The 144,179-nt window shown below is 33.0% G+C and overlaps 5 protein-coding genes, 2 long non-coding RNA genes and 2 pseudogenes across 10 annotated transcripts; 4 read left to right on the forward strand and 5 right to left on the reverse strand.

The window, feature by feature from the left end:
* Positions 1-4,238: 4,238 nt before the first annotated feature.
* Positions 4,239-6,420, reverse strand: LOC110657200 (NADPH-dependent aldo-keto reductase, chloroplastic-like). The gene is made up of 7 exons (XM_021814315.2): positions 6,221-6,420; positions 6,047-6,097; positions 5,884-5,960; positions 5,636-5,723; positions 5,132-5,407; positions 4,663-4,911; positions 4,239-4,505 (listed from the first exon to the last, which is right to left on the reverse strand). Exons 1-7 carry the CDS (start codon positions 6,338-6,340, stop codon positions 4,419-4,421), a joined length of 948 nt encoding a protein of 315 aa, XP_021670007.2. The 5' UTR covers positions 6,341-6,420; the 3' UTR covers positions 4,239-4,418.
* A 36,058-nt stretch (positions 6,421-42,478) lies between these two features.
* On the forward strand, positions 42,479-63,850 carry LOC110666877 (CASP-like protein 5B2). 3 transcript variants are annotated; one of them, XM_058147079.1, is made up of 4 exons: positions 42,481-42,637; positions 42,971-43,139; positions 45,212-45,344; positions 63,477-63,850. In XM_058147079.1, exons 2-4 carry the CDS (start codon positions 43,009-43,011, stop codon positions 63,621-63,623), a joined length of 411 nt encoding a protein of 136 aa, XP_058003062.1. In that variant the 5' UTR covers positions 42,481-42,637; positions 42,971-43,008; the 3' UTR covers positions 63,624-63,850. The 3 variants fall into 3 exon arrangements, with proteins under 3 accessions (XP_058003064.1, XP_058003062.1, XP_058003063.1); XM_058147080.1 differs by having other exon boundaries at positions 42,488-42,637; positions 42,954-43,139; XM_058147081.1 differs by lacking the exon at positions 42,971-43,139 and having other exon boundaries at positions 42,479-42,637; positions 45,190-45,344.
* A 9,101-nt stretch (positions 63,851-72,951) lies between these two features.
* On the forward strand, positions 72,952-74,786 carry LOC110666890 (uncharacterized). The gene is made up of 2 exons (XM_021827542.2): positions 72,952-73,376; positions 74,046-74,786. The coding sequence occupies exons 1-2, from the start codon at positions 73,040-73,042 to the stop codon at positions 74,588-74,590; spliced, it is 882 nt and encodes a 293-aa protein (XP_021683234.1). The 5' UTR covers positions 72,952-73,039; the 3' UTR covers positions 74,591-74,786.
* A 46-nt stretch (positions 74,787-74,832) lies between these two features.
* On the reverse strand, positions 74,833-78,231 carry LOC110666889 (wall-associated receptor kinase-like 20; annotated as a pseudogene).
* Positions 78,232-80,941: 2,710 nt separating this feature from the next.
* Positions 80,942-83,834, reverse strand: LOC110666888 (wall-associated receptor kinase-like 20; annotated as a pseudogene).
* An 8,756-nt stretch (positions 83,835-92,590) lies between these two features.
* On the reverse strand, positions 92,591-94,258 carry LOC131180082 (uncharacterized). The gene has a single exon (XM_058147687.1). The coding sequence runs from the start codon at positions 94,256-94,258 to the stop codon at positions 92,591-92,593; it is 1,668 nt and encodes a 555-aa protein (XP_058003670.1).
* An 18,411-nt stretch (positions 94,259-112,669) lies between these two features.
* LOC131179913 (uncharacterized) lies at positions 112,670-114,050 on the forward strand. The gene is made up of 3 exons (XR_009148877.1): positions 112,670-112,825; positions 113,243-113,300; positions 113,832-114,050. It is a non-coding gene; the product is annotated as an uncharacterized LOC131179913 (long non-coding RNA).
* A 4,858-nt stretch (positions 114,051-118,908) lies between these two features.
* Positions 118,909-121,978, forward strand: LOC110662409 (uncharacterized). The gene is made up of 2 exons (XM_058147688.1): positions 118,909-119,209; positions 121,746-121,978. The coding sequence occupies exons 1-2, from the start codon at positions 118,909-118,911 to the stop codon at positions 121,976-121,978; spliced, it is 534 nt and encodes a 177-aa protein (XP_058003671.1).
* A 664-nt stretch (positions 121,979-122,642) lies between these two features.
* LOC131180215 (uncharacterized) lies at positions 122,643-124,299 on the reverse strand. 2 transcript variants are annotated; one of them, XR_009149025.1, is made up of 4 exons: positions 124,058-124,299; positions 123,084-123,251; positions 122,954-123,003; positions 122,643-122,854 (listed from the first exon to the last, which is right to left on the reverse strand). It is a non-coding gene; the product is annotated as an uncharacterized LOC131180215 (long non-coding RNA). The 2 variants fall into 2 exon arrangements; XR_009149024.1 differs by having other exon boundaries at positions 123,084-123,239; positions 124,058-124,296.
* Positions 124,300-144,179: the final 19,880 nt, after the last annotated feature.

The following is a 144,179-nucleotide window of genomic DNA, read 5'->3' on the forward strand; positions in this document are numbered from 1 at the left end:
GCTATTTTCTTTTGCCATTTCATTTGAGCTAATGAGGACATTGTCTAATTAGAGTTTAGGGATTGGCAAAATTTTTGTAAAATTTTTTACCTTTTAGAGCATTTGCATTATTTCATTGCATTTCATTCATTTATATTTAATTAGCTTATATTCATACACCTGTACTTATGCCTTGTATATACATATATACACACTTGCATATAGTTTTCATATAGATTGCATATAGCTTTTGTTTAATTTATGCTTTCATTTTATGATCATGCATATCATAAAAATAAATTTTTACCTAATTCTTAGAAGAGCGAGAGTTACTTTAAAGAGCAATTGAGCTTGCCTTTAGATGGGTTTGATGGATTGAAAGTTTTGGATAGGCTCAAGGTTGTGAAATTCTTGCTTAGATTTATATCTTCTTGGCCAATGGTTACCCAATCAATTGTGCTAAGTTTAAGTGCTTAGAAAAAAACTATAGGGTAAGAAGTAGTTAATTGTATCTCACCAATCCTAGAATAAACTTTTAGACCTTTTGAGGCGAAATCCTAGCATGCACTTGAAAAAGAAATTATCTTGGCATTCTTTGGATTTTTGAACCCACAATTTAGCCTTAGCCACCTTCACTTAAAATTTCCCTTTGAAACTAAATTTGAGCCTACATTTATACCCTTTATTTCCTTGGTACCTATAATTTTACCTAGCTATAAACCTAAACACTACCTACCCTTTATGAAAATGATTGTTTAAGTGATGGATGCACTATTAAAAGAGAGAGAGAGAGAGAGAGAGAGAGAGAGAGAGAGAGAGAGAGAGAAAAGAAATAATTGAATGGGAGAAGTAGCTAAAGTAAAAAAGTTAAAAAAAAAAAAATGCTACCCATTCAATTGATATTGGAATAATAGGTTTGCTTATGGGATTGAGAATATTCATCCACTCATCAATTTCCATTATCGTTATAGAGACATTTTAGTTTATGAATTGTTCTAGAGTCTATTTGAGCATGAATTTTCTTTGTAATTGATTGATTTGAGTTTAATAAGATGGATAATTGACCTAAGGCTAAACGATGATAGCTTTGGTGAGAATTAAATTCCTTGTACCTTGAAGGTGGGTATATGGTTTGCTGGTGGCATGTAAGCTTAAGAGTTTGGATGGGTGATTTTTATGAATCTAAGGGAAGAGACCCCAATTGCATATCTTGTTTTTAATTTATATAAGGACAGGCAATGATTTGAGTTTAAGGGAATTTAATATACATATTTCATATTAACATTTTAGGATAATTTTACATCCATTTTGCCCTTTTATTTTAGTATTTTATAGCATTTTAGTCTATAATTTAGTTAATTTGTTATTTTTAATATTTTATATTTGATTTTTATAGTTTTTATTTTTTTAATAGGTTTTAAGGTGAATTGAAGATAAAATAGTGCAAATGGAAATGGTTTGATGTGTTTTGAAATCCTAAAGTAGCAAAGAAGTTGAAGAAATTCTGCTTTAAGAGAGACAAAAATTTTCTGATAAAGTAACTTGAGGCATGTTACTTCATTAGTGATAGCAAAAAGAAAAGTTAAGGGAGGCAGCAATTTTCAAATAAAGTCACATGCCCCATGTTACTTCACTAGTTTTTCCACACGGGCATGTTGAAATCCAACATAGGGCATATTGCCTAGCAGATTTTTATGCTGACTGGGCTTATTCTTTATACCTCACCACTTTTATACCTTTTGTCCTTATCCCTTTTTAGCCTATTTAGGGCAGATAGGAAAAAAAAATTAAAAGGAAGTTAAGTGATTTACAGCAGTTATGTAAAAGTTACAGAAAGAGTTTAGTTTTGTACAAATGAAATTTAGTACAATAATGATGATAATGAACAGAAATATACAAAAAAAAAAATTGCATAATGCACTTAAAATTTTAAGCTCTTTCTGTTGAGTCTGAGTCTTAGGGAGGAAAGAATCTCCCTTAAACTTTAGGAAAAGTTCCAAAGCAGTTATATGAGCCCTTAGAAGGTTAAAGTCTACAGTTTTATGCTTGTTACGAGTTTCGATTAGGGGTGAGCATTCAGTTTAAATCAAATCGAACCGAACCGAATCGAATTAAATTATGAAAACTAAATTACATATTTTAAAAATCGAACCGAACCAAAATGGATGAAAAATCAAATTGAACCAAACCGCTCTATTTCGATTCGGTTCAGTTCAAACTAATTGGTTTTGATTTTTGATTATTTTTTAATTTAAACTTGATTTTCAAGTTATTTGGTATATTTTTTTACTTTGGTTTGAACCTAATAACCATTAATCAATGAAATTAAACAATTTATATATATATATATATATAATTACATATAATTCATAAATTCCCCATAAAAATAAATCAATTCAAAAATTGATTCGGTTCGATTTGAATACATAAAATTACTATCTGGTTTGGTTCTGTTTAATCGATTTTTTTCTCTTGAAAACCAAATTGAATCGAAATAACTGAAATTTTTATAATATAAAATCTAACCGAATCGAATTATTTTAAAAATCGAATCGAATTATCGAATTAAGGTGGTTTGGTTCGGTTTATTCGGTTTGAACCAAATAATGCTCACCTCTAGTTCCGATAGCCTTAAACTGACCCACTCTCTAACGCTGTTAATGACCTCTTGGTCAAGGCGTTACAAATATGGGCTTTTCGATAGTTATGAGAAGATTCTCATCCAGTTTGTGTGTGGGCTGGCAATGCAAAGTTTACATCTTGTGCAAATCCACTCGTACTAAAAGCACTAGCATGTCATGAAGCATCACAATTAGCAATAGACAAATGCTATAACAAAATAATAGTGGAAGATGATTCTCTTGCCACTATTATGGCCCTATAAGAAGCTTCAACCTCCAACCAAATCCAAGGAATAGTTGAGGATATTTTACACTTAGCTAGCACACTCCATGAATGTAATTTCCACTTTTTAAGGAGAAGTGTTGATACTCTGACTTATTCTTTAGCCATTAGCACTCTCAGGAATTCTTCTTTTATCTGTAATCCTAGGGAACAAGTTCTCCTTATAACTTTTTTGCTTCCGATGGATAGCCTCTAATGAATCTTCTTTTTGACAATATATATATATATATATATATATATATATATATTTATTTTATTTTTTTTATTTTTTTATTTATTTATCATGTCCTTAGCTATGAATTTAATAAATTAATCATTATCATTAGTTTTGTTTTTTTTTTTTCATTTTACTCTCTCTGTATATATATTACCTTAAATAAATAAATCCACCTCATTTTCATATATCAATCTTTAAATTACATTTTTTTTTTTTGCATTGCATAGATAGATTTACCAAAATTACTAAATTAGGGTAAATATTTTTTTTTTTTACCTTTGCTAATCTCTCTTTCCATTTTCTCTCCACTGCAACCTTTCATCTATCTTTATTGAATGCTTATTAAAGTTTTGCTCTTCTTTTCTCTATCAGAGGTTAGGATTCTTGATATTTAGAGATCAACATGAGAAGGATTTTTTTTTTCTTTTAGACATAGGCTTTATTGAATGCTTATTAAAGTTTTGCTCTTCTTTTCTCTATCAGAGGTTAGGATTCTTGATATTTAGAGATCAACATGAGAAGGATTTTTTTTTCTTTTAGACATAGGCGTGCATGTGGTAATTGATGCTAACTTTGGCATGTGTACTTTCTCCTCTTATGTGGCATTTGATGTTTTGGCATTTGCACTTTCTCCTTTCAAAAAACCATCTATTCTCCTTTTATTATTGATATAAATTTTGCTTTTCAAAGAAAATTACATATTTTTTTGCCTTTTTTTCTGTTGTGTTCATACAATTAGTCCTAAGGTGCCTAATGATACAAATGGAAGACAAAAGGTTTTAGTGTAAACTAAATATGCTATTGTTTGAACTATTTCTAAATTTCATTTTCGTTAACCGAAACCGTAATTGAACCCGAAGTGATAACTTCGGTTGAGCATATTCCCTTCAACCGATCAACCCAAACCATGCCTCGAACCTATTGTCACATTTTTTGATCCTTGGCTTCAAGGGAACAAAATCATCCTCATGCCACAAGTCATAATGGAAAAAAGGTTAGTTGGAACCTTGTGTGCCCACACTAAATTTTCAATTTGTTTCGTGAATTCAAATCTTTTTCTTGGCAAAAAAATATGCATTTTGAAAAGAGGATGCAATCATCATTGTTAACATTCTAACAAACATTAATTCAATTCAGATAAACCTCAAATGATCATCAAAATTTATTCATTATTTCTATCCCAAATTCCTCTGGCTATATCCATATGCTTATTGAGTGCGGTCTCAATCTCAAATTGAAAGCACACATATATGACATTTGAGTATACGAGATAGAAGAAGCCAAAAAAGAAAATCTAATCATTGAAACATCTGTATGCTCACAATTCACCATCCCAAAGTTCTTCCACTGTCCTGTAAACGCCGTAAGTCTCATCTACAAATCCACTGCCTCTTATTAGCCTCATCTGCATGATTAAAACAATCGCGTCAATCATCTAAGGTAGAAATGAATTAATTTCACCACAAAAACCTGAAACCTCTGAAAGATTCCAACAATTTATCTAGTGGTTTCATGAAACAATGGAACTTGCTGACAGTTCAGAGAGAACCACCAATACTCGCCTGCTCAATTTCAGTAAACTTGGCAAACAAATCTTCAGGAATAGACCAGTCAAAAACATCGAAGTTTTCCTTGATTCTTGCCTCATTCGTGCTCTTAGGCAATACACTCTGACCCATTTGAAGTCCCCAACGCAAAGCAACTTGTGCCGGGGTCTTGCCTAATTTCTCAGCAACTGTAGTGAGAATAGGATTCTTGAGAACCTGAGTCTTGACAGTTCCTGTTCCTGGGGAACCTAGTGGCGAATACCCCTGAAGAAAAAAACACAACAATTCTTATTTGGACGATCACTCAATTGGGGGTTAAGGCATAGGCACATGCGCGCGCACATATATTTTCCATCTTTCTGAAAGCGGTTGGCAGAACTCATCTTATTTCATTCACAATAAATCTACCAGGAGCCACTTTACTCAACAGAAGTAACTCAAGCATGTAAAGTAAAAATAAACCACCTCTGTTTTGAATACTCACAGTTAAATGAATTCCCTTGGATTTACAATATTCATGAAGCTTTGGCTGCTGCCATACAGGGTGAATCTCCACTTGGTTAACAGCAGGAGTAACACGAGCAACAGCTAGCAGATCTTCAAGCTTCTTTGTAGAGAAATTACTAACTCCAATAGCTCGAGCCCTGCCAGAATCAAACAACGCTTCCATCGCTCGCCATGTGCTGGCTATATCAGGGTGTGTAAGGTTCTCGGGCTTAAAACCAACCGAACCTTTCTTCATGCTGGCTGGCCAGTGAATCTTATAATAATAAAAAACAAAACGAAACAAAACTTTTGGTAACTATAAATGTTATGAAAAACAAAAACAGAATGCTTGTATGACTCTCAAATTTCCCATTTCTTGGAATTTCAACCTGACAACAAATCCATACCAAGAAAAATAATTCAAACTTCAAAGGTTGAAAAATGAGTACTGTTAGCAAGGGCGTATCAAGCAAAATATATGGCATGATTGCGATGAACATACCAGATACAGATCTACATAATCAAGTTGCAAGTCCTGCAGAGTTCTATTTAGTGCCACGAGTACATCTTCTGGTGCGTGCTCAGTACACCTGCAGATCATTATAAACTACGTTAATAATACGCAGTTGATTCAAATCTACCATTTAACGCCTACAAATAAATTACCATTAAATATTTGAAATTCTTTTTACGGATGATCCTAACTTCAGAGTTAATATGAAGGATTAGAACAGAACACCTAACACCTACCAGAGTTTGGAGGTAATCCATAACTCCTCACGCTTCACAACGCCATCATCAAACAGCTTCTTCAATGCCGAACCAACCTGCAGAAACCAGAACACATTTCTTAAGAGAAATAAACAATAAATCAAGCATAGCAGATAGAAATATGGATCAGAAGAATAATCACCTCCTTCTCATTGCCATAAACTCTAGCACAATCTATGTGTCTATATCCAACCTGCATCCACAGACCACTGTAAGCATACTAATACCCAAACCCGAATTCTTATACCAATTATGGCCAAAAATATATATATATATATATCGAAAGCAATTAGCAAAGGCTGTGCGCCGCTAATACCTTAACGGCAGCAGTAACAGCATCACCAACAACACCAGGGGAAGACTGCCAAGTACCCAGCCCAACAGAAGGGATTTTGGCTCCGGTGTTCAACTGAAAGAAACGAATTGCATTGGCCATTTCTTTCGAAAACAAACACTTTCCAAATCAAGATTTGAGAGAAAATAAGCAATGAGTGATGTATTTATAGCACGAAATGCCGAGGGCAAAGCAAAGGATCTTTAAAATTCTAAAATACATGCACTGGCCAGACTCTTTTGGGTGGGGTGAGTTCTCTCGTGAACCATCTTGGAAGTGCGACAATTGCTGACCTATCCTCCCACGTATGCATCCTTTGACTGGTCAATATTTTTTGAGTTCTGCAAGACATGATTGGTTGATAAATTTTACTTTCTATTGAGTTGGCCCTGTAACAAATGTACACGTATACAACTCCGCTCGCATCAGTTGCAGATCACCGTTCACTTTTGCTGTTCATTGATTTCTTCTGGACCCTTCTTAACTCTTGCGTCCGGCATGACGTGGCTTTGTATTTTTTAAATTTAAATTAAAAAAAAAGAATTACCAGCATTTATTACTTATAAATGGTCTTTACAAATTTCAAATTCTCTACTGTCCTTGATGGAGAAGTATTATATATACTCCTCCTTTCGGAATAAAAAAAATTAATTTTTTTTTTAATTTAAAAAAAATTAAGTATTTAGAAAAATAATGCTTGTGCACAAATATATTAAATAATATTTAGTGTCTATTTGACAAAATATATTGAATAACATTTAGTGTCTCTTGATATTGAGGTAAAATTATTTTTTTAAATAAAATATCATTTTAAATTCTGTTAAAAAAAGTTTTAAAAAAGTGAATTTATTATTTTAATATTTTTATGAATAAAATTTATCAAATTTAATTTTAAATTATTTTTTAATATTTTTTAAATAATATATTTAAAAAATAATTTTCTCAATTACAGATCTAACAGTAATACTAAACAAACTTTTACTTGTAATTTATGTTTAAATCATTAATTAAAAATAAATAAATTCACATCTAAATATTTAACTCGAATAAATTAGATTATTAATGAAAATGACTGATAGAAAAAATAATTAAAAATTTTATCATTTCATACATTCATATCTTAAGGGTTTAAATATTAATTTCGAATATTTATATATTAATTTTAAAATAAAATTTAAAAGTTGTTAAAAATGACCATCTACTAATGCTAAAGGTTTCTTTTTTTTTTTTTTCAAAGAAGATTTATTTAAACTACTCTCAAATGCATATTCAGTTCATAATTTTTTTTTTTTTTTGTTAAGGTAGGAGAATAAGAGAGTGGAAACTCAAATATGATTTTGTCATATAAATAATATATCCTTAAACTTTAATCACTGGACCAAACAAAACTAGATTAGCTCACAATGTTTTTACTAAACTTCTTTTTTGTTGATGTTGCCTAAAAGAGAAAATGCGAGGTCAGTGGCCTAAGATAGGCCACTACAACGCTCAAATAAGTAAATGCAAATAGAGAGTAAATACTAACAAATAATAGCATAATATAATAGCATGTCTTGAGTATTAATGTAAGTGATATTTATAGAGTAGAGGATGATACACTTTTCGTTCTAATTAGGATTTTACCAACTCATTTCTCTACATATTTTTTGAATGTGCAGCCTAATGTGTCCTATATTTATGGCGATAATATAGGACATACTTTTATCATGTAACCAATTCATACTCGATCATTTTTCTTTGTTTGAACACACACTGGTCCTTTGTCCGAACACACACTTGTCCTTTGTCTGAGCAACCATTTATTAGAACACCTTGCGACCTGTCCGAACACCAAGTGTCTTACCCAGCACTTTGCCTCCTATCCAAGCACCTTATCTCCAAAGCATTCGATCTTTTTTCTGGACTCAAAGAGCTAAACCGCTTATGATTCAAAAATCGAGTTATGTTGTATCATTAGGCTTGGGTATAATTTGTCATAACTCAACTCTATGAGCCGAACCGATGCTAGAACTTAAGCCAGCTTAAAGCCTCCGAAACTCGTAGTAAGCCTTAGTGCTCCCAGACCAATAATCACACCAAAATCAAGGCCCAAAAATACAAAACAAAATATAATAAAATATTGTAAATTTATTTGGGCCAACTCAACTCAATATCTATCTGAATTTTACAACTAGGGGAGTCCAACTCAACTCTGATACCCAACATGCATAAACTATATAAGACCGTTAATTAATATAATATATTTATAAAATAGTGTCATAACGAAGTTCTAAAAATAAAATAATTAAATAAATAAAAATTTCTAATTAACAATATTATACCCTGCACAAAAAAATATAGGTTAGACTCTAAAAAAAATTACTTCTCCGGTACTGGGGAAAAATTATTGAATAGGAGTGAGTGTTCAACTCAGTGAGTTTAGATATTGATTACATATGCAATTTCTACAACTACCTAAAACTAATGCAACTCTACCATGAAATGTACAACCAATACATATAACAAATAATTCACCAAATGCTCGCATGAAAAAATAATTTAGAGCTACTCACACATACAGTGTATTACATCAATGTATAAATATGGAAGTTGATCCCCCTATACAGCTCTTTCTATCCAAATTTTGCCACCGAACTCAACTCAAGTCGAACTTTTGCTTAAATCCACGTGCGGGGGCTAGTGAGATCAACCCAAAAGTCGTGCCTCACCCCGACTTTCCATATCCATAAGGACCAAGTTCTAGCAAGACTAGCTTAAGCTATGACTACTCGTCCAATTCATATCCATCATATACTATATGTAACACACACACAGAGTTTCAAATTATCCTTAAGATGGCAAATACAAGTAATTAATAATAATTAATTATGCAATAATAAAAATTCCTTATTTATTTAACTAATTATGTAAATATATGTATAAAATGCATAAACATGCCAAATATATAAATAATATTGAAATTACAAAAATAATCAATATCCAGCTCACGGGCTGATTAACCCAATTGTAGCTGGTTCAGCTATTGAGAAGAAAGGCTAGCCAGCACTAATTAGTTATATAGACACATTGACCTCTATCAATTTACTAACAAAATTAACTAATTAATTTAATTTAAAGAAGTAAGAATAATTTCTAAGGTGTTGTTAATAATTTCTAAGCTGTTGTTAAAATTTTGGTAGAATCTCTCCTATAACTGGACCTAACCTCTTGCAAGAAAACTCAACTAAAAGCAACAACACAGGGCCTTAAGCCCACAACAATAATTATAATGCCTATCAGAGGTCTACAAGAAACCTAATGCAAGTCCAATTGTATAAACTCTAGCTCAGATTCCTAACTCCTCTATAGTCTAAATAATTATTTCTACCACTTCAAAAATTATAAAAATATTCTTAGAGGTCCTTTCCATTGTTCCTGTATTAATTAAATCTATTTTACTTAATTTTACTAAGCCAAAAATATTTTTCAAATTAATCAGCTAACTTAGCCAAGGTAAAAACTACACAACTTGAGTTCAAGACTATCTTTGTAAATTTTGCTACTTGGAATGCATCCGAAACGTTTGAAAATACTGAAAATGACTATAAGCATGACCACTTTCTGGGACAGCCTGTAGGGTACCCAGATCAGCCCTAAAATTAGGTCACATGTGTTAGTAAGCTATTATCGATCCAATCACACCAAAATAAAGCCATAAATTATTAATAATTATCATAGAGTTTTATTTAATTTACGAGGATAGAAAAACTCGAAAAATCTCACCGAATGATCTAAACCATCTAATAATCACCTTTTCCCAACAATGTTTGATCGGAGTAGGGTTAGTTTTGTCTCAAAGGTTTCGTCGCTTTGAGTTCAACAGTAATCTCGGATTACCGATCCGATGGTCAAATCATTGGAAATCTTATCAAAAAGCCTTTAAGAGACCCATTTTCTCTCTCCTCAGTTCACTCTCCTCTAACCACTAAATCGAGCTCTGTTGGTCGGAAAAGAAAGCTGGCAATGAGGGAAAGCCGTTGCCACCGCAATTGCATCCACCCTATGCCGGATGGTGCCGAAATGAGCTCCTAAAGTTTGTTGTCACGCATCTCTCTCTCTCTCTCTCTTTCTCTCTCTCCCCCCCCCCCCTTCCATTTTCACGCTGCTGCTGCATAGTTGGCTACCATTCATGGCTGTTGGAAGGTCATCGATCACCGTGGGTCTGGTCTAGGTGGCTCGCCAGTAGTGATGGTGGTTAGCCGGAGCAAAAAACGGGGAGGGAAAGAGAGTTAACGAGAGAGAGAAAGAAAGAAAAGTTTTTTTTTTTTTTTGGGGGGGGGGGGGGTGGTTTGTTATTTCAAATTAATTTTTTGTTTTTTTTTTAACATTTCTTACACACTTTCAGTACACACTGCCCAAAGAAGTATTTCCTCTCAACCATGTATTAACATACTAATAAACTTAAAATGTCTCCATTAAATTTATCAAAAAATATATTTTCAATAATAATAATAATAATACAAATAACAAATAAAATAATAATAGTAATAATAATACATGTAAAATAATATTCATTTAAAAAAATACCATTATGAAAATATTAATTTAAAATAATGAATAAAATATTAATAAATTATTAGCTTAATTAAAAATATTTATTAAAAAAAATTAGGTTGTTACATTCTTCCCCTCTTATGAAAAATTCGTTCTCGAATTTTAAACAGAAAGGGCCAAGGAAAAGAACTTGGTTGGTTATTGCTTCTCGAACACTACATATGCTGTCGAACCTATTCTACTATTCTCGAACTTTGTTATAGCGTTTTAGCCATCATCATCCTCTCGTAACGAAACTCTTATCTCAAACCACTCCTTAATCTTTTTCTGACATCTTTGGTACTCTTTATTCTTCCATTGCACTCTGATGTAGTAGCTTGAAAATCTAGTCTCTGTTCCCTTCTATTACCAATCTTAGTGACGCATAAAAGTGACTTGTGTTGCTTGCTTTACAATGTCTCATGAAGTGCTTTTCAGAAATAACTACCTTTGCACATAACTTACTTGAGATCATGCTAATCCTGTTGGCCATTGGAGCTTTAGCAACACTTTTCTCCGTGCTTAAAGCACCTGTACTTTTTAATTCCATGCTATTATGAACTTTCCACTTACTTCGTGCCACCAACAAGGTCCTTGTACCAACTCCTTTCCATCTTAAGTAGCCTACTATTCTCGAGCCTTTCTCCTGTCTTTCGGCCTCATTTGCTCTCTCTTTCCTATTTCTGCAACTATTGATATCTTCAAGAACAACTGTACTTCCACTTTAACCCTTGCCTTGAGTTTTGAGGTTATAGTACCAATAGTGCTTAGTGGCCCATCTTGTCTATCTTCAACCTTGTCCTTTCTTACCCTTGAGCCTCTTCCCTTAATGATATCCATCCCATCAGCATTAACTTCAACCTTTTTTTTTTTAATTTCTTAGTCTTCGAATGATTGCTAGCTCCATTATCTCTGGAAATCTTAGCTCCATTATCTCTGGAAATCTAACTCTACGCTGCCAGCACATCCTTCATATAGTATCACACTATGGTACCAACCTATAATTCATATTATGGAACATAGGCAATTCATCATGGATGATTCTTTCTAAATTGCTTTCCCCAACATGACCAACATAACATTATCATTCCCTACTACCCGTTTTAGGAAATTGCTCATCATGGTTAGATAGATATCCTTAAACCTATCTGTTCTACCTAAACTGACGGGGTAGTAGTAAACACGTGTTTTTCCATAATCCCTGACTAGATACTTTATGAGTTTATTCTCCTTGATATATCCACATCTACTGCTTATAGTTTTCTAAACTTCAACCTCAAATTTATCCATATCTCTTGATCCTCCTCTTCAAACTTTACCATCTTTGCAATTATTTTGCTTTTTTTTATTATTATTATTATAAGGTGTCAGCTGCACCTACCCTTAGTTGTATTGTTGTCCCAACAGACATATCATGTTTAACTATCTCTGCTTATACTTTATTCGTCTTCCATATTATCATTATTTGCCTTGTGCCACTTATTTCCTACCACTTATAAATAGATTCTCCCAAAACTAACTCTAGTGTTACTAATAATCATACCTCTGATCCTTGTGCTTCCCAGTCACTTGTGAGTAACACCTATACCTATCCTGTCCCGTCATGTCCTCTACTATGTTTTTGTTTCCTATTATCATACTGCCACTCATGTTTCCTTACTAAGTTATCCTATTGGTTACACTGAAAGTGCTTGCCTAGCCCCTAATTATAAACTCTAAAACTACTGTCTCACCATTTTAAATTCTAACATCAAGTCTCTATGTCATTATCCCTCATTCTTTTCTCTTATCAAGCATATTTGAATCCATTAGGTAAATCAACTTACTACCTACTAACATTGCTTCTCTCTCTGATAAGACAATTTTGGTTACCATTGCACACCCTCCAGTTACTAGCTTTGGTTGCATACCTCACCTAATATTGCAAAATCCTGTAACGCTGAGCTTTATGTTCTGGCTTCTAATATTGTTCCAATTATGACCTACTTTGAGTTATGCACTTTTAGGTTCTTACCTGATAAACGTTCTTACTAATGTAGACCCATTTTGGTTCTAAATCCTTGTTGTTTACCTTACCCAAAATAACACCTAGCCTACTTGATATCTTAACTCTGTTCTTCCTAATCTTGTTCTACTCTTGGCCTTTCAATTTGTTCTTTAGTCTATCTCTATTATCATACTCATAATAGAACTTTGACTATAATATTCCTTAGCTTTATCCTCATTATCTAACTAGATAGCTATGCTAGATAATTATACCTTATAGTGTCTTTGTCAAGTCATCTACACCTTTATACTACTCAAAATTGGTCCTCCAATCAATTCAACTAACACTTCCACTAGCATCCAGATGATCCATCCTGTGGCATCTAAACCAACTATACTAACTCTCATTTTTTGCACTTCTTTTATCTACTAGTATTATATGATTTATCTTCCCTGACTCACTAGCCTTTTTCCTTTTCTTAGAGTATACTCTTGTTTTAGGTAGTAAGAAGCTGAGAAGGAACTCAATGAATAATAGCCATGCATTCACTACATGATCTCTATTCCTATCTGTTAGACTACAGACTACCCTCTACTACCTTAAAGACGAGATCTGTAGGGATTCTCTTTTCCCATAGTGGGACTTGTACCCTTTTTAAGGTACCTGAATGAATAACTCCCTATCACACCTTACAATCCTATTTGGGATGTCATTTCGTAGGTTATTAACACTAGTAGTAACTTTTTATCTTTCCTGAAAAAAACAAGGCCTGTCACGAACCAACCTATGGGCCGGACCGGCACTAGGACCTGGGCCAGCCTAAAGCCCCCGAGGCCCGTAGTAAGCCTTAACTATTCATTAACCCAACTCTAAGGCCCATTTGGGCCCAATTTCAAGAAAACAAACGGACAGAGTCCGGCCAAAAAATGGACTTTCCAACGGGGAGTTTTTGACTCACCCGACCTGTAAACACAATAAACAATCCATTGGGGAGCTCAGCTCACCCTCCACATACTCATCAATATAATAATAAATGGGAGCTCAGCTCCCTCATCCAATCCATCAAACATGCATAGCATATTAAGTTTACAGGTCCCAAAATAATATTTTAGTTTACAAACCCAAATCAAATAACATTTCTAACACATGCGGAAATTCTAAGATCTAACAAGTTTATACAAACAGTAATAAATGACCTGCGAGGGAGAAAAGCAGGTAAACCAAATAAAATTCTCCTGTAGCCTGAAAAAAATATTGAACAGGAGTGAGCGTTCGACTCAGAGAGTAAAATATCAATTTTAACCATAATCTCTATAACTATCTAAATCTAATGCACCAGAGAGTGAAATGCAACATTCACATCATTTTCACATCATAACATCAAAAAGGTAATTTGGAGCACTCACGCACCCTGTAACATCAATCATAATATATGGGAGCTGATCCCCTATACAGCTCTCTTAAATCCAACCTGGTGCCAGCGAAGAACTCAGCTCGGACTTCCACTTAAATACCAAATCGGGGTCCCAGCGAAGAACTCAAGCCGTGTCTACCCCGAAGGACTGGGTCCAGCGAAGAACTCAAGCCGTGTCTACCCGTCCTATCCATAGTCCACACCACATCATACGCACGCCAACGCACGCACACTGCTCCAAATTACCACAACAACACACATGGCACTTTAACATTTATCAATGCATCATAAATCGTGCCTAGAGTTTAACTACATAAATATATGCATATAAGTGATGCATGGGCATGCTGAACATATAATAATATCGAAATTACAATTAAAATTAATATTCTACTCACAAACTTGACGACAAATTACTGTGGCGGCTGGGCGGAGGAAGAAGGCTGTCCCGGCTCACCTGACAATTACATTACATCTATTTAATAAATTTGACTCAATACAAACAAAGAAAAAGATCAAGTACGTCCTAAGTCGTGCCGAAAATCCGGCAGAGTCTCCCCTATACCTAGGACCTACCCAACCTGCAAAAGGGCTAAAAACGCACTTCTATATTCACAATCCATATATCAACAGTTCAATCATATCACACAGCCCCTCCTGGGCCCATCAAATCAATCATCCATCACAATACGCAAAATTTCAATTTAGTCCTTATTATTGATCATTTTTGCAAAAACTGCCCAAACAAGCTCTAAAAATTATAAAACTTTGCCCCGCGGTCCTTAGCAATATTACTAAGCTATTGCAAAAAGAATCGTAATTTTCTAAGCTACCACGAATATTTTATGGATTTTTAATCCTATTTAAGCACTAGAAAATTACGAAAAAGCAAGGTTCGGGTTTACCTTTGCCGATTCCGACTTCGGAACGCGCCGACGTCGACAATGGGGCTAGCCAAAACCTCGGTCCAATCCGAGACTTTTTGCAGAACGGTGCATTCGGCGAAATTTACTGAACCGGCCAATCGCCGAATTTCCGCGAATCGAGGATACCTACACGAATCCTATAACACGGGGGTTAGTACATAAATTTTTCAGAATTTTCTAAGCTTATTTAGTGCTCAAAAATACACTGCAAAGTTCCGTGGGACCCACTGAAAAACGGTGTCGAAAAAATTCGAAATTTATGTCGTTGCGAAGCTCTCGACGAATGGAGCGTGCTGGTGGCCTCGGTTTTCTCGTGGGATTCACGGTTTTCGAGAAATCTAGCCCAAAAGTCGAAATGGGCTAAAATCTTCCCGAGCTAAAATCGGACAATCCGCTCGATGGATTTCGGCGTTCTTGGTGTCTATGGAAAGCTCTCGCCGAGTAGATGATTTTGGACACAAGACCCGGTCCAATCGATGGCCGGATCGGCCGGATTTGGCCGAGGAAGCTGGAGCGGCGCGCGGAGGCGCGCGTTTTCCCGGCTGTGCCGTGGCGGCGTGGGCCGTAGGTTTGGCTACGCAGGGCTGGTGTGGTGGTACGTGAGGAGGAGAGAGAAAGCGAGAGAGAAGGAGAAGGGAGCGTCGCGAGAGGAAGAAAAAGAGAAGAGACGGTCCGATTCGACCGGTCCGATCGATCGATTCGATTCGGCAGTTCGATTGAAATACAAAATTTTGAATTTTTACTGCGCCAAAAAGCGAGGTCCAAAATTCGAAAAAAATTTCGTAAAACTCGAAAAAATACGTAGACTCCAAATATATTTTTAGTTTTGCCACGTGGTCTTTAAATTAATTTTTAAAAATCATCAAAGTTTATATTTTCGGAAAATCGAACCCGATTTTTAAAATCCGAAAAATCTCGAAAAAAATTCCTAAAATTCAAATAAAATTAAAATACCAAAAATACTCATAAATTTAAAATTTTTTTTGGGGTGTTACATTCTTCCCCCCTTACAGAAAATTCGTCCTCGAATTTTTACACAAGGCAGAATAAAGCACATGATTATACATTGAACAGATAAGGGTACTTGCTACGCATGTCCCGTTCTGACTCCCAGGTGCACTCTTCCACTGACTGACTCCTCCACAAAACCTTAACCATAGGGATCTGTTTTGATCTCAGCTGTCTCACTTGGTAGTCCACTATGGCTACAGGCTGCTCCTCAAATGTCAAGTTCTCTTTTAGCTCTATCACATCCGGCTGCAGTACATGAGAAGGATCGGGAATGTATTTCCTGAGCATGGAGATGTGAAACACGGGATGAACGTGAGAAAGGTTGGGTGGTAGCTCCAACCGGTAGGCAACGGCTCCAACTCTATCAGTAACCTCAAAAGGTCCGATATACCGAGGTGCCAACTTGCCCTTCTTTCCGAATCTCATGACTCCCTTCATTGGAGATACCTTCAGGAATACATAGTCGCCCACTGCAAACTCCAAATCACTCCGTCTGGGTGCATAACTCTTACATCTCATCGAAATTTGTCCTCGATCGTTCTCGATTAAAGGAACTACCTCTAAAGTGTACTGCACTAGGTCTACATCATGCACCTTCGCTTCCCCCATTTCCATCCAACACAGAGGATACCTACACTTTCTTCCATATAGTGCCTCATAGGGTGCCATCCCTATGCTGGAGTGATAACTATTGTTGTAGGCAAACTCCACCAAAGCTAGCTGCTCATCCCATTGACCTCCAAAATCCAAGACACTCATGCGAAGCATGTCTTCCAGTGTTTGGATTGTCCTTTCGGAATGTTCGTGCATTCGAGGGTGGAAGGTCAGATCGAAGTTCAATTGTGTGCCAAGTGCCTCTGCAACTTTCTCCAAAGCGAGAAGTGAATCGGGGCCCTCTGTCGATATTATGGGCCGGAACTCCATGCAATCGACTATTTCTCGAATGTAGAGCCGGGCATCTTGTGCCACGCAGTATGTAGTCTTCTGGTAAGAAGTGAGCTGATTTGGTCAAGCGGTCTACAATTACCCATATCGAATCATATCCTCGCGTGGTACGAGGCAACCCGATCCACAAAATCCATTGTGATCATTTCCCACTTCCATTCGGGATAGGGAGCTCTTGCAGCTTCCCCGACGGTCTCTCGGTGTTCAAACTTCACCTTCGACAAGTCAAGCACTTGGACACAAAGTCCGCAATGTCTCTCTTCATGCCATTCCACCAATAGCTATCTTTCACATCATGGTACATCTTGGTGGAACACAGGTGGACATCTGCATGGTGTGTAGTGTGCCTCTCGCATGATTTCATTCCCGAGGTTGTCCACATCGGGCACACATATCCTAGAACCTTGCACTAGGGCGCCATCATTGGCAAATCCAAACTCACCACCTTCACCTTCTTTGTACTCTTTCTATGATCTTCATCAATTGTTGGTCTCTGTGCTGGGAAACTCTAACTCTGTCCCTCAAGTCTGGCCTCACTGAAAAGTGAGCCAACAATACCCCCTCATTTGAAAGATCTAGGATTAAACCTTGATCCATCAACTCATGTACCTCCTGAATCAATGGTCTCTTCTCTACTGAAATGTGCGCCAAATCGCTGGAAGATTTTCTCGCTCAAGGCATCTGCTACAACATTGGCCTTTCCAGTGGTGGTACCGATGGTGCAATCATAGTCTTTCAGAAGCTCCATCCATCTCCTCTGTCTCAAGTTTAACTCCCTCTGTTGGAAGATGTACTTTAAACTCTTGTGGTCGGTGTATATCTCGCACACTTCGCCATACAAGTAGTGTCTCCAGATTTTTAGTGCAAAGATTACAGCCGCCATTTCCAAATCATGGGTGGGGTAGTTCTGCTCATGCCTCTTCAGCTGCCTTGAAGCATAAGCCACTACCTTTCCATTCTCGCATCAAGACACACCCTAGGCCAACTCGAGGCGTCACAATACACGGTATATCCTTCACCACTCACAGTAGTGTCAACACGGGGCAGTGGTTAGACACTCCTTGAGTTTCTGGAAACTCACCTCACAATCATCTGTCCAAATGAATGGAACATTCTTCCTGGTCAACTTAGTTAGGGGAGCCGCTATCCTGGAGAAATCTTGTACAAAACGCCTATAGTAGCCAGCTAAACCTAAAAACTTCGCACCTCGGTGGATTTGTAGGCCTAAGCCAATCGATTCTGACTTCAATTCTCTTGGGATCCACTTGAATGCCATCACTAGAAACCACGTGTCCCAAGAATGAGATGCTTTCTAGCCAAAATTCACATTTTGAAAATTTGGCATATACCGTGCTCCTCAAAGTCCGCAACACCATCCTCAAGTGCCACACGTGTTCTTCCTCGGTCCGAGAGTATACCAGAATGTCATCTATGAATACGATGACAAAGCGGTCCAAAAATGGCTTGAACACCTGTTCATCAAGTCCATGAAGGTCTTTGGTGCATTAGTGAGTCCAAAAGACATCACCAAGAACTCATAATGACCATATCTTGTCACGAAGCCGTTTTGGACACGTCCTCATTCCCGATTCTCAATCGATGGTAGCACGATCGCAGTCTATCTTGGAAAAGAATCTAGCTCCTTGAGCCGATCAAACAAATCATCGATCCGAGGAAGTGGATACTTGTTCTTCACGGTGACCTTGTTCAAATTGCGTAGTCGATACACAACCTCAATGACCCATCCTTCTTTCTCACAAATAGAACAGAGCACCCGGTGAAGTGCTCTGACGTATGAAACCCTTGTCCAAAAGCTCCTGTAGTTGCTCCTTGACTCTTTCAATTCTCTGGTGCCATCCTGTAAGGTGGCATCGATATGGGGTTTGTACCCGACAACATCAATGCAAAACTCTATTTCCCTTTTCTCGTGGCAACCCAGGAAGCTCCTCAGGGAAGACATCCATGAATTCTCGACAACAGAACATTTTCCATCTCGACACCTTCTACAGATGTATCTCTCACCAATGCCAAATACCCTTGGCATCCCCGCCTCAACATTTTTCTAGCACTAATTGCTGACACCAAATTATACGGAGCCACGCTCCTGTCACCATCAAGGCTAAACTCTTCCACACCAGGTATGTGGAAATACACCTTTTTGTTCCTGCAGTCTAAGGTGGCATAATGAGTTGCCAACCAATCCATCCCCAGGATTACATCGAAATCCATTACTGGTAGAGGAACCAAGTCTGCTGGGAGGATCTTTCCATCCACTACCACTGGGCTACCCGGAAATACCATGTCTACACCTATGTTGTCACTAAGTGGGGTAGCTACTGACAAAGGGCACTCTAAAGTTGTAGGGTTTCTACCCAACCTCATGGCAAACACAGGGGAGACAAATGAGTGCGTAGCACCCGGATCTATCAAAACACGAGCCTCATAAGAATGCACTGGAAGAATACCTGCCACAACTGCATTTGAAGCTTGAGCATCCTGGTGGGTCAGGGTGAAAACCCGTGCTTGACCCCTACCCTGAGTGGCGTAACCACGACATCGACTTCTACCTCGACCGCCTCCAAACCCACGTCCCCCTTGTCCTCGGCCACGAACCGATCACTGCCATGTTGGAAGCACCCGGATATAATTGTCGAGGAACATTTGCAATGAGAACCTGTGACCCCATCGTGGCTCATCAAACGGGCGATCTCTAGCAAAGTGGCCGGTTGGCCACACAAGCATACTCGACCCCATCAAACAAGGTCTGAATGTCCTCTTCCACTTGTGCACACGGTGCCAAAGAGGATCTGAACGAGCAGCGAATCGCTTGCCTGAATGTTACCACCGCTTTGGATCCGTACCACAGTGCGAACCCTCGGGATTTGTGTCTAAAACCACTCCTCTTATTTCTTCTTCTTCCTCTGTAAGTAGTTTGGCCACCACTATCCGTAGTACCCATGTGGGGAATACCTGAAGAATCCTCCGCTCTGTTTTTCTTTGCTCTACCGCTGTCATCCACAGCATAGCTAATCTCAATCTGTCTGGCTCGATCAACCACCACATCAAAAGATCGGACATCATGGCGGATTCGCATACCTCTGTCAAGCCCCTTTAGGAATCTTTTCACCTTCATAGTTTCAGAGATCTGCTTTGTAGGGGCATATCTGCTCAATTCCAGAAATTCTGTAGCATATTCATCTACAGACCTGCCATTCTGTCTTAAGGCCTCAAAGGCCCACTGCTTCTGATCTCTGAAGCTTTCTGGCACAAACCGATTGATAAAAAGTTCCACAAACTGAGCCCATGTCAAACCCTCCATCCGGGGTAACACGTAGTCATTCATCCATTGCCTAGGCATGGGCCCCATGACGTGCTGCATACACTCTATCAATCTTCTATCAGTCAACTGTAATTCTGTTCCTGCCTGTCTGCAGGAATCTAAAAACCGATATGCGTCGTCTGACACATCATAAGTACCGGGCACCAACTTTTTGAAGTTTATGATCTGCTTGTAAGATTCCTCTCTTGGTGCGGTGGACTGCTGCTGCTGTGGAGGATGGACCATATACTGCGCCATCATGTCGATGGTTCTCTGCAGACCAGCTAGAGTAGCTGCCATGGGGTCCATAGGACCCTGTGCCATGAAAGACTGTTCCTGAACTGTGGGTAGCTGCTCTTCTACTTGAGCAGCTCTAGGCCTCCTACCCCGCCTCCTCGTCAGGCACATCTGGCTCTGGTGCAGTGGCAGCTCTCCTGCTTCTACGCATTTTCCTGAAATTCAGTAGTATTAGCCCACAAAATTCAAAACTGCACATTACACAGCTCTATAGACTCATATTTATACATAACATATGGAGCAGAAACTAGAAGCAAAGATGACAATGCAAGACGAATGTGGACCCTATATTTCCGCATGTGACTCCTAGTAGACTCTTTCCAACACTTTAGACAACTTTTCCCTAGCAATCTGGAGCCTAAGCTCTGATACCACATTTGTCACGACCCAACCTATGGGCCGGACCGGCACTAGGACCTGGGCCAGCCTAAAGCCCCCGAGGCCCGTAGTAAGCCTTAACTATTCATTAACCCAACTCTAAGGCCCATTTGGGCCCAATTTCAAGAAAACAAACGGACAGAGTCCGGCCAAAAAATGGACTTTCCAACGGGGAGTTTTTGACTCACCCGACCTGTAAACACAATAAACAATCCATTGGGGAGCTCAGCTCACCCTCCACATACTCATCAATATAATAATAAATGGGAGCTCAGCTCCCTCATCCAATCCATCAAACATGCATAGCATATTAAGTTTACAGGTCCCAAAATAATATTTTAGTTTACAAACCCAAATCAAATAACATTTCTAACACATGCAGAAATTCTAAGATCTAACAAGTTTATACAAACAGTAATAAATGACCTGCGAGGGAGAAAAGCAGGTAAACCAAATAAAATTCTCCTGTAGCCTGAAAAAAATATTGAACAGGAGTGAGCGTTCGACTCAGAGAGTAAAATATCAATTTTAACCATAATCTCTATAACTATCTAAATCTAATGCACCCTGTAGAGTGAAATGCAACATTCACATCATTTTCACATCATAACATCAAAAAGGTAATTTGGAGCACTCACGCACCCTGTAACATCAATCATAATATATGGGAGCTGATCCCCTATACAGCTCTCTTAAATCCAACTCGTGCCAAAGAAAGAACTCAGCTCGGACTTCCACTTAAATACCAAATCGGGGTCCCAGCGAAGAACTCAAGCCGTGTCTACCCCGAAGGACCGGGTCCCAGCGAAGAACTCAAGCCGTGTCTACCCGTCCTATCCATAGTCCACACCACATCATACGCACGCCAACGCACGCACACTGCTCCAAATTACCACAACAACACACATGGCACTTTAACATTTATCAATGCATCATAAATCGTGCCTAGAGTTTAACTACATAAATATATGCATATAAGTGATGCATGGGCATACTGAACATATAATAATATCGAAATTACAATTAAAATTAATATTCTACTCACAAACTTGACGACAAATTACTGTGGCGGCTGGGTGGAGGAAGAAGGCTGTCCTGGCTCACCTGACAATTACATTACATCTATTTAATAAATTTGACTCAATACAAACAAAGAAAGGATCAAGTACGTCCTAAGTCGTGCCGAAAATCGTGAGTCTCCCTATACCTAGGACATACACAACCTGAAAAAGGGCTAAAAAAAAGCACTTCTATATTCACAATCCATATATTAACAGTTCAATCATATCACACGGCCCCTCCCGCCCATCAAATCAATCATCCATCACAATACGCAAAATTTCAATTTAGTCCTTATTATTGATCATTTTTGCAAAAACTGCCCAAACAAGCTCTAAAAATTATAAAACTTTGCCCCGCGGTCCTTAGCAATATTACTAAGCTATTGCAAAAAGAATCGTAATTTTTTAAGCTACCACGAATATTTTATGGATTTTTAATCCTATTTAAGCACTAGAAAATTACGAAAAAGCAAGGTTCGGGTTTACCTTTGCCGATTCCGACTTCGGGAACGCGCTCGGGACGTCTGACAATGGGGGGCTAGCCAAAACCTCGGTCCAATCCGGAGACTTTTCCAGAACTGTCCGTTCGGCCCAAATTTGCGAACTTGGTCAATCGTCGAATTTCTGCGAATCGAGGATACCTACACGAAGCCCATAACACGGGGGTTAGTACATAAATTTTTCAGAATTTTCTAAGCTCATTTAGTGCTCGAAAATACACTGCAAAGTTCCGTGGGACCCACCGAAAAACGGTGTCGGAAAAATTCGAAATTTATGTCGTTGCGAAGCTCTCGACGAATGGAGCGTGCTGGTGGCCTCGGTTTTCTCGTGGGATTCACGGTTTTCGAGAAATCTAGCCCAAAAGTCGAAATGGGCTAAAATCTTCCCGAGCTAAAATCGGACAATCCGCTCAATGGATTTCGGCGTTCTTGGTGTCTATGGAAAGCTCTCGCCGAGTAGATGATTTTGGACACAAGACCCGGTCCAATCGGTGGCCGGATTGGCCGGATTTGGCCGAGGCTGGCCTTGCTGTGCCGGCCCAGGGCTGCGCGCAGCGCTCTGCTGCCCGGCGCCGCGCTGCTACTGGTCAATGGCGGAGCGGCCATCGGCCGATCAAGCAGGAGGAGAGAGAAACGAGAGAGAAGGGAGAAGGAGCGTCGCGAGAGGAAGAAAGAGAAAGAGACGGTCCGATTCGACCGGTCCGATCCGGCCGGTTCGATTCGGCGGTTCGATTCGAATACAAAATTTTGAATTTTTACTCGCCTCGGACCAAAACGAGGTCCAAAATTCGAAAAAATTCCGTAAAACTCAGAAAAATACGTAGACTCCAAATATATTTTTAGTTTTGCCACGTGGTCTTTAAATTAATTTTTAAAAATCATCAAAGTTTATATTTTCGGAAAATCGAACCCGATTTTTAAAATCCGAAAAATCTCAAAAAAAATTCCTAAAATTCAAATAAAATTAAAATACCAAAAATACTCATAAATTTAAAATTTTTTTTGGGGTGTTACAAGGCCATACTTTGCAGCACAACTGATTGCAAAAAATGTATTGTATCTACCATATTGCCATAAATATGTTAGGCTATCTGCTTTCTTATCACACTGCAACTTCCTTAAAATATCATTTCACAGGCTATGAATATTATTCATAGCCTTCTATCTCATCTAGGGAGTAAAGTTGTATTTTGCACCTCGCTCCCATATAAAGGATATACTATTGTCTCTAAACTTTAGGCAAAACGTCCATTGTAATGCCAAAACTATCCAAGATTCCATATCGAAGACCAATTGATCTAACTTAGTAGGTGCCATCCTTACACAGCCATTATACTAAACTTCTAATCCCATAATAACTTATGATATAACTCTAGCTCATGTAGGGTAACCAAATCATTGACTTTAGTTACTACCCAACTGTGATCTTTAATACTCTAGCTTAGGGGTTTAAACCCCTAACTGAGAGTTTCAAACTCCTCTATAGAAATAAAATTCTGTCTTGGCATAACTATACCAAAACAGAGGCTTTCTGCAAACACCCTCATTATGGAACACTATGGGGATGCACGCATCTTTACACAATAATCTCATATCAGTACTATAATCTGTAGCTTATAGAATAAACATTGAGAACATTGCATAGGTCACTATGGTACGTCTCAACAAACCAGGTTTTCTAATCTCTTATCTCTCTTTAACCCACTGATATCATAAATTTACTCTGACTAGGCTATCCACCGATGACTGCCAGCAGTGTTACACTCACCCCATCTTGGGTAGTATACTGCCATAACTCACCTTTATGTACTCATGGCTTATGCTAGATAGGCGCATCACTTAGCCCCATTCTAATAGAAACACAACATTTTTTAGAGTACGTATCCCTAAGGCAGAACTCAACACATCTGCTAGCTCAAACTCACATCATCATATACTTCACGAAAATAGAGACACTAAACTGAAACACTCTTACACTACCCAAGGAATAACGTAGAATCTAGAAACAAGGAATTACTGAAGAAGACGAAATAAGATCCTATACTCTGTATGTAACAACTCTAGGTACACATTTTCTCATGAATCTAAAGCCAAAGCTTTAATATCTAACTTGTCATGACCTAAGTTTATGGGCTAGAACAGCGTTAGGACTTGTGTAACACCCTCCTTGTAGCAACTCCGCACATTCTACTATTCCGGTGACCAGTGTCGGTCTGGACAGCTAGAATGTCCAGAAAAATATTTTAACTAAAGTGAGGAACCATAATTAACTCAAATATTAATAAGAAAAATTTAGGAAAAATTTTAGAAATAAAATACGATCAAGTTAAATGAGCTGGTGCCCTAGCGATGGGTAACCCAGTGGGAAGTTGCGGTTCTCACAACTAGGAGCCCTAGACTAGGGGAAAAATTCATAAAACAATTTTTAGGACTCCAGAGAAGGGTCATTGAGGTTCCTATGACATTAGAATGCCAAGAAAATGCTTAGAAAAATTTTTCAATCGGTACAAACAATTTTAGTCTATTAAGCCAAATGGAGGACATTTTGGTCATTTCGCCTTCAAAGGTGATTTTTGGCCGACTTGTCCAATTAAGTAAATAATTATCATGATACAAAATGTGAATAAATATTGCTAAAAATTAAATTGAAATTAAGTAGACAAGAAAAGAAAAGAAAATGAAAGAAATTGGAATTATGACATCATTATGATGTCATGAAAATCCTCCCACCCAATCAAACTTTGACACATGGCACTAACTTATTTAAAATGACTTAATGGGCAGAAAAAAAAAAATCAGTTGCTTCTTCTCCTTCCTTCAACCAACCATTTCCTCTCCTCCATACCCAACCTCCATTAAAGCTTATCAAAGCTTTAAACCTCACCAAATCTCACTTGAAATCCTTACCTAGCTTCACAAAAAATTAACCTAGCAACTTAAACATCCTCTAGGCAGCCAAAAGAGGAAGAAAAAAGAGAGTTTAGTTGGCTTGAAATTCTACTCCAACAAGGTTAGTGTCCAATTCTTGTTCCTTTTGCTTTAATTCATGTTCAATAGCATGAATTGTGCAGGAAATATAAGAAAATAAAACAAACAAGTGTGTGTGTGCACCTTACAAATTTTGGCAGCTAGGGTTAGCACTTGGTAGAAAAATGGTTATGAGCAGCCTTTGGTAGTGGATAAGGGATTGAACATAATTAAGTAAATGAAATGCAAGAATTGTGCATGTATGAAATGAAAAAAATTGGACACTTGAACAATTTTAGGGTTTGTTCATGTGGTGGTTTATTAACCTTGTAATGGTCAATTAGTGACCATTTGAATGTGTGTGAGGAGGAAAAAAAGTGAATTGTGGATTGATAATTGAGTTTAGGTGAGCTGCCTTGGCTAACCTGCAGGACTGAGTATGAGTCCAGCAGGTTTGGGCAGCCATAAATGGAGTTGTATAGGTTCAATAGGTGCAAGGACAATTGGACATGAAACTAGACACATAATGGCACAACTTTAATGAAGAAACCCTGCCCAGAAAACCAAACCAAATTGACCTAAAAATTGCCCTAATCTGGGTGACTTGCATTCTACCTAGGCAAAATGACTAAATGAACAGTATTTATTCATTTGGTCATAACTCAGTGTAGAAATGTCCAATTGACCTGAATTTTACCAGAAGATGTCTGAGATATAGACTTACAACTTTTATGGAGCAACTAAACCCAAATTTTGATCATAACATATTCAAAAACTGATCTAAAGTTAGTGTATAAAACCTGCATAATTGGTTCTGCCCAGAAAAATCTGGAAAATTGCAATCCAGCCAGTTATGGTATTTAGGCCATAACTTGAGCTACAAAACTCCAAATAGAGTGATTCAAAAAAGGAAATGTAACTAGAAAAAATAAGAAACAACTTTCATGAAGATAATTTTGCCAAATTCCTACTGTACAAATGACTAATGGAATAGTAAACTTAGTGCTTGAAATCTTAAAATTGTGAATAACCAACACTAAGCTTAGAAATGGTATTGGCAACTAATACCAATAATTTTAGAATGCAAAATGTGGTATGTTGGGAATATTAGAACCAATGTACCTATTCTCTATGCAAAAGTCAATATTTTAGTTGACTAATGAAATAAATAGTAACACTTAGACTTCAATTTTAAGAATTATGAAATTTAAAAGTATAACATGCACTAGTACACCTAGCAAGATTGGTTTGGATAGGTTGTCATGCCAATAGGGTTTAGTTAGTAGTACTGCACATGGCATTATGTCATTCTGTGATTTCATGGCTTTTAGCCATTCTGACATTGTGATGATACTTGGCCTTGTACCTAATATTTATTACAACTCATTAGCTGTTCTGTTGCACACCGGGAGATACATATATAATTAATGGTGTGACGACCCGAGGTACTTGATACTTAGTGCGGTTACGTTTATCGATCGTCATCCAAAGATAGGTTACTTGAGCAACAAAAAATGAAAGTGGATAAATTTAATGAAATTATGAATATAACAAGTACATAATAAATAAGACTACAAATAATTATCGAAAAATTTTCTGCATAAGAATCAGAACATGCACTATATATTTAATTTCTGTTATTTTTTTTTATTCTATTATTGGCACCACTAAGCATTATTGCTTAGCGCGTTGCTTTTGCCATGCGTAGGTTCTGGAGAGACCGATGAGAGCCTAGTAGACCACAGACTGGGTGAGATTATCTGCAGTTCTGCATAGTGTCCGTGTCACCTCACCGTCTTCAGTGCATTGGTAAGACACTAGGTTTCATTTTGGTATTTTGTAATTAACTTTTATTTTCTCATGTGTAATTGAGACTTATGTAATGTATTTTGGTATTAATGTAAATAGTGGAAATTATGTTTATGAATGATTGAGAAATGTAAATGTTGTTGAAAAATATTGAGATTTTATTGATGAAATGGAGTTTGGGATTGATTGAAAATTTTGGAAGTGTCTTTCACAGGTTTCGAAGAACTGTTTCTCCATTTTTAGTCGGTACTCTGAAACTTGTGGAACCTCAAATAAATTTATGATTTCAATAAATGACTGAAATAAATTATATTTCGCAAATTGTATTTCATAACTATGAAAAAAATAAATTAGGAAGAATAGAAATGATTGAATTAAAATAGGGTGTTCCGGTACACTGTGTGGCATATCTTGCTCGGCTACACTGTAGACGGGTAAAGGGTGTCACATTTAGTAGTATCAGAACACAATTTAGGAGTTTTTGAATCTAGATCGAGTCCATACTATGCATTGCATTTGTAAGAGTCAATGTGACACTAATGCAGATCTGTTTGTCTTTGTTATTTTGATTAGGATATAGACCCCACATCACAGAGGGCAGTTGAGGAGGAAGTGGAGAGTCATGCTCCACCTGCAGCAGCTGAGACTGGGGGTAGGGGAGAACCTACTCCACCAGCTCCAGCAGAGCCTGCTCAGCCTCCACAGGCCATGTTCCCGCAAATGGCCGAGTTTTTCAGACAAATGGCTGGGGTAATGCCACCACTACCACCTCCACAACAGAAATCACATCTGGAAAGATTGAGAAAATTTGGAGCTGTGGATTTCTTTGGCAAAAGAGAAAATGATTCTGTTGTAGCCGAAAACTGGTTGAACATAACAGGAAGGGTTTTAAAACAACTCCACTGCATTCCAGAGCAAAATCTAGAAGTTGATGTATCTCTGTTGCAAGATGATGCTTACCAATGGTGGGATACAGTGTCTAGTGAAGTGCAGCCAGAACTAATAACTTGGGACTTCTTCCTCTCAGAATTCAAAAAGAAGTATGTGGGTAGTGTATACCTAGAAGAGAGACGAAGAGAGTTCATTAACCTGAGGTAGAGACAGCTAACAGTGACAGAATATGAAAAGGAATTTGTCAGACTGAGTCGTTATGGAAGGGAGATAGTTCCTAATAAAGCTTAGAGGTGTAAAAGATTTGAAGAGGGATTAAATGATAACATAAAGATCATGATCACCGCCTTGGGAATCACAAACTTTGCCAAGTTAGTGGAAGCTGTAATAAAAGTTGAAAAAGTAAGAATAAGTGAGCAAACCAGAAGAGAGAGACAGCAGAAGAGGGGCCCGGGTCAGTCTAGCTCATCTCCTATACCAGGAAAGAAGTTTAAAGGTCCACCTGCACAGAGTTCAGGACAACCACAAGGTCAGGGTCAGTCCCAGGGGCCCAGGCCACAGTTCACCCCTAGGAGAGGTCAGTCCACACCATCAGTGGATAGCTCTCCAGGGACGGGGTTCAGGGGACCAGCCCCAACATCTTCTGCATTTCCACACTGCCTGAAGTAGCATAAGGGGAGTGACGAGTGCCTACTTAAGGTATGGGTCGACAGAGCATCAGTTAAGGAACTGTCTACGCAGAACTACTACAGCTGCTCCGACACAAGCAGATAGACCTGCTCCTGCACCACAAAGGGGTAGGAAATCTGATAAATCTGAGGCAGTGGGACCATCACAGAGACTTGTATCTGAGCCAGCAGGCCAGAGGCCAAAACACCTGCCAGAGCCTATGCCATAAGAGCTCAGGAGGAGCAAGATGCCTCGGACGTCATTAGGGGTATGTTCTCCCTCTATAATACATCTGTGCATGCATTGGTGGATCTAGGATCCACTCATTCATACATCTGCATCAACCTACCCGTAAAAAGTGGGATATTAGTAGGGGAGAGTGACCAAGACTTCCTGATCACTAATCCATTGGGCCATAGTGTAGTGTTGAATAAAGTGTACAAGGGTTGCCCGTTAAGGATTCAGGGGTATGAATTCTTGGCAGACCTGATTGAGTTGCATTTCCATGAGTTTGACATGATTTTGGGAATGGACTGATTATCACGTCATCAGGCAATGGTTGATTGTAAGTTGAAGAGGATCTCATTGAAAACTCCTGAGGGTAATGAGATTACAGTTGTGGGGGAAAGGGCAGATTTCTTGTCCAATGTCATCTCAACCATAGTTGCAAGAAAACTATTGAGAAAAGGCTGTGAAGCCTACCTAGCACATGTGGTGGATACTAGGCAGGCTAAGCCAGATCTATGGGACTTACCCACAGTAAGAGACTTCCCAGATGTGTTCCCTAAAGAATTGCCTGGCTTGCCACTAGTAAGGGAAGTCGAATTTGTTATTGAAATACTGCCGGGTACAGCACCAATCTCTATTGCTCCTTATAGGATGGCACCCACAGAATTGAAGGAACTGAAAATCCAATTACAGGAGTTACTGGATAAGGGGTTCATACGCTCTAGTGTGTTACCATGAGGAGCTCTAGTGCTGTTTGTAAAGAAGAGAGATGGGACTTTAAGGTTATGCATTGATTACCGACAGTTGAATAAAGTGACTGTGAAGAACAAATATTTGTTGCCTAGAATTGATGATCTGTTTGATCAGTTGAAGGGAGCAGGAGTATTTTTCAAAATTGATCTCGGGTCAGGGTATCATCAGTTAAGGGTGAAGGATGCAGATGTGCCAAAGACTGCATTCAGGACCCGGTATGGGCATTATGAGTTCCTGGTGATGTCCTTTGGCCTAACAAATGCACCAGCGGCATTCATAGACCTTATGAACCATATCTTCCATCCATACCTAGATCGGTTCATAGTGGTCTTTATTGATGATATTTTAGTGTATTCCAAGACCAGTGAAGAACATGATGAGCATTTGAGGATTGTTCTGTAAACCCTGAGAGAAAAGAAGCTGTATGCTAAGTTGTCCAAGTGTGACTTCTGGTTAAATGAGATTGCATTCCTTGGACACATAGTGTCAGCTAATGGGATTAGAGTGGATCCCAAGAAAATAGAAGCAGTGATGGAATAGAAGCCTCCCAAGAATACAACTGAGGTCAGAAGCTTCTTAGGGCTAGTTGGGTATTACAGAAGATTTGTGAAGGGATTTTCTTTAATAGCTGCTCCAATGACTAAGTTGTTACACAAGAATGTCAGATTTGACTGGAATGACAAGTGTCAGGCCAGTTTTGAGAAGTTGAAGGCTATGTTAACAGAGATACTAGTGTTAACACAGCCAGTATCGGGAAAGGACTTTGTGGTCTATAGTGATACTTCTCATAATGGGTTAGGGTGTGTATTGATGCAAGAGGGGAAGGTGGTCACCTATGCTTCCAGGCAGCTAAGGCCACATGAACAGAATTACCCTACCCATGATCTAGAACTTATAGCAATCATCTTCACACTAAAGATATGGAGGCACTACTTGTATGGTGAAAAGTGCTACATTTACACAGACTATAAAAGTCGAAAATACTTGCCAACCCAGAGGGAGCACAACCTTAGACAGAGGCGATGGATTGAGTTCCTGAAGGACTATGATTATGTAATTGACTATCATCCTAGGAAGGCAAATGTAATTGCTGATGCTTTGAGTAGAAAATCCATCACAACTTTGAGATCATTGAATGCCCACCTATCTTTGGCTCGAGATGGAGCTATTTTGGCTGAGTTGCAAGTGAGGCCAAACCTGCTACAACAAATTTTGGATGGGCAGAAGGTAGATGAGAAATTAATGACTACTGTGAGTAAAATCTCAGAAGGGAAAGCAACTGACTATGAGGTGAAAGCAGATGGGTGTCTGTACTACAAAGGAAGAGTATGTGTACCAGATGATGGAGAATTGAAAGCTAATATCCTGAAAGAGGCACACACCAGTGTTTATGCTATGCACCCAGGAAGTACAAAAATGTATCATGATCTGAAGTTTCAGTATTGGTGGCCTGGTATGAAGAAGGACATAGCTGACTATGTGACTAAATGCTTGACATGTCAGCAAGTCAAGGCAGAATATCAAGTTCCATTGGGTTTGCTACAGCCTATACACATACCTAAATGGAAATAGGATCGGGTCACCATGGATTTTGTAAGTGGTCTACCTCTCACCTAGAAGAAGCATGATGCAGAATGGGTTATAGTAGATAGATTGATGAAGTTAGCACACTTTCTGCCAGTTAGGACTGACTACTCACTGGAGAAGTTAGCAGAATTGTATATCAGTGAGATAGTTAGACTGCATGGAATTCCACTTTCCATCACATCTGATCGAGATCCAAGGTTTACATCAAGATTTTGGAAGAAGTTGCATGAATCCTTGGGTACACAACTCCACTTCAGCACAGCTTTCTATCCTCAGATAGATGGGCAATCAGAAAGAGTAATCCAAGTAAACAATTGAAACCAATTGAACTAATACAAATATTGCACTGAAATGATAATAATAACATGAAATATATGTCAGGTCCTTGAGGATATGCTGAGGAGTTGTGTCATTGAGTTTAAGAGAAGTTAGGATAGATACCTCCCACTGGCAGAATTTGCATACAACAATAGCTACCAAGCTAGCATCCAAATGGCCCCGTATGAAGCACTGTATGGAAGAAAATGTAGAACTCCAGTGTGCTGGACTGAATTGGGCAAAGACAAACTGGTAGGCCCAGACCTGGTGAAACAAACTGAGGAGAAGGTAAAACTAATCAAAGCCAATCTGAAGGTTGCCTCAGACAGACAAAAATCCTATACCGACTTGAAGAGAAAAGAAATAGAATAAGCAGTTAGCGACAAAGTGTTCCTCAAGGTGTCACCGTGGAAGAAGATATTGAGGTTTGGAAAAAAACGTAAGTTAAGCCCTAGGTTCATTGGCCCATATGAAGTCATTGAACGTGTGGGTCTAGTGGCCTACAGGCTAGCTTTACATCCAGAGCTGAACAAGATCCACAATGTGTTCCATGTATCTATGCTAAGAAGATACTGCTCAGATCCTTCACATGTCATCTCCATGGAAGAAATTGAAGTACAACCGAATTTGACATATGAAGAAGAAACCATAAGGATCTTGGCTCGGGAAGTGAAAGAGTTGAGAAATAAGTAGATTCTACTAGTGAAAGTGCTTTGGAGGCACCACAACACCGAGGAGGCAACTTGGGAAAGTGAAGAGACGATGAAGCAACAGTTCCCTCAACTGTTTGCATCAGGTAAATTTCGAGGACGAAATTTAAATTAGAGAGGAAGAGTAGTTGTAACACCCTCATTGTAGCAACTTCATACATTCTACTGTTCCGGTGACCAATGTCGGTCCGGACAGTTAGAACATCTAGAAAAATATTTAAACTAAAGTGAGGAACCATAATTAACTTAAATATTAATAAGAAAAATTTAGGAAAAATTTTAAAAATAAAATATAACCAAGTTAAATGAGCCGGTACCCTAGCGATGAGTAACCCAGTGGGAAGTTGCGGTTCTCGTAACTAAGAGCCCTAGACCAGGGAAAAAATTCATAAAATAATTTTTTGGACTCCAGAGAAGGGTTATTAAAGTTCCTATGGCATTAGAATGCCAAGAAAATGCTTAGAAAATTTTTTCAATTGGTATAGATAATTTTAGTCTGTTAAGCCAAACGGCGGGCATTTTGGTCATTTTGCCTTCAGAGGTGATTTTTGGCCAACTTGTCCAGTTAAGTAAATAATTATCATGACACAAAATATGAATAAATATTGCTAAAAATTAAATTAAAATTAAGTAGACAAGAAAAGGAAAGAAAATGAAAGAAATTAGAATTATGACATCATTATGATGTCATTAAAATCCTCCCACCCAATCAAACTTTGACACATAGCACTAAATTATTTAAAATGACTTAATGGGCAAAAAAAAGAAAAAAATCAGTTGCTCCTTCTTCTTCCTTCAACCAGCCGTTTCCTCTCCTCCATACCCAACCTCCATTAAAGCTTATCAAAGCTTTAACCTCACCAAATCTCACTTGAAATCCTTACCTAGCTTCACAAAAAATTAACTTAGCAACTTAAACATCCTCTAGGCAGCCAAAAGAGGAAGAAAAAAAGAGAGTTTAGTTGGCTTGAAATTCTGCTCTAACAAAGTTAGTGTCCAATTCTTGTTCCTTTTGCTTTAATTCATGTTCAATGGTATGAATTGTGTAGGAAATATAAGAAAATAAAACAAATAAGTGTGTATATGCACCTTACAAATTTTGGTAGCTAGGGTTAGCTAAGGTTTGATGATTTTGCTTGATAGAAAAATGGTTATGAGCAGCCTTTGGTAGTGGATAAGGGATTGAACATAATTAAGTAAATGAAATGCAAGAATTATGCATGTATGAAATGAAAAAAATTGGACACTTGAACAATTCTAGGGTTTGTTCATGTAATGGTTTATTAACCTTGTAATGGTCAATTAGTGACTATTTGAATGTGTGTGAGGAGGAAAAGAAGTGAGGTGTGGATTGGTAATTGAGTTTGGGTGAGCTGCCTTGGCTAATCTGTAGGACTGAGTATGAGTCTAGCAGGTTTGGGCAGCTATAAATGGAGTTGTATAGGTTCAATTGGTGCAAGGCCAATTGGATATGAAACTAGACACATAATGGCACAACTTTGATGGAGAAACCCTGCCCAGAAACCACATCAAGTTGACCTAAAAATTGCCCTAATTCGGGTGACTTGCATTCTGCCTGGGCAAAATAACCAAATGAACAGTATTTATTCATTTTGGTCATAACTCAGTGTAGAATGGTCTAATTGACCTAAAATTTTACCAGCAGATATCTACGACATAGACCTACAACTTTTGTGAAGAAACCAAACCCAAATTTTGACCATAACATATTCAAAAACTGACCTGAAGTCAGTGTACAAAACCTGCATAATTGGTTCTGCCCAGAAAAGTCTGGAAAATTGTAATCCAGCCAGTTATGGTATTTAGGCCATAACTTGAGTTACAAAACTCCAAATGGAGTGATTCGAAAAATAAAATGTAACAAGACACAATAAGGAACAACTTTCATGAAGACAATTTTACCAAATTTCTACTGTACAAATGACTAATGGAATAGTAAACTTTGTGCTTGAAATCTGAAAATTGTGAATAACCAACACTAAGCTTAGAAATGGTAAATACCAACAATTTTAGAATGCAAAATGTGGTATATTGGGAATATTAGAATCAATGTACCTATTGTCTATGCAAAAGTCAACATTTTAGTTGACTAATGAAATGAATAGTAACACTTAAACTTCAATTTCAAGAATTGTGAAATTTAAAGTGTAACATGCCCTAGTACACCTAGCAAGATTGGTTTGGATAGGTTAGCATGCCAATAGGGTTCAGTTAGCAGTACTGCACATGGCATTATGTCATTCTGTGATTTCATGGCTTTTAGCCATTCTAACATTGTGATGATACTTGGCCTTGTGCCTAATATTTATTACAACTCATTAGCTGTTCTGTTGCATACCGGGAGATACATATGTAACTAATGATGTGACGGCCCGAGATACTTGATACCCAGTTCCAGTTTACCCGTTTATCCAGTCTAGTCATCTAGTATAGGTTACTTGGACAACCAAAAATGAAAGTGGATTAATTTAATGAAATTATGAATATAACAAGTACATAATAAATAAGACTACAAATAATTATCGAAAAATTGTCTGCATAAGATATCAGAACATGCACTGCATATTTAATTTATGTTATTTCTTTTTATTCTATTATTGGCACCACTAAGCATTATTACTTAGCGCGTTGCTTTTGCCACGTGTAGGTTCTGGAGAGACCGATAGAGAGCCCAATAGACCACAGACTGAGTGAGATCATCTGTAGCTCTGCATGGTGTCCGTGTCACCTCACCGTCTTCAGTGCATTAGTAGGACACTAGGTTTTATTTTGGTATTTTGTAATTAACTTTTATTTTCTCATGTGTAATTGAGACTTATGTAATGTATTTTGGTATTAATGTAAATAGTGGAAATTGTGTTTATGAATGAAAAGGTGAATATTTATTTATGACTTTTACATGAATATCATATGAGATGAATGATTGAGAAATGGAAATGTTGTTGAAAAATATTGAGATTTTTGTTGATAAAATGGAGTTTGAGATTAATTGAAAATTTTGGAAGTGTTTTTCACAGGTTCCGAAGAACTGTTTCTCCATTTTTAGCCGATACTCTGCCGGATTTTCTATAAAACTTGCGGAACCTCAAATAAATTTTTGATTTCAATAAATGATTGAAATGAATTATATTTTGCAAATTGTACTTCATAACTATGAAAAAAATAAATTAGGAAGAATAAAAATGATTGAATTAAAATAGGGTGTTCCGGTATACTGTGTGGCATATCTTGCTCGGCTACACTGTAGATGGGTGAGGGGTGTCACAACTTGAGCCAGCTTAAAGCCCCTAACCCCATAATAAGCCTTACTGCTGTCAGACCCATGATCACACAAAAATACAAAACAAAATAAAATAAAATATTATAAATTTATTTGGGCCAACTCAACCTGATTTCTATTTGAAATTCACAACTAGAGGAGTCTAGCTCAATCTTGACACTCAACATGCATAAACTACATAAGATCATTAATTAATACAATGTATTTATAAAATAGTATCACAACAGAGTTCTAAAAATAAAATAATTAATTAAATAAACAAATAAATAAATAAAAAATTTTAATTAACAATATTATACCCTACGGGGAAAAATGCAAGTTAGACTCTGAAGAAAATTATTCCTCTTGCAACTTAGGAAAATTTATTGAACAGGAATGAGCGTTTGATTCAGTGAGTTTAGATATTGATTACAGATACAATTTCTACAATTACCTAAAAATAATGTAACTCTGCCATGAAATACACATCTAACATATACAACAAACAATTCAATCAATACTCGCATGAGAAGATAATTTAGAGCTACTCACACACTTAGTGTATAACATCAATGTTTATATATAGGAGCTGATCTCCTATACAACTCTCTCAATCCAAATTCTGTCAGTGAGCTTAACTCAAGCTAAACTTTCGCTTAAATCTACTTGCAGGGACCAGCGATATCAACTCGAAGCCGTGCCTCACCCTAACTTTCCATATCCATAAGAACCCGATTCCTACGAGACTAGCTCAAGCCATGACTATCCTATAATCCATATCCATCATATACTATATATAACATACACACAACTCCAAATTATCCTGAGGGCAGCAAACTCAAGTAGTTAACAGTAATTAAATATGCAACAATAAAAATTCTCTAATTTATTTAACTAAGTATGTAAATATATTTATGAAATGCATAAGTATGCTAAAAATATAAATAATATTAAAATCATAAAAATAATCATTATCCAACTCATAGACTGGTTGACTCGATTATAGCTAGTCTGGTTGGAGAGAAGAAAGGCTAGCCGGCAATGATTATCTATACAGACACATTAACCTTTATCAATTTACTAACAGAATTAACCAGTTAATTTAATTTAAAGAAGCAAGAATAATTTCTATGGTCTTTTTGAAATTTTGGCAGAGTCTCTCCTATAACTGAACCTAATCTCCTGCAATAAAACTCAACCAAAGGCAACAACACAAGGCCTTAGGCCCACAATAACAATTATAATACCTATCCACGACCTACAAGAAACTTAATCTAGGTCCAATCGTTCAAACTTTAACTCGAGTCCCTAACTTTTCTGCATCTAAATAATGATGTATAGCAGTTTAAAAATTATGAAAATATTCCTGGAGGTTCTTTACATTGTTCTTGTATTAATTAAATTTATTTACTTAATTTTACTAAACTAAGAATATTTTACAGATTAATCAGTTATCTTAGCCAAGATAAAAACTACACAACTTGAGTTCAAGACTACCTTTGCAAATTTTGTTACCTGGAACGCGTCCAAAACATCTAAAAATGTTGGAAATGACTGTAAGTATGACCACCTTCCGGGATAGCCCGTCGGGCACCCGAACATGCCCGAAAACTTGGTTTCATGTGCCAGTAAGTTATCACCGATTCGATCATACCTAAATAAAGCCCATAAAATATTAATAATTATGATATAATTATATTTAATTTACGAGCATTGAAAAACTCAAAAATCTCACTGAGCAATCTGGACTATTTGATGATCGCTTTTTCTAAATGGTGTCCAATCGGAGTAGGGTTAGTCCGAAGGTTTCATCGCTTTGCATTTAATAGTGGTCTCGAAATCTCACTTGAAAGCCTTAGAGAGACCCATTTTCTCTCTCCTCGATTCTTGCTCAATCGATCGCTAAATTGAGCCTTGTTGGTCGAAAAAGAAAGCTGGCAATGAGGGGAAGTCGTTGCTATAGAAATCGCATCCTTCCAATGCCAGACGGTGCTGAAACTAGCGCATGAAGTTGGCTGCCATGCATGCGTCCCTCTCTCTCTCTCTCTCTCTCTCTCCTCCCTCCATTTTCACACCGTTGCTACATAGTTGGCCGCCATTTATGGCTACTGGAAGGTCATCGGTTGTAGTGGGTCTAATCTGGGTGGCTCGCCCGCAGTGATGGTGGTCGGTCGGAGCTAAAACAGGGAGATTAACAGAGAGAGAAAGAAAGAAAGAGGGGGAGGGGGGGGGGGGTTTGTTATTTCAAATTCATTTTTTTTTTAACATTTCTTACACATTTTCAGTATACATTGCCTAAAGAAGTGTTTCCTCTCATCATCATATCATGCACTATTTGATTGATAATTAGTATATATATATATATATATATATATATATATATATATATATATATATATATATATATATATATATATATATAACATACTAATAAACTTAAAAATATCTCCATTAAATTTATCAAAAAATATATTTTCAATAATAATAATAATAATACAAATAACAAATAAAATAATAATAGTAATAATAATACATATAAAATAATATTAATTTAAAAAATACCATTATGAAAATATCAATTTAAAATAATAAACAAAAATTTAATAAATTATTAATTTAATTAAAAATATTTAATAAAAAAAATTAGATTGTTACATGATCGATCTAAGACCTTAAATTAGATTAGATCCATTATGAGTTAAATTTAGAATTGACTCTAATCAATGACTTATATACACAAATTGGCCTTGAATTTTATATATAGAATAGATTTCAGTCTCCCTCTTTCCAATCTGAAATTAAAATTGATAAATTATTATCTGATCTTTATATTTTAACTAAATTAATTATTTAATTTATTTATTTTAAAAATATATTATTTAATCTTTATTTTTTATTTTTGCTAAATTATTTAGTCCCATCAAATTTTTCGTTATTTCAATTTAATTAAATTATTATTTAGTGCCTTTCTCATATAAAACTAGTTGATTTTGTATTTTGAAATATACTATTATTTTAGGTGGTGGCTATTAAAGGAGAGGTTGCCATGTAATGATCTTCTTCACTTATTCTTTTCATGTCCGCGAGTTCTTGCAGTATGGTTACATACCGCACTGCGTCTACGATCATCCCTTCTTGGTCACTCAAACTTGATAGACTGCTGGGAGGAATTGGGTTCTGTTGTGGCTTCCAGTGATCAGGGAGAGGATTTGCATCAGTTGGTGGCCTTCATTCCATGGGCTATCTAGAAAAGCAGAAATGCTTTAGTCTTTAATGATGTCCAACAGAATTTTCAAGAAGTCCTGCACCTTGCGTCAAAGCTGCATGAGGAATTCAAGGCGGTTGCATCAGTGGTGGGTACACAAGTGCTTGGGAATTCGATGGTTCATCCCCAGGATTGGTCACCACCTCCAAGCAAATGGTTCAAATTAAACTTCGGCGCAGCAGTAGATAATAAGAGAAATAGAGGGGCGACTACAATTGGATCACCGGGAAAGAATAGTTAATTGGTGCTGTAAATTTTGGCCATTTATAAGTGATCTTTTGCTGCTTGAAGGGTTAGCAAGTCGTGAGGCCGTTCTTCTAGCTTAATCCTTCAAACATTATATTTGAAGGTGATTCTATAATGGTGATTAATGTCCTGCGAGGACATAATTCCCCAGTACAAGGTGCTAATCAAGATGCTTAAGGGATTGCCAGTTTGCTACGAGAGGTTCAGTTCTCTGTTGTGCAAAGGTTTTGTAATAGTACAGCACATGCTTTAGCCACAAAGTTCTTGAGAGAGGATTCCTTTAGATGTAAATGAACTTTGTTCTTTCATCCTTGCCATGATAAAATATGGCTTTTGTAATCTTCTATCTTTATTAAAAAAAAAAATGTAAAAGTGACTGTCGAGCTTAAAATTATTATTTTTTATTTTCATTTATATTCCAAATTTTGTTTATCTACAATATTATTTATGTTATTATAATTTCAGTATCATATACTATAATTAAATTATAAAAAACATATTACAATAGTTATAATAAGAAAAAAATAAAAGATAGAAATTTTTTAATAATATAATTCCATTATAACTTAAAAAGTAATATAAATATATTGAGAATTATATTAAATATAAAATTATTATATATTAATGTATTTTTTTTATTAATGTATTTATAATATATATAAAACGGCGAATGAAGATACGAATTTTGTGCACGTTATAAATATCTTCAAAATTATTATAAAATTATTATTATCTAAAAAAGTTAATAATTTTGATTCTCAAAAAAAAAGTTAATAATTTAAATAAATATAAATAGATAAAAAGTTTGCCGGCAAATATATTGCAAATTTGCGGCCATTATGATAAGACTGGCCAACAATAGATCAAAGCCAAAAATAAGGTTATAAGGTCCTCAAATAATTATAATATAAAAATTAAAATTTATTTTAACATGTTCAATAATTTTACCATTTTAATTAATATATTTTTTAAAATTAGTTTTTCTCATTAGCTTTATTATTATTACTAATAAATTTTAACTAAATTCAAATAATTATTATAAAATTTAAAATATTCTAACTAGATAAATAATTGTAGTAAATGGTAAACTTTTAACGATTTTTGTTGCTTATTTTTTTATTTTTATTTTTTTTAGAAATCACTTAATATCTAAAATTTATTAGTTTGACTAATTTGGATTTATATCGGGAAGGCCACAAAGGGATAAAGCGCGCCCTCTTAAATTTTAAAAGTGCTCTATATCCAAGACTAGAATTGGAGACTACTAGTTAAAGAAAATAGTATGTCTGTCATTCCATCTCACCCTTGGGAGTTTTGTTGCTTATTTTTTTATGTGACAAATTAAAGATAATAATGGTTAATGTTATAATTATTATAATTTTACATTAACGGATTATTTATTATTTCAATAATATAATTATATATATATTTTTTATTTTATATTATTATAATTGTATTATATATAAAATTTTATTAACAATAAAATTTTTAATTAACTATAATTTTATTTTAAGTGTATTTTATCAATTTTAAGATTTATTAGTTAATTAACATGATTTAAAAAAAACTGCATATAATGAATTAATATTTCTATAAATTTTTTATATTACTTTTGTGACATTTTTTTGTCACAATAAATACTAATTACATTAATGTATATATTTTGTTACTATAATTTTTTTCAATTTTGTCAAATATTATGATAAAATTTATTTATAATGATAAATTATCTATTGTGATAAAAAAATTTAGTAAGTATATTTTATGTGATTGCTTTTGTTGACAATATAATTTTATAATAATATTTAATTTATTTAATTTTATTATCAAATTCTAGGGAAAAATGTTTGTTATAAAATAATGTGACAAAATCTTTGTCATGAATTCATATCTTTATTACACAAAAGTTTTTGATAAGTGTGTTTTTTTTTTTTACTAAATTAAGCTTTTAGTTAATTTCTTGTAGTATATTAATTTTACTTTTAAATATATTTTACAAATTTCTCCCTTATTTGTCCATCTCATTCTAGCCAATAAAAAAATTATTAAAATGTCATATCAGTATAATTATTTTAACATCACATTTACTACATGTGTCCACATAATTCTTTTGATTAAATTAATTTATATTTTGTGAATATAAAAATAAATTTAAAGTACTTATAAATAAAAATTTAAAATATTTTTAAAACTTTTCAATTAAAATACAATAAATAATTTATATATTTGACATTCTAACCTAAAATATCTAAACTTTTAAATTTTTTGGCCATTAAACCTTTATAAATTCAAGTTGTGAAAATAATATTAATATTGTGATAGAGTACAGTTAAATTTATAATCGGTTTAAATTGGATTTGAATTAGAATTAATCAAAATCATGTTAATAAAAATTAAATTAAAGTAAAATTAATCAATTTAATTTCAAGCTAAACACAAACATCACTAGACAGTAATCCTGATTGCAGAGTATTTAAATAAGAAGTGAAAAAAGAAAAAAGAAATCCAGGTAGGACGGATTGTCAGCATAGAAGTAAAAGGTCTGCCTCCAGTGTCGCCAGAGCTGGAGAACCTAAAAGATCATCTGTCACAGAACCAGAATACGATTCGATTCGCATTCTGGAATGAAATCACGGCGCAATTTCATCTTCTTTCACTTCCAATCAAAACCCTATCTACCTCAAAATAGTTTGTAATGCTCTACTTCTTATCTATGTCTATGTAGCAGGGGAACGAAAATGCGGGAAAAAAAAAACGTGAAAATGGATATTAAAAGATGATATTTTCAAAAATATAAAAAATAAAAACGTAAGAGAAACATATAAATATAAAAATATAAGAATATATTTATAAATAAAAAAATATATATATATCTATATGTATATTTATGAATTTAAAAATTTTAATTATAATAAATTTAAATATTAAAAATAGAAAAATAATAAAATTAATTACTTATTAATTAATTAGATTATTTATATATTTATAATTATAAATAATTAAAATAATAAATATATAGAATAGTAAAATTAATATTAAAATATTAAAAATAAAGATTGAAAGTTTTAATACAGTGAAAAATGTATAAAAAATAATAATAATGATTAAAAAAAAAATTAAATAGGAAATAACGTGGGTATTAGAAAGGAGCAGAGCCATCGAAGAAGGAGAAGCGCCATCGGGGAAGGGAGGCTGATTGGCAGAGCATCGGATGGTGAAGGAAGCAGAGACCAGTTACCTCCCATCGCCGGCACGCTGCCCACCAGGTACTCTTCCTCCTTCTCCTCTTCTTCTTCTTCTTCTTCTTCTTCTTTTTTCTTTGCCTTCTCCTTTCTTCCTGGAGGTGCGACTTTTTTTGTTTTTTTTTAAAGAAACGCGTGTCCGGCGAAGGAAACGCGTTTCCGATTTCAAGGAATTACGGAAACGGCCCGGAGACGTTTCCTCGCCGTGTCCTAACGTTTCCGGCAAGGAAACGTTTCCAGAACGGGGAAACGCTCCCGCCTCCCGTTTCCATGCATCCTAGCTTCTTATACTGCTGCTTTCTTAAAAATGGAACAAAGATTGTAATTTACAGAGACTTAGACAATTTTGAAACCTAGGGCTACCTCTGATTTGAGGGTTTGAGTGATCGGAGAAAATGAAGGAATTGGTAGGGAGTCCAGGAGCAGTGAGTGGGCTAGTTCTGAGAATGAGGCAATGTGCATTTGCTGCTGCTTCTATTGGAATTATGGTCTCTGCCAGTGGCTTCATTAGCTACACTGCTTTCTGGTATTTCTTCTTCTTCTTCTTGTTCTTCTCAAACTCTTGTTTTTGTCATTTTCATTTTGGCATTTTCCTTTGTTTGGAAGACTTCACAGTTCACACCCAGTTTTTATTAAATGATCGTGATTATGTTGATATTGTTTTTAAGTGAGATTTCATTGTCTAGTGGTTGAGTTCAGATTTATGGTGATTTACAACAATGTTTGTGAATCAGTCATGTTATGTATGGAATTAGAATCCCTAATTGTTTATTATTTTTATTATCATTTTAAAAGCATTTCTCTGATTGGCTGTTTAACACTACTTGTCTAGTTGTCTGCGTTTCAGTTTGTTTATTCTTTGGAAGGCTATCTCAATGAAGCGTGGAGGACATTCCATAATTTTTTTTTTGTAATTAAAATTTTTAGACATTCCATAAATTTTTTTTGTAATTAAAATTTTTATGATGTTTGTTCTGCGGATTGGATAATCTTTAAGGACTGGTTAATTATCTAGTTTGTCTGCTTGTTTTAAGTAAAACTTTGGACAAAAGAAACAGTGAAAGAATAGGCGGAAGAAATACTGACTTGTAGCCGGTAGCTACCTAATATGCATTTCCACTGTGGATATTTCTCCACTAACCTGAATTAGCCTGGTTTGCTGATGTAAATTTCAAAATATATATGGCTATGTGCAAATGGAATATGTGATGCTGCTGTGGACGTTTAATATAGAGATTATAAGTCCAGTGAAATGCAGTTGAAAACAAATATATTTTTATTTTATTTTATTTTTTGCAATTTGGATTAAAGACATTAATTGTGGAATGCAATAATGGGATTTTCTCTGAGTAGTGGAGCAGAATCTTGTTTTTGTCCAGGTGCATGTAGTCTGCATTCTTACCATTTTAATTTTTGCCAAATCCCTAAATTCCCAAATACATCCTATGCTGATTGAGGAACTTTCACCCTTTATATATTCTAGATGCAGCATGGGTATTTTAACATCATGTGTAGAATTATTGGCGTGAAATTACTACTCAAGATCCCATGCCTATATGTAAAAGCTATAGGCGTGACAAACTCTTGACTAACTCAAACTGTCCTTTTCTAAGTATTGGGACTATAGGCATATAGGACTTTGTAGTACTGGCTCCAGCTTCTTGAATACAAGTTTAGCAATTACTTTTATCACTTGAGTCAAATAGTCCTCTATCCTTGCAATGTTTTTTTTAAGCTAGTTGTGATGATCAATTCATGTGTGATACAAGTCTAACCTACTGCATTTTTTGCTACAGAATTTATTGTACCATGTATTATTGTGGGCAATTTGGTGCACATATTAGGTGTGCTAATGTTATATCCATCACATAAACTGCATTCTGAATGGGATGGAATGAAATCTCTTGTGATCCCAAATGTTACATGAGTTCTTAGCTTTTTGTAAACAAATCATCATGAGTTCACTGGCTAGCAGCGTGGTCCTTTCTTCTTGTGTCACAGAATTGTTTGAAGTCTTGGTCCTTCACAGTCATTTTATTGTATGTTAACATACACTATGCCTAGTAATAAGAGATCCTTGGGCTCTCTTTTCCTTAATGTGACAGGTCCATCTCTCTTTGTTCCATTTCAATAATAAAAATTTAGAGGCCTATCTTCTCTTGTCTGCACACAAGTGTAAAGTGTAAAGTGTCCTTTATCATTGAGCACAATCTCTCTCTCTCTCTCTCTCTCTCTCTCTCTCTCTCCCTTTTTAAAAAAAAAAAAAAAAAATTGCATATATGTTCAATGTATATGTTATATGAAGATTCTTTGGTTTACTTATGCAAATGGCGCTCTTAACTATCTCTTTACAGTAAAGTGAACTGCATGCCTGTTAACAAAAATGACTATCATGTGCCTATTTTGCACATTGTATTGTTATGTACATCAATATATCCTGAACCTATAGTCACTTTTTAACTCATGTTTGAAGTAATTATAATATTGCACATGCATGATTTTCTGAAGTAGGCCACTGGATGATTTTTCTCCCTTGTTTACACTTAAAGAATGAATAGTGACACTCTTTTTGATAGTGATAAGTACCCTTGGGTTCAGCTATTTGATTAAGTCAATGGGGCTTCAAGCTCTGTGGAGCTTTGGACTTGCATGTCTTGACATTTATGCTTTGAGGAGAAAGAGAGACCTTCAAAACCCTGTCCTAGTCAGCCTGTTTGTTGTGGAAGATTGGGTACTATTCTATCTCTATTCTCTTCATATTACCTGATACTTGTACATATATGAACTTGCTAATTTGAGGTGGTCAGCATATTCATATCTCAGTTATCATAATAATGTTTCCATTATTTTCTCTATTGACAATTCCCATTACTGCTATTGATTTGTGAACTGTAGACTGGTTTCTATCCCATTAAGACATAAACCATGCTCATCAAGCATCTCTTGTCATGTTTGAATGGTCAAATAAAGAATTATTAATGCTTTTTTTGCGATTGTTATGTTCAAGTGTCTTATAATATTTTACAGACTAAAGAATCTGAAGGTGAAGAAAAACTTTTCTTCTATTTTTTCAGTGCTCTCCATGACTATGCGGATAGCCACATTAGATATTGTTTTGTCCTATGAACTTCCAAGCAGATTTGTTGTTCATAATGCTTCCATATAATTAGGGGCGTGCAAATAGTCGATTTAGCTTCAAATTGAACTGAATTAGAAAAACTAAAAAACCAAAATGCATTTTATAAAAAAATCAAATTGAACCAAACCAAATTAATTGATTATTTTTCCAATTTTGACAATCATACAAAAACAATTTTTCTTCCAAACAAAATCCAGTTCTTTCAATTTCAACAATCAAACAAAACCCAACAAAGTATATAACAAATTGTATCGCAATCAAACTTCACCCAAACTCATTTTCAACAATTAAATAAACAGATTTCTCCCAAACAAACTCAAAGCTTTGCAACCCATTCAAACTTTCAAAGCCTTGCAATCATCAACACTACAACAAGCTTTTGAGCTCAGAAGTAGATAACCTTACAAATTATCCAATAACAACAAAGGTCAAAATCATGAAATGAAAAAAAAAAAAGGATTAGAACAAAAATTAGGCCATGAAATACCTTGAGAATCAGACACTTGAGGACTCAACCTAGACTATCATCGATACTTGGTTTCGCTATAGTGGCAGTTGAGAATTGCAAAAATGGAAGAAAAGCAGTTGAGAATTGCAAAAATGGAAGAAAGTTTTCGTTGCACTTTTCGACACAGAGAATGACAAATATTATGAGGTCAAATGTTCTTTGTGAACTTGCGGAGCAAATTGCAAGAGAAAGTACATATGCTGAGGTTTTGCAAAGAATGGAATTGAATGCCATTTATAGGTTTTGAAGAAATGGATCTGAGGAAGGAGAAGGAGAGATGATGAGAAGAGTTAATGGGCTATGAAGGGAGAGTGAGAAATTGAGAGAGGAGAGACAACAACGAGAGGTGGCGAGATAGGGGCAAGGGCAAGGTCGAGGTAAGACGAGGATGTGAGGTGAAAAATTGAGAAAGGGGGAAAGAGAAGAAAAATTAGGGCTTAGAGATTAAGCCAGGGCCAACAAAATTTCTTTATAATTGATGAGCAAAAGAATAATGGATTAGAGCAAAACCAAACTTCGGATATTGACTCAGTTCAGTTATTTCTATTTTTTAGACCTTAATAGCCAAACTGAATTGAATCAAGTGACCAAAATTTTAGAAATAAATAACTGAATCAAATCATTTAGATTGAAAAATCAAATTAGAACTATTCGGTTAAGTTTTTAAGTTATAACCAAATTTTCTGCAACTTGCATATTATATTATTATGTTTTCTTATTGGTATGATGTGGAAAATCCTCATTAAGTTCATCTTAAATAAAATAGAGAATCTTGGAGTTGGGTGGGGGAGGAGTACGAGCCCATGATTTGATGGAATATTCTCATGGTTAGGCTGATCCTTTTCTGCCTTTTGAAAGATAATAAGCCCATCTATTAAGCTGTGTAAATAAAGGATAAATACTTGGCTACAATTGGTGCATCTTTGCTTGTTATATATATATATATATATATATATATATATATATATATATATATATATATATATAAGCAGTTATGAGAGTAGTACAACATGACCTAGAAGCATTACATATTTTTGAGGATTTAATCCAAAATCATTTAGAGTGGAGAAAGCGAATCCATATAGCCGACCCCAAATTTTTTGGGATAAAGGCTTAGTTGAGTTGAGTTGAGTTGAGTATAAGCAGTTAGGAGGCTGAACTCATGAATTTCATTTTGGCATTAAATTTTTGGAGCTGGCCATCTAGATTTGTTCTTTGAAGTTTTGCTTATATTGTTGCAATGCTTCAATATGAAAAGCAGTCACTTATTAGATGGAATTAAAAAAAAAAGAAAGAAAAAGGTTATTACTACATGTTTGTGTATCATAATAAAAGATATTTTAAAAAAGGTGAAGTCAAAAAATTTATATGCCACAAAAAAAAAAGAAATAGATGTTTACAAGAATAATTAAATCTCACTAATTAAGATGTTGCATTTTAATTTATTTTAATTGTTTAAGTAAAACAAGAGTTCAAAGATGATCATAAAAAAGATATATGTTGTATGGTTATGAATATCATCTTTGTTTAGTATATTTGTGGTTAAATTTTTGTAATTTTTGATGATTTTTTTTCGTCTTTAATTGTTTTTAGTCGATTTGATCAAGCTACTCTTGAATTGAGCTGAAAATTTTGGGGGGATTTCAGTTTTGGCTTTTTTTTGTCTTAGTACGGATTTAGGTGGGTTTATGTTGGGTGAAAAATTTTCACATTTACTTGAAGGTTTTGTTATTGAGCACAAAGGCAAAAAGCTTTAAGGAACTAACAATCCCAATTAGACATTGAATGGTGCAACTAGGAATCATGTTGACGCAGTATTGGATTAGAATTAGGAATTTTAGTATTGTAGAATTAGGAAATTTAAAGTTTTATTGTTTAGGAATTTTGTTATTAATAGATTTATTATTCTTCTTATTATTATTATTTAGTTTAAGTTTATTTAGTATTTCCTAATTAGGGCTAATCCTAATATAATTGGGATTTCAAACTCTATAAATAGGGCTTTTTATAGACTTATTATGCTATTGATTATTGATTTGAGCAGTAAAATTTTAGAATTTGTTTCTCTTCCCTAAAATTCCCTCAATACCTATTGGTTCTACATCACAACATCAAAGTTGAAACAATAACTCCATTCTTTTCTTCACATCTCTTTAGGAGTCTTTTTGCTGAAAATGGGCATAAGAAATGGAACTAGCATGTTGAAAATTTTAAAAAATGGCCCTATAGAAAATTGCTGATGTGGCAGGAGTGATGAAATGACAAGTGATGTGGCACAGGGAGGTTGATGTGGCGTCATGTCAATTGATGTGGACTAGATGCAGGGACAGGTTCCTATGTAATGCAGCTCACAGTTGCTTTATGATCTTATCCTGAAGACCCAGGTGGCTCCAAAACCTAGCCCGATGCGTTTTAATTTTTGGGCTTTGACTGGCCTTTCCGACGACAGCAGTGGATCAATCAGCGAATGGTGATTGGTGGGAGAGGATCAGGAGCAGAAAAATAATGAGATTCGGTTGGGATCCACGGTGTCATAAAGGAGCTTCGATTACAGGGGAGAGGTTGCCAACGTGAGGAGAGCCTCCAGGAAGTGTCGCGTTGTTTTTGCGTCAAATCCGACTTGTTGGGTTTCTTCTCCCAAAGTGTTTAATGGCTACTGGAGTTATGCTGTTTAAGTTTCTTCGTAGAGAAATATCGTTTGGTGTCATTGGTGAGGCTTTTTGGTTGCTTGGAGATGGTAGAGCAGTAGATGGGTTTCTTTGATACCAAGTGGCTGGGAGCCTTCTGCCATACATACATGCATTACACTCATGTTCAATGCCGCTTTCCTCTCCATAAGTACTCTCATGCTGGGAGCCCTTTTGTACTAAGTATATATGTATAACAAAGGGATCGTTGCATTTAATATCATAACAGAGATATTTCTGATACACAAGATCCTCAGTAGAGGCAAGTGTAGAGCATACATGTCACTGGCTATACAGATATAATACACCTTCTAGGGTTTTCAGGAGAAAATAGAGAAATTTAAAAAGCTATATGTGAGAGGAACAAGGGTTTTATTTCTGAAGGCAAGCTTAGGTAAAACTTGGATTACATCAAACTGAGGCTCTTCTTATATAGAGGGAAGAGCTCTAACTTTTACAATCTATCAGTTAGTGACTGGTTTCACGAGCACACAGAACATACTTTAAATAAAGTAAAAATAAAAGCAAAAGTAAAAGTACATCATTATTTTATTGGTGGTCGACACTCCTGCTAATCATGGAGAAGTGGACAGGTTGTAATTCCTGTAATCAGAGTCATGTGAGTCAATATCTCCGAAAAAGGGTTCATACCAGTATCTATGCTTTTCAGGAGATGGTAGGGCAGCACTTTCAATGGCTTCACATGCTTCAACATCCATAGGGTCTTGAGAATCTTACCAAAGAGGATGGGTCCAGTCAATAGGCTCGTTGTTCACGGGATGTATGGGTCCAAAAGGAGTACAAGTCACATGTGGTGGCACAGGAGGCTGATAATTATTAATCTCATAGAGGTGACTGGCTAGCTGTCATCTGAGTGGTCCCATAATATTCTTATTTATTATAGTACAATCATAAGTTCTCCACTCATATTCTGAATTTTGGGACCATAACAGTCCATCGGGCCTCCTGAAGAAGGGCCTGTGCATAATGAACATAGACCGGATTGTGGGTTGTGAGCTTATGGGCCTTTCATTAATACCATGGGTATCTATGGTTCTTCTAAGACCATATTGTTATACAGTTAGGGGCTTGAACCATTCAAGGAACCTTGACAGAAGAGTCCTGTGATCAGTGTTGAGGGTGTTTTGGTAAAGAGCCAGTAGAGGGAATTCTATAGTTGTAGAATATAGGGTTACCATACACCAGAGAAACCATAGTTCTTCAAGAATGAGGTCCCTTTCAGGATGGATGCTGATATAGGTCAAGAAAGGACTATCTGGCAGGAAGTGAGTAGTAGAGTGGACTAATCCTCTAAGGATATTTTTAGCACTTTGGTAGTGGAACAGGTGATTTCTGACAAATTTGGTGATTTATGGAATGGGCATATTTGGAAAGCAGTCTGGTGGAAAACTGTCTGGTGTTGGAATAAGAAATTCAGGCGTGTTGGCTGAAGAAGATGAAGTCATTAGAATTAAGGGAAAGGTGAAGTGAGTGTTTACAAGATGAAGATCTCTGGGTCTTGATAACAGATTTGGAATTAGGTTATGTTTTCCTTTGATGTGTTGGACTGTAAATTTATATTTTGCGAACTAGTCTTTGAGCCTTAACAGCTGTGGTTCAGGAAGGGCTTTGTTCTTAAAATCCAGAATCGTTGGAAATGATGAACTGTCCATGAGAACAGTAAAATGATGTCCAATAAGGTGAAACTCAAATCGTTTGATCCCATTTTTTACGGCTAGGATCTCCTTGTAAACATAATGGTAATGCTTTTGAGCATCGGGGAACTCACCACTTGCATGGCCACATAGGTGCTTTTCTCCTTTTATTTCTTCAATCAGAATGGCACCCCAATGGGTGTCACTAGCATCTGTTTGAAGGATGCATTGTCCTGAGCTGGGAATCTTGAGTGGTGGCGGATTCAGGGCCACTTCTTTTAGAGTCTTGACTGCCTTTGTTTGATCCGGACCCCAAGATTGTGCAGTCTTCTTTAGCATCTTTGAAAGTTGGTTGACATGTGTAGCAACATGAGGAATAAACTTTCTGATATAATTGACAATTCTTAAAAACTGCTGTAGCTGTTTTGTCGTTAAGTCTTTGTCAGGGAATCTTAATAATTCCTCTACTATGTGTGGACCTGGTTGATACTTTCCTTCATGGAAGCGTAATCCAAGGAAATCAATGTCAGTATGGGCTAACGAGCTTTTCTTCTTAGATAACATTATTCCATATGATTCAACTATGGACTGGAATGTTGACAGGAGTGCTTTGTGGGACGGTATATCTTTAGATAAAAGAAGGATGTCATCAATGTATATGAGAGCACTGTGGAGTATGAGCTCAAATATCCTAGTCATGGCTTTTTAAAAAATGGATGGGGTTGTTTTAAGGCCAAAAGGGAGAACAGTCCACTGATACTGGGCCGTGGGTATGCAGAATGCTGTTTTAGGTCTATCGATGGGCTGGATGCCCAGCTGCCAGAAACCTGCTTTGAGGTCAGATTTTGAGAATATTTGGGCTTCATGAAGTTGAGTGAATAAGGCCTAAGGCTTTGGCAAAGGGAATTTGTTGTCTTGAAGGAAATGATTAAGGGGCTTATAATCAATTACCAGCCTCTTCTTGCCTCTTAACTTTTCACACATTTTTTCTACATAAAAGGCCTGGCAAGCCCATGGAGACGTAGTGGGTTTTATCAAGCCTTGTTGGAGGAGTAGCTTGCATTCTTCTTGAGTTAAAACTAAATCTGTAGGATTTATTCCTGGGTAAGAGGCTTTTGTAGGATTGACATCCTCATTTAACTTAAATAGCAAATGAACAAAGAACTCTGAATTCTTCCACAATGGTAAATGATGATGGAATTGTGAATGTGAATCAGCACAGAATTTGAGCAAAAGCTCCCTGTGATCTTGAAAATCTGGTGAGGCTTCTGTTAAGGAGTACAATTTAGGGATGATGGTAAAAGGTTGAAACTGCCTTTTATACTTTAATCCCCTGGGTAAGATCTTTAGATGTTTTGTTTGTTGGTATAGATCAAAACCAATCAAAAGATCCTTATCTGGAAGATCAAAACCAATAATCTTGGTTTAAAGGATGCAGGTCGGGAAAAATTGAATACCAATGGGCCGCTCATACTTGCTGGGCAGAATGTGCAATGGGACCAATGGTATGGGAATGGTGTTTGGGCTATGAGTGGGATAGTTTGACTGGATGTTTTGGGCTAGGTAAATAGGGTAATGGGCTTCAGAATCAGAATCAGACTCTGAGTCTTCCGAGGATGAAAATTGGGGTTGGTCAAAGTCAGCATCGTCTGCTCCAAGAGCAAACACAGTCTCTTCATCTGGCCCATCCTGTTCTGAGAACAGGGATTCAACATCATCGGATTCCAGAGATAGATGAGAAGTTTGCTGAATGTGCTGAATGAGTTTTATTGCCTTATTTGGATTCTTGGGACAATTCTTCGCATAATGGCCTCGGTTGCCACAGATATAACACCGATCAGACTTTTGAGTACCCTGTCATTTCCTTCGAAAATACCGAACTGACTTCTTTCCTTTTTGGTGCTTGGAAAAGTATCTCGGCTTTGAATGACTAGGATACTTCTGACGATGACTTTTCTTCTTCGTTTTGTAAACACAATTTTTCTCTTTGCATTTAATAGCCAAATGAGACTTTTGACAGACATGCTTCAAGGTTTTACTGTTATCGATAATGTCCCTGAACAGCTTCTGCAGTTCACACATCTTTTCCAGACAGGCTAGTATCATTTGGTGAATTTCACCAATTGAGATACTATTCATATCCCTTCTGGTTGCTGCAAGAGACCGATGTAACTTTGACTATAATTCTTCTTGAAACCCTCCAACTTTCTGGAGGGAAAATGGCAGGGTTCATTATGCTTTTATGGGCTCCTGTGTCTAGAAAGCCAATAACATTAATGGGCCGCTCATACTTGCTGGGCAGAATGTGCAATGGGACTAAAGGTATGAGAATGGTGTTTGGGCTATGAGTGGGATAGTTTGACTGGATATTTTGGGCTAGGTAAATAGGGTAATGGGCCTCAGAATCAGAATCAGACTCTGAGTCTTTTGAGGATGGAAATTGGGATTGGTCACGTCTGCTCCAAGAGCAAACACAGTCTCTTCATCTGGCCCATCCTGTTCTAAGAATAGGGATTCAACATCATCGAATTTCAGAGATAGATGATAAGTTTGCTGAATGTGCTGAATGAGTTTTACTGCCTTATTTGGATTCTTGGGATAATTCTTCGCATAGTGGCCTCGGTTGCCACAGATATAACACCGATCAGACTTTTGAGTACCCTGTCGTTTCCTTCGTAAATACCTAACTGACTTCTTTCCTTTTTGGTGCTTGGAAAAGTATCTCGGCTTTGAATGACTAGGATACTTCTAACGATGACTTTTCTTCTTTGTTTTGCACACACAATTTTTCTCTTTGCATTTAATAGCCAAATGGGACTTTTGACAAACATGCTTCAAGGTTTTACTGTTATCGATAATGTCCCTGAACAGCTTCTGCTGTTCACACATCTTTTCCAGACAGGCTAATATCATTTGGTGAATTTCACTAATTGAGATACTATTCATATCCCTTCTGGTTGCTGCAAGAGACCGATGTAACTCTGGCTGTAATTCTTCTGGAATGAAGCAATGTATGTGTGCTGAAGATTAATGTCAATAAGTCCATTAAGGAGATAATAACGTTGAGCCATTCTCTGGTAATGTCTTTTGTAGAAAGAGATGATTCTCCTTAATTTCAATTAATTTGTACATGGGTATATATATACAATTGATTCCTATAATTGTGTTCTACTAATTAGGAATAAATCCTAAATAAGAAATCCTAAATAGGAATACAGAATACAGAATATACAGAGAAATAATATAGTGATTGACTTTCCATAACACTCTCTCTCAAGTTAGAGAATAGATGTTAATCATGCCCAACTTGTTACAAATGTAGTCAATCCTAGCTCCATTCAGAGCTTTTGTGAAAATATCTCCTAATTGCTCTCCAGTTTTGATGTGTCCTATTGAGATTATCTGTTATTGAATCTCTTCACGAACAAAGTGACTATCAATCTCAATATGTTTGGTCCGCTTATGAAACACCGGATTAGAAGTAATATGGAGAGCAGCTTGATTATCACACCACAATTTTACAGGCAGGGAGGTCTTAAAACTTGTCTCATCTAGTAATTGAAGTATCCACATTACCTCACATACTGATTGTGCCATGGCTCTGTATTCGGATTCAGTACTAGATTGAGAAACTACACTCTGCTTCTTGCTTCTCCAAGACATCAAATTTCCTCCAACAAAAACGCAATATCCAGTAGTTAACCTCCTGTCAACCTTAGATCCAGCCCAGTCGGCATCTGAAAAGCATTCAACATTCAAATGCCCATGATTACCATATAACAAACCTCTTCCTAGTGCGCCCTTCAGATAACACAAAATTAGTCCCAAGGCTTCCCAATGAGCAACAGTTGGGGAAGACATAAACTGACTTACCACATTAACGGTATAAGCAATGTCAGGACGAGTGACTGTAAGGTAGTTCAATTTTCTTACCAATCTCCTGTATCTCTCTGAATTTTCAAACAACTCACTATCCCCTGCTAACAGTTGCAAATTTGGAGTCATTGGTGCACTACAAGGCTTAGCACCTAATTTTCCTGTCTCTGTCAATAGATCGAGGACATATTTTCTTTGAGATAAGAAAATACCCTTCTTACTTCTCATAACTTCAATACCCAAGAAATACTTTAACAATCCCAAGTCTTTGGTCTGAAATTGGGTTTGGATGAAATTGTGGTGTGATAATCAAGCTGCTCTCTATATTGCTTCTAATCTGGTGTTTCATGAGCGGACCAAACATATTCAGATTGATTGTTACTTTGTTCGTGAAAAGATTCAACAACAGATCATCTCAACAGGATACATCAAAACTGGAGAGCAATTAGGTGATATTTTCACAAAAGCTCTGAATGGAGCTAGGATTGACTACATTTGTAATAAGTTGGGCATGATTAACATCTATGCTCCAACTTGAGAGGGAGTGTTATGGAAAGTCAATCACTATATTATTTCTCTGTATATTCTGTATTCCTATTTAAGATTTTTTATTTAGGATTTCTTCCTAATTAGTAGAACACAATTATAGGAATCAATTGTATATATATACCCATGTATATATTAATCTAAGTAATCCATCAATTCCTTAACAAATTCACAGTGATTAATTAAACTAATTACCTCACTGTGAACGAGTTCCGAAGCTGCAAAAACAATCGAGCATCATCCCTTAGCTAAGTTTGTCGTGTATCATCAGTAGGTGGATCTTTAGTAAGGTGATCATCCTTATTAATGCTACGCAAATAGACCCTAACAGTCTTACTCCACTCCAGGTAATTCGAACCATTAAGTTTGTGTTCCGTGATCTTAGTCATCACCGGAATCACATCAGAAATAACATTCTTATTGTCTGCCATTTGTTGAGACAAAGAAAACTAACCGAAATGCTAATCCAAAGTGCTTACAGCAACAAAATAACCCAAAATCACAAATCAAGCAAATACCGAAATAGGATCTGAGAGCCAAACCTCAGAAGTCCTTTAATGGTGTACTGGATTAGGCAACAGCACACAGTGGTGGAATGAGGGGGTTGAGGCGACGCCGGCGTTGTTGATCGAAATCAAAACGGCCGGTCTGCGGCTAAGGTCTCTCCTGAGCTGGGTGGTGAGAACAAATAGTAACCCTAGATAGATGATCTGCTCTGATATAAAGTAGAAAGAGATGATTCTCAATTTCAATTAATCTGTACATGGGTATATATATACAATTAATTCATATAATTGTGTTCTACTAATTAGGAAGAAATCCTAAATAAGAATACAAAATACAGAATATACAGAGAAATAATATGGTGATTGACTTTCCATAACATCTTTAAATATCAGCTCGCTTCAGAGAATAACAGTGCATATCAAAAAACTCCTGGTGCAATTGTTTGTTGTATAAGGAGGCATGTCCTAGGAATTCAGAGAATATGGCATTAACAGCTTATAGAATAGTTAGATGACAGAACTGGGCTTGTTGGTAATCTCTCAGAGACGCAAACCAGTCTTGTAGAGATCCAATTGCTCTGGAGATGAATTCTTTTAAAACAAAATGTGAATCAACTCCTTGTCTGAGCATTTGTACATCTAACCATGCTTTAAACTCAGCGAGACGATCTCTCCATTTAGATAGAGGAATGCCATTTAAAGTGTACCACGGACCAGAACTAGGCTTGGTTTGTTGCTGAGTGTTTGGAAGTTCAAAATTTAATTCTACCAGTTCATCATCTGGAACTTCTACTTAAGGTTCTTGAGCAAGGGCAGGACCTGTGGTTGTACCACTAGTGGAGTCCGATGTAGTTGCTGGTCCTGTTTGTGAAGAAGCCGGCTGCTGTCGAGGCGGATCAGTCATGAGTAAGGTTGTAATATCCATATTCCCAAGGCCACTATTATCACTGGAATAGTCATCATATTCATTATCAGAAGAACTGTTATTAGATTCATGAGACACAAAAATTATATGTTGAGGAGGAGGAGAGTCAAGATGCATTTTATCTTTTCCTTTATCAAGTCTTCTTCTGGTATTCTGAAGAGACTCATCAGAGGAAGATAGGCTGCTGGGTTCAAATCTGGTAGGTGCCGAAGGAGGCACTGATTTGTGGAATAATGGTGATGGATTGTATGGTACAGGTGTTGGTTCAAAAGCATAACTAAATGGAGAATATAGTGGGGTAGGAGTTGCTATGAATGGATTTTGTATCTTTTGTGGAGAGAATAGACTATAAGGGGCAGGTGTTTCAACTGATCTATGCAGATCAGCTTAAACTTGGGCTAATTGCTTCTTTAGCCTTTTTATCTATGCTTTTTTTTTGGTTGAACTTCATTCCAAACTTTCTTTGTTGAATCAAGGATCGAAGGTCCTTATACAGTTAGGTAACTTTCACTTAGAAGTCCTTGTACATGTTCTGGGCAAAAAAGGTGAAAGAATCCACCTTTTGATCAAGAGTGTGAGTCATAGTGAGGACTTGGTCAATTTTGGAATCAATACACTGCAGGGTCTTGTTTTATACTGCTGTGTTCTTTGTTTGCCAATTTAAGACTTCCTCTGCTTGAGTTATTGGGACTGGTTGGCCATCAGCATCAATCTTGGTTGCTTGTGCAAAAGGTCTCATAGAGATCTTTGTCTGCTGGTCTGTCTGTTGTGCCAATGGAGGAAAGTCTGCCTCATACGAAGCAGGAGAGAACATCATGCATGGATGCACGACTGACAGTGCAGGAGGTGGAGTAGGTTTCATGACAGGAGGAGGAGGACAAGAAAGTCCTTTTCTGAGTATTTCTAGTGCAAGTTCATAAATAGGAAGGGGTTTCTTTTGCTTGGTTGTTTCATGAATTCCTATCCAAGGACCACCGTCAGGATGATCTTACCTGAGGCTTGCAAGAAACTCTGTTATGTTTTTTCAGTTTCCTCCAATTCTTTTCTGAAAGGGGATGATTGTACTCATTTTCCTAAAAGTTGTCACAACAATCGCAATCAGGATCACACATTCCTGATCTTGGAAGATCCCATGGGCAATGGCCATCTATCCTAATTGGATAGACATAATGGTTATCAGGAGTGACAACTCTGATGGGATAGTGTTTCTGTTCTTTTGCTAATGGCTAGATCATTATGGTCTAAAATACAGGTAGGGAACCTGTAGAGTGTCTGGGAGGTTAGAACGTGGTTTGCACCGTTCCATCTACATTTCTCCTAAAAGAGGATTTCGTGATTTGGATAAGCTGTGAAGTAGCCTGCAGCTTCTCATAATTTGTTAATCAGACTTTTGGAATGAGTTGTTCCAGCTCATTTCTTGGGAATTGTCGAGGAATCTGGACGATTGTAGGAGTCGTCTTAGTATCAGCCTATACTAGTTGAAACACTTGCCCCTTATAGTCCAGTCTCTCCACAAAAGATACAAAATCCATTCATAGCAACTCTTGCCCCAGCATACTCTCCATTCAGTTATTCTTTTGAACTAACACCTGTACCATACAATCCATCACCATTATTTCACAAAACAGTGCCTCCTTCGGCACCTATCAGATTTGAACCCAGCAGCCTATCTTCCTCTTATGAGTCTCTTCAAAATTCCAGAAGAAGACTTAATAAAGGAAAAGAGAAAATGCATCCTGACCCTCCTCAATATATGATTTTTGTGTCTCATGAATCTGATGACAGTTCTTCTGATAATGAAGATGATGACTATTCCAGCGATAATAGTGGCCCTGAAAATATGGATATCACAGCCATAATCATGGTTGATCCGCCTCGACAGCAGCTAGCTTCTTTACAAACAGGACTAGCCCCTACATCAGACTCCACTAGTAGTACAACCACAGGTACTGCTCCTACATCAGACTCCACTAGTAGTACAACCACAGGTGCTGCTCCTGCTCAAGAACCTCAAGTAGAAGTTCCAAATGATGAACCAGTAGAATTAAATTTTAAACTTCCAAATACTCAGCAACAAATCAAGCCTAGTTCTGGTCCATGGTTCACTTTAGATGACATCCCTCCATCTAAATGGAAAGATCACTTCGCTGAGTTTAAAGCATGGTTAGATGTACAAATGCTCAGACAATGAGCTTATTCACATGTTATTTTAAAAGAATTCATCTCTAGAGCAATTGGATCTCTACAAGACTAATTTGCATCTCTGGAAGATTACCAACAAGCCCAATTCTGTCATCTAACTATTCTACAAGCTGTTAATGCCATATTCTTTGAATTCTTAGGAGATGCCTCCTTGTACAACAAACAACTGCACCAGGAGTCTTTTGATATGCGCTGTTGTTCTCTGAAGCGAGCTGATATTGAAAGACATTATTAGAGAATGGTTCAACGTTATTATCTCCTTAATAGATTTAATGACATTAATTTTCAGCACACATACATTGCTTCTTTTCTAGAAGAATTACAGCCAGAGTTACATCGGTCTCTTGCAGCAATCAGAAGAGATATGAATACTATCTCAATTGGTGAAATTCACAAAATGACATTAGCCTGTCTCGAAAAGATGTGTGAATAGCAGAAGCTGTTCAGGGACATTATCGATAACAGTAAAACCTTGAAGCATGTCTGTCAAAAGTCTCATTTGGCTATTAAATGTAAAGAGAAAAATTGTGTGTGCAAAACAAAGAAGAAAAGTCATTGTCAGAAGTATCCCAGTCATTCAAATCTGAGATACTTTTTTAAGCACTAAAAAGGAAAGAAGTTAGTTCATTATTTTCCAAAGAAACAACAGGTTACTCAAAAGTCTAATCGGTGTTATATCTGTGGCAACTGAGGCCCTATGCGAAGAATTGTCCCAAGAATCCAAATAAGGCAGTAAATCTCATTCAGCACATTCAGCAAGCTTCTCATCTATCTCTGGAATCCGATGATGTTGAATCCCTGTTCTCAGAACAGGATGGGCTAGATGAAGAGACTGTGTTTGCTCTTGGAGCAGACGATGCTGACTTTGATCAATCCTAATTTCCATCCTCAGAAGACTCTGAGTCTGATTCTGAGGCCCATTACCCTTTTTACTTGGCCCAAAACATCCCGTCAAACTATCCCACTTATAGCCCCAACACCATTCCCATGCCTTTGGTCCCATTGCACATTATGCCCAGGAAGTATGAGCGGCCCATTAATGTTATTGGATTTCTAGACACAGGAGCCCATAAAAGTATGATGAACCCTGCCATTCTCCCTCCAGAAAGTTGGATACCACATACAGAGTACTTCAAGGCTACAGATGGAAATATTTTCAAAATAAATTTGATTACCAAGCACCCCATTGGTATTTAGTTTTTCCCGACCTGCATCCTTTGGACTAAGATTATTGGTTCTGATTTTTCAGATAAGGATCTTTTAATTGGTTTTGATCTATACCAACAAGTTAAACATCTGAAGATCCTACCCAGGGGATTAAAATATAAAAGGCAGTTTCAGCCTTTTACCACTATCCCTAAATTGTACTCCTTGACAGAAGCCTCACCAGATTTCCAAGATCACAGGGAGCTTCTGCTCAAATTCTGTGCTGATTCACATTCATAATTCCATCATCCTTTACCATTGTGGAAGAATTCAGAGTTCTTTGTTCATTTGCCATTTAAGTTAAATGAGGATGTCAATCCTACAAAAACCTCTCACCCGGAAATGAATCCTGCAGATTTGGTTCTAGCCCAAGAAAAATGCAAGTTACTCCTCCAACAGGGCTTGATAAACCCACTATGTCTCCATGGGCTTGCCAGGCCTTTTATGTGGAAAAAATGTCTGAAAAGTTAAGAGGCAAGAAGAGGCTGGTAATTGATTATAAGCTCCTTAATCATTTCCAAGGATTTTGGATTTTAAGAATAAAGCCCTTCCTGAACCACAGTTATTAAGGCTCAAAGACTAGTTCGCAAAATATAAATTTACAGTCCAACACTTCAAAGGGAAACACAGACTAATTCCAGATCTGTTATCGAGACCCAGAGATCTTCATCTTGTAAACATTCACTTCACCTTCTCCTCAATTCTAATGGCTTCATCTTCTTCAGCCAACACGCCTGAATTTCTCATCCCAACACCAGACAGTTTTCCACCAAGCTACTCTCCAAATATGCCTATTCCAGAAATCATCAAATTTGCCAGAAATCACCTGTTTCACTATCAAAGTGCTAGAAATACCCTTAGAGGATTAGTTCCCTCTATTACTCACTTCCTGCCAGACAGTCCTTTCTTGACCTGTATTAGCATCCATCCTGAAAAGGACCTCATTCTTGAAGAACTATGGTTTCTCTAGTATATGATAACCCTGTATTCTACAACTATAAAATTCCTTCTACTGGCTTTTTATCAAAACACCCTCAACACTGATCACAGGACTCTTCTGTCAAGGTTCCTTGAATGGTTCAAGCCCCTAACTGTATGGCAATATGGTCTTAGAAGGATCATAGATACCCATGGTATTGATGAAAGGCCCATAAGCTCACAACCCACAATCCGGCCCATGTTCATTATGCACAGGCCCTTCTTCAGGAGGCCCGATGGACTGTTATGGTCCAAAAATTCAGAATATGAGTGGAGGATTTATGATGGTACTATAACATATAAAAATGTTATTGGACTACTCAGACAACAGCTGGCCAGTTACCTCTGTGAGATTAATAATTATCAGCCTCCTGTGCCACCACATGTGACTTCTACTCCTTTTGAACCCATCCATCCCGTGAACAACGAGCCTATTGACTGGACCCATCCTCTTTGGCAAGATTCTCAAGACCCCATGGATGTTGAAGCACGTGAAGCCATTGAAAGTGCTGTCTCACCATCTCTTGAAGAGCGTGGACCCTGGTATGAACCATTTTTCGAAGATATTGACTCGGATGATTTTGATTATAGGAATTGCAACCTATCCACTTCTCCATGATTAGCGGGAGTGTCGACCACCAATAAAATAATGATGTACTTTTACTTTTACTTTATTTAAAGTATATTCTGTGTGCTTGTGAAACCGGTCACTAACCGGTAGCTTGTAAAAGTTAGAGCTCTTCCCTCTATATAATGAGAGTCTCAGTTTGATGTAATTCAAGTTTTGCCTAAGCTTGCCTTCAGAAATAAAACCTTGTTTCTCTCACATATGACTTTTTAAGTTTCTCTCTTTTCTCCTGAAAATTCTAGAAGGTATCTTATATCTGTATAGTCAGTGACACATATGCTCTACACTTGCCTCTACTAAGTATCTTGTGTATCAGAAATGTCTCTGTTATGATATTAAATGCAATGGTCCCTTTGTTATACATTACATGCTTAGTATAAAAGGGCTTCCAGCCTGAGAGTACCTATGTAAAGGGAAGTAGCATTGAGCATGAGTGCTATGCATATATGTATAGCAGAGGGCTTCCGGCCACTTGGTATCACGTATGCTCTACACTTGCCTCTACTGAGGATCTTGTGTATCAGAAATGTCTTTGTTATGATATTAAATGCAATGGTCCCTTTGTTATACATACATGCTTAGTACAAAAGAGCTCTTAACCTGATAGTACCTATGGAGAGGGAAAGCGGCATTGAGCATGAGTGCTATGCGTGTATGTATGGCTGAGGGCTCCCAGCCACTTGGTATCGGAGCCTGGACATACAAGTATAATACATTATTCAAAGGCGAGTAAGGAGAAATCTTTCTTAAAAATAGCTTGCCAAACACCAACTCCATCTATACAAACAGTAGTTGAGCAACCTACCCCTACAGAAATAGTAAACCTCACCTCTTCTCTTTCTCTCTCTTTCCCCCCTTAGAAGAACTTTATCATCTCGTATAGATAATCTTGTAGAAATTGCTACTCTACCTGAAGAGACTCATCAGAGGAAGATAGACTGCTGGGTTCAAATCTGGTAGGTGCTAAAGGAGGCACTGGTTTGTGGAATGATGGTGATGGATTGTATGGTACAGGTGTTGGTTCAAAAGCATAACTGAATGGAGAGTATGCTGGGGCAGGAGTTGCTATGAATGGATTTTGTATCTTTTGTAGAGAGAATGGACTATAAGGCGCAAGTGTTTCAACTGGTCTATGCAGATCAACTTAGATGGCAAAGGAAAACTTCGAAGTAAACACAAAGAAGGGAATTCTCAAACATTGGAAGGGTGGGAGTTCAGAAGGCTATGATACTAAACTGATAAAACCAATGTGTATTGGGGGGATTTTGAGGGGATTTTAGGGGAGAGATAAATTTTCTAAGCTGAATGGAGACAAATTCTGAGATTTTATTGCTCAAATCAATAATCAATAGCATAATAGGTCTATAAATAAGAATAGAGATACTAAAATAATCCCAATTACACGAGGATTAAAAGCCCTAATTCAACCCCACTTAAGAATACTTAATAAGCGTAAACTAAATAATAATAATAATAATAATAATAATAATAATAATAATATTGCTAAATGATAAAGCTTTAAATTTCATAATTCTACAATGATTAAAATTCCTATTTCTAATCCATTACTGCATCATGCTGTCTTCCAAGGTAATATGATTGTGTGTTCTCCTCATTTGATTCTTTATCCTTAAGCACTTTAAAACTTTTTAAAACTTGAGGTCGAGTTTTCTACAATTAGGAAATTTAAAATTTTATTGTTTAGGAATTTTAATATTACTAGATTTATTATTAATATTTAGTTTAAGTTTATTTAGTATTTCTAATTGGGATTGAATTATGGTTTCTAATTCTAATGTAATTGGGATTTCAAATTATGATAGTATTTCTACTTTTATTTGCGGACCCATTATGCTATTGATTATTGCTTTGAGAAAGAAAAACTGAGAATTTGTTTCTCTTCACCAAAATCCAGCTATTGGTTCTGCATCACATGTCCACTTTCTTGAATTGTGAAATGAATGTCAGTGCCGCTTGGCATTACCAATAATTGTTCTAAATGTGCAGGCGACAGCAATGTTATCACTTGCAGCTGCATGCTCATCAGCAGGCGTAGTTGTTGTATATGCGAGAGACTTGAATTTTTGCAAGTCAGAACCAAGTCTCCCATGTAGCAGGTTTGAGATTTCCATACTTTTTGGTTTCCTAACATGACTTCTTGTTAGCATATCATCTCATGTGATGTTCTGGATCCTAGCCTCTTTCTGGATAACTCATTTGTGTCCTTGCTCTAGAGTTGGTGAATACACAATTGATGGTGCTCCTTTCCTTCACATTTTTTTTTCTTTGACAGCCTTAATTTATTCAATTTTTAGAATTTTCCTTTCCATCGCCATTTTCATTAAGTTTTGCTTATTTATAAAGGTTTTTGGTTTTGGTTATGGACTCGAGGTATGCAGATTTATATTTATTTGTTTCACAGGCATATTAGCATATAATGTATTGGATATCATTTAATTCTCAAGATACGATAAATATAATAGTTTTGTCCCTCTATTTTTAATGAGAAACAAGCTAATTAGTAATAAATTGAAGTAGTCAACTTCAGTTTGGGGATTAAATTGTTATAAATATTAAAATTATAGGGACTAAACTATTATAAAAAGTGAAATGTAATGGACTAAACTATTACAACTTTTAATCAACTAACAATAGACTTTAATAAAATAATTATTTTGTTAATAAAAAAATATCTCGAGAGTCAACTTGTTTTTCATTAAAAATTAAAAGTATTAAATTGTAATTTTTATTATAATCAGAGATTAAATTGTAAATTTCCTTTATATATTTTTGGCCTCTGAGCAAAGCTATTGTTGGTTATATTTGCAATTACTTGTAAATTTGTAAAAATAAGCTTGACTTAATTGAGAAGTTGTCAAAATTAGGGGTGTACGATTCTGATTCTAATTTTAGTTTGGGGTTTGCCTAGGCATCAAAATCGAACCAAATTTCAGTTTGGTTTTTTGTTGCTTGGTTCTGGTTTGATTTTTGGTATTTCTATAAAAAAATTATACTTGAATTCATATTTAAATTTCTAAGTATGTTATTAATTCACAATATATCATATAATACATCTTTTAATTATTTTTAAATTATATAATCTTTAAATATGAGGTACATATTTAAAATTAAGTATATTATATAATATAGTAGTATAAGTATATTATATAATATATTGTTTATTTTTTTAATTAATTATGTAATCGTTAATTATAAAATGTAAATACAAATTAAGCATATACATAGGATAATAGTGCTTTAATTAATAAGAATTAGAAGGTGATGTAATGTATTTATAACTAAAATTATTAAAAAAAGGTTGAGAAAGGAAAGATAATATAATGTTGTATATAGTCTATATTTGCATAGAAACATAAAAGTATATTGAAAGTATATAATATATATATATAAAAAAAAAAAGAGAAACATATGCACAAAATTGATTATCAGTTCGATTTTGGTTCGGTTTTTAATGAAAAATCAAAATTGAATCAATATCAAAATAAATTTAGTTAGATTCAGTTGTTATCGATTTAATATGATTCTTCAGTTTAATTTAGAGCTCCTGAAAATCATGCATAGCCTTGGTCAAAATTAGATAGGTTGGATCAAGATTCAAGAGGTATAGTATCTAGGTTGTCATTGAGATTACACACAAGCTAAAAGAAAAATCCCATTATTGTGGCTAAGATCTTTTATTTCATTTTATTTTTTAGGGCTTGTGTGGCTTTTAACACATGATACAAGTAATTGAACAAATTGGTTATATCGTGCCCTCGGAGAAATTTTTTTAATTGAATATCTTAACTTACAAATGCCCTCCAACAAAGACGCCTATAAAAGCTCCTCAAATCTCCTTCTGAAGTCTGAACAACTTGAGAAGGAGGATCCCCAGTTGCCAATAATGACAAGCATGCTAATTTTTTAAAATTAAAGTTGTTCTATGAAGCTCAACCCAAAGAACCGAGTGTAAGATATCCGTTCTCAGTGAATGCAACATGACTTGCTAATTACTCTTACCGCTCATTAGCTGGTTCTGTGCTTGTTAAGGAAGATGCAATGCTTCTGTCGAGGAACCATCCAAGAGAGTCAATTAGAGCGGCACAAATTGTAGAAGCTTGTAAAAACAGTATGGCAAGTAAATCAACCACGCCCGAGAGCAAAAGACACCCGCAAACTTAATGCCATTTATAATTGTGGCAATATGATTTTGGTCATGCACATCGGCTTAGGACTATGGTTAAGCTTCCAAGGATTTTTTGGACTCCTTAATCACCTCTCCATAAAGCAGAAATCCATGTTGAGGACAATTGAACGAGCAGCAAAGCTGAAACTCTAGTTTGATGGACATCATCATGATGGAATTGATGAAAAGAGAAAGTTTATTCTAATCCTATTACCTATTGGAGTTAGTGGTTGGTCAAGAATGGAAAAGAATTACCATGGCTGAGAAAGAAAAAGAACCAAGTGTAGGCCACCTCTAAATAAATGTAACAAGACAATCTCAATTTCTGGCTTTAACAAGACCTCATCGTTTACTCCCCCACCTTTCTTTTTTCCAAAGATTAATTAAACGCATGCACACAACTGGCTTAGTTATAGGACACACTTCTTGATAAAATTATGATGACTTTACCAAGGCATGTTAATCTATATAAGCCACTCACACACTTATATTCACAATTAATAGGGGATCTTGAAGGGTAACTCACGTCATTTTTCTTAGAAGGCAAGGCCTCTGTGTAATGTAGCAATCCTAATGGTTTGATAGCACAAATGAATCACATCAAGCTAATCCATGTTACTAATGGCTCCCTAACCATGCCATTATTGTAATCATATATTCAAGGTGCCCAACCCATTATAGAAGCTTTTTGAGACATCTTATCATTTCATATCAATCAAGCAGGGCCAAGATATAGAATTATCTTATCCGGTTATCTCATAACATAATGAACTCATTAGGAATGTATGCTATTAATTTCCTTTATCATCATATCATTTCCAATTAGGAACAAATGAGTTATTTATAAATTATCGGTACAACACAAGAAATAATACAAATTCATGAACATGAAAATATACATTTATATGGATAATCCTAAAGATGCAAAAATATCAAATAATATAAATCATGATGCATGGATGCATATGTATGCATTAAGAAAAACATTTATTTAAAAGAGATGACCTAATTCCATACTGTTATTAGTGCTAGAGATTATGTTAGCTTAAAATCCCTTAAGCTTGTAGAAAGCCTAGTTTACATTAATATCTCATAAATATCATTTAGGGTCCAATACTATTCAGATAAATATTTTATTAAATATAAAAGGTAATAACAATTCTTTTATATTAGAAAATATTAAGTGACAAAATATAGTAGTGTAATAGCAAAATTTACATATTATTACAAAAAGGAGTTCCACAAATTATCATTATACCTTTAAGTAAAATTGAGATAATAGACTTACAAAAATTAACCTACCTGAATAAAATTGTCACAATTTATTAAGGAATGTGTCCCTTCCTAAGTTTGGGCATATATTTTTCTTTAATAAGAAAAAAGATAACTAGCATATCCGTTGGCATAATTTACCAATCACATCTTCTATACGAAAACAAATTAGACATCTTTGTCCTATATTCTCCACACGATTCTTCTTCCCATGGTGGAATGCCATCCAATGATGCTTCTTCAAGTACAGGTCAGGTACTTTGGGGTTTGAAGCTTGTTCTCTATTGGCGTCTTTATCAATAGGGGTGGGCTTCAGTTCAATAAGATCAAAGAATGTATGGGCTAAAAAAATATTACATTCCTGTATTGGATCTTGTTACCAATCCACAAGTACCTTTTGCCCATGCTACAAAAGGAACAAAGATTACAGTTCAAAGAAAATAATAAAAAGAAGTAAAGTTTTCAATCAACCTTGATTACGATTATGTCTTTCAACTTTGATTGCTTCTTCGGGAGCCTAGGCAAGTCATTCAAATATGTTATATATTATGGAATAAATTCTTCCATTTATTAGTATTAATTGCCTCATTTTTTTAAATTTTCATTCCCCTCAAATTAAATGTATATTTTTAGTTAGAAATTAGAATTTTAATTAAGTAATTAATAAAAGTCAAATTATATATTTAATTCATATTTTCTTAGCTATAATAGATTTATAATTATAGGAGATGAATAATTAGAATAGAGAAAATATAATGAAGTTATTTGCTTTTAGCATGTCTTTAGTATCTACAAAGCATTAATTTAATACTCAAAATATTTGCATGCTTGCAAATAAATTTTCTCTCGAAAATTTCTTTGAAGTTGCATTTACAATTTCCGTTATAATTGAGTTTTTCAAATTTGATTTTCATCAAAAGTTTTATTTCTAAAAATTTCAGTAATTTCATAGTCTGATAAATCTTACAAAAGTGAATAAAATAAAAAAAAAATCCTTTTTGTCGTTGATAGATTGGGTTTAATTTCTTACGGGTCGGAATGTGATTTTAATTTCAATACGATTTAAGTTGAGATGATTCATAATTGGAATATTTGTTTTCAGAGAAAAAATTATTATTTCATTTCTATATTTTAAATTAATTACTTAATTTTGTATTTTGAACTATATATATATATATATATATATATATATATATATATATATATATATATATTTCATTTGTTAAATTCTCTATTAAATTCTCTATTAGTTAATAGATTTTAATGTCAATTAAATTATTAATTAATTTTTTATTTTTATAAAATTAATTAATTGAGCTATGTATTTTTAAAAATATTATTATTTATTTTTTCTATTTTAATAAAACTAATTAAGTGATTTCTATATTTTAAAAATATATTTTTGGATGAAAATGAAAATTTTGTTATGTGGATACTAAATATGAATTTGCATTTTCTTAAAAAAATTATTCAAATATTTTCATTCAATTCCCTGAACATCATTTTATTTTTGTGTTTTTTATTGGAAAACAATTTTCTTACATTATTGCCTTAATTATTTGGAAATCTGGGGAAACCAATTATCTTTTATGTGCTAACAGTTTGCATAATTTTCTATCAAAAGATGAAAAATAGAGAGAGAATCAGAGAGGGAATGGTGTGGATGTGGAAAGAAAAATATACGAAAAAAGAGAAATAAGGGAGGTGAGATAGTGAAATAAGGTGAATAGGTTAGTGCAGTTTGAAAAATAATTAGGGTAAATAGAATTTAAATTATAAGGATTATTTAATACATTTTTTAAAATATATTAACCAACTAATTAGTTTCATTATAAAATGAAGGAATTAAATAATAATTTGATTGTTATTAATCAAAAAATTGAGGTAAAAATCAAATAGACAAATGAAAAATAAAGAGATTAAATAATAAAATTTTTTTTAAAGTAAAGGTAATTTCAATAATGTATTTTTAAAGTAAAGGTAATTTCATTAAAGATCGTAAGAATTAAATTATAATTTGATTGTTATTAATCGAAAATCGAGGTAAGAACTAAATAGACGAATTAAAAATAAAGAAATTAAATAATAAATTTTTTTTTAAAGTAAAGGTAATTTCAATAATGCTTTTTTAAAGTAAAGGTAACTTCATTAAAGTGTGTAAGAATTAAATAATAATTTTTCTTTTTCAATTCATTATTTAAACTAAACTAAATCATAATTTTAATTTGGTTTGATTCAAAATTTAAAAAGAAGAGACCGAAACATGAAATATTTGATAAAAAGAGCGATAAATGCAATTTAATGCCTAACATTAATAAATTATAAATATATAAAGTGCTATTTTTCATTATCATTATTTTAATTAGAGAAATATGAATAAAAATGATATTTTTATATTATTTTAATGAAACAATTAAATTTTTATTAATTATTTTTTACTTTTTAACCCCACAATTTTAGGAGGCTAGATCCGACAGTTCTCTCAACTCTAAGAAATCTTTGATTTATTTTTTTTTTTGTAAAATAGAAGACTAATTATAAAATACTTTAAGTGTACTTAAAAATAATACATCTTACACTTTTAAAATTTTAATTACTTAATAAAATATAGAATATGAATCCCACATACATAAAAAAAACTGTAATTATATAAAATAATTTCTCAAAAACAGAATGTCCTGATTGAAATCCATCTATAAATTATTTATTATAAAAAATAAGATGATTTAATAAAATTTTATAATTCATGAATTTTTTTTAAACGGATACTTTTTTTTATAAAATCATTAATTAAGAAAAAATTATTAACTTCCTTCATATAAAAAAACATATAATATTTAAAAAAAATTATTAATTTTTTTTTTTCCAAAAAGTTGCATTTTAAAAAATTGCCGGAGTGACTTTAGACTTATTTAGCCAAGAGAGGTGATTTGTACTGAACTGGAAAAGAGGAAGGAAAAACTAGTATGATTAACGGTAAAGTTAAAACAAAAAAATTAATTGTAAATAATATCATCAAGCTTATCAATTTTTACAATTAAATTTTGTAGTTTATATAATTACTAATTAAATATTTATATTTTTATTAATATCTCAATTGATCTGATTGTCAATAAACTATTAATATATTTCAATAAATCAGAAATAAATTATTAAGTTAATTTTGTTCAGTTGGTATAATTACCCGATCCTATTCTAATCAATTTATACATTCAAATCTCATTAATAAAATTTATTCACTATTATTATAAATATGCATAACAATATAATATAACTCTAGAAATAGAGAAAAATAAAACAAAATCAAATTCTTTCTCCTCTGCATAGTAAACTCTTTATTGAAATAAACTATTTCATCCTTAATTTATTTTTTGTCTTTATTAATACTTCAGCTTTGCTTTGTAAATTAATAATCAGTGTATTATTTTTATCAAACTTTTCACTTGCATTTATTTCTCATTGATTTTATTGTTAATCTCCTCCTAATTTTGTAACTTTATTCTTCAGAGCATTTCTTTGCTGAAACAAATATATAAGTAGCTCATTCTCCCAGGCATTATAAGATGAATCAAACTATGGAAAAAAGAATAGTTATTCTCCTAAATCAATTTCCTATTAATATCAGCTATTAACAGTTTATAAGATATAACTCCTAACTAAAATAGTTAAAATAAAAACTATTATAATTATCTATTAAGTACTACATATTAATGATTTATTGATAGTCGAGTCAATTTGATGCATCAATCAAATGTGAGGATTTAATTAGTAATTATGTAAATTTTAAGATTTAATTATAAAAATTAGTAAATTTCATAATTTTTTTGAGAATTAACCCAAAAATATATTAAAAAAAAATAGTGTCTAGCTATTTTAATTTTTTTTTTTCACTCTCTCACTTACACTCACATTCACACTAGACAATTCTCCCACCCAGACTCACACTCACAGCACAATTATTGATAAATTAATAATGTGATATAAAAAATTTAATAATCACAGAGTATAAAAATTTAAAAAATACAAATATTATTTATGAGTAAATGTTTATTAATATTATCATAACAAATTAATAAAATTATTATTGTTGATGAATAATATTAAATATTTTATAATTAATTGAACGTTCTTATAGTATGGTATTTATTAATTTAATAAAATATTAAACAATGATACTTGTTATTTGGATTTGCATTTAATAATATTAATGAATAATTATTGAAATAATTTAATTAAAAATAAATGGTTTGATTTATAAAAATTAAATTAATATTTATGAAATATGAAATTAAATAATTAAAATAAAAGTTAAGTATAAATATTTTAAATATAGTTTCAATATTTAATAATAAAAAATTTTGATTATTAGTTTATAATAGTTAGTCTCTAATAATTATAAGAAAAAGTTGATAATTAGATAATAAAATATAAAAAATAAATAAAAAATTATGAAAGTGAAACAATTGACGAAAAATTTAATTAATTTTTCAATTGGGATTTAATTAATTTTTTTTGCATATAGACAAAAATTTAATTATCTTGATATATATTGACATTTAATTAATTTTTTTCTAACATATAGATAAAAGTTAAATAATTAGCAAAATACAACAATAATTAGAAACTATTATTTAAAGGATATGTTTTTACGGAACTGTTGTGCAATATTGTTGGGTGTGAAAAACGGGCTGTAAAAATGGAGATTTTGCAGCCAACTTGAGGCTTATGCAGTAAAATTGAATCAAATTGAGTCAATTTGGTTTAATCAATTTGGTTTTAAAATTCAATCGGTTCGATTTAGTTTATAATTTTGATAATTTTAATTAATCGATTCGGTTCAGTTATTTTCACAAAAAATCAAAAAAATCGAACCGAACTGAAATTATTAATATATATATATCAAGAAAATCAAAGAAAATCGAACCGAACCCTAAGATTTAGGTTCGATTTGTTTAAAACCGAACCGAACCCAGTTAAAAATCAAATGCTCAATTTATAAATTTTGATTTGATTGGTTTTAAATCAAACCGAACCGATATTTATCGATTTGATTTGATTCAATTTTCTCTTATTAATCAGTTTGATTCGATTTTTAAAATTTTTTATTTTTAATTTTCGATTTTATCGATTCGATTCGTTTCAGAACCAAACCGACCGTTTGCACACCTCTGTATGTAATGCTACTTGATACACTAAATTATTAAGTAACAATTTTCAATTATTTATAAAATATTTAATATTATTCATTCAATATAATAATTTTATTAATTTTTACTTAAAAATAATATTTATATTTTTAATTCTTTTTATAATTTATAATTATTAATATTTTTTATATCACATTATTAGGTAATCAAATAATTGCACTGTGTAAGTGTGAGTGTAGATGGGGAATTATGCTATGTGGGTGTGAATGCAATTGAAAAAGTAAATAAAAAAAATAATTAAAGTAATTGAATGCTATTTAGAATAACATGATGTTATTAAAACTAGTTTCAAGCTACTTTTTATTTTTTTTTTACTTTCAATGATTTTATTTTTTTTTTTATTTTTTAATAATTAGAAACTTAGTTATATTAACTTTAGTAAATAAATATATAGTTAGTTAGTAAGTACCATCTTTAGTAAATAAATATAAAGTCACCCTTATATGGTAATTTTTTTTAAGATGGAATCTTTAAAAAAAAAAAGCCTCTAATAAATAAAATTATATGTGGCAAATTATATTAAAAATCATAAGAAAAAGTTTAGGGTTTATTAAATATTACCTATTAAATATTTTAAAAAAATATTATATATGTATTTTTATGTGAGGTAAATTTTTTTTATTAAATTAATATATTTTTTATAATTAATTAATTTACAGAAAAAAAAATCATTTTATAAAAATTTTATGAAATTAATTGTAAATTTATATTAAATCACTTTATTTTCTTTAATAAAATAATTTTTCTTTGTATGTAACGAGCTATTATTATTATTATTCGTATATCCACTATTGGCTTGATCACAAAGAAGGACTAATCCACGTCCTGTACAGTACGGTTATTGTGCGGTAAAGCTCTTGGTTCATTGCTCAATACATCCGAAACCCCCTCAAACAAACTACAGCATGGACAAACGGACGGTGACGCCACCAAACAAGTCCCGGTGGTCAGACGTCTTTGGAGAAGACGTCGTTGGAGACGACCTCGACTTCCTTCTTCCTCGGCAAATAATTGGACCAGACGAGAATGGCATTAAGAAGGTTATCGAGCACAAGTTCAATGAAAAAGAAGAGATCATTAAAGTCGTTACCACAACTCGAGTTCGCCGGGTTTTGCGCAGTAAAGCAGCGGCAGAGAGGCGGTTGTGGCCCAAGTTTGGTGATGCAGCGAATGAAGACGAAAATAGCAGGCTCACTATGGTTTCTACGGAAGAGGTTTTTCTCCAGAGGCCCAAGGATAAAGGTTCTATTCTAGCACTTTCTTTTATGCCATTTTTGTTCATAATTTGGAAATGTGGTTAATGACTTGATAATTAGGGTTTATTATCTGTTTCTTTGGTTAGCGATTTATGCTATGCGAAGCATTATACTTAGTTAACTATAAAGCCTTCTTGATGGAGAATGTACTGGAACTCAATCATGAATTAGCCTTTGTTTGACATGCTTTGAGAAGCGTTTATGGAATCTTTAGTACTCTGTTGGGGTTTCTTGAAATGAGTTCATTGAATCTTTAGTACTACATCTGTTGGGGTTTCTTTAAATTAAATGCAAGATTAAGGGACATGTTTAATACATGAGATTCTCGACTTTGTGAGAGATTCTTGTGTAAACTTAGTTCGCCATGGATCATGAACTTATTGTTTGACTTCTGTGAAAGCCAATTATGCAAGAAGAAAGGAAACTTTTGTTTTTGGTATTGCAAATAGGGGTCATGTATTTCATGACTTATATTACAATTGACTTTAGAAAACAAAACTGATTTGCATAGATGATATCACTCTTCATCACTTCTATTTATTCCTTTAGGATTGAGATGAGTAATGTTTAACAATTAACATTGGTGTTTAATTCATGTGACTATGAATTAATTTTCCAGTTGAGATTATTGATAGCCTATTGGAATTGGAAACAGGAACTAAAGCAGAGAAAACGGAGACTTTAGGAGACTCCTTGGCTCAGCTTGCAAACAGAGGTATGTTATGTAGGACTTGCGGTAAGAATGGTGACCACTGGACATCAAGATGCCCTTACAAGGATCTTGCAGCACAGCTGGGAGTGCTCTATAATAACAGGCCTTCTTCAGCAGATGCTACTGCTGCTTCTTCTAGCAACAAAAACCATTACATTCCACCAAGCATGAGAGCGGGCGCTCAACGAAGCAGTGGAGAAGATACTAGGCATAGGAATGATGAGAATTCTGTGAGAGTCAACTTCCTTTCGGAGGACACTTGCGAAGCTGACTTGTATGATCTCTTCAGTCCATTTGGAAAATTAACTCGTGTGTTTGTTGCCACCGATTACAAGACTGGTTTGAGCAGAGGTTTCGGACGTGTCAATTTTGTCAACAAGGAAGATGCTCAGAAGGCAATTGACAAGCTCAATGGTTATGGTTATGACAATCTCATTCTTCGAGTGGATTGGTTCAACAAAGATAAAACTAGACCCAGTTTCCCCTAAGTTCTTCAAGTGAAGCTGTAAGAATTACTTGCACTTAAGTTGTAGAGGAAAGGTTACAGTATTTCATGTTATTTTCCCAATTAGACATCAGAAGACCTGATTTTGTCTACTTGCCTTAATGTGAGTGGTAGAATTATTGGGTCGATATAGAATAGCCTCTTCTGATATTAGAATTTAAACAATGGATCAAAGTAATACAAATGCAAAGAAGAAACGAGTTTTATCAAAATTCATTGCAGCACTTATTCATGCACTACCGATAAATATGATTTAGAATCCTTTCCTGCATTAATTCCAATAATGTACTCGATTTCATCTGCTACTTCTTTCATTGAAGACCGATTCTGGCTCTTGTCATCCAGACAAGCAGCTGCCAGAGATCCCAATACTTTCATCATCTCCAATTCCAACTTGCTTCCACTCTTCGTAAGAACTGGATCAATAACATCTATCAATCTGTCTTTGTCCATTATCTCATTCATATAAACCACCAAGTTCCCATCTTCATCTTCTCTATTAAAATCAATAGCCTTCTTAGAAGTCAACAACTCCAAAGCTGTAAACATGCATCACCCGCTCTTGTCTGTTAGCTGAAAGTTAAGGCAATATTCTGGACCAAGGTAACCAATGTACAGGTGCATACATGGCTATCGTTGTTTTCGTTTGTCTGCACCAGCCTAGAAAGCCCGAAATTGGGAACTTCGGCGTTAAGCCTTTCGTCTAGTAAAATGTTGCCGCATTTCACATTGCGATGATAAGGAGGAGGCGCAGCTGCAGAGCGTAGATATGCTAGGCCTTGTGCGGTTTGATGTGCAATTTGGGCCTGCGTCGCCATGTGAGAAGAGTCCACTTACTGGAATGGTAACAATGCAGGTGCTCAAAGAGGGTTCTCTTGGGCCTTCACAAAGAAAAAAAGAGGGATATACTCGTCAATCCAAATAGGCAACCCAAGCTCAACGCAGCACCCCAGAAGTCTCACAACTCATGTAAAGCATAAATTTTGGAGAAGTTGTTGGTTACTTTCATCATCTCTTTGCCTGTGAAATCCTGGCTGACTTGCCACTATGTTTTGCATTAGATATCAAATTCTTTTGTGCCCTTTTTGAGTTGTAATGCTGCTTGTAGAGCAGAATCCAATTACGACTACCAGTAGGATTACTCCGCCGGCTAGGCCCACACATGAACAATTATTTGAATTGCAATTCAATAGCTTGGAATTCATATACGAGATCCAAAAATACCAAGGATTGAACAAAAGGAATAAAATTATGACATTACGCGCCAAAAAAAGGGGCTTCGGTGCTATTGCATACCAGCAAAGAATGCAGTCTCTTTCGTTTTTTGCAAGCTTTCCCGGGGCAGCATTTCAAATCTACATGAATAGAGTGAAAACTTATTAAGACCTTTTACATCATATACTCAAAACTGAATCTGGCAAGTAACTTTCCAGAAGAGAAATTCTCTCTTGTCATATTAATATTGCTATATCCCCTATTTCAAATTAGAATTTTATGATTATTTAATTCAATTAATTTCTTTTTGGTTATTTCATTTTTAGAATGAAATAATTTTATTTTTTTTTAATTTAAAAATATATATATTTTAAAAGAAATAAAAATAAAAGTTAATTTCTTTTTAATAAATGATTTATTCCAAAAAAAGCCTATATGAACAATTATTGAAGATTTTTATTCTACCTATTTAATTTCAAAATAATTCAACCTATATTTGATAAGGTGTGATTAAATATAATGTAATTAAATATATAATGAAACTTAAAAAAAATTTTGTGTAATGGTCCTTCTAATTTTATGTTTGGTTAATGCAATACAATGAAGTGATAACTTTTATTTTTCGGGTAAACTATAATTTAATCCTTAAAATTTGATAAAATTTATAATTTAGTCTCTATATTTTTAAAACTAAGTAATTTAGTCTCTAAAATTTTATCAAATCAACAATTTAGTTCATACTGTTAAAATTTTATTAAGCTACCATTAATTTTTAAAAAAATGATCAAAATGCCCTTATCTTTATTTCTAATATGAAATGTTTTATTTTCTTAATAATTTAGTTCCTAAGGTTTTGTTTTATTAATAATTTAGTTCATGTGTTTTTAAAACGTGGATCCTATTGAATTAAAAAAGTTTTAATTTAAATTATTAAAATATAGATTAATTACTATAAGGTCCTTAAAAATTTTAGTTAATTACAAAATCATCCATATTTTTTGTAAATTAATCCTTAAATATTATAACTATTTATGAATAAGCCTTTATAATTTTATAAAATTATATTTATCTAATTATTATTTTAATAATATATAAAGAATTATATATATATATATATATATATATATATATATATATATATATATAATTGATAAATATTTTCCTATATTATATTGTTATATATAAAAAAGAAAAAAAATATATGAATATGGGCGCAAATTGTTATTAAAATAAAATTTCAAGAATTAATTTTTTTTAGATTGAAAATAGAGTTAAAAGGTATTTGGTATTTTTACTAAATTTAATGAAAAATTAATCATAATTCTAATGGTAGGGGCTAACTCGTATATTTATTAAAATGTCAATGACTAATTGCTTGATTTTAAAATTAATTTGTAAGTTTAACTAAATCTCAAGGATTAAATTATCAATAAAATAAAATATTTTTAACGACAACGACTAAATTATAAATTTTATCAAATTTTATAGATTAAATTATAATGTTTATATATATATATATATATATATATATATATGTATATATATATATATATATAATTTACTCAATACGTGCAATGACAACACAATAATAATGGTAATAAATCATGTAAATAATATAATTCTGATTACATTATAGGTTCGGTTGAAAAAATATAATCTAAAGAGCCAAAGCACAAATCAACTGAGAAAATTGTTGGAAATTAATGAAAATTAAAAGCATTCTAGCAAAGGATCGATACTTACTTTGACCCAATATTCCATTGATGTGATCCCAACTAAATCCAGCATCACAAAAAGCACCTTTCTGCCCAAAGCTCATCGGATCAAGCAAACATTTGGAGTTCAACAAGTCTATGCAGTTCGTCACAAACCGGCTCGTTAGGCAAGCCCATTCTCTCCCCACTCCAGACTTGGCCCACTTATTTTAAGTTGAGTAGTTTTTTCACATGTTATTAAAAGTCTTTCGGATTAAAAGGTACAGAATTTAAATTTTGATAACCCTCGTTCATTAATTAAATATTTCAAACATAAGATATAATAGGCAATATTCACTATATTTTTAATATAAAATAATCAAGATTTGACATTGCTATTGAATTTTTTTTTACGTAGAAAAATATTTTTATAAATATATTAATTTGAGAATATTAAAAAATAATTTAAAATAGAATACTAAATTAATAAAATAACTTATTTCAAACTACTTTTTTGAACAATATTTAAAATGATTTTTTTAATTGAAAAACAATTTTGGCTCTCTAATTATAATGTCAAATGGACACTAAGTTTTAAGGTTCTTAATCTAAACTTTAAATTTAGAAAAAGTAAATATATTTTAGACATATAAATGAAAAAGACCCAAATACCTATTGCCTTAAAATTTTGGGTTAGATATAATGTCAAGTCCATGAATGTGTTTTTTTACTAGACTATCAAGAAAAAATTCTCTCTCTACACTTTGGACTTTCCGCAATTCTACAAATGGTATCAAAGCTAATAGTTCGGCAACGATGAGTATAGAGATAATGGTCGGTGATTCTGGTGATACTTTGATATGTGTATGGAAGAGTCAGGAGACTCCTAGTAGGCCCAGTGAAGCAGGATGTCACTCCTTTGGAGAAGAGCAAACCCATAGAGTGGAGACTCTCGGTACAAGTGATGACTCTAACGTGGCTCTTGGAGTGCAAGCTTGAGTGGGTTTGGTGGAGTAATTAGGCTTTTAATGATGTCGTAATATTCAAGTTAAAAGAAAGACTTCCATTCGAGGGGAAGCAGGCTCAATAAACCCAATGTGGAAGAGATTTATATTTGAATGGGAGATTGTTGGGAATATATTAAAGTGTTAGAATTCCTATATAAAAAAAAAGATGGGGTGAGTGAGAGAAAGGTTTTGAGTTGAATATGGAGCCCGTGAATATGTTCTTTCAATAAAAAAAAAACCATGAGTATATTTTTCAAGAAATATTCTCTCTAAGCATTTTGAACTCTCTAAATACCTAACAAATATATATATAATACAATATTTTATTAAATACTCCAACCATATTTCTAAGCACTACACACTCATCTAAGCATCAAATATTTATATATTCTGTACAACAAAGAGATGGACAATTAGTCTTTCAATCAAAAGCTGGAGTGTCGTTATTTGCCTAGTTGGAGAGCTAAAACATCTTTCAAAAACTTACATTGTACAAGGCTGGTTGAGGTTCTCTCAAAATGGTTTATCATTTTCCTGGGCAGATATGCAAGTTCAATGCTTAGAGACGAAAAAAGCATACAAAAGAAAAGGCACATGGGTGTCGGTGCTCGATTGCTAAACGAACTCAAGGAAACTTGCAGAGTGGATGGAATGAGTAGTCCTGGACGGTTTGGCCATGTAATTTTTTTTTTTTTTTAAATTAGGTGGAATAAAATAGATATGATCTGTTGACGTGCACTGTGCTAGTACCTTCCATGAATTCGTTTTCCATGTCTCCTTATGATTTCAAGACCCAAATTTGGTTTAGCATCCCACAGTTTTGTTCCCTAATTAACAAGTCGAAAGTGAGCATTTCCATACAATTTCCCATTATTTTCACTTCACACTCGTCCTTTTCTCGATGGCGCTCACAATTATTGGAAAACACAATTATCTCACATATATATTAATTCCTGAGGAAAAGAGCCAACATGTGCCTTCAAACTCTAATGAATACTGTCCAGTTGATAACTCTTGTTTTGTGCTAATATTATGTTTTTGGACAGTGATATACATATGTTGCTTTCTCTTTCATTCAGAATTTATTAAAGATGTTTGCCTTTCCATATAAAAGTTCATATCTCCAAGGAGATCTCATATTTGGGATCTGGTTAGCTGGTATTCCTCTTATCAACAAACTATGGGACTATATTTGAGATTTGATTAGCCCTACATTCCTTTGTCAACAAATCACTCAACCTTAATTGAATTTTTTCAAGAACATACTTAGAGAGAATTGGATTTAGTTATACAATGTGTGATTGATAAATAAGGATTAATTTTTTAGTAAAACATGGAATATATTGTCAAATATTCAATATAATTCCACTCAAGTGAATCAATAATCAGTTTTATATGTTTAATTAATTAGAACCGCGATACACGCTCTCTCAGTTCTAATATAATCTCAAATCAATTAAAAAATTATGAGTCATATTTTCAAAAATTTATATTTTATACAACAATTATACATGTTTTATTTTATTACGTTTTTATATTTTGTTCTCCATTTATTAAACTCAAAAATTCAAGATTTTACAACTTGGCTTTTCATTTTTTAAAATTTTATGAAATAAGTTTTGTTTTGATAAAACATAATTTTATTATTAATAAAATTCAAAAAAAATTAAAAAAAAATAAATCATCCTAAAAATTATAATAGATAGATCAACCCAAAATTCAACTTAGTCCTATAATATTAAGTGAAAAAACATAAAAGAGTGCACAAAAACATACAGTCAAACCTCATGGACTAACTTTAGCTGATGACAATTTGATTGGTACATCAAACTTTATCTAACATACCACTTATGCAAAATTTATTGGATTTAAAGAATGAACAAATGCAAGCTCATTATATTTTGTGCTGAGAATCCAATAATATAATTTAATATTTCTAACATCATGAGCCTCAGATATAATCCATTAAATTTTAAGCATGAACAAGTATTGATTTGCCTTATGTTTAGCACCCAAGAATAGGTTTTTGATAAATTATTAAGTGCACCTGGTGTACATGCATCATCTCTCACAATCACGTGTGACTCACTTTTTATATTATAAGCAGAATTCAATTTTCTAAGAAAGAGAAAACACTATTTTTTAATACTTTCAATGTATCTAATAATTTGCCTAGATTTTAATATCTTTAAAGCACCACTTTAGTGACTTCCCTTTATTGGATTTAAATAAGCATGAAATTATGCTATTCACTATGAATTTAAGACATAAATATATGAATTTCACCTATTTTAATATCAATCAAAATCACATTATCAGAAACTCAACCTTGTAAGAGATCAAAATATATATAAGTTTTAACATTCCTAACGCCACCTGCACATTAATACTAGCACATAAACTGAAGAGCTAGTCTATTTCATATATATTTAGGCCCTGCAATTGGACTTTGGCTGTGCAATGGAATGATATACCATCTATGAGGCTACAATGGATATTGATGATCATATGGTCTCATAAGAATTTGAGTAGCCAAAGCAGTGTGTTATTTTGAGTACATCAAGGCATAAATCATACAGAAAATGGAAATCCACTCAATGCAAGGTGATCTTTTGAATATTGAACAGTTGTTTTGTCATGTGTGCAAATCCTTTTTGGGACATTAAAATTAACTTTCCCAGCAGAGAACGGTAAAGCTAAAATTATACAAGGCCCTTGCATTGGATTATCCTGTAATTATTTGCCTAGTTGAGTCTGAAACCTGATCGGCTGTAGGAACACTAATAAGGTACTCAATCGCATCTGCAGCTTCTTTCATTGAAGGCCGATTCTGCCTCTTCTCATCCAAACAGGCTGCTGCTAAAGATCCCAAAGCCTTCATTGTATCCAACTCCAACTTACTAGCTCCTTCTTTAAGCAAAGGATCAATGGCATCCAATAATCTCTCTTCTTTCAAAATCTTTCTGCCATAAACCGCCAAGTTCACATCTTCGTCTAGTCTGTTAAAATCAAGGGCCTTTTTAGAGGTCAGAAGCTCTAATAACATAACTACAAAACTGTAAACATCACTCTTATCAGTTAATTGAAAATTGAGGTAATACTCAGGATCAAGGTAGCCTAAGGTTCCTTGAGCACAAGTTGTAATATGACTTGTATCAGTCACAGCTAGCCTGGGAAGCCCAAAATCAGAAACTTCGGCATTGAGATCATTGTCTAGTAAAATGTTGCTAGATTTAATATCACGACGATAAATAGGTGGTGTGGCAGAGGAGTGGAGATATGCAAAACCCTCTGCTGTTTGGTGGGCAGTGACAAGCCTACGATGCTTGCCAAGTTAATGGGGCTCTTTTGCCGTCGAAACCTCCAGTCTTATGGAGATGATCAAAAAGGGTTCCATTAGGAATGTACTCGTAAACCAAGAGAGGCTGCTCCAGCTCAACCCAACCACCCAGAAGTTTTACTAGGCACCTATGGTTTACTTGGAATAGAATTCGAACATCATTCAGAATTTGATCAATCCCCTTTGTGTTTCCACCCTTGGCACGCATGATGGCTGCGATGGTTCCATCATGAAGAATACCCTTGAAGACCTCCCCAAATCCTCCAAAACCGAGGAGATTGCCTCTTGAGAAATTGTTTGTCGCTCTTGTTATTTTTTTGCATGTGAAGATCCTTCGCATTAAGCCACTGCTGCTGACATTTATAATTCTTTCTACCTTACTTAAACTTTCTTGGCCTAATTCTCCTTTTCTTCGACTACTGTTTTTGTATACTAAAACCGTAACTGTGATTCCAAGAGGCATTGCACCGGCAGCAAGGGCCGAACCTTGTTAGATAACAATTAATTTAGAATCACCTTACTTTATTATAATGCAAGTCAGAATCGACTTCAAATATACTCGCACTAAATAAATATTTCTAAATTGTGATACCTTAACTAGGATATGCAATTCAATTTTTATTTTTAATTTGATAATCAAACCGTTAATAAAAAAAATACAATTAGAGGTAACACATACCACCAATTATTGGAGTTTTTCTCTCGCGTTGAGGGCAATGTCCTCCTTGACACTTCCCGCCTGCAAATAATTCCAAGAAGAAAAAGGTTTATGGTTTTATCAATCATAAAAGTTTTTGCATGCAATCACATGCTTTTTATTTTGATACTAAATTCATCTCTCAATTTAGTAAGATATAATAAATTCTGAATCTCTTGTGAGCATTGGCCCCTGAATCTTTGAAGCTTGATCTATCTTCTTATCACCTAAAAGTACCTAAAATGCAAAAAAAAGTTATCTATAATGTATATGTGATCTAATTTTTAGGGTGAAATTTACATCATGTGCACACTTATTTTCATTACACTTTAGTTTTATAGTAATAGAGAGTTTGGAGGACAAAAAACGTCTACTTACCCACTATACATACCGCATAGATGGGATCCCAACGGAACCCAGCACGGCAGTAGCGCCTTTGCTTTCCAGCGCTGATCATGACCGGATCCTGCAAACAAATGGAATTTGGCAAATACTATGGCAATCCACTGCCGATTCGCATACAGGCTCCTGAGGCAACAGCCACTCCAACTCCAACCCAGGCTCCGGCCACTTGCTCACTGGCGACTCCAAATCCAAATTCACAAAACTTTGATATGCTGAACACCTGTCCTGGAGAACTCTAATAGAGTATTCATTTAAAGATCCACCAGTCGTAAACCAACAACATATGGGGGTGATCCCACAGGCAGCTTTGGCGATTGCGTTTTCTCTGATGTAGTCATGGCATCTACTAGCTAGTTGACGAACAAGTCAGAGATAAATATAGTGGCATAATTGACACAGAACAGTTAATGATAATTATAGTATTGCTGCTAGTAATATTGAAGGGAAGGTTGCTGTCTAGGCGAATGCCTTGGCTTGGAAGATCAACTGACATGCAAGTGTTGTTTGTGAAGCCTGGAGGGCGGATAATTAGCCGTTGGGTTAATGGGTTGGTGGATGTGATGAGATAGGACGATCCGTTTAGGGCATTTAACCATAATGAGCCCGCTTTGCAGCTAACCTTGTAGAGTGGGTCACCGTAGCTTGGGCCTGTGCTAAGTGGGTATGGCACCGGAGTGCCGCCACGGTTAGGGCAGCGCGGCTAGGCTATTTCGTGCCTGCTGCATGACAGCATTGCCATTGTAAGAATCAACATAATTAGCAGTGTTATGATCTCCATTAAGGAGTGAGATAGACGAATTTGTAATGGAGGAGAATAGAATGAATGAGCTTACAGCAGGGTGACTAGCCCTGCTACAAGATTAAAAAGGACAAAGCAGCAAATATAGAGGCTTTAATTAAACTATTAACTACAGCATAAAGAGACTGCAAAAGGTTGCACATATAATTGATCAATATATTCAGTTAAATTGATTTGATTAAAGTAATGATCAATTAATTGTAGACTACCAAGATCATTTTATAAATTTCAGTTGGTGGTATGGATATTGGATGGTTTCATGGCCAATTTAAATTTGTGCTGTTTCAAGTTTCAATGCCTTTAACCAAAAGAGGAGCAATACTATTAAGAACAAATTAAAAGAGAACGCAATAACCAATGATTTTGAATTCAGTGATATTAAAATAGTGAATAAGTTCAATTTAATTTATTTTTAAATTTTTTTATTTAATTTAATCTAGAAATTTTAATTTAAGTTTAATTTAACCCAAAAATCAAAATAATCAAGAAATTAAACTTTTAAATTTTTTGAGCTTAAATCAAGAAATTAAACTTTTTCATTTTATCCTAAATTGAGTTTGAATTAAAATTTCTGAATTAATTTTGATAAAAAATTAAAAATAAATTAAATTAAACTTTTCCTAAAAATATAGAAATTAAATTGAATATTTTACTGAATAGTCTATATATATATATATATGAAGCATTTCATTTAAGGTTTCATGTCAACTAGACAAAGTTTCCTTGGAATATTCTTGGGTTAAATTTGTCTTTTGCTTCCAAATTAATTATTCACCCTTTTTTGTAACCAATGTTAGTAGTTATTTCTTCTTCTTTGCGTTTTTATACAATTTTTTTAAAATACAAGAAAATGTTAGTATTTTTTGTTTTTTCATTACCAACTAAGAGTATTAGATTCAAAGAGTTAAAGCAAAGTAATATATACGCACACCAAGTCGGATTCACTTCTTCAGTGGGGCACTAAATTTGTTAAAATAATGATTATTTCATAAATCAATATATATATTCCGAATTTTATTATTAATATAAATATAAATCTATTTTTTGTGATTACATTAAATATAATAAATAATCTCTCTAAAAAATATAAATTATCTCAACAAACATTTTTCTTTTTCTATTAATTAAAATTTGATTTAATTTTTTTTAAACGAAATTTGATTTCTGTAATATATTTTTTTTTATTTAAAACTTAATCTTCTTAGAGACGACTTGAATAAATCAAAATTTCTTAAACCAAAATTCCATTCTACATATTCTCTTGTATGTCGACTCACTCACCACAAAAAAACAGACCATTTGCGATGGAAAAAAAATCCATCGCAGATGAGCTAGTTTTCGTCGCAAAAAATTTTAACGATTGATTTATAACGGATACGTTTTCATCGCTAAAACACTCGTCAAAAAATTTTGTTACCAAAATTCTATCCGTTGCTAATATTTAGCGTGAGAATTAGCGACAAAATATGCCGTCACTAATATAAATGAAACCGAAATAATTTTCAGTTACTAGTGTCGTCAGAAAAATGCCGTCGCTAATCCGTCACAAATTTATATCTAATTTTATCACTAAATCCATCGTTAAAGTTATATGGTCTGTCGATAATGCAGAAATAATTTTTAAAATTTTAAATAATTTTAAAATTTCATCGATAATTCGTCGCAAATATGTCAAAAAAGTAATATTATTTATTATTAAATTTATTATTTTTTAATTATTTTGTTATTCCTATAGAATAAATTAATAAAAAATCCATAAATAAATACAATATATTAATTATGATTTTCCTAATCAGCATAATTAAAATGTATATATTCATAAAGTTGTAAAATAATCCATGCAAAGTAGCTAATATTAATAAAATATAAGTTAAAATACAATCATATTAAAAAAAATACTATTAATATTCCGCACATAATATTATCTTTAAACGGAAATATAAATAGCATAGTCAATTATCTAGATTATCCTATGGATTTGTGGATTCTGAAGTGGTTGGATGTGAAGATGTCAAACTGAGTACCACCTGTGGTCTTTAACTCCTTTCGCACCTGATCAAGTATTTCAACCATCATCTCTGCCCTCATTCGTGATGCTTTTTCATCTATAAGTTATTGAATTTCCTCTTGTGTCATCGCAGGTTAAGAAGATGACCCAGGATAAGCAGACGTGCATGATTGAGAGGTAGATGATCCACTTATTTGAGATTTGTAGAAGACCCAAAACCATACACCCTTCCTTTATTAAAGCCTCCGGATACTTCTATTCACTTATCCATATCAAATATTGGCGGGGATTCAGAATTAGAACCATATTTCTCCACAATTGCACTTGCATAATCTTCCTAAACAAATGAAATACAGTAATATCTTATTAAATGAATAGCCAACACACATAATCTTACATTATAATCTAATACAACTTAATGACAATGAAATTAAATTGGAAAAATATTGTGGTAAAATTAATATTTTCAAAGAAACTTACATCGACCCGTTGTGATTTGCCATCAATGAATACACCATCAACACCCTTTTTGGTGTGAGTTGCTCGAAATACTTCAATCTTATTTGGTGGCCTACCTAACTTCTTTGTCTACAAAATAAAAATTATCATATTGAGTAATCAACAAAATTCACACTAAATAATTTTACAACCAAAAAAATACATAACTATAAATAAAAAATAACTTAAATTAAAAAATTATACTAATCAATCCTCATGAATCTCAATTTTGATTGAACCACTAGCATGTTTTGTAATTGACCCATCTTTTACTGTCATTCTATTAATCTTAGCAGATTGTGACTTCTTTCGCCACTCTGGAGAACTCCAATAAGCAACAAGCACATTTCACACCTCTGCTTTCATCCAGTTTGGTCCTAGATTATGCAAATAAGCAATGTAACAACCCAAAAATTTAAAAATAATAATAACAATAAATTAATTAATTAATTAATTAAAAATTAAAATTAAACTTTAACATAATAAAATAATTTAGGACCTAGTTGTAAATTTCTAAGAAGTTGAGGGACTAATTGTGTAATTAGAAGTTAAAAAAAAAACTGCAGAAAACAAAAACGCCGCAGGCCGGCCCCCCCCCCCCCCCCATTTCTCTCTCCCCGACTCCACTCTCCCCCCTCACTTTCTCCCTCCCATTTTCATCCGTGGCCAACATCGGTCTTGGGTGAGGTATCCGGCCTTCCCGTGCGAAACAACTACTGTGTGGCGGAATGAGCAGGAGATAGCAGAAAGAGAGAGAAGGAGAGAGGAAAGAGAGGAGAGAGGGAGAGCGCACGACCCAGGGCTCAACTTCGCAGCGTTGCTTCGGCCGACTCCAGCGGCCATTTCCGATGATTTCAAGTGCCACGGACTCCCAAGATGATGAACTTTCAGATGAGACAAGTGGCACTCCATTTGGTGGCCGAAGGAAAGAGAACCGGCGAGGGAAAGTTGGAAGAAAATCATATGGGTTTCTAGGTTTTCGGTTACTTTTCTAGCGATCCGACCGTCGGATCGGAAATCCGAGGCCACCGATGGACTCAGGACGACGAGATGTTTGAGATAGGACTGGTCCCGCTCCAATCGGACACCATTTGAAAAAGGCGATAATCGAACGGTCTAGATCACTTGGTGAGATTTTCGAACTTTTTCAATTTCAAAAATTTAAAAATAATTTTATGATAATTATTAACAAAATTTGGACTTAATTTAGGTGCGATCGGAGCGAGGATAGCTCACTGGCGTCGGGACTGCATTTTCAGCTAGATCCGGCTGCCCAACAGCCCGTCTCATAACTTGGTCAATATTACAGTCAATCCTAGCATTTTCAAACGTTCTGGACGTGTTCCAGGTGTCAGAATTGGCATAAGTAAACCCGAACTCCAAGTTGCTCATTTTCGACTAATATTGATTTAGAATAAAATTCATAAAATACTCATGGATGATCAAAAAATTATAATTCCTTTTGCAATAATCTTATAATATTATTAGAGACCGCGGGGCGAAATTTTAGAATTTTTAGAGCTTGTTTGAGTGGATTTTTGCAAAATGTCAATTATAGGGACTAAAACATAATTTTTAAGATTTTGAGTATTGCTTGGGTTGGAGGGCCCAGGAGGGGCCATATAATGATAATGAGCTATGAGTTGAATTTAGAAGTGTTATTTGAGCCTTTTTGCAGGTTGGGTAGGTCCCAGGTATAGGGAAAATTCTGCCGGATTTTCGGCATGAATTAGGCTGTCTATTGCCTCTTTTGAGTTTTATTTTGACTTAGTATTAATAAATTTATAATTTAATTATTAGGTGATCGAGATCAGCTATTTTTCTGTGTCCAGCAGCCACAATAGTCATCGGTGTACTGTGAGTAAAATATTAATTTTAATTGTAATTTCAATATTATTATATGTTCAAGCATGCCCATGCATCACTTATATGTATATATATATATATATATATATATATATATATATATATATATATATATATATATATATATATATGTAGTTAAACTCTAGGCACGTTTTATGTTGCATTCACAACTGTTAAAGTGCCATGTATGTTGTTGTGGTAATTTGGAGCAGTGTGCGTGCGTTGGCGTGCGTGTGATGTGGTGTTGGCTAAGGATAGGACGGGTAGACACGGCTTGAGATCTTCACTGGGACCCGGTCCTTCGGGGTAGACACGGCTTGAGTTCTTCGCTAGGACCCCGATTTTGGTTATTAAGTGAAAGTCCGAGCTGAGTTCTTCGCTGGCACAGGTTGGATTTAAGAGAGCTGTATAGGGGATCAGCTCCCACATATTATGATTGATATTACTGGGTGTGTGAGTGCTCCAAATTACCTTTTTGTTGTTATGATGTGAAAAATATTACTGATGTTGTATTTCACTCTACAGGGTGCATTAGCTTTGGATAGTTATAGAGATTATGGTTAAAATTGATATTTTACTCTCTGAGTCGAACGCTCACTCCTGTTCACCTATTTTTTCAGGCTACAGAAGGAGTTCTTTTACAGAGCAACCTGCTTTCTTTCTTGCAGGTTTAACATCGGTTATTTAATTGTTTTATTATTTTTCAAAATTTGAAATCTAGAACTCTGCATGTGTTAGTAATAGTGAGAACCTTTTTAGAAATCGTGTTAATTTAAATTTTTGAGGTTAATAAATGAAGATTTGTGTGGTATTTAAACAATTTATAAGTGGTGATAACAGGGTTGAGTGAGACTCCCCTTACTTTAGTTTTTTTTTTTTTTTATGGTTATCGGGTTGGGTTGACCCAAATAAAAATATTTTATTTTATTTTATTTTATTTACATGTTGGGCCTAAGTTTTTGGGCCTTGGTTATGGATTTGAGAACAGTAAGGCTTACTACGGGCCTCGGGGGCTTTATGCCGGCCTAGGTCCTAGTGCTGATCCGGCCCATAGGTTGGGTCGTGACAAGCAATATCACTTTTCTTGTGCTTCACCAACATTTCATTTCTAGCTCTGTTAAGAATATCACGAAATATACCCTTCCCAAGCTTATCCCAAGCAATACGCACATTCTGCTCTTCAGTTTCATCCCACATGTAACGACCCTAAAAATTTCATTGTCAGATGTTATAAATATATATGACAATTTATATTTTGATCATCCAATAAATAAGTCATGTCAAACTAAATGAATACCCTAAAATAACAAGTATTATCTTTTAAAATCCGACAACATTTCAGCTATTTTTCAAACATCTAACAACAAAAAGACAGAATCTGTTGAAAAGCCACTTCTATAATAATCATCCACATCCATTAATTCACAACCTTCCCACTATATAAATTCAACATATTCAATTGAATTAATTTTAATATAAATAGGTAATTTGTATTTCACTTGAAAATTTTCAAATAGCTCATCCTTCATCTTATTGGGTATTTCTGCTCAAGATAAGTCATGCCAAACTAAATGAATACCCTAAAATAACAAGTATTTTCCATTAAAATCCGGCAGCATTTCAGTTATTTTTCAAATATCTAACAACAAAAAGACACAACCTGTTGAAAAGCCACTTCGATAATAATCATCCACATCCATTAATTCACAATCTTCCCACCATACAAATTCAACATATTCAATTGAATTAATTTCAATATAAATAGGTAATTTGTATCTCACTTGAAATTTTCCAAATAGCTCATCCTTCATCTTGTTGGGTATTTCTGCCCAAGTTTTCCATGGAGCTGTAATGTGCATCTTAATGTCATTAGTTATTGAGCGAGAGACAAATATATCCAAGAAGTTGCACCATTAATAACATTTAAAGTAAAAAAACTTCACTTAATAAGAAAATTTTTTTTGTAGAAGTTTTGTTTAATTTATCTCAACCGTCTTAAATATTGTTACTTACACAAGGCCCCTTAATCTTATCATCTGTCGATTTGTTGGGTTTACTGGTGTTGGTTGCCCTAAATTCAGACCTCTAGTTCGAACTGATGACGACGATGATGCTACTACTTGCCCCCCTAACTGTAGTGGAGTAGGTGACACTTGAGTATCCACTGGCAACTATAGTGGCTCATGTCCTATGCTTTGGTCTTCATCTTGTTCATCCCTCAAAGACTGTATGGGTTGAGACATTGTGTCCTGTCGACCCCGTCCTCTACCTCTAGATGATGATATTCTACGAGGCATCCTGTAAAGCACAATATCCATAAGTACCAAAGAGCAAATTAATGCATATATGTAAGAATTTCATATGGATTATAAGCTATGCAAAAATAATAGCTTCACAATCACATATACTAATAAAACACAAAATTACATAACAACTTAAGCATGAACTAGTGAAATTAGCCTTTTTGTAATATACAATAATGAAAATCAATCATCATCACTATCATCATCTTTATTGTTTTCATTTTCGTCTTCGTCTTCATCTTCCTCTTTGTCTTCCTCTTCGTCTTCCTCCTCCTCCTCCTCCTTTTCCTCCTCATCCTCCTCATCCTCTATGCTTGGTTGCACTAAATGTTGCAATTCATTTTCATCTAACTCTACTATATGATTTGAATCAAGTAGCAAGCATGGATCATCAAGTTCAGTAGTTGGTAAAATTTCTAAAGGTCGAGAGATATCATCTTCTTGGTAAGTGACCTCATCAGAAGTAAACCAGTTATCACTTATATCAACCACCTTATGAATGTTAAATGTGCTCCTAGCTTTGGTTTTGAATACTGCACACCAATCACCCCTTGTTTTATTAATTGCAGGATATTTTGTGTAACACACTTACTAAGCTTGATGGGCTAAAATAAATGGATCATTAGAGGCAAGCCTTGATTTGGGATGAATTCTATAAGCCCGTGCTGAGGAAGGACTCTTATCCCTTTATTAGTGTCAAACCATTCACATTTGAAAAGAATTATATTGTTTCCTACTCTAAAATACTCCAACTATAGTACCTCATTCAACAAACCATAATAATCACTTTCATATTCACTATAACAACTTCCTTTCACCCAAACACCACTATTCAATGTTTTTCGATCTCTACCATAATCATGTGTATGAAATTTAAAACCATTCACAAAGTACCCCTTGTATGATTGAACTGTACGTCCAGGGCCTTGAGCTATTTGGTAGATGCGCTCTTCAACTTCATTCTTCTCTACATATTCTTTGAACCAATTTGCAAAGTCTTGTTCCCGCAATTGTTCCAATTGTTGGTCATTAATATCTGGTATTATACCTCGTAAATGGTCATCAAACATCCTACACAATAATTTGATCACTTATATGTTTTATTTCATTAATTAAAAAGAGGACACATGTTAGTTAGGAATACTTACTCAATAAATGGTTCGATCTCTTGACAATTCAACAATACATAAATATGAGCAGCAGAATACTCCTCATTTGACATGATCCTTCTATGCGATATTCGACCAAAAGGTCGACCTGAATGAGTGAAAATTGAAATGTGCCCCATTGGTTCAATGTTTCCCCCATCATCATTTCTTGGAACTTTATTTAATCTTGTTAGGATTTGAGGCTCAAAGTAATGAGAACAAAAGGTTGATATTTCCTTAATAATGTATGCCTCGACAATTGAACCCTCAACAGAAGCTTTATTTCAGACTTTTTTCTTTAAGTAAAAAAGGAACCTATTATTAACAAATTTGATTGTTATTTCATCAAGAAATATATATGTGAAATATTTTAAAAAAAGGCATTTTTGCAATATTTACCGCTTGAATGGATACATCCAACGATATTGCACTGGTGCACCTACTTTGGCCTCATAAGCAATATGAATAGGCAAATGCTCCATTGAGTCAAAGAAACCCAGTAGGAATATCTTTTCTAACTTGCAAATTGTTTTAATAATGTTTTTTTCTAATATCTCAATATTGTCCACAAATAGTATAGTTGCAGTAATGTACCTAAAAAAATGACAAAGCTCAGTTAATGCATCCCAAACTGCTTTCGGCAATATGTCACGAAATGCGATTGGGATCAATCTTTGCATCAATATGTGGCAGTCATGACTTTTCAATCCAAAAAACTTACAGTCCTCCACACTTACAGCTCGTGCGATGTTGGAAGCATATCCATCAGGCAATCTCAAATCCTTTAGCCACTGACAAATTGTTTGTTTTTGTTCTTTATTCAAAGTATAAGTGGCTTTAGGTTTGTATACTCTACCATTGTATTGCACTAAGTGTAATTTAGGATGCTTGCAATAAACTTTTAAGTCCTCTCTTGCTTTGGAGTTGTCCTCAGTTTTCCCATTCACATCCATAACTGTGTAGAATATATTGTCAAACACATTCTTCTCTATATGCATCACATCTAATTATGCCGAATTAAATTTGAATTCCAATATGGAAGCTCCGAAAATATACTCCTCTTGACCCAATTGTGGTGTACACCAAATCCAGGTATTGTTTGCTTCCCACTAGTTGTCCCAAATACAATATCAGGTAGTGAATTTACCCGATTTTGTATAACATCACCAAACAAATGAGGAGGGGGTGGACTCCTTTCTATGACACCTTTTTTGAATTTATCTTTTTGTGTTCTGTATGGATGGTTGAGAGGAAGAAATTGGCGATGACAATCAAAGAATGATGCTTTCCCACCATGTTGAAGAACCAAAGCTTTACTACCTTCCATGCAATACGGACAAGCCAATTTTCCATGTGTGGTCCATCCGGATAACATACCATATGCAGGAAAATCGCTTACTATCCATAAAAGTGCTGCTTTCATATGAAAGTTCTGCTTAGTATGAATATCATGAGTCAAAACTCCTTCATTCCATAACATTTTCAACTCATCAATCAAAGGCCTCAAGAACACATCCAAACTCTTGCCAGGGCTTTTAGGACCCGGAATCACCATATTCAAGAACATATAATGTTTTTTCATTGCCATCCAAGGAGGAAAGTTATACACTGCAATTATTACTGGCCAACAAGAGTAAGGATTAGAACATTGCCCAAAGGGATTGAATCCATTAGTGCATAATCCAAGACGAACATTCCTAGGGTCAGATGCAAACAAAGGGTAAGTGCAATTGAAGTGCTTCCATGCCTCACTATCAACAGGATGTGACATAGTCCCATCAGTATGTTGGTTAAAAGCATGCCATACCATGTGCTCTGCGGTTTTGGAGGACATAAACAACTTTTGAAGCCTAGGAATGAAAGGCAAGTAACGTAACACTTTAAATGGTAGATTTTTTTGTCGAGCAGTGCTTGATTTCCTTGGCTTATACCGAGGGTGACCGCAAGTTTTGCATGATGTTCCATCACTGTTTTCTTTGTAATATAACATGCAATTGTTGACACAGACATCGATTTTTTGATAACCAAGCCCTAGAGTTGACATCATCTTCTTCGTGTTGTAGAAGTTGCTTGGCAAGAGATTACCTTCTAGTAGCATGCTTTTTATTATTGATAATAAATTGTCAAAACAATTATGACTAATGTGGAAATCTGACATGCAATTTAATAGTTGAGATACAGCTGATAAGCGTGTATGATTATTGCAACCTTCCCATAAGGGAGCATCAGTATCATGTAACAAGCCATAGAAACTTGAAGCATTTGGATTTGGTTCCTCTTGTTCAAGGCCCATGAAACAATTTCTCACTCCAGCTATATCGTCATCAAAATTCATTGCTTCCATAACCATACTTCTATAATTATTTGTATCGGTTGGTTGAGTCATATCATTAATCGAAGTACTAGAAGTTGGTAGATAATTAAATTCAGATATGAAACCTTCACCATGCGCATCCCACTTAGTATATGCCCCAACAAATCCAAATTTATACAAGTGATAAGTGACATCAATTCTTTGTAGATATTTCTTATTCTTACATTTAGAACAAGGACAACGAATGTTGTCATTGGAGATAAGATCTACTTGTGCATAGGTAAAATTTAAAAAATACTCCACCCCAACCTCAAATTCAGGATTAAGGAAGCCGTTGACATCTAATCGCTTATACATTCAACTACGATCTACAGACATGATGAATATTTTCTGAAATTCAAACAAAAGTGGAAACAATAATTAAAAAATTAATAGAATACAATGAGACTACAAATCAAGTAAAATGCATAAATACAAATGAGCTAAGGCCTTGTTTGGTTTAAATAAATAATTTTATGAGAAGTTTATTCTTCAGAAAGTAAGTTATGAAAGTAACTTATTTTCTAGTAAGTGAAAAAAAAAATGATATTTCACTTTTGAAGTAGTAAACACTTATTATCGACTAAACAAGTTAATTTTTTGCACTTCTTAAAAATTTAAAATTTATTAACTCATTTACTCCGACTAAAGCCTAAATTACACACATCAATAAGACATAACATATGACAAGATGTAAGACCAAGCATAAAAACAAGTGAAAATTAAATATAAAGTAAGCTCTGACATGATTCATGCCAAAATAGAGGGATAGCCGTTATAGTGCGTTCTTTTTATTGAAATTTTTTAAGAGCAATAATTAAAACTCTTAATTTGGTTATTATAAGATAGAAAAATTTAATTATTAAGGTTCCAGTCTAATTAATTGGCCGTGTCTTTGAAAGCAAAACATCATATATATATATATATATATATATATATATATATATATATATATATATATATATCTTGTGAGATGAAGTTTGTTGGGTAAAGAAATTGACTTTGATATGCATGCATTCTAACTCATTCATCAATCCTAAATCCTAAATTGGATATCTCCAGCACCTTTTATATTTAGAAAACCCATTATAAAATAATAATAATAATAATCTCTCATTATATTTTATATTCTTTTAATATTTGCAAGAAATAAATTAAAATAAGATTTTACATAATTATTCTTAATTTATATTTATTTAAAAATAATTTTTACAATTAAAAAAATAAATTAAATTGAGTTATTATAAAATTATAAATTTCAAATAAGGGAATGGGATTATATTATGTTGCCAAAACTAAATTCACATTATTCTACTTGAGAATGAATTTTTTTTTTTAATTCTCTATACTTTATAATATTACACCTAACAAATAATACTCAGAATTCTGTATCCATGTATTTTTATTCCATCCCTTTCTTATTTTGGTGCACAGAGAATTAAGCAGATGATGTGGCAAAGGTGGAGGTGTATTTGTGTAGGTAAATAGGGGTTTCTTATGGCCATATGCCCTGTGCTTTTTGTCTATTCTGATAGCCCCAAATAAATGTGTTTTGAATGAAAGACTATTTAATTAATTAAGATTTAATTAAGAAAATCAACATGAATGCTAAATGTTGTCATCGCAGAACACTAAACAAGTATACAAACATATTCCAATTGAACTAAAATCTCATATTCAATAAAGTGATATACTCAATTTAAAAAAGAAAACAAAATCATAACACATAAAACTCAAATAATATGAATTAATATTACTCATTTCACATATGGAGAAGATTGTTCACGATACTTGATGTGATGAATTTGTTATTGCAAGTCCTACAAAGTTTAATGCATTGGATTCTTAATTCACAAACTAGTGGACTCTAGTTACTGAAAGAAAAAGAGTAAGTTCCTAGATCATCACCCTTTTAAGCTAAAAAAGTTGGTCCGAGAATCATAAATTTCAGCACAGTAACCATTGTTCTAATCTCTAAATGAAAATTGTTGATTTTATTAAATTCAGATTGTGCTTTGGACACACAATTCCAATACCTAGCGCTAAGACCAAAATGGGTAGAAACTATGATAATAATTATTAGGAACCAAATAGGCCTTCTGCATCCACACCATCAGATTATAAAGAAAGACATAGTATTGTAATTTTTTGTAGTACTACTCAGTAAGTCAGCAACCAATCACACAAAAGCAAAACCTAAATTTCAAAAAAAAAAAAAGCACAAAAATACAAACATGTCTAATTTGTCAAATTAGTAAGGCTATCAAATTGGGTACCAAATAAATAAGTTAGATGTTTCAACTCACTATAATTCTTAAATAAATAGTTTTCCTGTTAATCCAAAATAAAAATTTTAACTTAAACACATATTGAAAATATAGTGAAATGCATAACTTGTCTAGAATTTTTATCTGAATATGGTTCAGCCCGAAAGAAGGAAGGCCTCTGACATGCAATTTTCCTCATAAAAGTGAATTCTACAACATCACAAAAACCATAGAGAGCATCTGTAGCTACAACACCATGTGGCTGTTAATCAGTTTTTTGCTACATTGGTTGCGTTCAGCCATGGCTGCCATCTCATTTTGTAGCATAAAAACAGAGAATAGAAAATAGAGCAAGTCATTATTTCATTATAGTTCACTATCCCATTTTCCGAATTAAAGATTTGAGATAGGACATAAATAATGTCAAAATTTACATAATCAAAATGGCAATGACAATTAGCTTTTCGTCAAACCCATGCCATGCATGCAACTGAAGTCATCAATCAAACATGTTCTGTGCATGGAATTGTAGCAACTGTAAGCAATATCAAAGCCACACATATAATGGAACCAGTAATTTTCTACATATCAAATTCTTGTAATTTTCTTGTCACTCCAAGACAAAATTCTTAGCTCACACAAACTAAAAATACAATGAAAATTCTTAATTCATTCTGCAGATCCATTAGCAAAATTACTTTTAGGTAACTCATTCTGAAAAAGAGAAATAATTCTCTAGATAAATGTAAAGGTGTACAAGATCAACCAACTAAGTCTCTTAGTGCAGTATTTACAGGATTTTAATTTTAGAAAAAGCACAAAAACACAAACTTAACTCTCACTTGGCACCTATACATATGCATATATATTTATAAAAGACGAGATATACTAATCAAAGATGGCCAATTAAAGCAATATTTAGGAACCTATATGTTATAAGAACTGAGGAAAGACTATGAAAAGAAAGAGAACGCAAGTAAATTAAAACCAAATTACTTACCTGTTGAGCGCTTAAACCAGAAGCAGGAGACTGAGGATGACAGTTGGGCTTTGTGCACAATCGACAATGGTGACCTGCGATGGCAACGACGGTGGTGGATTATCACAAACAGAAAGAGGGAGCAACTCGTCACTGTCGAGAAAGAGAGAGGAAGAGCCGTTTTGAAAGAAAAATGATAAAATGTGGCTGTCAACATTAGGGATTTAGGTTTTAAAATCCAAACTTTCTAACGGAACTATTGTCCGTTGCAAATTTCGTTAATAACTTGTCGCTAATTAGTTTAATATCCGTCACTATTCTTTTAAATTAATACCCGTCATTAATCCGTTGAAAGTCTGTCGCTAAAAGAAATTTTTTTTGATGGATTTAGTTCCGTCGCAAATTCCGTCTCTGAAACAACTGTTTTTTTTGTGGTGACTTGGCTTTCATTTTTGTTAAAATAACAGAAATCAACGTCAAAATCATAATTCCTTCATTTGCAAAGACTAAAAAACCTCTCCTTTTAATTAGCCCTCTTTATACCGGCCAACTTGTGACTCTTTATTTTAGGTAATTTTTATAACTCATTCCTAAATTTTGTTTTGCGTTTCACTTATATCTCTTAACTCTAATTTATCATTAAAAAATTCTTGAACTTTAATTTTATTTCACAAAAGTCTCTCTAATATGCTATAGCAAGGTTCTAGATTAAAAAAATAATGAAATTACCATTTTACCTCATTTCCTTTTACACTAAAAAAATGCTGATCACTTCAACCACGATCTAGATATATCATCACAATGATCTGCTTTTTGGAGAAAAGAAGGATTTACCTTTCACTAGAAAGCGTAGAGCTGTATTTATAGACGTCACATTATAATTTAGAGAGATCTTTTAATTTGAAAATCTGCTATTGCAGATAAAAGAGATTTTTTGTGAAATAAAATTGATGTTTAGGGATTTTTTTAAGTGACAAATTAAAGTTAATTAATGGACAAAATTAAAACATTGAATAAAGTTTAGGGATGGATTATAAAAATTACTTTGTTTTGCAATTTCATTGTTTCTCTTTTCGACTCAGAAAAAAGGTCAGCATAAGAATTGAAAAATGAAAAAAATAAAGGGTAAATTATTATTTAATCCCTGTATTTTAACGAAAATGATTACTTGGTCCATATGTTTTAAAAAATACATAATTTAGTCTCTATATTTTTCTTTTATTAAACTGTTTAGTTTATCCGTCAATATTTCCGTTATTCAATACTGGTCAACCTATTATTTAGTTCCTTTATTTTAGTAAAACTAATTAGTTAATCCCTATATTTTGAAAAAATACATTAGTTAGTCACTATAATTTGACTTCATTAAATATTTAGTCTCACAATTATTTTTTACACCTAAATTACCATGATTCTCTCCCCTTTATTTCTTTCTTATCTTCTCTTATTTTTCTCTCTCTTTATGTTTCTTCTTTTCTACATTCACACTCTTCTCCCCCCTATTTTTCTCTTTGTTTTCATTTGTCGATAAAAGTGGTATAAGCTGTATACACAAAAAAGTTAATATTTCTTAAATTTCTAAATAATTAAAGAAAATTATTTACCAGTAGAAAAAACATAAAAATGATGTTCAAGTAATTAGAAATTAAAAAAAAAATGTGAATTCAGATTCAGTCTCCACATAGTAAAATTTCTATTTTTATCCAACATTATATTTTTTAAAATTTATAGACCAACTAATTAGTTTCACTAAAATAAAAAGGACTAAATAGTAATATTTTTCAAAATACAAAGATCAATTAATTACTTTTTTCGAAATAAATGAACTAAATAGTAGTTTGAATAATATGAATAACGAAAATTTTAATGGAATGACTAAATAGTTTAACATAAACTAAATATAGGGACTAAATAATATATTTTTAAAGCATAAAAATCTAGTTAATTCTATTAAAATAAAAATATTAAATAATAATTTTTCTTGAAAATAAAATAAAATAAAATAAAAGCTTTCATCATTTTCGTCATAGCTTTCTATTCCATGTATGTATTCAGTAGTATTGCTTTTGGCATGAGATAATGGATAAGACTGAAAATTTATTAGACTAATATTTTAAAAAAATAAAATGATTGAAATTAAATTTTAAAGGAGAACAATAGTTTGTAGTTAAAATAATGTCATAAAAATTAAATAAAAATAAATGTATAATATTGTTTTCCTTCTGCCCTCAAAACCGTATAAAGCTTAAAAGTCATGTCCTACCAAACGCAATCTCATAGTATATTCTCAAAATAAAAAAAAAAAAAAAAACTTGATATAGTCTCTTTCTTAAAATATATATATATAGCCCCACATCCGAATAAACAAAAATTAAAAGACTAAATATAAATAGTTAGATTATAATATTAATTTAATTAATCATTTTAAAGTGTAAAATAATTTAATTATTTATATAAATATATATTAAAAATTAAATTAATATCTAATCTAACTAATTGTCAAATAACCACTCATGCGGTTACAATTAAATATTTGTTTTCTAATAAGACTTATTCCTCAATTAAAAAAAAAGAAATAAAAAGAAGAAGAAATATCTACAGTGGAGCAAATCAATGAAAGAGGCTTGGGAATTTTAATTATGTATTAGGTTAAAATTCTCTTAATTAAATTTTGATTTAAACAACTCTAATATTAATCGTAACACTCTCAGTTCAGCAAGACTTCAAACATATGTTTTCTAATAAGACTTATTCCTCAATTAAATTACCCCTGATAAAATATCTACAATGGAACAACTCAATGAAAAAGGCTTAGGGTTTTTAATTATGCATTAGGTTAGAATTCCCCTAATTAAATTTTGATTCAGGATGGCTCTGAATTGTAACATTCCCAAACTGAATTGTAACCAGTTCCACATAATTTGTTTTTATTTAGATGGCTCTAATGTAACATTTTAGTCCACTTTTTTTTTTTTAATTCAGATGACTTTGATATTAATTATAACACTCTAATTTAAACGGATTAAATAATTTTCATATTCTAAATTAAAAAGGACAAAATAATTAACTCAAATTATTATAATATTTAAGGATAAGATTATACATATTTTCAAATTCTTATCCCATGGTGATGTGGGATGTTAAATTTTATGTCTCTCTATAGTTTACTCTTTTTTTTTTCTTTGGTATGGCGATATATAGGATGTCGTTTTGTCCATGGCTGTAATCCATGGAAGCATGCTTCATGTATTTAGCATATGCGCTTGTACCGAATCTTTTGGTAATAAAGTTGTGATTTGTGTGTGTATATCACTCTAATTTATCACTCTAATTTGTCTTCTTAAATCAAAATTTTTCGTAGTGTAAAAAGCTCAAAAACGAAAAGGCAGATTTTTTTTTTCCTTAGCTAGACTGGTCGAGAGAGACTACTAAACCAAGGACACCAAAAATAAGCATACAGTATTGACATGAGGTTACTAAATAAGTATATAGATTGAGTTTACAGTTAATACAACATGGCCCTTTGGCCAAGAAACATGAACACCATTCATTCTTCCTTTTTTTTTTTTTAATAAACATTGTTTTTTTTTTTCTCAAACATTACAAATCAGCATTTACATAATTCTAATCTTAACTTCTCACGGGAACATAAGACAGCATGTGTCCCCCTTTGGTCTTCCACATGCTCCATTAGTTTGTTCTTCTACCTTCACCAAAGCATGCGTCCCCTTTGGTTTTCCACACGCTTAATTATTACCATCAACAAATTGAAAAGCTGAAAACCCATGATTGAAAATAAACTTACTATATATATATATATACGGTACACAGATTCGCCACCTCCTGCTTAATTTCCTGTTCTTCAGGGATGTGATAATCATGTAGCCACCCGCCGAGTCAGCCGAGATTGAGCCCCTGTGGATACAAGAATTTGAGTGGTAGAAGTATTATATATATTTGCAGATGTTGAAGTAGTGGTAGAGAAGCCATAATCGGATCCAAAAATTCGTATATCAGACGCCTGAAACCGACCCGAATCGCCTGGAAGTGGCATGTAGGAAGCTGAAGGCGAATCGTTCAGCCATGACCCTAGTGGTCCTTCTTTGCCGTTCTTGTGTTGCATTATAGCCCTATACACGAAAGGAATAAGACCCTCCATTATTCAAAGAAAGAAAAGAAAACCGAGCCTTGGACTTTTTAGGCTGTGATGGTAGAATGGAAGGGCAAGGGATGGGAGAGATTGGTTTAAAAGGGGCAGAGAAGGTGGTGACGTGGAGTAATGAAACGAAGTCTAGCTCTTCACGCTACGCCACGCAAGACTTGCAATATAAACCCACACGAAGATCTTGAAAAATACATGAAAGCTCTGTCTGAACTTCCACCCACTGGCCACAGCTAGCAGCCGGCCATCCGTATCTTCCTTTCTTTGCCTTTCCCTTCTTACATCTCACCAAATCTCACTAAAGAATCTCTTGTTTATGTCTATTTTTTAATATTCTTTTTATAGTTTTGTTTGGTTTGTGTGAGCTTTTTTAATATGATAGGTTGGTTTGTGATTTTATAGTATTTCTTTTTTAAGATATTCAGCCATTCATTTCTTTTTCTTTTTCATTATTATTAGTTTGTTTAGATGTGGTTTTAGAGTAAGGCGTTTGAAAGAGCTGGTGGAGAAATCTTGAGGCGCCACTTGTATTAATTCTTGCAAAATATAACGTTATTAACAGTTGGCATGCATTCATATTTATCCATCTCTGTAGGAAACAGAAAGATCAAATCTCTTGTCTTCATTACAATTAATTCTTTACTATAGCAATGAACGTGCCGGAAGGAAATGGCAAGAGACCCTTTCATGATATCCAAATCTTCTTTGCAAATTATTGTGCTATATAGATATCATTCTATCAAGAACCAAGAAATTAATCTGATTTCTTAATTTCCTACAGCTGACTATATAAAAGAATTTGAGAATCTGATTTTTTTTATCCTTTGTTTGACATGTGAAATTTTATAAAAATTCAATTTAATTATTTTTTAAAATTATTTTTTATGTTTAGAATGAAAAGAATTCAATTTTTTTTAATTTAAAAAGTTTTTCATTTTAAAAAAAGTAGAAACATTCATGATTGTATAAGGATTTAATTAATTTTTTTTTATAAATAAATTATTTAAAAAAAATCTTAATGTTTTTAGAAGATTTTTTGCGTCTATCTTTAGTATGCTTAATTTTCACGCATTCTGTTTCTAGTAGCCAAATCCATTTCACCAGTCAAAATGTTGGGGTTCATATCATATTATAAGTCCAAATCTGGCTGTATATCTACGCCCACCAAAAAAAAAAAAAAAGAGAAAACAACATTTACCAAATAAATTTGCATTAATTTGAGTCAATTTGGATTAATTTCCTTTACCAGAAGAACCTCAGTCCACCAAGCTAGCTATTTACACATTTCAAACTGCCTAATGCTCAATTTCACTTCCGTAATTATCAAAAATGTTGAATTTAATTTTTTTTTAAATTAATTTAAATTTTTTAATTTAAATTCAATTTAATCTAAAATTTAAAAAAAAAATTGAACTTTTTGATATTTAAGCTAAATCAAAAAATTTATTCCAAAAATCAAGATATAGAACTTCTCAATTTTTTTTGTCTAAATTAAAAAAAATAAGTCTAAAAATTTAAAATTTAAAATTAAATTAAAGCGTAACTTGAAATTTCTAAATTAATTTAACTAAAAAGTTAAAAAATAATTAAATTGAACATAGATTGAATTTTTTATATATATATATAAGATGAAATTCAACATTTTGCAAATTTGAAACCATCTTTGGATCAAGTACTAAGCCGTTAGTTCTTGAAAATCTTCTTTTTACAACTTCACAAGCTCTAAATATATATATATATATATTTATTTATTTATTTTGTCCTCTTCTTTTCCTTGAAGAAGAAGAGGAAAAATTAGCGTTGACATGAAGCTTTGCTTGCCTCATCAAAATACCCACTCCATTGTTCAAATCGTATATGAAGTCATTGTTTGCATCAGACGGTCACATACTAATCTGGCCGTCATTTTCTTAATCCAATAAATTTATTTATTAACTTCAAAGGAGAGATGGATCACATCACACAGTATACCCTAAGCCAACGCAAAAACTGCGTGCGATTGTGGAAGAGGGTAAGGTTAGGTGAAGGGAAATGGCGTCACACTGTAGCTCTCCAAATTGGTATTATATATTTTCCCTTTTGAACAGATCCAAACCCCCCAACAACAAATAAAAAGAAACCCATCAACCATCAACCATCAGCCTCAGTTGCTATCTATATAAGATCATCATCAATGGCCAACTTGGGGAATCTGGTCCTTCTCTCTCTACTTCTTCTCACAAATTAAGCTAGGTCATCTAATATTCAATTTTCAAGTTTTTTTTTTTCCTTTTTATATCAGGTTATTATTATTTTTTTTATCTGTTTCTAGATTGTTCTCAGTGTGGGATATGAATCATGATGATGCCTTCACCATTAATTATGCAAGTAGGTGCTTAATTATAATAATAATATGATCAACAAAATGATTAAACTGCAATAATTCTAATAGAGAAGGCTTTAATTATCATTTTATGGATATATTCACTTAGATATGTCGTTTCATAAACTAATAATAATTAATTACTTATCGTTGGAATTAAATTAAAACCCGTTATTAATTATGCATATGGTAGCTCTTATTCATGACTTTTGACAGTTAATTAATTATTAGGACTATAAACAATTTTAGTGTAAAAACTATTTTTCATAAAAAAAAATTATTCTAGATCTGTTGAAAATGTTATTTTTTTTATTTTAATATTTTTATCGTTAAAATTTATTAAATTTAATTTTATATTATTTTTTAATACTCTTTAATTAGTATATTAAAAAAATTATTTTTCTCAAAATTATTCAGTACTTATACAATTTCAAAACACACTCATACATATATATTTGTTTATTATTAATTTATTATTTCATATAAGCTATTCTATATGAAATCACAAAAATACTATATGATTTCTTTTTCTTGAGTAAATTACTCTGAAAATCACAATAATATATTTGGGGCAAAAATATAATTTCCTACCTTTTTTCTATCAACCTAAGCTTTTTTTAAAAAAATGAAAATTATTTTTTTAACTATAATAAGATAATATTACTATTCAATTTTCTTGCTCTGCGAATTAAATACATCTTTCTAGTTTAATCCTAAACAAATTATTTGTACCATCCAGTCAATCACCAGCCAATCGGAGGTAATCTGATTGTTTTTCCTTCATTTTAAGGTGTAGGAAGAGGAGAGATATCGAGTTTGAATATCTTTAACTATCTATTATAAAATAATTTATCTTAGAAGGAAGATAACTATCTCTCGTTGTGTAACCCATCAATTATTATTCGGTACATTGAGCCTCCATTAAATTAAAAAAAAAAAATCATCTATACCAAAATTAAATAACCAAATTAAAACCTCTTTCTATGGTCTAGTGTAATGATTCAAATCTTCCATTAAACAACTCTTGACGGTTATGCTTAGGGATGGGCTCGATTCGATATAGAATTTAAAAGATTCTTCGAACCAAACCGAATTTCAATTTTTTTTTTTTTATCAAGAACTGAATCTTCAGCTAATTGGTTCCAATATTTCGATTCTAGGTTTTGATTCTCAGTTATTCAGTTTTTAATTCTGACACTGACTTGTCGGTTATTTAAGTATTCAAAATTCAATTAAAATTAACTAAAAAAATTAAATTAGAAATTTTCCAAATGTAAATGCCTGTATAATATTTTTTTTTTTAAAAAAAAAAAAATATATATATATATATATAATTCATAATATCATATTTTTTCATTAAATTTTATAGAATTTATATATTGCATTCATATAATTTTTTTTATTTAATTAGATTTTATTTTTCACAATTTTAAAAATATCGCTGAAATAATCGAAGTCGAGTATTCTATACTATTGGCAGTTGCCACAAGCAAACACACACATGCTAATCTTCGACAGTGGCATAGTACTTGTATTTGTTACTTATTGGATGTGCCCAACCAAGCATGATAAATAAACTTATATGCAAAACGTTTTCTTTTGTTATCTGCATATTGCTATAGTTGACAGGAACCTCTTGTTTGTTTAATTTTGACCCTTTTCATTGCTTAGCAAACTAAAATTTGATGTTACACCTAACAGGTGAGCTGTCCTGAATACAAAAAACATTGTGTCAATTATACCTATTGGAATGTTTTCCATGTGCCCTTCAGCCTTTTGATATATTTAATTATGTAAGATCAACATGGTTGTAACACCCCTGATTTTTTATATATTTGGGCTTCATGTAGGTATTCTCAATTCGCGGAAATTCGACAGTTGTCCGGATCTGTGAATTTCCGGCCAGACAGACTAGCTACCGGAAAAGTCTCCGAATTGGATCGAGATTTTGGCTACCCCACCATTGTCATGCATCCCGAGCGCGTTCTCGAAGTCGGAATCGGCAAAGGTAAACCCGAACCTTGCTTTTTCGTAATTTTCTAGTGCTTAAATCAATAAAATATTCGTGGTAGCTTAGAAAATTACGATTCTTTTTGCAATAGCTTAGTAATATTTCTAAGGACCGCGGGGCAGAGTTTTATAATTTTTAGAGCTTATTTGAGCAGTTTTTGCAAAAATGATCAATTATAAGGACTAAATTGAAATATTACATACTGTGATGGATGATTGATTTGATGGGCCCAGGAGGGGCTGTGGATATATGGATTGTAAATATAAAAGTGTGTTTTGAGCCATTTTGCAGGTTGGGTAGGTCCTAGGTATAGGGGAGACTCTGCCGGATTTTCGGCACGACTTAGGACGTATTGGTCTTTTTCTTTGTTTGTATTGAGTCAAATTTATTAAATGATTGTAATAAAATTGTCAGGTGAGCCGGGACAGCCTTCTTCCTCCGCTCAGCCACCTTAGTGACCATCGTCAAGTCTGTGAGTAAAATATTAATTTTAATTGTAATTTCGATATTATTATAGGTTCAGCATGCCCATGCATCACTTATATGCCTATATTATATAGTTAAACTCTAGGCACGACTTATATTGCATTCATAACTGTTAACGTGCCATGAATGTTGTTGTGGTAATTTGGAGCAGTGTGCGTGCGTTGGTGTGCGTGTGATGTGGTGTGGACTATGGACAGGACGGGTAGTCACGGCTTGAGTTCTTCGCTGGGACCCGATCCTTCGAGGGGTAGTCACGGCTTGAGTTCTTCGCTGGGACCCTCGATTTGGTTTATTAAGCGAAAGTCCGGCTTGAGTTCTTCGCTGGCACCAGGTTGGATTTAAGAGAGCTGTATAGGGGATCAGCTCCCATATGTTATGATTGATGCTACAGGGTGCGTGAGTGCTCCAAATTACCTTTTTGATGTTATGATGTGAAAATGATGTTAATGTTGCATTTCACTCTACAGGGTGCATTAGTTTTAGATAGTTATAGAGATTATGGTTAAAATTGATATTTTACTCTCTGAGTCGAACGCTCACTCCTGTTCAATATTTTTTTCAGGCTACAGGAGGATTTTATTTTTGGTTAACCTGCTTTTCTCCTTCGCAGGTTGTTTATCAATATTTGTGTAATTTTATTTACTCCTAGAATTTCTGCATGTGTTAGAAGTATTTATTTCATTATGGTCTGTAATATTATTATCATGTTGGACCTGTAAACGTATAATGATATGTATGTTTGATGGATTGGATGAGGGAGCTGAGCTCCCATTTATTTTTATGAGGATATGAGTATGTGGAGGGTGAGTTGAGCTCCCCAATCGAGTATTTATTATGTTTGCAGGTCGGGTGAGTCGAAAACTCCCCGTTGGAAAGTCCATTTTTTGGCCGGACTCTGTCCGTTTGGTTTCTTAAAATTGGGCCCAAATAGGCCTTAGAGTTGGGTTAATGAACAGTTAGGCTTACTATGGGCCTCGGGGGCTTTAGGCTGGCCCAGGTCCTAGTGCCGGTCCGGCTCATAGGTTGGGTCGTGACAAATGTGGTATCAGAGCTTAGGCTCCAGATTCATAGGGAAAAATCATCTAAGTGTTGGGAAGAGTCTACTAGGAGTCACATGCGGAGTATAGGATTCTGTTTCGTCTTTTCCTGTAATTCTTTGTTTCTAGATTCTACGTTATACCTCAGGAAATATAAGATTACCTCAGTTAGTGTCTTGATTTTCGTGGAGTACATAGAAATGTGAAATAGAGTTAGTAGACATGTGAGGTCTATCATGAGGATACGTACTCCAAGAAATGTTATATTTTTGTCAGTATGGGTTTAAATGGTGTGCCCATTTCGTGTAAGGCATGAGTACATAAAAGTGAGTCTTAAAAGTACAGTTGCCCTAGATAAGGATGAGGATACCACTACTGGCAGTCATCAGTAGATGACCCAGTCAGAATAAGTTTGTGATAATAGAAGATTCAGGAGAGATAAGAAATTAGGAGACCTAGTCTGTCAGGACGTATCGTAGTAACTATACAATGTTCTCGATGTCTGCTCTGTAAGCTGCAGATTACAGTACCGACATGAGATTATTGTATAGAGCTGCGTGCATCCCCATGGTGCTCCATAATGAGGGTGTTTGAGATGGCTTCTGTTTTGGTACAGTTATGCCAGAACAGAGTTCTGTATTTGCAGAGGAGTTGGGAACTCTTAGTTAAGAGTCTAGAGTTAGAATATTGAAAGGTCACAGTTGGGTGATAACTAGAGTCAGTGACTCAGTTACCCCAGCATGAGCTAGAGTTGCCATCAGACCAGAGGTTTTGGACTAGTTGCAAAGTAAATGTGACACTTATAGAGTGAGAATAGTATACCTTGTGTGTATCAGTATGGAATAAAGTACAACTCTACTACCTAGAGAAGGTCGAAACTATGAATTGATGATTTATAGAGCTATGATATGATAAAAGAGTCATTAACTTGACATGGTTCTGGCAAGGTGGTAGATGTAGTACCTTTGTTGCAGCAAGTTTGGATATAGTCCTATCTTTTCAGAATGGATCGAAGGTTATTACTGATAATGATGACTTATGGAATAGTGTCCCAGATGGGACTGTAGAGTGTGGTAGAGAGTAGTTGGCTCGGGTATCCTGGAGAGGATACAAGTTCCATTATAGGAATCATATATAATCAGATCATGATGGATGTAAATCCTTTGAATTGGATGACAGGTTTGGGTGCCCGGAACCTTAAGTTTTGGCTAATTGAGTAAACATGGATAATAATAATAATAACAAATAAATAAAATTACTACAGAATCAGTTCTTGAGGTAGTAAGGGTATTATGTAAGCTAAAGGATAAGAATAGAAATCATACGATAAAGGTATGACTGCAATTTCCTGAGTTCCTTTCTGACTTCATATTGTTCAAAACAATAGTATAATCTAATTATAATAGTGTTAAGAGTAATAAATTAGCGAAGATAAATCACAGAAGGCCAATGGATAAAGAAAGTGCAGAATGAAAGTTTGGACAATTGATTGCAGATGCAATAGAATCTAAATGCTAGTGGAAGTACTAGTTAGAGTGGTCAAAGGACCAAATCTGAGTAGCACAGATATGTGATAACGCGGTAGAGACTCTGAAAGATATAGTCAGCAAGTACAGCTGTCATGTTAGGAAGAGGAATGGAACCAGGGATAGAATAGTCAAGTTCTATTTTGGGTAAGGCAAAGGAAATAAATGAAAGGACAACCTAAAGAGCGCATGATAAAAGGAACAAAGTTAAGATATAGGTAGGCTAAGTGTTATTTTTGGCAAGGTGAATGACAAGGATGGAGAACCCAAAATGGGACCATATTAGCAAGAATAGTGATGGAGATATGGAATACAATAATAATGAGTAAATGCTAGAAGGTGTGCGATGGTATTGGGACTACCTAATTAGGTAGAGAAAACGAAGTTAGTAAGTAGTAAGTTGAATAAAGGTCAATCTAAGGGATCAAATAGGTATGATGATAGGAAAAGAATGATAGATAATGATACATATGCTTAGTTTAGACTTTTGAGATAGTAAGAAGGTAGTTAGAGGTTCGTTATGAATGTCAGGCAAACATTTTTAGTGTGATCAACAGAATCACTTTGTAGTGAAGCAATAACGACAGGACAATAGTAGGGGTAGAACGAAAAGTGACAAGTCTGGATGGTTATAAATCACTAGAAAGTTCAAGGATCAAATTAATGACCATAGATAAGGGTGGAATTAGTGTAGGAAGAATCTATTAGTGAGAGAAATCTTTCAGGGATCAACAAAAGTTATGGGCACAATATAAACGATGATAGATATGAATCAGAGGTCGAGTATAAGTAAAGTTAATAAATTATAAAATATTATGTCAGGAAGGACAATGGTACGGTAAAGTGTTCATGCAGATGATATCTTATAGGTAGAGCACAATTGTGCTAAGAGATGATGAAATTTGAAGAGAAAGACTAAGAAACATATGTTAAACGTTATTATATGGACAATCGGACGTAGTTGAATATAAAAGGATATTTTTCTTTCTTTTTAAGTTTAGCTTGTACTTCTGGTTCTAAGAAGGTTATATAAGAAACAGAGACTGAGTCAAGGAGACCTAATTATTGGAGAGTTTGGTAGGCACCAATTCATACATAATTTCCTGATATGAGAATGACAGTAAGTATGTACCTAGTGTTAAGTATGAAATGACGATCAGAATAGTGACAGGAGTCAAATGGAGTTAGCTACCAAGACTTGCAACCGTTTTAAACTATGAGCTAGAGGAAGTACTGTTTATGGATGAGTTTCAATAGATGAAATTGTTGCTGATGGGTAATTTGAGGCTGAAGTTTGGAAAGCTATGGGCAGTATATGTGATTTTATTAAGGAGAATGAACATGTGAAGTATCTTGTTTAGAATTAAGGCATGGCACACATTTTCCATAGCCGTGTCAGTTCAGATGGAACTTATAGTTCTGGGGCTCATATCCATCCAGGATAAGCAATTTTCTACTAAGGCTGGTAGGGACTGATAATGTTTTGATAGTTAAGTTGGGAAAAGGGGGATACAAGGAAAAATTTTCTATGGTTAATTACAAGTGTTATATAAGGTGAATAATGTGCTGATAGGAGTAAATCATAGGGTTAGAATTCTCGAAGTAATGAAACTAGTAATCAAGATAAGACTAAGAAATAAAAAGAAAGTTAAAGTTGATGATGGGATAGACATCTTTGAAGGAAAAGGTGTAAGGATGAGATAGGACTAAAATTAAGGAATAAGTACAGCAGGTTGAAAAGATACCAACAATACCAAAAAATAGGAAAAGGGAAGTGGATAAGATCCAAAGGACAGGAAGAGAGCTCGATAGAGTCAGTTATAATGATGAGGATAAGGAGTGTCTAACCACTGCCCCTGTGTTAACACTACCTATGAGCGGTGAAGGATACACCGTGTACTGTGGACGCTTGAGTTGGCCTAGGGTGTGTTTTGATGCGGAATGGAAAAGTAGTGGCTTATGCTTCAAGGCATTTGAAGAGGCATGAGCGTAACTATCCCACCCATGATTTGGAAATGGCGGTGTAGTCTTTGCACTAAAAACTGGAGACACTACTGTATGGTGAAGTGTGCGAGATATACACCGACTATAAGAGTTTGAAGTACATCTTCCAACAGAGGGATTTAAACTTGAGACAGAGGAGATGGATGGAGCTCGAAGACTATGATTGTACCATCGGTACCACCACAGGGAAGGCCAATGTAGTAGCAGATGCTTTAAGCGAGAAAATCTTACGCGATTTGGCACACATTTCAGCAGAGAAGAGACCGTTGATTCAGAAAGTACATGAGTTGATGGATCAAGGTTTAATCCTAGATCTTTCAGATGAGGGGGTCTTGTTGGCTCATCTTTCAGTGAGGCCAGACTTGCGAGATAGAGTTAGAGTTTCCCAACACAGAGACCAATAATTAATGAAGATCATAGAAAGAGTACAGCAGGGTGAAGGTGGTGAGTTTGGATTTTCCAATGATGGCGCCCTAGTGCAAGGTTCTAGGATATGTGTGCCCGATGTGGACAATCTCAGAGATGAAATCATGCGAGAGGCACACTATACACTGTACAATGTCCACCCAGGTTCCACCAAGATGTACCATGATGTGAAAGATAGCTATTGGTGGAATGGCATGAAGAGAGACATAGCAGACTTTGCGTCCAAGTGCTTGACTTGTCAGAAGGTGAAGTTTGAACACCAAAGACCGTCAGGGAAGTTGCAAGAGCTCCCTATCCCAGAATGGAAGTGGAAAATGATTTCTATGGATTTTGTGACTGGGTTGCCTCGTACCACGTGAGGATATGATTCGATATGGGTAATTGTAGACCGCCTAACCAATCAGCTCATTTCTTGCTTGTGAAGACTACATATTACATTTGCTGCGATGCGCCCGACTCTATATTCGAAATCGTCAGTTGCATGGAGTTCCAGCTTCCATAATATTCGGCAGAGGGCTGATTCACTTCTCGATTTTGGAGAAAGTTACAGGAGGCACTTGGCACCTGATTGAACTTGATGCGGCTTTCCACCCTCAGACAGACGGACAGTCCGAAAGGACAATCCAAACACTGGAAGACATGCTTCGCATGAGTGTTTTGGATTTTGGAGGTCAATGGGATGATCAGCTAGCTTTAGTGGAGTTTGCCTACAACAACAGTTACCATTCCAGCATAGGGATGGTACCCTATGAGGCACTATATGGAAGAAAGTGTAGGTCTCCTCTATGTTGGACAGAAATGGGAGAAGCGAAGGTGCATGATGTAGATCTAGTGCAGTACACTTCAGAGATAGTTCCTTTAATCAGGGAACGATTAAAAACAGCTTTCAGTAGGCAGAAGAGTTATGCAGACCCCAGACGGAGGGATATGGAGTTTGCAGTAGGCGACTATGTATTCCTGAAGGTTTCTCCGATGAAGGGAGTCATGAGATTTGGAAAGAAAGGCAAGTTGGCACCTCCGTATATTGGACCTTTTGAGGTTACTGATAGAGTTGGAGCAGTTGCCTACCGGTTGGAGCTACCACCCAACCTTTCTCACGTTCATCCCATGTTTCACATCTCCATGCTCAGGAAATACATTCCAGATCCTTCTCATGTACTACAACCAGATGTAATAGAGCTAAAAGAGAACTTGACATTTGAGGAGCAACCTGTAGCCATAGTGAACTACCAAGTGAGACAGCTAAGATCAAAACAGATCCCTATGGTTAAGGTTTTGTGGAGGAGCCAGTCAGTGGAAGAGTGCACTGGAGTCGAGCGGGACATGCGTAGCAAGTACCCTTATCTGTTCAATGTGTAATCATGTACTTTATTCTGCCTTGTGTAAAATTCGAGGACGAATTTTCTGTAAGGGGGGAAGAATGTAACACCCCTGATTTTTTATATATTATTATTGGGCTTCGTGTAGGTATTCTCAATTCGCGAAAATTCGACAGTTGTCCGGATCTGTGAATTTCCGGCCAGACAGACTAGCTACCGGAAAAGTCTCCGAATTGGATCGAGATTTTGGCTACCCCACCATTGTCATGCATCCCGAGCGCGTTCCCGAAGTCGGAATCGGCAAAGGTAAACCCGAACCTTGCTTTTTCGTAATTTTCTAGTGCTTAAATCCATAAAATATTCGTGGTAGCTTAGAAAATTACGATTCTTTTTGCAATAGCTTAGTAATATTTCTAAGGACCGCGGGGCAGAGTTTTATAATTTTTAGAGCTTATTTGAGCAGTTTTTGCAAAAATGATCAATTATAAGGACTAAATTGAAATATTACATACTGTGATGGATGATTGATTTGATGGGCCCAAGAGGGGCTGTAGATATATGGATTGTAAATATAAAAGTGTGTTTTGAGCCATTTTGCAGGTTGGGTAGGTCCTAGGTATAGGGGAGACTCTGCCGGATTTTCGGCACGACTTAGGACGTATTGGTCTTTTTCTTTGTTTGTATTGAGTCAAATTTATTAAATGATTGTAATAAAATTGTCAGGTGAGCCGGGACAGCCTTCTTCCTCCGCCCAGCCACCTCAGTGACCATCGTCAAGTCTGTGAGTAAAATATTAATTTTAATTGTAATTTCGATATTATTATAGGTTCAGCATGCCCATGCATCACTTATATGCCTATATTATATAGTTAAACTCTAGGCACGACTTATATTGCATTCATAACTGTTAACGTGCCATGAATGTTGTTGTGGTAATTTGGAGCAGTGTGCGTGCGTTGGTGTGCGTGTGATGTGGTGTGGACTATGGACAGGACGGGTAGTCACGGCTTGAGTTCTTCGCTGGGACCCTCGATTTGGTTTATTAAGCGAAAGTCTGGCTTGAGTTCTTCGCTGGCACCAGGTTGGATTTAAGAGAGCTGTATAGGGGATCAGCTCCCATATGTTATGATTGATGCTACAGGGTGCGTGAGTGCTCCAAATTACCTTTTTGATGTTATGATGTGAAAATGATGTTGATGTTGCATTTCACTCTACAGGGTGCATTAGTTTTAGATAGTTATAGAGATTATGGTTAAAATTGATATTTTACTCTCTGAGTCGAACGCTCACTCCTGTTCAATATTTTTTTCAGGCTACAGGAGGATTTTATTTTTGGTTAACCTGCTTTTCTCCTTCGCAGGTTGTTTATCAATATTTGTGTAATTTTATTTACTCCTAGAATTTTCGCATGTGTTAGAAGTATTTATTTGATTATGGTCTGTAATATTATTATCATGTTGGACCTGTAAACGTATAATGATATGTATGTTTGATGGATTGGATGAGGGAGCTGAGCTCCCATTTATTTTTATGAGGATATGAGTATGTGGAGGGTGAGTTGAGCTCCCCAATTGAGTATTTATTATGTTTACAGGTCGGGTGAGTCGAAAACTCCCCGTTGGAAAGTCTATTTTATGGCCGGACTCTGTCCGTTTGGTTTCTTGAAATTGGGCCCAAATGGGCCTTAGAGTTGGGTTAATGAACAGTTAGGCTTACTACGGGCCTCGGGGGCTTTAGGCTGGCCCAGGTCCTAGTGCCTGTCCGGCTCATAGGTTGGGTCGTGACAATGGTAAATTATTTATATCTTTTAGTTAGCAAACTGGCAAGTCAGCAAATCGAAGAGTATTTTAATTCTATATTACAAGAGTTAAAATGTATTATAAGACGTTTATAAGAATTGAGACGTGTTATAAGATGTTTTAAAAATTTAAGACATTAAATGATTTTTTTTGTTTTAAATAAAATTCATGGGTAGACTTGCGTATTTCACCTTTTTAATCATTATCGAATGAACCATCTTGAATAATGAATACTAGCAAGCAGTCGTGGGCCGTCGGCCTACATCCATTGGAAGCAATGTTACCAAGACTTGGCAGCCTCGACTTTAGGGGGCGTGATAGAGTTAATCAGATATCTGTTATTATAAATCTGTTATATTTATCTAATTAACCAGCTCATGTATATCCTATATAAGATAACATTATATCTGTAACAATATCCAGCTCATGTATATCCTATGTAAGTTAACATTATCTCTATAACAACCTACTGTATTTAAGCAATCCTTTTAGTAATGTAAACATCAGTTCTGCAACATTATGCTTCTTCACCTACCACCGGAGGTACCTATCCTACCAATAAAGCTTATTGCGGTGGAGCTAACAAAAGCAATTACAGTGACAATAAAGATGGTGGGATGGTCATTATGACTACTATGGCAGCTACTACAGTCGCAGCCACTGTCTCCAGTGGCAGCACCTATGGCGATGGAAGCAACGCTTGTGGCGTAGGTGGCTGAGGTTGTGGGGGCGGTGGAGGCTGTTGAGGGTTGAGCTGCAAGAAATAAGTTTATTTTTCTCCTACTGTTCATTAGTTGATCGTTATTTAATCTATATGTTCAGTATTCCAGTTTTAGACTTTATAACATATTAGTGGAGTAATTTATATGTACTTTTATAAACTATTGTTTGAGTATGTGATTTTAGGCTTTTTGCAAAATTAAAAAAAATATAGATAATTCTTAGAGAATATTCTTATTGTTTGAGTCTGTTATTTTTTCAAACCGAAAAATCAATAAAATTGAACTGATGGAAATTGAACCAGATTTCATATTAAACCCAGGTCTCCCGTCCAAGCCTCCTACAGCCCAGCCTAAGTCTCTTCAAGAAAAGTAACCATCCCCTTTCCAATTCCCAACAGCGTCTCATATTCAAGCATTCTCATCTCTTCTCTATTCTCCTCTAGTCCCATCTCTGTGTATAGTGTCACTTCCCTCTCACCGATGTTGGCTGAGCAGAATTCGATTCAAACCGAAAAATTGAATCGAATCGAATCAATTCGGTTCAATCAGTTCGATTTTAAAATTAAATCGATTCAGTTCGGTTTTACATTATAAAAATTTGGTTATTTCGGTTCGGTTCGATTTTGAATAGAAAAAAATCGGTTAAACCGAACCGAATCGAATAGTAATTTATATAGTCAAATCAAATTAAATCGAACCGAATTGATTTTTTATTTGATTTATTTTTATGGAAAATTTATGAATTATATTTAATTTTATATATATTAATTGTTTAATTTCATTGATTAATGGTTATTAGGTTCAAACCAAAGTTAAAATTAGACCAAATAACTTGAAAATCAAGTCTAAATTAAAAAATCAATAAAAAATCAAATCGATCGGTTTAAATCGAATCGAACCGAAATAGAGCGGTTCGGTTCGATTCGATTTTTCATCCATTTCGGTTCGGTTCGATTTCTAAAATTCATGGTTCTATTTTTATAATTTAATTTAGTTCGGTTCGGTTTGAACCGAATGCTCACCCCTACTCATGCCTAGCAGCCTAACACTTGATTTTTCTCCCCATCTCAAGCTCAACTCAACATTTTTGCCCTCACCCAACACCAACTGCTAGTGCATTTCCGTGCGCCTCCCAATGTGCATTTGCTGCTTGAAATCATTTGCCTCTTGCTGATGTGCGTCTCCCTCCCCTACTTTACTCTGCTTGTCGGTTCAAGGTGAGTCTTCTTCAACTTTTCAATAAAAAACATACATAAAAGACTCTGCCTTCCCCGCAAATTAATGATCCTTTCACTGGTGTAGGTGTTGATTTGAGATTCTATGATATTCTGTGATTCTAGGTCGATCTCTTGCAATTCTACTATTACCTCTTTGCTCATTTTTCGAGTTGTGAAATCATAACCCGATAAGAGAATATTTGTTATTGATTTGTTGTTTGATGGTTTCAGCTTGTTAAGTACATATTTGTTGTTTGTTGATTGTTGTTGATTTGTTATTTGAATTGTGGTGAAACACAATTTGCTATGTTTATAACCTGTGATATTCTAATATGAGGAAGGAATAGCAAAAACAACGTACTGAACTGAACAAAAAATTTTCGGTTTTCGATTTGATTTTCAATATATATATATATATATATATATATATATATATATATTTTGTTGTCGTGAGTCCTCGATTGGGCTCCTGATTAAGATAGTGGGTTGTCTGATTGTAAGCTTGAGAATGAAGATGGGTTACGTAACTTTTCTTTCTAGAGTCTTATAATCACATTTCGAGTCGTTAGAGGTTGTCACTCCAGGATTTTAGGGTAACTCGGATGCTTTGAGAGCAGGGTCTCCAAGATTCTAGCCGAGAAGAGTTCTTGTGGGATAAGTTCTTATCCTAGCACATATCAAGCTATTTGAATGCCGAATCATTGGTCGTCTGACCTGAGCCATCTGAGTTATCATGTCTAAGCCCAGAGCTGGCAAGAAGATCTACTTTGACCACCAGCGGGTGAGCTAGACTGATCCAAGACTGCTTGAGATGAGCCACGCTCATGGGTCATGGAAACTAGGCCATCCAGCCACTCGATTGGCATGGTTCGGATTTGATTCGAATATTGGGTCATTCTACATTAATACTTTGATTCACTTTAGTTCTCATAATTTTAAAATTCAATTTTCCCGCTAATTCGGATTGATTTTATTCAAAACTGAACCGATTGATTATACATGTGAAAAATAAATACAGCATAAAAAGTTTTACTTAATAATTTATTTATTTATTAATTTTGACTTTGGGGGAAAAAAATTTTTTAACCCTTAGCACAACAATTTCTGAAATTTAAATGGTATTTAATAATTTAGATATAAATATTTTTAAAATAAGATTTATTAAAATTTTTTAATTTATAATAATTATTATTTTTATAAATAATATTAATTTATTTAATATTTTTTATATGAAATCCAATTTATAATAACCGCATCCTATTTGAAATCTATCTTTATCATTCACCTAGTACTAGACAACTTATTGATATTCTCCTATTTTTTTTCCTTTATTTATTTTTTTTAAAAACATAGAACATAAATTCTTGAATATACTTAAAGAATCAATTGGTTGTAGCATTTGAATATAAATCGAATTTATATTGTATTTAATAATTTATATATTCATATTTTTTTAAAGTAAATAACAAGTATCTCCTAAACCACTAGGTTAGACCTAATTCTACTCTTGTTGGAGAGACTCATTATAGGGATAAAGCACACCCAACAAAGATTTTCTCAATTCACAAAAATATATTAGAATTTTTGAAATAGGATATATAATAAAATTTCAATTAATATTTATTATTATTATTGTAAATAATGATTATTGATAAAGATATTTTTATCAATTTATAAGTTTGTTTTCTTATTCGTATTTTTATATATATCAGTCATTGCAGCACATACATACTTAGCAAATAAAAAAAATAAAATTTGTTTTAAATTGTACTTTTAAATAATTTTTAAAATTAACGTATTTTTTTGTTGATTTAGATTATTTACTTTATTTTAAATTTTAAATATATAAATGTAAGAAATAAACATATGCCTAAATTTCTATATGTATATTACACATATAAAACATGCATGAATTGAAAAAGAAATGATGCTAAACGTGCCTTGATTATTATATCAGAAAATAGTCTTTATGAACAAATAAATTAATTAATAATATTTAGGTTAAATAAAAAAAAAAGGCAACATGGCAGCTTAGAAGTGCAATTGTAGCCCAAAGAAACGCCCATCTGTGGATGTGTTACGCCTCAATTGGTCATATCTTAAGCCTATCTCTCCATCATTCAGACTAAACCCATGGATCCTCCACAGAATTCAAAATACTGTTGCGAGACAAACCTCTTAATGGCCTAGAAGATCCTTTGGGCCCTGCCCAAAAGATTATGGGCAACGCTAGGATTCAATCAATGCTTTCCTCTGGAATAGTTCTCAACTGATGTAAGGCTCAACTTGACCCAATCTCTTGTCGATACACTATATATACTTAATGGCGACGTTTTCTGGTGGAATAGTACCTGGTTCGCTCTCAATGTCCAATTCTTCATTTGTTTTTTCCTCACCAAAATTAATAAGCAACGCAACAGAAAGTTCCTTACAAGTTGAAGCCAAATTAATCGGCAAAACTAGTCAATTTCCCAATAATACCTTGCATTTCCATTAAGTTGACTACTTCAACCATCCAATAGCCTAGTTTTGAATATAATGTGATATTCTTGAGTGTATATATAAGGATGTAATGAGAAGAACCAAGAGGGATATGCTTCTCAGAAAACATATACAAGTCGACGAATTTGTCACAGCTTTATTCTCAAGTTATGGGGTGTTTTGGCAAGCGTCACCGTAAAAAGAAAGAAAACAAATATAAAAAACGACCAGCTCCTACCAATGGAGGTACCTATTCTACCAATAAAGCTAATCGCGGTGGAGCTAGCAAAAACAATTACAGCGGCAACAGAGATGGTGGGATGGTCATTATGACTAGAATGGCTGCTACTGCTGCTAAAGTCACTGTTTCCAGTCGCAGCAAAGCTTGTGGCAGAGGGGGTGGAGGTTGTGGCGGCGGCGGCTGCGGCGGAGGGGGTGGAGGTTGTGGCGGCGGCGGCGGCTGCGGCGGAGGTTGTGGAGGCTGAGGTTGTTGAGCATTGACCTGCAAGAGATAAGATTATTTCGTCATACTACTGTTTCTGAATATATGTTCTGTATTAGTTGATCATTCTAAGTTAATCGTAAGTAATATGATTACGTTCTTATATATATTCAGTTTTAGACTTTTTAAATTTATGTTTAACATATGTAGTAATGATTTATAAATTATTGTTTAATCCGAGCCATTGTTAAATTTAATTACTCTACTCATTAATTTAATTTAAATTTATTTAAAATAATTTTTAATTTTTTTTATAACAATTAATTTTTAAATTCGAGACTTAATATTTTTAAGATTAAAAATTAATATTTTAAATAAAAATAATTTATATTTTATAAATTTATTTTTTCTTATTCCGGATGGTACGCTTCAGTGAAAGAGCTCGCTGGACTAAGCTCGACCTTAGAATGCGTTGTCCAAGCCTAATCCGATATGTCCAAATGAATATAAAAATATTTTTAAATGAAAAAAATATAAAAATCTAGTTTTTTTTTCAATAAATTTAATTTATTTTTTAAAAATATACAAATATTCGAGTTAATGATAAAAATAAATAACTATTAAAAATATAATAATTTTAATATAATTTTTATTTTTATATAATTTTTATTCTCATATAAAAATAACTACCAACCTACTAGTAAATGAGCCAATCTAAAATGAAAATAAGTTTACTTTAATGAATTCGAAAACTTTTAACTTTACCTCGTAACGCTCATAAACAATTTGAGATATTTTCTAAAAATGTTAATTAAAAATAATATTTTATTGGATACGTCATAAAAAAAATTATATAAAGCAACGATAGATTTTGTTAAAAATAATTTTTGAATAGAAAATATTATTAAATTAAAAATAATTAAATAATTTAATTTTAATTAAATTAATGTTATAAGTTTTTGAATAGGCTGACACTCTTTTAAATGATATTAATTTTTTTTTTATTGTCTATTTAGGTAAATTTGTTTTCTTTTATTGTTTGATATTTAATTTGATGATAATTTTATATATAAAAGGCTAAATAATAAAAATAATCAAAATTTTTATGTCAATTGATTTTTATTGAACCTTTTAATTTTATTAATTTAATCATAAATTTTTCATATTATTTTTAATTTTAATAATAAATTTAATTAAAAATTATTAAAATCATTCATTGATAAATTATTTAAATTTTTTTATTTATATATTGTGAGTTTAGAAAATATATTTAGTTTTATTAAATTTATTCAATAATTTTAATATTTTTATTAATTAATTTTAACAAACTTTTTATTATAAAATAATATAATAATTCAATGATTTAATTTTAATTTTTTTATCTTTATTTCTATTATACTTTTAATTTACATATTTTTCATTATTTTATCTCAAATTTTAAGCCTAATAACAGAAAAAAATTCAAATATTCAAATATAAAATATTAATAAATAATATAATTAAAATAAATTAATTATGACTTTTAAAATAATAAGTATTTGATTCAGTAAAATAATATTTTTATTTGATTTATTTGATAATAATTGTTAAAGTGATTTAAAAAAAATTAAAATGATTGATTAATATTAATAATGTTGACAAATATTTGAATTATTTTTATCGATTAAATCATCCAATTAAGTTAATTATTAATATTGAAATTAATATGAAAATTTGATAGTAAATTAATACAATTAAATAATTTTGCTAAAATTTGAGAAAAAATTATAAAGGTTTGGAATTTTTAACTTATTTAGCTTATATAAAAATATTTATTTGATAAGAAATTTTTATCAAGAATAAAACTATGATAAGATCTATACCTAAAATATATATTTTAATTAAAATTTTCCATTATTTGATAAGTAGGGTAGGTATTGGTATTTGATATATATATATATATATATATAAAATGTTGGACAAATTTTTTTTCTTTTAAATTAATTTTTTGAGTTGAATTAATTTTTATTTTTTTTTATAATATCTGAGTGCATAGAGATGCACTCACGCGTAATGAAACGTGTCTTGAAACAAACATTGCTTCGTAGCTTATCCTTCGTCATGTTCAAGTATATATCTACGTCCATTCAATTTATTATAATTAATTTTTGCATTAAATAGATATATAAAATGAATTATATACACCTTCTTCTAAGCAAGAAATTGATATCCTAACTTGAATTCAACCTATACGTATGAAAGTAGAAGTTGAAAGACTATACGCACGCAAACGGCTCTATAGAGATTCGGACCAATTCAAAACTAGAAACATAATTCCTTTCTGAGCTATATACTCATTGCAAGTGCAAGAACAAAGACTCATTAAACAGAAGAATCCGTGTTAGAATGATCATTTGAATTTTCAGTCTCAACCCCTTTGGGAAAAAGCCAAAAGGGATAACTATATAAGGAGTTTTATGTCACTGGGAGAACTCGTTTAACAAAGAAAGATGAACCTTGGTTGATTATAATCATTGTTTGGTGTTCATTTGTGGCCTTGGGAGTCATTTTTATTGCTTTACTCAGACATGCAACAGGAACACATGGGGGTGGGACATGACATCGAAGGTGGCAATTTTGAGGATGGAGGCGCAGGAGATTTCAATGGTGGGGGAGGGGATACTTTTGCTGATGTAGGAGGATCAGATTTTGGCGGTGGTGGAGCTGGGTCTGATTTTGGTGGTGGAGGTGGTGGCTGTGATTCTGGTGGTGGTGGAGCTGGAGGTGGAGGAGGGGGTGGCGGCGCTGGCGGCTGTTGATTGCTGACTCATGCACCAAACATGGCACTCGGATGTTGGATGAACGCTAGAATGCTCGTTCGGCTGCCTGTAAAAATGATAGCGCAATTTACAAATAATGTACAATTTAGGTCCTTTTACGTTAACTTTATTCTATTAATTTTTTTAGATAAACTTTATTCTAATAAATTGTTAACGTGAGATTGTGTATATACTTATATGTAGTTGTACATGGTGATAAATATATGGTTAATTTTTTTTTAAAATATTTAATTAAGTCTTTGATCGTCCTTCCTTCCCAGTTTTCTTAACCGAATAAACTTTTATTGCAGAGTCTCTCAAAGTTAATTCATCTTTAGTTTCGATTCTTTTTCATTTTTTTTATCTTTAATTATATATTTTTTTATTTATCTATTTCAGCTTTTGTTGTGGTGGTGATTAGGGACATGTGAACTTTGATTAAGTTCATGGATAGATATTATATTTTTGGCATACAGCATTATTATTTTTCGCAGCAAACTTCCTCAATCGGATGAATTTCCATTTGGTTCTTTGCATGTATGACATTCAAGTTGCATAAAAATATTCGTTTATGCTTCGAGTAATTGAGTGTTGAAAATGGCAAAGCAAATATATATATTCCAGAGAATGATATTTTATCTAAAATTCGTTAATTTCTGCTTACTTTCTATGAAAAAAACAATCTGAACATTGCAAAACTCTAGCTCAACACATCCAAATTGCAAATCCTTACTTTCATGGATAGGGTAGAGGTTTACATCAATCAACATTCTTCCTCTGCTACCCTCCAAAATAATAATAATGATGATAAAAAAATTTAGACATCATGTGCCAAAACTACGATCTCCAACTTCTCCAAGTCCAGGAACCATAAATCTGAAAAAGATTAAACAAGCATAGGCGTTAGGCACCTCCTTTTAATGTTGAAACTGATGTAACTCTAATGTGTGCACAATGGCATAGACAGGTACTTACCCTTTGTGATTGACTGTAGGATCAATGATATTCCAGTGTAAACGTGAAGCCTGCAAAATCACAAAGCATTAAAACCATTAGAAACGGTTAAATTTTAAATTAAATTAAAAAAGTAGTTTATCTTGCTTACCCAGGAAACTTCTTGCTGAGCTTTTGAAGGGCTGGAGGAGCAGCCACTGCAGATATCTGTTACAACTTACAGGGCAGCTTTCATTCAGCAGATTGCTAATCAAACTTCAAAGATAGAGAAAAGAAATAGCTTTCCACTTGCACTTGCTCATTAACACTGCATAAGCAACTATCAAATATATACATCTAATAAAAAACATTTCATCAAGCTCAAAAATATAGATGGAATATAGATTGATTGACATCAATGTAGCATATTTGCACCAGGCAAATCCCAAAAGCAATTTTCCCACTCGAGTATGAATATTGTAATGTGCACAGAAGAGAAAAATTGTTGAATTGAATTGAGCCAGCACCAGCTTTCTGTTCCAGCCACAAAAGACCTCATCATTTATGCTTCTCTCCCCCTCCACAAATACCAAGAACATTTCTGTACACATTTTTTTTTCAGCACATCTTCAGCATGTTACATTTTGAAAACTCTAGTGGCCTCTATTTTTACTTGTTTCATGAGTGAATAAATTAACAGCAAAACTACTTAGGACCTTTTGGCAGATGCAGACAGTGTTCATGCTATGGATCAATCCACAGATCACTTGTCATATGAGACTTACTCATCAATTCCATAAATTCTTTTTCACATATCCAATGCCAATTTCCACAAATTCAAAATGTATCTTACATTCATAATTATGCAAAAAGAAACCATCAAGCAGAATAATGATCCTATTATTTCTACTGTTGAAGGTGAAAGATAATCTTATGAAAAGCAAGAAAGTAAGTAAAAATTTAGATCATTTCATTTTTTCAAAAGAAAATTCAAATACCTCCATAAGAAGTAATAAAACGACGGGGTAGAACAGCTAAAGCACAACATACACCAAACTAGCCTTTGACACATGAAGTTGCTCGTGAAGATATCAACTGCATATCAAATTTCACAAATGCAAGAAAGATTCGTTATAAACTAGTTACCACTCTTGTTTGTATGTTCTCAACCCCACATTCCTTAATGAGATCAACAGCTGCCACTATCGTGCCACCTAAAATCAAACAAAAATGCCTCAAAATCAAAAGATACAGGAAAAACTGCCGAAAAAAAAAAGGTGCTTGAAGATGCAACAAAATTCTGCTAATGAAATGTGAACATTTAAGCACATTACACAATGCATGACTGAGATGAAGTTACGAGACAAGAAAGGCTGGAAAAATTTTTTTTGAAAAAAAAAAAAGGTTTCATGCTGCCAACATTCTTCTTTCTAAAGTGTGGCAAAAGTGGTTATGCTGAAGTCTGAGAAGTAGTCCCCCATCCTCCTCATTGTTCCTTTAAATGGGGCAGAGCCTATAACATTGTTCAAATAATGAATTCCAATGCTAATATTAGTGTAAAATTTTGAAGACTTAGCGAGACATTAATATTTGTTTTTCCCACAAAGTTAGCAAGATAATAGGCGCCTCCATTTCTTTCACCGAAAATATTTTTTGGTCAAACGAAAACCAAGTCAATTATAAGGAAAATGACTATTCTGGACCTTTAAAAACTAATAGGGTATGTTTTCTATAAGGAAATTCCATGGTCATATAGCCATTAGAATACTGTCTGTCCCTGATAATCTCTGCCCGTCACCAGCCACCAGGGGGTTGACATCCTTCACCAGTGACAGCCACAATTTACTCTACAATTGTATGATTTTCTCATATATTCAACTATAAATAGAAAATTTTGAAATTCTTATAAGTGCAAAATTGTAATAATATGATTTATTGAAAGAAATTAATATTTTCTGATATGAAATACTTCCCAATTTATTTTCAATATTATCATCAAACAACAAAAAATAGACCAACCGATTAGTTTTACTAAAATAAAGAGGACTAAATAGTAATATTTTTCAAAATATAAAGATTAACTAATTAATTTTTTTGAAATAAATGAACTAAATAATAGTTTGAATAGTATGAATAACGAAAATTTTAATAGAATGACTAAATAGTTTAACATAAATAAAATATAAGAACTAAATAATATATTTTTAAAGCATAAAAATCAAGTAGTTAATTCTATTAAAATAAAAATACTAAATAATAATTTTTTTCGAAAAGAAAAGAAAAGAAAAGAAAAGAAAATAAAATAAAATAAAATAAAATAAAAGCTTTCATCATTTTCGTGGTAGCTTTCTATTCCATGTATGTATTCAGTAGTATTGCTTTTGGCATGAGATAATGGATAAGACTGGAAATTTATTAGACTAATATTGTAAAAAAATAAAAATAAAATTATTGAAATTAAATTTTAAAGGAGAACAATAGTTTGTAGTTAAAATAATGTCATAAAAATTAAATAAAAATAAATATATAATATTGTTTTCCTTCTGCCCTCAAAACCGTATAAAGCTTAAAAGTCATGTACTACCAAACGCAATCTCATAGTATATTCTCCAAAAAAAAAAAAAGAAAAACTTGATAGAGTCTATTTCTTGAAATATATATATAACCCCACGTCGGAATAAGTAAAAATTAAAAGACTAAATATAAATTGTTAGATTATAATATTAATTTATTAATTATTTTAAATTGTAAAATAATTTAATTATTTATATAAATATATATTAAAAATTAAATTAATATATAATTTATTTAGCACTCTCTTTAAATTTAATATAATATTAAAATCTGAACTAAATTTTGAGTTTTAGTTATCTATATAACTATATAAAATTATAATACAAACTAATTGTCAAGTAACCAGTCAGGCGGTTACAATTAATACCTATTCCTCAATTAAGAAAAAGTAATAAAAAGAAGAAGAAAAAAGAAAGAAATATCTACGGTGGAGCAAATCAATGAAAGAGGCTCGGAATTTTTAATTATGTATTAGGTTAAAATTCTCTTAATTAAATTTTGATTTAAACAACTCTAATATTAATTGTAACACTCTCAGTTCAGCGAGTCTTCAAATATATGTTTTCTAATAAGACTTATTCCTCAATTAAATTACCCCTGATAAAATATCTACAATGGAACAACTCAATGAAAAAGACTTAGGGTTTTTAATTATGCATTAGGTTAGAATTCCCTTAATTAAATTTTGATTCAGGATGGCTCTGAATTGTAACATTTTAGTTCCGCATAATTTTTTTTATTTAGATGGCTCTAATGTAACATTTTAGTCCACTTTTTTTTATTCAGATGATTTTGATATTAATTATAACACTCTAATTTAAATGGATTAAATAATTTTTCATATTCTAAATTAAAGAGTCCAAAATAATTAACTCAAATTATTATAATAGTTAAGGATAAGATTATACATATTTTCAAATTCTTATCCCATGGTGATGTGGGATGTTACATTTTATGTCTCTCTATAGTTTACTTTTTTTTTTCTTTTTTTTGTCTCTCTATATATATATAGACACGTGTAAGCGCATGTTATATTGATCTATTTATTAATAAATTAATTGATATATTAAAACAAATCCCAAAATACTATTTATATTAATGCAAAGTTTTTTCATATAATTCACGAGTTTATTTATCATAGTAAGGAACTTGAGGGAAAATGAAAGAAAAAGAAGGATCTACTTCAAACACAAAATTTCAAGGATAATAATTAATGTTTCATTGCAATTTCTTTTTTTTTTTTAATATACATTAATTTGTTAAAAAAGTCCGAGGGATTTTATATATTTTTTCAATAAATCTTTGTTCTCAAAATTAAATATTAAATTTGATATAATCAGATTGCAAAGAATAATTTGCAGGTCACACTCATGATTAACAATTCTTTTATAAAAGAAATTTTATTAATAATTAAAAATTCAACAAAAACTTAGCACAGTATCCCAAACTAAATCAAGCCCAACTCATAATTAACAATCATAACTCATATACTATCGTTTTATTTATTTTGTAGAAAATATTTTATTGAAAAATAAATTTTATATTTTTTTAATATTTAAATCACTTAAGAAAATATATCAATTAAAATATTTTTTTAATTAAAAAAATTAATTGATTAAAAAAATGACTTTCTCTTTTTGAAAGAGTGTCATTTTTTTTTACTTTAATAATTTTATTAAAATATAAAAATACTTATACATAAATAAATTTAATATTATAACAAATTAATAGAAAACATTTCCGTAGAGAATATTTTTTAAAAATAATTTTAATAAAAATATTTTTCATATATAAATTATTTTTTACAAAAGAGAGTCTAAATGATGATTACAAAAAAGTGATGTAGGAAGCTGAAGGCGAATCGTTCAGCCATGACCCTAGTGGTCCTTCTTTGCCGTTCTTGTATTGCATTATAGCTCTATACACGAAAGGAATAAGAACCTCCATTATTCAAAGAAAGAAAAGAAAACCGATCCTTGGACTTTTTAGGCTGTGATGGTAGAATGGAAGGGCAAGGGATGGGAGAGATTGGTTTAAAAGGGGCAGAGAAGGTGGTGACGTGGAGTAATGAAACGAAGTCTAGCTCTTCACGCTACGCCACGCAAGACTTGCAATATAAACCCACGAAGATCTTGAAAAATACATGAAAGCTCTGTCTGAACTTCCACCCACTGGCCACAGCTAGCAGCCGGCCATCCGTATCTTCCTTTCTTTGCCTTTCCCTTCTTACATCTCACCAAATCTCACTAAAGAATCTCTTGTTTATGTCTATTTTTTAATATTCTTTTTATAGTTTTGTTTGGTTTGTGTGAGCTTTTTTAATATGATAGGTTGGTTTGTGATTTTATAGTATTTCTTTTTTAAGATATTCAGCCATTCATTTCTTTTTCTTTTTCATTATTATTAGTTTGTTTAGATGTGGTTTTAGAGTAAGGCGTTTGAAAGAGCTGGTGGAGAATTCTTGAGGCGCCACTTGTATTAATTCTTGCAAAATATAACGTTATTAACAGTTGGCATGCATTCATATTTATCCATCTCTGTAGGAAACAGAAAGATCAAATCTCTTGTCTTCATTACAATTAATTCTTTACTATAGCAATGAACGTGCCGGAAGGAAATGGCAAGAGACCCTTTCATGATATCCAAATCTTCTTTGCAAATTATTGTGCTATATAGATATCATTCTATCAAGAACCAAGAAATTAATCTGATTTCTTAATTTCCTACAGCTGACTATATAAAAGAATTTGAGAATCTGATTTTTTTTATCCTTTGTTTGACATGTGAAATTTTATAAAAATTCAATTTAATTATTTTTTAAAATTATTTTTTATGTTTAGAATGAAAAGAATTCAATTTTTTTTAATTTAAAAAGTTTTTCATTTTAAAAAAAGTAGAAACATTCATGATTGTATAAGGATTTAATTAATTTTTTTTTATAAATAAATTATTTAAAAAAAATCTTAATGTTTTTAGAAGATTTTTTGCGTCTATCTTTAGTATGCTTAATTTTCACGCATTCTGTTTCTAGTAGCCAAATCCATTTCACCAGTCAAAATGTTGGGGTTCATATCATATTATAAGTCCAAATCTGGCTGTATATCTACGCCCACCAAAAAAAAAAAAAAAGAGAAAACAACATTTACCAAATAAATTTGCATTAATTTGAGTCAATTTGGATTAATTTCCTTTACCAGAAGAACCTCAGTCCACCAAGCTAGCTATTTACACATTTCAAACTGCCTAATGCTCAATTTCACTTCCGTAATTATCAAAAATGTTGAATTTAATTTTTTTTTAAATTAATTTAAAATTTTTAATTTAAATTCAATTTAATCTAAAATTTTAAAAAAAAATTGAACTTTTTGATATTTAAGCTAAATCAAAAAATTTATTCCAAAAATCAAGATATAGAACTTCTTAATTTTTTTTGTCTAAATTAAAAAAAAAAAAGTCTAAAAATTTAAATTTTAAAATTAAATTAAAGCGTAACTTGAAATTTCTAAATTAATTTAACTAAAAAGTTAAAAAATAATTAAATTGAACATAGATTGAATTTTTTTTATATATATATAAGATGAAATTCAACATTTTGCAAATTTGAAACCATCTTTGGATCAAGTACTAAGCCGTTAGTTCTTGAAAATCTTCTTTTTACAACTTCACAAGCTCTAAATATATATATATATATATATATATATATATATATATATATATATATATATTTTTTTTTTTTTTTTTTTTTTTTTTTTTTTTGTCCTCTTCTTTTCCTTGAAGAAGAAGAGGAAAAATTAGCGTTGACATGAAGCTTTGCTTGCCTCATCAAAATACCCACTCCATTGTCCAAATCGTAGATGAAGTCATTGTTTGCATCAGACGGTCACATACTAATCTGGCCGTCATTTTCTTAATCCAATAAATTTATTTATTAACTTCAAAGGAGAGATGGATCACATCACACAGTATACCCTAAGCCAAAGCAAAAACTGCGTACGATTGTGGAAGAGGGTAAGGTTAGGTGAAGGGAAATGGCGTCACACTGTAGCTCTCCAAATTGGTATTATATATTTTCCCTTTTGAACAGATCCAAACCCCCCAACAACAAATAAAAAGAAACCCATCAACCATCAGCCATCAGCCTCAGTTGCTATCTATATAAGATCATCATCAATGGCCAACTTGGGGAATCTGGTCCTTCTCTCTCTACTTCTTCTCACAAATTAAGCTAGGTCATCTAATATTCAATTTTCAAGTTTTTTTTTTTCCTTTTTATATCAGGTTATTATTATTTTTTTTATCTGTTTCTAGATTGTTCTGAGTGTGGGATATGAATCATGATGATGCCTTCACCATTATGCAAGTAGGTGCTTAATTATAATAATAATATGATTAAACTGCAATAATTCTAATAGAGAAGGCTTTAATTATCATTTTATGGATATATTCACTTAGATATGTCCTTTCATAAACTAATAATAATTAATTACTTATCATTGCAATTAAATTAAAACCCGTTATTAATTATGCATATGGTAGCTAGATAAGTACTTATTCATGACTTTTGACAGTTAATTAATTATTAGGACTATAAACAATTTTAGTGTAAAAACTATTTTTCATAAAAAAAAAAAATCATTCTAGATCTGTTGAAAATGTTATTTTTTTATTTTAATATTTTTATCTCTAAAATTTATTAAATTTAATTTTAAATTATTTTTTAATACTCTTTAATTAGTATATTAAAAAAAATTATTTTTCTCAATAACGACTCCAATAATAATGCTAAATAAACTCTTATATACTCTACTCTTCTTAACGAGAAATTTAAGAGCACTCATGTAAGTATATTATATGAATTGGTAAGTTAAATATAAGTTGATACATAAAATACATAAAATTTTTATTTAAAAAAAGAAAATTATTCAGTACTTATACAATTTCAAAACTCACTCATACATATATATTTGTTTATTATTAATTTATTATTTCATATAAGCTATTCTATATGAAATCACAAGAATACTATATGATTTCTTTTTCTTGAGTAAATTACTCTGAAAATCACAATAATATATTTGGGGCAAAAATTTAATTTCCTACCTTTTTTCTATCATCCTAAGCTTTTTTAAAAAAAATGAAAATTATTTTTTTAACTATAATAATATAATATCACTATTCAATTTTCTTGCGCTGAATTAAACACATCTTTCTAATTTAATCATAAATAAATCATTTGTACCATCCAGTCAGAGCTAATCACCAGCTAGTCGGAGGTAATCTGATTGGTTTTCCTTCATTTTAAGGCGTAGGAAGTAGAGAGATTTCAAGTTTGAGTCTCTTCAACTATTTATTATAAAATAATTTACCTTTATGGTGAGAAGGAAGATAACTATCTCTCGTTGTGTAACCCATCAATTATTATTCGGTACATTGAGCCTCCATTAAATTAAAAAAAAAAAAAATCATCTATACCAAAATTAAATAACCGAATTAAAACCTCTTTCTATGGTCTAGTGTAATGATTCAAATCTTCCATTAAACAACTCTTGACGGTTATGCTTAGGGATGGGCTCGATTCGATATAGAATTTAAAAGATTCTTCGAACCAAACCGAATTTCAATTTTTTTTTTTTTATGAAGAACTGAATCTTCAGCTAATTGGTTCCAATATTTCGATTCTAGGTTTTGATTCTCAGTTATTCAGTTTTTAATTCTGACACTAAGTTGTCGGTTATTTAAGTATTCAAAATTCAATTAAAATTAACTAAAAAAATTAAATTAGAGATTTTCCAAATGTAAATGTCTGTCTAATTTTTTTTTTTAAATATATATATAATTCATAATATCATATTTTTCATTAAATTTTATAGAATTTATATATTGCATTCATATAATTTTTTTTATTTAATTAGATTTTTTTTTTCACAATTTTAAAAATATCGCTGAAATAATTGAAGTCGAGTATTCTATACTATTGGCAGTTGCCACAAGCAAACACACACATGCTAATCTTCGACAGTGGCATAGTACTTGTATTTGTTACTTATTGGATGTGCCCAACCAAGCATGATAAATAAACTTATATGCATAACGTTTTCTTTTGTTATCTGCATATTGCTATAGTTGACAGGAACCTCTTGTTTGTTTAATTTTGACCCGTTTCATTGCTTAGCAAACTAAAATTTGATGCTACACCTAACAGGTGAGCTGTCCTGAATACAAAAAACATTGTGTCAATTATACCTATTGGAATGTTTTCCATGTGCCGTTCTGCCTTTTGATATATCTAATTATGTAAGATCAACATGGTATATTATTCGTATCTTTTAGTTAGCAAACTGGCAAGTCAGCAAATCGAAGAGTATTTTAATTCCATATTACAAGAATTAAAATGTATTATAAGACGTTTATAAGAATTGAGATGTGTTATAAGATGTTTTAAAAATTTAAGACATTAAAAGAATTTTTTTTGTTTTTAATAAAATTCATGGGTAGACTTGCGTATTTCACCTTTTTAATCATTATCGAATGAACCATCTTGAATAATGAATGCTAGCAAGCAGTCGTGGGCCGTCGGCCTACATCCATTGGAAGCAATGTTACCAAGTCTTTACTCATTAAGCCCAATTCTCTGTTACGTACGCTGCCAAGGTGGCCTTTTTAATCAGACAAGATGCTCTGAGTTGGGCGCCAAGAAGTGTTACGATTTCAATTTCATTTAGATTTTAATTTCTATTCAAGAATAATTTTGATCCAAGTTTTATTTAGTTGAATTAATTGAATAATTAAATCTTACATATTAAAAAAAAAATTATTTAAATTTGATTTAATCATTTATTTTAATTTAATTTGATCTAGAATTTAGAGAAAGAAACCAAAATCGATCTTCTTTCAAAATAAATTTGTTTTAATTTGAAATTGTAAATTATTGATGAACTTAGTTTAAATTTAATTGGTTTGATTCTGAATCCAATCTGAACATGGTTAATGTTTATTACATTTAATTTTTAGGTCATATTTGGTATGGCTTAATCTAAATTATAAAATCATAATTATATTGTATATTTAATTACATCTTGATAAACACAAAAAAATTTGATATAATAGAATGACAAATACATAATGTAATTAATCATACTTAAAGTAATATAATGGTCATTATATATATCAATATAATTATAATTATTTATTTTATTTTTTTTATTTATTATCAATACTATCACAATTACCACTATTGTTATTATCACCACCACTCCTACTCTTACTCTGTCACCACTATCATCCTGTTATCACCATTACTGTTATCGTTACTTGACCATTGTTTTCATCATTTAGTTATTGTTACCTTTACCATACCCGGCCATTATCACCATAACTATCTCACCTTGCCACCACAATCACCATATAATTATCGTTGTTGCCACCGCCACCACTTAGTCATCACTATCACTTGATTATCAATCACAATAATTATTACTATTTATTATTAATATATAAATAAAATAAAAATTATCATTATATTATATTACACTATTTATATTTTTATTTTGTAATCAAGCAAAAGAATATAATAATAATTACATTATATTACATTATAATTGTGATTACATTATATTACACTCTACTAAACATATTAATAATTTGGACTTTGTTTAGAAAAAAAAAATCATTTATAAGAAGAGAATTTAATTTAATTCTCACATAATAATAATATTTTTTTATATAATTTTTTATTTTTAAAATAAAAAAATAAATCCTTTTACTTATAAAATTTCTAAATATAATAATTAATAAAAAAAACATAAAATTAAATTTTTATAAAATTTTAATTTCAGTTTGGCTTTTAGATGGTGAGTTATTTTTGGTGGGGCTGCACATGCACGCGTGCTCATTGCCCTCTCTACCGGGGAAGCGATTTGCCTCGTCAATGTACGAATTCCAATATTGAGTAAAAAGCAAACAAAAATAGAGAAATGTTGTGGCCCTTTTGGTCAAATCCTCAAATATGCAAAAGTGATAATCGGTTGGTCCCAAGGGAATATGCGTGCAGCCTTTTATATAAAGAAAAAGAATACGATGGTTAGACTTAGCTGCAAAAGCTGTCTAATAGCAAAGAAAAGAAAAGAAGAGAATGTCAAGAGACACATGAATTACTGAATTATTTTGTTGGCAGTTTTTTTATACTGTTAAGATGGTGTCATTTTCTTATGAAGATTAGTGGGTCAGTCCTTAGAGGAAACATTTACTCTGAGAAAGAATGATGTATATATTCTTATGGGTAATTTTTATAATCCGTTTTACAATTTTACTAGTGCTTCACTATTATCTTTTAATTTTGATTTTAATTTATTATTAAAAATTTTAAATTTTAATTTTATTTCACAAAAATCTCTCGATTTTATTATAATAAGTTTTCAAGTTAAAAAAAATTAAAATTTTCTTTTATCCTCTTTTGTCTCTTTATTATTTTACCTCTTTTATCCTCTTTTTCTCTCATACCCAAAGGTCATATGCCGTGTCAACTATCATCAAAATTTATCACAAAAATACTAACATTATTAAAGTGATTTGCTTCCTAACAGCCGAAAAAAGGTGAAAGATAGGTTGTTCTTTGAGTTTTCTCTCTTTCACTTCGATTGATTTTTCTAATAGAACAAATGGATGAATTTTATTCATTAATAAATAATTTTAGTGTTAATAATAATTTTATTAAAAAAAATTATTAATAAGAGAGTAAAATGTGATTTATTTTGAAAAAGATGGACATAATAATAATTTTTACTAATTTTAACTTAGAAATCTGATATTATAATTTAGAAGAAATATTATAAGTTAGAGTTGCGGAGACGAGAATATTAAGGTGGATGAGTTGTCACACTATACACTACATACCGTAATGTCAATTGAGGATAAGTTGAGAGAAACGGAATTGATGTGATTTGGTCATGTGAAACATAGACATACGGAGATTCCTAGAGCACATTAGGTTAAAGGATAAAAAAAAAGAAGGGATAGACCTAAACTAACTTAAAAAAATAATAGTACAATATGATCTAAAAGTATCATACATTTTTTAAGACTTAACTCAAAATTATTTAGAATGGAGAAAGAAAATCTATATAGCCGACTCTAAATTATTGGGATAAAAGTTTAATTGGATTGAATTGGGTAGATGAAATTTTTTAAAATAAAATTAGAATTCACAAAATTATTTAATAATGATTTAAAATTAAAAAATAAAAATAAAATACAAAATAAAGTTAAAAAACGGGTTATAAAAATTAACTCGGTCTTATTTATTATTTGCAAAGAGGCTATTTCCATTGTTCGAACTCATGACTTTAAAGAGGTGGAAGCATTCGAGATCTTGTCACGGGACTAAAAAATTACCAGATAAATACTCCATTAAACTACCAGAATAAAGGGAATCTTATTTAAAGGGCTCTTCCTCCCCGTACTTCAGGTCCAATATATTTATGGGCCTTCAGTTGCACGTGATAAACACAGCGCGTGAATCTTAAAGGTAGAAGCCAAGAAATTATAGCCAAATTGATGACGTAAGACACTTTATAAAGTGCCTTTTGCCTATTTTGGGTTGGCTCATTAGGGTACGTATGGTCCCTTGAATTGCACTCCACATCTGGGCGTCCTTTTTCCATGAGGCTGCTGTCCCTCAACTGAAGGGCTCTGTACCCCATAAAAATAAAATGTTCCCATGCGTACAGTACATATGTAGTACATATAATCATAATTTATGATTTAAAGCTTATATATATATATATATTATATATATATATATGAAATTGAGTTAATGACTAGGATTAAGAGCTACAAATGATTAAATAATATGATAAATTGATAATTTGCTCTAGTATTTGACAGGCTAATTTGTGATTTTTTTTTTAATATGATTTCGTCATTGATTTTATTTTGGTTAAAAGTGTAAATAATCTCCTAAAATATATTCAAAAGTATAATTAAGCTCTTAAAAAAGTGTAGACACAATTTTGAGCTACGTGAGCAAGTGACCCAAATGGCCACTTAATTCTATTAAGAGAGAACCTTTTAAAATTTTCCAACAACTGGTAAAAATTCTGTGTGGTAGGTATCCAACATGTCCATGGTTGCAGCCGGCACCTTCTTCACAAAACCATCCCTAAACTCTTACTGGGCATAAGCAGTCCTTCGTAATGCAATCGTACCTATTATTCCATCCATCCTATTGAATACTTAGTGAGATTAACTAGGTTCGGATATGCACCATCTAAGATTTCAATCAACTTAAAAAGAGAAAGAGGGGCAAGAGATGGAGGGAATTAGGAGAGGATGTGGGTTTGGCTCGCCTGTCAGGATGGTGGTGGCGTGGGTGTTGGTGCTACTAGTGGTAGTGGTACTAGAAGTTTCGGCAACTAGATGGACTGCAAGAGCTAACATGGGCTGGTGTGTTATGTAAACTACTCTATTTGGGCTAAGGACAAGCATTTCTACAATCGGGATTGGCACTTTTTTGTGTATGACAGGAGCCAGATGAATGTGGTAGAGATTAACAAGACAGATTATGGGTTATGTAACTCTAATATATATAAATGTAATCTGCATCCTTGGTGGTCTTGACAACATGGCACAGATGGAGCACAGGGAGTAAGTCAACCTTTATCTATTACAATGAAGCCATTGTAAAAAATTCAAATAACAAATCTAATGATGTGAAAAATTAAAAACCCAGCAGGGAAACACCAAAACCAAGCAGCAGATAATTTTTGAAGAAGAGAAGCATTTACATTTTACCATTCCAAACCCTTGAAATTTATTATTCATTAGTTGCATATTTTTCTTCATCTATTAATAATTCTTGCAGTAGCAATTGGCCAAGCAAATTTGGATGCCTCTAACGAAAGGAATAAGTTTTTCCTCACAAAGTGGTTTGGTTTCAGGAAATGATGGCACAGTGGTTTAGTGTGAAGATGCCTTTTATGCAATGTATTTCAAACAAATTGTAGCAAGTACAATGAAAAAAAGAAGGGCTTTATAGCTATTCATCACAAGTTCAAACACCTATCAATCTAACTAACCAACTGAGGAAATATATACATATATATATATATACATACAGTTATAATGATTTGATAATAACTTACCATAAAATGTTTAATAGATGTGGCATTCTGTTTGCACTTGTTACAAGAATCTTGGTTGCATTGATACTTCCCCTGACGTTCTGCTTATTGATTAAATTGCAATTATAATTAATCCCTTCTGCAGCAAAGTTTTACCCGGCAACACTTGTTTATTTCCATTGAGAAATCAATTATCAGGTCCTTACGTGTCTCCAAGCTAAACCAATTCCTAATCTAGATGAACATTGTTCATTGTTTTCCGTTTATGACCTTGCTTCATTTCTTTCCTACTTTTTCTTGAGTTATTAGTTTGGCTAAATATAAACTTTGCAGCAGGTATTCCTTTGACATCTCCACAACAAGACTTGTGTTTCCTTTTAGATTCATATGGGCAGCAAGCTCTTACATTCCTTTGCAGTGGGATGTAAGCACTGGCTATCACACCCTAGCAAAGGACCTCTTTCAGCCCGAAGAAATCAAGCACTTCAGCAACCCGATCTGCTAAGTCATCGGTTAATGACATTTACAGCAAACAGCAAATATTCCATATTTTGCCACATATTCCTTCCCTTCGAAAGAAATCATGTCAATATCTATAGAAACTGGGTCACTTGACTCGCCCATGGCTCAGTTCTTTCACACTCCCTGTCCTTCTTCCCTCTTCTTCTTACTCCTTTTGTTCGTTCTTTCTTTTTTCTTATTTCTTTTGCATGTAAGTATCTATTTTACTTGCTCCTTAGTTTCTCTTAGGGATTTCTTCTTTTATTTTGGGGAGTACGTATTGGCTAGTGGGCTAAGTTAACAAAAGCATAACTTCTTTTAATTTAGGGCATACTTAGCTCATTTAAAATTTTGAAGGGCTCAATTGCGTGTAAATTTTCTTTAAAGACTTAATTGTACTTTTGGATACGCTTCAATAACTTATTTGCATCTTTGACCTTTTACTTTTGTTGTGAAGCAATAAAATGTTATTGAATAAAAATAATTTTTTATATAATATCTTTTGTGCGTGTTTGAGGCACAATGAAATGCGTTTGATAAATAATTTATATATTAATTAGTGGTTGGTATGTTTGACAAGTATGAAAATAAAATAACTGAAATGAATTTTATTCTATTAGTTTTTTATGTTTCAAATGTTTAAAATTAATAAAATTTAATTTTAAAAAAGTATTTTGAAAAAATAAATTTATGTAAAAAGTAACATGATTTTATAATAATTTAATTTATCGAATAAAATATTTAAGGGACCAAGACTGGCCATTTATTAGCCAATTCTAGATTGAGACGATTTTGTGAATGGATGATTTAGTCTCCTTTTAAATTTAGGTCCATTCGACAATAATTTTTATAATAGCGTTTATTATTTTGGCTTTGATCAAAATAATATCTTCGTATCATTTTCATTTTATTTCATAATTAAAATTGATAATTTTATTTATAAGGTTTTTATTTACTTTGATATTTAAATATAGGTAGATGAAAATTTTGATGAAAGTTTTTATTAACTTTTAACTACTTGTATTTTATTACTTTATAAATTGAATATTAAGCTAATAAAATTTTAAGTTAACATCATGAATAAAAATAAAATTGTTAATGTGTATTTTGTAAAAATAAGTTTTTAAAATTTAGATGTTATTTTTTCAACTCTGATCGAAAGTGATTAGGAAAAAAAAATTATTAGATTTCGCCCTCTAATGTCAATTTTTGATTCCGTCACTAAGCGTAATTCTTAATTAAGTACTACTAATAACAAAAATAAATGCAAAAATGAGAAGATTAAATATGATTGGGTTGAGTCTCTTGGAGGGGCACCAAAAAGAAACAAATGAAAAAGAAGAAGCAGATGAAGAAGGGGAGAAAGAGAGAGCAGGCTAGTGGTGTAATGGGCAAAGAGCGAAGAGGTGTTAGGGTTTGATTTAACTCATGGTTTGATTTAACTTATGTTTTTTTTTTTTTTAAATTGAAGATAAATGCCACTAATTGTCAGTCTAGGTGACATTTGATCAAAATTAATTTTAGGGTTGGATAAAATTATAATTAATGTAAAGATTTGATTATTTTATTTAAAATTAAAAATTTTAAATATAATCATGAATTAATGTTAATGTTCAATACTTTTACTCTAATTTTTCATTTTTTTTAAAGCTTTAAAATCTAAAATTGGTGTAAAAAGTTTTGAATTTTATGATTTTACCGAAGACAAACAGGCCCCACTTACCACATGATTCCAAAAGACAAAATTTACAAACTGGACACCTGTGCGGTGGGAGTAATCAGTTGAGGCCCCACCCACGTGTCTGTCTGTCCTTGCACTGTTGCGTCCCGGCCTCCTTTATATATTGTCGGCCGTCAAATTTCTCAACATATCCTGACCCCTTTTAGCATCTGATGGAGGTAATTTAGGACTCATAGAATATTAAAATTTATAAAATTAAAAAGGATGAAATTTAAAAATTTTATTGTTTCTTATAATACAAAATTATTAAATTTCTTACAAATTCATATTTAGTTGAATATCTAAATTTAATGAATTTTAAAAGTAAAATTCAAATGTATCTCTTATCATTTAAAACCTATAATGATTATAGTTTAAATTTAATTAGAATGCATGTTGAGCTATTTACACTACATAATTTATTAGGTTATTTTTAAAAAGTTTATTATAGTGTTAAAAATTTTAATTAATCATTTTAAATGAAAATAATTTAAATAGTAAAATTAATATTTGATAAAATAATGTGATATTTAATTAAATATAATAATAATAATAATGAACATCTCTAATTAAATATTATATTTTTTGCTAATTGTATAATTATTGACGTATAATGTTATGTAATTATTATAAAGAAAGGCAATTTTGGAATATCAAGTTATCGGTGAATTTTTTTTTTTAAATCCATTTAAAATGGTGGATTTATGAAAATCAGACCTCCTAGCTTAGATGGGATTTTAATGGAATTTAAATTTTTATGGGTAATAATAATTAAATTTTCGAATGAATTTGAGTAATTAAGAATAAATTTTAATCGAATTTGAGATAAATTTAAATTTTAAAAATATTAATCGAATTCGTATTTAAATAATATAATTTTTATGGATATCTTAACTGTTGCTATTTCTACTTATACTATATTTGTTATTCTTTGAGTGGAATATTTGTTAATTTTAGTATTACTATTTTTCTGAAAACTAAAATTTAATAGTAATATTAAAAATAAATTTTTAATATTAATCATTAGATAATATTTTATTTATAAAGTTGTCTAGAATAATAGTTGTATAAGACCTTCTCAAAAAATAGTTATACATTATAAGTTATTATAATTAATTATAATAATTTAATATTAAATATAAAAAACTGTCAAATTGAAAGCCAGTGGATTATGCAATTTTTTTAGCCACTCGTAGCCTATAGACCAAGAATTAAAAAAAAAAAAAAAACTATTTGTAGCCTTTTTTATTTTTTTTTAATTTTTTTTATTGATAATGACAACTTTTACTTTCTTTTGAGATATATTTATATTTATTATCTCAACTTTCAAAAAATTGTATTTTTTTATTGAGATTTTATATACTTTAATTCTTTATTTGATTAATAATGCATAAAAAGACAAATTATTTTTTTAATAGTAAATTTTTATTTTTAAAAAATAAAATTTTAAAAAATTTAATTTAATTAATTTTTTTATCGATTTTGATATTTATTATAAAAGAATCAATTCTTTTTTAATTAAATTTATTAAAAAATAGAAATTAAGTAAAAAAAAATAATATAATTGTGTAAGAATGGAATTAAATTTTTTCATATATATATATATATATATATATATATATATATATATATATATATATATTTCAAATAAAGCCTACAAAATCAAATTTATAGAAAAACTACAGAGTTTGAAGGTGAATATTTTAAAATTTGATTAATTTAATTTAATTTAATTTTTAAATTAATTAGATAATTAACTACTGATTTATTTGTGTTAAATTTATTTAATAGAAAATTTTATATGTAAAAAAAGTTTGGTGAAAGCTTTTATTTATTTCTTGTAGAAAAAACTTATGACTCTTAAACCATACATGTCCGCTTTTAAGCCTACTCTTAAGAAATTAAGGACCTCAATTCGCCCAATTAAAAGAAAAAAAAAAATTGTTGAGCTCTTGATAATGAATTTATTATTATTATTATTATTATTATTATTATTATTATTGAAGTTTGACTTGAACAAATCTAATTAAGGTTGATCACAAAATAATCAAATTTGAAATTCACTTAATACAATACAATAATATGAAAAATTTTCATTTAAACTTGATCTATTATGAATTTAAGATAAAAAATGAGAGACTAATTTATTTTATAAGTAAGTTCTACCATTTTGAGTTTATAGTAAATTGAATTTAAATAAAAAAAAAAATCTAACAATGATGTGTACACACTTAGATTTAATTTGATTAATGAAATAGATCCAATCACATCTAGCCTTCCCCATCAAATAGAATCAATCTAAGCTTCTCCAGCTCCACTTACGTGCATGTTTGAATTTCAGGGTTTAAGTTGGCCATAAGATCATTTGATTATCCATTTTTCTATAGGGTTATTAGAAAGCAGTTCTCAACTTACGTTTGTTTTCTCTGCTCCTGTTCCTCTTCCCCCTCAAACTTACCTGCACATCATAATAACAATCAAATAACATTATTATAATTATATAGAGTTGTTCATGTATTTCTATCAGCAACATGTCTTATTCATATATATATATATATATATATATATATATATATATATATATATATATATATATATATATATATATATATATATATATATAAAATTAAATATTGGCGGGATAATTGACTTTTAATGCAACAATCCGAATTTTTATATAAAAATATAAATTATAAATTTAATATTATTTTAATATTATTTTATTGATTTAAACAATTTATTAAGTTGTGCTTGATCTTATTATTAGCTAAACAATAAATAATTTATGTATTTAATTGCTTAAAAATTGTTTAGTCATTTTAATACATTATAAAATTATTTTGGATTTAATCTTTAGAAATATTGAATTTTTATTATAATTTTATGTTTAAATATTTTTAAATTTAATGTAATTATTCTTATTATTAATAATAATATTATTATGTTTAATTAATTTATAAAGTAAGAGTTTATTATAAACATTAATAATATCTTAATATTGATTTGATTAGAGATTTGATAAAGTGTTTTAAATAAAATATTATATTTAAATAAATTTAAATGTTAGAGTTATATATATATATATATATATATATATAAAATGAGAGTGACGTAACAACTGTAATTTCAGTTGCAGTGCACCCTGATTTGTCAATCAAACAAAAAAAAAAAAAGAAAAATGAAAGAACCAGAAACGAGAACAATCCCCCCCTACCTTTCTTTTCTCTTTCCCGTTCCCTCATCTTCTCTTCCATTTTTTTGTTTCAGCCAACCACCATCACCGTCGGCCAAGGTTCCAGCCACCTTACCCAGCAACCCCTCACACTGATCGGCCACCCTCCAGCAACCATGGACGCCGGCAAGGACCACCATGGCAGTAAGAAAGGAGGGAGAGGGAGACATATGCATGTGCGAGGAAACTACTTTCCGGCTTCATTCCGGCATTGTCCGATGGTTATTTCCAGCAAGGGAGGGCTTGTTCAACTCATGGCATAGCAAGCTTCAAGACCCAACTAGCCTCACCTCCAATGGTGGCCGGAGAGAGACGATTCAGCGTGGAAAAGTTGAGAAAAAAATCATGTGGGTTTCATCGGTTTTCGATCATTTTCTCGGGATCTGACCGTCGAATCAAAAATCCGAGACCACCAATGGACTCAGGACGGCGAAATCTTCTAGATAGGACTGCTCTCGCTCTGATCGGACACCATTTGAAAAAGGCGATAATCGAACGGTTTAGATCGTTTGGTGAGATTTTTGAACTTTTTCGATTCCCAAAATTTAAAAATAATTTTATGATAATTATTAACAAAATTTGAAATTAATTTAGGTGCCATCGGATCGAGGATAGCTCACCAACTTCGGAACAACATTTTTAGTCAGATCCTGCTGCCCGATGGCCCATCTCAGAACATGATCAATATTATAGTCAATCCAAGCATTTTCAGACATTTTGGACGCGTTTCAGGTGTCAGATTTGGCATAGGTAAACCCGAACTCTACATTGCTCAATTTTTGTCTTGTACTGGGTTAGAATAAAATTCATAAAATATTCGTGGATGATCAGAAAATTTTGATTCCTTTTGCAATAGCCTTATAATATTGCTAAGGACCGCGGGACAAAATTTTAGAATTTTTAGAGCTTGTTTGAGTGGATTTTTACAAAATGTCAATTATAGGGACTGAAATGTAATTTTTAAGATTGTGAGTATTGACTGGTTTGGAGGGCCCAGGAGGAGCCATATAATGATAATGAGATATGAGTTGAGTTTAGAAGTGTTATTTGAACTATTTTTGCAGGTTGGGTGGATCCCAGGTATAGGGGAAACTCTGCTGGATTTCCGGTATGAATTAGGTTATTTGTTGTCTCTTTAGAGTTTTATTTTGACTTAGTACTAATAAATTTATAATATAATTAATTAGGTGATCGAGGTAAGCTATTTTCCTTCATCCAGCAGCCACAATAGTCCTCAGTATACTGTGAGTAAAATATTGATTTTAATTATAATTTTAATATTATTATATGTTCAGGCATGCTCATGCATCATCTATAAATATATTTATGTAGTTAAATGCTAGGCATGTTATATGTTGCATCTTTGATTGATGAAATGCTCATGGGTGTTATTTTATGGTAATTTGGAGCAGTGTGTGTGCGTTGGCATGCGTGTGGTGTGTGATATGGGTTATGGACAGGACGGGTAGACGCGGCTTGAGAGACACTAGCTAGGACCTGGTCCTTTTATAGATAAGTCGGGGTAGGCATGGCTTGACAGACACTCACTGGCACCCACATTTGGTTTATTAAGCGAATGTCCGGCTTGAGAGACACTCGTTGATAGAGGTTGAATTAAGAGGGCTGTATAGGGGATCAGCTCCCATATATGTACTGTTTGAACCTTGCTAGGTGTGTGAGTGCTCCAGATTACCCTTTTGCTGCTATGATGTAATTTATATGAAAATTATGAAAGTGTTGCATGCCACTCTTTAGGATGTATTAGCTTTAGATAACTATAAAAATTGTGCTTAAAATCAGTATTTTACTCCCTGAGTCGAACGCTTACTCCTGTTCACCTTATTTTTTCCAGGCTACAGGAGGAGACCTTTTTCAAAATAATCTGTTTCTTTCCTCGCAGGTTATGAAAAATTACTTAACTGTATTATTATTATTATCTAAATTTATAATTTAGAACTCCGCATGTACTAGTAATAGCATTAATCCTGTCAGGGACTGTATGAATTCAAGTTTTTGTATTAATAAATGAAAAATTTTTATGAGTTTTAAATAGTTTGTAAATGATGTAACAGGGTTGAGCTGGGCTCTCCTAATTTAGATTCGGATAATTATTGGGTTAAGTTG

This window comes from Hevea brasiliensis, chromosome 5 (genome assembly GCF_030052815.1).
Source record: "Hevea brasiliensis isolate MT/VB/25A 57/8 chromosome 5, ASM3005281v1, whole genome shotgun sequence".
NCBI lineage: Eukaryota > Viridiplantae > Streptophyta > Magnoliopsida > Malpighiales > Euphorbiaceae > Hevea > Hevea brasiliensis.

Excerpts from the sequence above, each read along its gene's own strand:
- LOC110657200 (XM_021814315.2), bottom strand. The coding sequence starts at position 6,340 with ATGGCCAATGCAATTCGTTTCTTTCAGTTGAACACCGGAGCCAAAATC. Across the intron at positions 5,724-5,883 it reads TGGATTACCTCCAAACTCTG|GTGTACTGAGCACGCACCAG; the intron begins GTAGGTGTTAGG and ends AATGATCTGCAG. Across the intron at positions 5,408-5,635 it reads ATTATGTAGATCTGTATCTG|ATTCACTGGCCAGCCAGCAT; the intron begins GTATGTTCATCG and ends TATTATTATAAG.
- LOC110666877 (XM_058147079.1), top strand. The coding sequence starts at position 43,009 with ATGAAGGAATTGGTAGGGAGTCCAGGAGCAGTGAGTGGGCTAGTTCTG. Across the intron at positions 43,140-45,211 it reads ATTAGCTACACTGCTTTCTG|CTATTTGATTAAGTCAATGG; the intron begins GTATTTCTTCTT and ends CCTTGGGTTCAG. Across the intron at positions 45,345-63,476 it reads TGTTTGTTGTGGAAGATTGG|GCGACAGCAATGTTATCACT; the intron begins GTACTATTCTAT and ends CTAAATGTGCAG.
- LOC110666890 (XM_021827542.2), top strand. The coding sequence starts at position 73,040 with ATGGACAAACGGACGGTGACGCCACCAAACAAGTCCCGGTGGTCAGAC. Across the intron at positions 73,377-74,045 it reads CCAGAGGCCCAAGGATAAAG|GAACTAAAGCAGAGAAAACG; the intron begins GTTCTATTCTAG and ends AATTGGAAACAG.
- LOC131180082 (XM_058147687.1), bottom strand. The coding sequence starts at position 94,258 with ATGTATAAGCGATTAGATGTCAACGGCTTCCTTAATCCTGAATTTGAG.
- LOC110662409 (XM_058147688.1), top strand. The coding sequence starts at position 118,909 with ATGGGGTGTTTTGGCAAGCGTCACCGTAAAAAGAAAGAAAACAAATAT. Across the intron at positions 119,210-121,745 it reads CGGCGGCGGCTGCGGCGGAG|ACATGCAACAGGAACACATG; the intron begins GTTGTGGAGGCT and ends TGCTTTACTCAG.